The following is a 126,530-nucleotide window of genomic DNA, read 5'->3' as shown; positions in this document are numbered from 1 at the left end:
TCAAAGGCAGCTGTTTGCGCAATTGATTTCTTTAGTGTAAGTTCAAAATTGCTTTTGCTGCAAACAAAATTGCAACATAAGCAGCACATATAATGAACAATCAAACCACAGCATCAATGCACGCGCGCCCATCTTGTCTTGCAAAGACTTCCAGAGGAATCCTCCCTTTCTTCCTTTTCTTCGAGCTACATCAGAAAACGTGCCGTTAACTTTTTCTTCGCTGTGTGTTTCATGCAGCGCGAATAATTCGATGCCATTTCCTTGGTTTGCGGAGAGACAAAATGAAGAAGTAATAAAGATAAAACAAATTGAAAGAAAAAAATAATAATAATCATTTTGGCTATGAACTGTGATTAAAGAGTTAACATTTTGGCACGTCACAATTGAACAGAAGTGCAGTAAACGATCAGGCAAATAGAAGAAGTGAAGAGATAAAAAGTGTATAAGGGTAAGTCGCAGACACTGTTTTGCATTTTTTGCTTGTTCTCGAAGGTAAGAAATCTGTTGGTAAGACTCCAATAACCAGATGGGAGTGCATTAGCATATTAGTTTAATTTGATCAGAACGTCCCAATTTCTCTTTTTTTAATAAGTCAATTGGAACAAACTCAAAATAAGTGGAAATAATGTGTGTTCCAAACCCTCTGGAAAATAAAATACGACTAGAATTAATGACACATAAAATTTGAGCATTTTCATGACTTATTTCCATAACTGCTGAAAATGTGCAACTACGAAGAACAATAAGGTGGTAAGGGTTGATTTAATTGCAGGGAAATCGTAGCGTTTGTTTCACGTTCCAAAACGGGAGTGAAGCTGGAATGAGGATGTAAATTAGTGAAGGCGCAACCTGACCAAGGCCGAGCCGACTTTATCCTGAACGTGTGAGCACGTTGTTGTCCAGGAGCGTTTCTGCAGATGGCAGTAGGAGCTCTTGGACGAGGTGGAAGAGCTCCGTCTTCTCACAGGTTACCTACGACCCCCGACATGGCGACGGTTTGAGCAAACAAAAATGACGTGCAGCTTTAAAGTTGCTTTGCTGTTTTCAAAATAGGACGTTTGTGCAGACTTTTGTTTTACACTCATTTTTTGTTTATTAGTTTAATGTGTTTAACATTTAACACGCGTGTTGTATGTAATCGTCCATCCATCCGCAACACTACATCCACCAGTCATTGGGAAAAAGGGGGAGTATGTCAAAGGACACACAAACACACACATTTGAGTGGCTATCTTTCTGGGGACTTTCCATTGATTTTCATTCATTTCTACAGCCCAAACCTTACCCTTGTCCTAACCCTAATCCTATCCATTACTTACTTATTCTTACTCTTAAATTTTGCTGTTGGTTTATTTATCCAATTGTAACTTTCAATAACTAAGAACAAACATTCAAGAAATAAGAAGTGAACTATTCTGGCTGCCATCCATTTGGGAATTTATGACAGCACATTTTTACATTACAAATAATCTTAGCTTTTCTTTACATAACCTACTATGTAACATCTGCGAAGGTTCACATACCACGCATCCAGGTGTGCATCTCTGCAGGCGGCGACTGTGAGAATCGGTGAGCCGGTTGCTCTGCTTCACATCTCCTGCTGTGTTTCTGTGCTTCCTGCTTCTGCTGTCCTTCACATGCCAGCAGGTGGTCAAAATATGCTTCATTTGTTTCAGTTTTTTTTTTTTTTTTTTTTTCCGACAGGGAATCACCAGCATGAAAAGTCATGGCTCCCTTGTTTTGATACAGTCAACCAGTGCTGCCTCAAATATATGTGTGTGAACTTACAAATCCCCAAGGAATATTTATAGCCCTTGAACTTTTTCATATTTGGCCATGGACCAACTCAAGTTTAAGTTGGTGGGAGCCACACCTGGCTGCAACACCGTTGTACAACTTGAGACCATTTGTATTTTTAAAAATTGTCGTCAGATTAGAATGAGAATGTATGTGAGCATCAAGTTTGAAGTCTTGCCACGAATTCTCAGTTGGATTTAGATCTGTACTTTAACAGGGACATTTTAACACATGGATATTCTTTGAGCTATACCTTTGTTGTAGCTCTGGCTGTGTCAGCATCATTTTAATTCTGCGCATTCAATTTTCTGGCCTTTACAAATAAATGCTTATGTTATGTTTATCAGTTCAAATTAAGTCAATTAAAAAAATACTTTATTTATTCCAAAGTGAAAATTTAATACTGCTGTAACTCATATTATTCAAGTTTCTCCACACTTGAATAATAGAGTTGTGATAGGGACGATGTTGGCAACAGGACCTCCTGCAGCAGTCTGCTTCTTCAGACAGCGGGGTCTGAAGAAGCCTCTGACTGAAGACACTGAATCGGATGCTGAGGGATCTCTGTAATGGTCTTCATGTCATGAAGAATCCTTTCATGCACCGTCATCTGCAGACATTCCAGAGCTTTCCCCAGAACCCGACCTGCCTTCTTCATCCCCTTTATAAAGTCCCGGTTTCTGATTCCGCTGCCTAAACAGGCAGAAGAGATTACGCTCCTCACATCAGACCTCTAGAAGATCTGCAGCATCTTGTTGCAAACCCACAGTGACCTAATATTCGTGGAGAAGAACGGTCAGCTCTGTCCGTTCCTGTAAATGGCTTCACTGTTGGATCTCCAGGTGATGTCTGAGGTATTTACACTGTCACATTACAGATTTGCATATATAGTGTTGGCATCATCAAATGAATGTCTTTCGTAGGAGACATTGACTAGTTTGTCTACTTATGACTTGTAATGCTGTTTCCTGTTAAGGTCTCTGTTATTTTTGTCTGGTTTCTTTTGATTGAAGTTATTCTGACGGATCCTGCGGCGCGGCGGACGGCAGGTGGCCCCATGTGTTTACTTTGGCTCTCAGAGGCACACAGGAGAATGAATGCTCACGGGTTGAAACCCCCTCCAATCGTTTTTTTTGTTGCTAGAATTATGAGGACATAACTGTCCACAATCAAATGCATTTAATGCTATAAGCTGTCTTTACACCGTGCACACACACACACACGCACACACACACGCACACACACACACACACACACACACAACCGACACTGAAAAACTTTGGTTCCCTTCAGCCGTCTTATATCTGCAAGGAAAAAAAAAGTCTTTCTCTTCTGATGTCTTTAAAGCTGCATAGCATAAACAAAGCACTTTGCTCTTCAAAGACAAAGTTTCTCCATTTTGTAATTGATAATCCTATTTTCTCTCTCTCTCTCTCCTTCTCTCTGTCACTATAACAACATGGCTGCATCTGTCCTCAGATGCTCCCCAGTTCTACAATTCACAGAGAACAAGATAGGCTAGTCCATTTTACTGGAGGCCTCTATGACTGACTCCATAATTATTGTGGATAATTATTATGTTTGCAAAAGAACATAATATGCTTTTTTGTTTGTTTTTAGAAATCAATAAGTCATCTTTTTTACACTTCCTTGAAAAACCTCCAGCTGACACAAATTCCAACTTTCAACTCAAACCTGAAATCTCTCCAAACCAACCCGGATATTCATTTTGTGGAGGATTTTTGCTCATCTTTCTTTTTCATTCATCAGAGAGAGAGAGAGAGAGAGAGAGAGAGAGAGAGAGAGAGAGAGAGAGAGAGAGAGAGAGAGAGACACCCGGTGGCCCCCACCAATCCTCCTTCCTTTGCGTTAACTCCTACAAAACGCCTGTCATCCTGACTCACTCATAGACAACCCAGAAGCCACCGCGACGCAGTGGATCAATTTAGCGCAAAAAGCCGTGGCATTTTTCAAATGTAATGGGCTTTGATGTCGACGCTGAGCTGATTACAGAACTCCGCCGAAGCCACCAAAACCCTTTTTTTTTTTTTTATCTGACTGTTTCCTGTGCAGAGGAAGTTTGCAGAATCTCCTTTCTGTTCTGTTCAGTTCATCCCATGGAAATCGTCCATTTTTGTCTTCTCTCAAACTGTGTTTGATTTTACAGCCGCGCATCGGCTCCAGCCCCGTTTCAAAACGTCATCGTGATCACTTTTAGCTTCAACATAGTAGCAACAAAAAAATCTCTGCAGCTCGTAGGTGTTGCTGTCCCTGGACAGCCACACACTGCCCCCTGGTGGAGCGAGCATGTAGTCGTGAGCTGTAGTTTATTTTTGATAAAATTCACCACTCATGATGGATACAGAAACAAATTTAGTGCCATTAAAAGTAATAAACTATTTAATTTATTTTCTTTTATCACCTTCTTTGAGGATTTTGATCATATGTTAATAAAGCAAGAACTCCTTATTTTGTGTTGTCAGAGTATGTCATTGTATTCGACAGACGTTTGTGAAAGCCAAAAGGTATTTCCTGTTGTTTCTGTTTTGCTGCTAAAGGCGTCCCTCAGAGATCAGTTTTGGGGACACTTTAAATTTCTTTGGGATCCTAATCAAGGCATTTTTAAATAGTCGGTGTCAGGATCCCGGCTTAAACTCAGTTTCGAATTGTTCTCCCAAGTTTTTTTGACGCACAATTAACTACCATGCTAAAATATTTTCTAAAGCGAATTACAAGCAAGTTACATTAAGAAGGCGATTCTACTATTTAAAAAAAAAAGAAAAACAAAGAGAACAATACAAGATTTAAGTGGCTGAAGTGAATTCCCTCTGCGGGGTATCTGCTTCTCCACATCGAGAGGAAACAGTTGACGTTTTCTGAAGTTTGCTAATCCTTAAGTAAATGTCAGAAAATGGCAAAAAGAAAAAAAAAATAGTATGTTGCAGTTGATGTAAATCAACAGTATATGGTATCACAGAAATGTTGCACTGGGACTCATCATTAGCACCAGCTGATTCTTAAAAGGCTAAAAGTGTCATCGAGAATACAGTATTTGGATTGGTATTACTAATCCTGACATCTTGCAGTGATGAAATAAAAAAATAAAAATCATCTCAAATTTCTTGATGTAAACATTTTTGAAATATTGATTTTGTTAATGACTGCATTGATATGCATATCATTACTATCATTTTAGGTTATATTAGCAAAATAATTATTTTTCAACTCATAAATTATATTTCCAGAAGGAAAAAAAGTAATGCTACTTTTATGTTTTTCCACAAATCTGTTATTGATGCTTTCAGTGCCCTTCCCTTTGCAAGCTTTGCTGCCTTAACGTGCTGGCTGCGGCCAAGTTCTTATTCAAAAATCATCCATCTGAGTCGTCTGCTACAAAGCAAACATACTAAGCAGTAATCAGAAAGAATTTGCCTTACAGCACTTCAAAAAGTCATCAAAAGGGGGAAAGCTAGGACAACCATTAGCAGAATCACTGCTCTACGCCTGGCAACAATGCAACACTTTCAGGGACGCAGGGGGAAAAAACTGTGCAGTGGAGCACAGACCACTGATCATCAAACCACAGCACTCAGCCTTTCCTGGAGAGATGCAGCTCACATGCCTGCACCCACAATATTAACAGGGGCTTTCCGCGACCTCTTCTTACTCGTGGATCGTCGCCAAGAGCGGCTAACTTCAAATGCTTAGTGTTTTCTTGCGGGGAGACAATGTGGGCCGAGCGCAAATTGTTTTACAGGTGTTTTAGGGCATTCTCTGAAAAATCCAATAACACAGCACCTAAAGTTAATAGACATCTGCAGGGCTGTTGAAGCAGCAGCGAGAGTCTAAAGTGAACCGACGAGTCCTGCACTGCACTCAGCAGGAAAACCTATTAAACCTTCACAAAGAAATTCATTGTAAAGATGACCAAAAAGAAAACGTGGGATGAGAGATGTTTATTGTGAAGTGAATCACACTGTAGTGCAAAAATTGGTTATCTCTATTTGGCTGAGAAAGCTAATATGAGACAGATGGCAGCAACCGAAATAAATTAGCATTCAAACAAGAAAGATATAGCCTGTGTGGGTAATAACCTAAATACGCCATTACACGTGCATCTTAAAAAAATAGAATATCTTTGAAAAGATCACATATTCCAGTAATTTAAGTCAGAAACTAAAAGCCATGAATTACACTCAATAGATTCATTATACAGAATGATACATTTCAAGTATTTATTAATTTTCTTGCTAATGATTATGACAAAGGTACTAAATTCAGTTTCAGAGAAAATTACATGATGCGAGACCAATTGACAAGATTTTTTATAGAGAAATATTGGAATATCACCATGATATGGCCTAGTCAGTCTTGAAGGCTGTTGACACTTAACCAGTAATTAGTCATTATCAGCCTCTATAAAGGGGGTAAGTCACAAAAGATTATTGCTAAAGAAGAGGTTGTTCACAGAGTCCGGTGCCCAAGCATCGCAATGAAAAGTTGAGTGGAAAGAAAAAGTGTGCACAGGTCCACGCTGAGCTCCATGTGAGGTTTTTACAATACGTGTGTATCATCAATTGGAGAACTGAACTGAAGTACTGAAATAAATTATTAATTTGAAGATATTCTAACAAACTAAGATGCACCTGTTTTGCAAAACATCAAATACAAGTGGAAGAGACGCACACAAAAAAGGACTTGTTTATCATTCTGAATATTTGAATTATTTATCCCTTTTTGAATTTGATTAGCATTTATCAGGAAGATTTCCTAACCCAAAGATGAGACAGTTACCCGAGTCGCCACTGGTGGGCTCCATATCCATCAGTTTATCCTCCTGAGGAATATTTCAAGCAAGAAAGTTGCCCCTTTTATAAATACATTACCACACAAGCTTAGCGCCACCTTTCAGTTGAAGAGACTCCCATCAATAAGAAAGGCAGCTGGACTTTGCCGGACTGCTTTAAGTGATATGTCTGCCGTCATTCACTGCTCCACCATGCGAAAAGGCATCTTGACATAAGTCCGTGGCACAATAACAACTTCGTAGCATTCAACACAGAAATTTCTATGGCACGTATATGAAAGTGAAAAAAATACAAAAAAAAAAAAAAAGATAAAACCCAGTTATGCCCGTAGTTGTTAGTAAATTAATTCAACAGCTTTAACATTCCATGGAACGTAGCTCTAGAGTGAACAGAAAATACCAAACAGTTCACCTCTTGAGCATTGTAGACCCACCAAGACGTCATCCAGGTCTCCTGATAACGTAGCACTCAAAGGTACCACAGCTGGTGGTGGATGATGAGCCGCACCAACGCAGAGGTTGGAGCAAAGGGCCAGAGGTCCGTCGCGGGTGTCCCCTCGTCGTTGGGGACGCGGACTAAGCCGGACTTCAACCGGAGAGTTTTATCCAAAATGCATTACCAGTGTCCCTGCGTGAGATGTGTTAACACAGTTTTGTGTGCTATAACAGTTGCTGTTATCAGTGCTGACAACACGGTACGATGACTTAAGAACAAAGAGTGGGGGACAAAAAAAAAAAAAAAAAAAACATATTTACACCTAATATTCACACTAAAAAACACACACACGTTACATTTTTTTTGCCAATCCAATCTACGCGTGAGTAAATAAAAAAGGTTGCCTATGGTAAAATGCTGAGCAGCAGCAGTTTTTGTGAATTAGGAAACAAAATCATCCACCTGCTGTTGCGTAAGCGAATCCGTTTTTATTGCGATATTTTCATGCAAATAGGACTTTTTAAACTCTTTCTTTGTATAAAATTAGCCATGTTCAATGGCTACCAAGGCCAATACATCAGACAAGTATTGCCTGTTTCAAAGGACGATATTGGGTTATCAAAAATGATCATCATGGCCCTAAAAGAAATCCTCTCCACATATGTTCGTGCCAAATATGTTTGTTATCTCCACATGTAGCTAAGTTAATGCAAACAGTCTTCTCCCAACAGGCAACACAGGTTTTTTTTTTTTTATATTCTTTGTTTTTGTGGTGAGGAGAGAGAAAACTCACCCAATGTCCATCTGTAGAACATTTGGAAACATGACCTGATTTAAATTTAAATTCCCCATATATAACAACCTTTAATGACCCGAAAAAAAGTCTTTGGTGAACCCCAAAGTTCTCACTGATACAAAAGCATTTAAAGATCTATTTGCAAAATCAAACAGCGGAGATTCCAAGTCTGCAATGAGTTCTCTAGTCAAATCCTTAGGTTTCTCTCTATGGCCAGATTTGACTTTAAAACCGTCCCCTTGTTTATGTCAATCCCCACCCCCATGGTGAGTTGTGTACTTGTGCGTGAATGCGCTGGTTTCACTTTGCGTGTGCGTATTGTTGAACCCTGGGTAGGCTTGCGTGTGTGCTCTGGGTTCTAGCTCTGAGAAAAATACTCCAGGACGAGGCGGAGGTGTCCCAGGCGGTCCTTGAGAGAGGTCAGTGAGAGGAAGGTGGTTTGATAGGCGGGGTCCAGCTGAAGCACCGACAGGAGCCACCAGCACCAAGCCGGACCGTTGGCTGAGGCCTAAACAAAGATAACAACGTAAAAAAAAAAAAAAGGTGTTTCCAAACATGATGGTTGTGGAATGGAATGAACGCTAGAGATGTTCACAGGTGACCAGAACTGTACAATTTACTCTTAACCAATCTTGACGACATCAAGCTAAGCAAACTTTTTTGTCAAGCTCTTCATTCCTAAATGGTGACACGTCATACTAGCTATTCACGGTAGAAGATATTGTTGAAGTAAAAAAAAAACTCACAGTTGGAAAAGTGTTAATGAAATCAGAAGAAAAGTAAAGATTTTAAGCTACTCAAAAGGAAGCGTTTAATGTTTAAAGTCTTGAGAAACGCTCGAGAAATATTGTATGTAAAAGAATATTTTCCCAAATCTCAAAATGGGTGAAAAAAGTGGATTTTGTTAATCATAAATTTCTGACATGTCATCAATACTTTAAAAGCGATGCATGTTTTTAAATAGTGCATGTGTTTTAGGAACAAATTCACAGTGTCAGAATGGAGGACATTGCTTTTACTGTGGCCTCAATGTCTCATTTTTTTATTTTTTTATTACATATTTAAGGATCAACTGAGCATCCAGAAATAACAATTCAATGCTGTTATGAGTCTACAAATGTTCAGATAAATATTAGACAAATTATTTTTAATTGAAGTTCAGTATTTATTTCCAGTTTTAAGCATGACGTTGAATGAATCTTTGTCAGCCTTGCCATGCACCTTGCGCATTTGCCACAATATTTGCATAACAGTTGCGCACCTATCATCCTCCTCAGGACGTAATCAAAAGTCTATCACTTCTACCTCCTGTATTTTTTAGCTTCATCATCTCCTCGCTTCATGTTTGAGGTATGACGCTGCCGCCGTGAGAAATTTTTAGATTCTAATTCTCAGTGGGGTTTTTTTAATGCCCACCAGAAGCAGGTGAATTGATGTTTTAGAGCTGTGTTATAGAACAAACCTGAATGTCTGCCTCCTTATCTGGCATGCTGCCATGCTGTCTGTTTATGTGCTCGCGGTTGCGGCTGCCCACGCGCTGGTACCAGTCCTGGGCCTGCTGGTACACACTGTCATGAAGATGCTGCAAAAGCTCCAGCTCGCTACCGTCCACCTGACACACACAGAGAACACCAAAGATATTCATCAGGAGCTGAGACAGAGATCCAGTTCTCAGGGTTTGAATTCACTTGTATGTCTGGGAAAACTTGCGAGACCCTGACCTTGACGTCCTCCAGGTACTCGATGTCGGCCGTGTGGTAGCCGTCCCTCTGACCTCTTTTGAGCACTCTGAATCTGCTGCCGCCCACGGTTTCAACGTAAGATCGTCCGTCAGGCAGCCGCTCCATATCGAGGATCTCCAGCATACAGCCGTAGTCGGCGAAACTGAGGAACATGTGCAGCTTTAAAATAAAATACATGTTTCTATCTCATATCGCATATCTAATCTAAGGCTGGATACATAAAAACTAGATTAGATTTCATATTTATTGAAGAAATGTGATTTTTTTTTTTCAACTTACTCAAAATTTAATAGTAAACTGTGATGCAATACATGTAATTTAAGTCCTGTACATTCCAATCTGAATGACTGCTTCTTTCAGTGATTTTCTTGTCTCTCATTGTATTGATGGTGGGGTTTTTTTTATGCATTTTCTCTTCAGATATAATAGCAATCAAGTTTCTTGCTGGAAATTTGATTTTGACGTAATGTAACTAGCCTAGAAAACATTAATTAAAGGAGAAAAATGTGTACCCCAGTTGTAAGGTAACTAGTGTCTCAGTCACTGTTTTCCACTCCTTAAGGATCGGATACGTAAGATCAAGGCTCCACAGAGTAGGACCAACATCCAATCAAAGCAACTTCGTGAACCGCAAACTTATCAAAAAAAAAAAAAAAAAAACTGTAGAGTTGTTGCCCAGTTATAATTTATATTTAACTAGATTCATGGAAAGGTGAGAACAACAAGGAGACTAGTGAAGGTAACCATATTTTAATGTGGCTGAACTATGATGGAGTGTGCTGTGATACCCTTTGCCATGCTCATAGCTGCACATCCCAAACTTCTTGGTGCCGGTCTCCATGCAGCGACGCATCATCAGCCGATAACGGGGCTCAAAGATGTGCAGTGGGCATGGCACTCCAGGGAAGGCCACCATACAGACAAATATGGGGATGTCCTTGGTAAGGCTACAAGAGAGAAAAGTGGGAGGGGAAACTTATTGAAAATTCTCAGTATACGCTCTCTTGAAAGAATAGACCCAATTCCCTAATAAAACGTCAGATTTGACAAATGACAGTCATTTAATTGGACATTTATTCTGTAATATTTGAATGAAAAAGAAAAATTGAAAATGTTGGCAGAAGTAAGCACAATTGTAAGCAAACACTAATACTTTCTTAATCCACTTCGCTCATCTTGAGTTGACAATGCACTCTGTGTCACAAAAGCTATTCTATCAATTTGTGTGGATATCTCATGGCTCCACGTGTTTTCTGTTCTATTTAGTTCTGCACTCTTGCAAAAATGCACTTTCGGTGCATTTTTGGTACTCCTGAGATTGTTGTTTGTGCAACAAGCTAAGTTTGATTGTTTGAATGTCTCTGCAAACTACCGCTTTAGCTAAACGATGTAAACAACTAAAGGTCAAAAAGATGTGGCAGGGAAAGCTGAAAGTTATTTCTGGTAAATCAGATTCAGTAGTCGTAAAGGTTGGCGTGTACATAAGAAGATGCTTCAACAAAGTGCCAATAAGTGGATCTACCAAATGATCACAACTTTGTTCTTTTTTTTTACCTTTTTTTTAATGTAAACATAGATTTGGATATTTTTCAGTTGAATAACAGAATATGTCAAATTAAAAGTGGGAGTGATTTTTATGGCAACAATATATTAAATTAATCAAACAATCTTAGCCAGTTGCCTACTTGGAAAGTTCAGCCATCTCTGCGTCGTGAACCTGTTTCCTCTCAGCCAACTGAGAAGGGAAAAGTTGCTCCATGATATCCTGCAGGAGAGTCGTGGGGTTGTACTTTCGGTTTTTTAAGAACTATGGAAAGAGAAAAAAAAGAGACACAGTTATTGTTGATAAAACTGCAATAAATACCATGAAACTATTACAATTTGCACCACGTTTTGAAGTGAGCAATTACTATTGAATTGAATTACGATGACCTTTTTGGTTCACTTTAATCTTTTTGTGATTTGAAAAATTGTGACTTTATTGCTACATTCACAATGACAAGATGTTACTTTAAAAAAAAAAAAGAAAAGAAAATTTGGGGCTTAGGGTTAGGGTAGCGTGTGGTGACATTCGTCATATTCCCACTAGGTGGCAGCCATGTTGAAATTTATGTAGGTGAGGAAAAACTTGAGCTCTGCATGGCGTTAATCAAAGGTGGACTGAGTTATTTTCCATCTGCTATAAACCAGTAATCTGTAGCATGCAAATGACAAATGTTGAATGAATATTTATGTAAATTCTTCATTTTTCCATCTAAATTGAATATACATATATATATATATATATATATATATTTATATATATATATATAATATATATATATATATATTATATATATATATATATATATATATATATATATATATATATATTTGATCAGAGACAAGATAAAATAAATGCGATATTCAAAAAGTCCTTAGGCTCCACAGCTGAAAGCTAGTCAACATACCCAGGCTGTAAGGTATAGAAATTAACTTTTCAGCTTTTAACACAAAGAACCTGTTTTAAGATTGATAAAAAGAAAATCCCATATAATTAATCAAGGTAACAACCTCTATAAATAGCTGAGCAATAGCTTTGGAAGTTTCATTGTTCACATATTTGAATGTCTTTTATGTCAGAATGTAAAAAAATTCTAGAGCTTGTTAATTATTCGATTAATTGTGGCAAACTATTCCAAGTTTGTGTTCATTTTAAATGACCATCCAAATGATGCTTCATGTGTGACCTTACAGCAGCTATGATCTATTTACAAATTTTATGAAAAATTCCCCCTGGGACGAAATTATTAACACATTTAAAGGTCGGCTTCATGAAAAGACAAATATTTGAAAGGCATCCAAGCAAGAGAGAGTATACATTTTCTGGACTTTACAATTCTTTGGCTTTTCATGTGATCGTATTTTCAAGCGATTGTGTGATTTTTACGAGTAAAGTACAGAGTGAGGCAAAAACCATGAGAAAATCTCATTAAGTACAGATCTTTATGAGGTGCACATACAGGATATAAACACCATTTAGTTGCAGAAAAAAATAAATAAATAAAACATTTTCCGTTCATTGGTTACCTCTTGCAGCGGCTGTTTGCAGAGTGGACACCGTACGTTGTGGTCCAGACTCCTCTCGATGCAGTTTTTGCAGAAAGTGTGACCACAAGGAGTTGTGACAGGCTCAAAAAACAGTCTGCAAATGACAAGAGTGGCAGATACAAGACCTAGTTAAATATCTAGTTAAATACAGCGTAACCTGCTATTAGTAGCAGGTTACGCTACTAATACTATTGCTTTTACATTTGTTTACAGTCTGTGAGGTAGCCAAACATTAACCAGGGAGAAGGAGAGTGAGAATGGAGTCAGCCAGAGGTAAGTCTCCAGAAGAGACAAACTTGGAGGACACTGACCTTATGCAGAGAGGGCACTCAAAGTCAGACACGGTGAGCACAGCCAACGTTTCCTCTCTGTGCGCTTGACTTTCACCTAAGACTGACAGAAAGTTGTAAGAAGTTTATTTAAAGGATAAAAAATTAGTTCCAGTTATTTCAAACCAACACTGATGAGAGGGCAAGTGAAGATCATCATACATCTCTGACTGTGTCAGCTTACCTCTACCTGGGCATTCGTCCTTCCTCGACATCATTTCCTCGTCTTCCTCGGCAGCAGGCAGGAAGGAAACAGCTTGGCAGAGGCTGAGGCAGCACTCCGTACCTGCATCATGCTTCATCTTGGGAGCCAGAAATGACACAGAGTCTCATTAGGCCAGGGTTGGTTTTAACCCTGGCCTAACAAGGCCTAAACAGCTAAACATCGCCTTCACCTTGTGTGCTTCTCTCCTGTCTACGTTTGGGTGCTTGGCTTCTCCTTGTGTCGACCCTTGAGAGCCACTGTGGGTGGTGATGGGGCAGGGATCTGTCAAGAACTCGGAAACCAGCTGCAGAATGCACGGCACCTCCTCCGGCACGGCTATCCCTTCTTCCTGCAGGACCTGTCATTTTGGGTTAAATAGTAAAAACACGGGTGCATTTCTATAGCACTGCAGTAGCTTAGAGATTGCACGTCTTTGGTTCCTTTTGGAACTAAGAACTGTGCAAATGTTGCTGCATGACTCATTTTGCTAGTATCTGTTGAAATGTAACCGAACCTTCTTGATCTGGCTCTTTGCAGGAACAAAGTCAGCTTGGAGTTTTAGGCAATGGTGGAACTGGATCAGGGCTTCTTTCTGCTGACCCATTTCCAGCAGTACATTCCCTTTACGAAAAAAGCCCTGCGCAAACAAAACAGAACAGAACAATTAGCGCAATCAGTTTTCTGGAGGAATCCACTTGATTTGTTATTTTGGGTTTTTTTTGTAAAAATGTCCTTGTATTGGTATGAGTTCAGCTCTCACAGTGCTTACTTTACAGTAAGCATGAGGCAAGTCCCAGTACAGTTGCTATGGTAGAACAGATTGACGTCATATACTGTTATTGTAGAGAAATAAATGTGTCCTCACACAACCATAGCGACCAAGCGCTATAAGAAGTTATTTTTGTTCTAATTATCCACTAGAAAAGCAGGAGGTCGTGGGTTAAAAATCTGAAGTTCCGACAAAGTCAGATTCACTTTAACAAAAAATATAAATTGTAAAAAAAAAAAAAAAAACAACAAAGGTTGAATATCAACATTTTTACGTGTGTTACAATTATTCTCAAGTAAATGCATTCTTTTGTCCCACAATTTAAATGCACTTAAATCAAAGGCTGGACTTTCATGTTACTACAATAAAGTAAGTGTTACTTTAAGCATATTTGTGCATCTTAACCATCTGTTATGTTATAATGGCCTCGATAAATGCACATTATTCAAGTTTATTGTATGATGCTTTTCTTCCTGATCATAAGTCCTGTTTGATCTGCGTTGCCCGACGCTGTCAGTTGACAATGCTGATTTACATGATGTGAAACGTAATGTGGCAGGGAAAGCTGAAACTGTTTGCAGAAGTAAGCGATTCTGCACACCAGCAAAGACTTATTAAGCTAAGTTATGACATAAGTAGCTGTTTGCATAACGCTGAGTGTGACATAACCTTAATAAAGGCAGCACAAAATAATTGAAAAAATGGCTCTCAATGGAATTGCTTAGAGCTCTGGGGTAAAAAGAGAAGAGGGAATGCGCACTTTTCTAGATACCAAATGTTTTGAGTTATTCAGGAAACGCTTTCACTGAATTACTGTGGCAATATTATCAAGGATGGCCAGATACAAGTGAGACAAAATTTCATAGAGGAATCTGTTGTAAGCTGTTTAAACATTAACTATTATGATCAAATTAGAGTTGTTATGCGTTTAGTGTGGAAGTGTGACTTTCTGCTGTGCATGCACATGAGGTTACAAGATTATATTAAAAAGCTGTCAGTGAAATATTTTAATGCAAATACCTTGAGGCTACTAATTGACAGCCGGGGAAATGAACTCAGCGTGACACAACATAGTCAAATATGAGAAGGTTCTTCATACTCTCACTCTGGTTAAGGCACAATAACCAGCTGTTATTTCATTATATAGATGAAACTTGAAAACATCTAATGATAATGTGTGGAGAAAGAGGGCTTATTTCTCACTTCTGTCCAGTTGGGTTGAAGGCAGCAGAGGTAGTCGAGGTCCGTCAGAGCATCGGAGAACTGCAGCAGGCCCAGGTTAGCTTCAGTTCTGAACAACTTCAAACTCTGATTGTCTGGGACTAGGAGTGAGCGGGGAGGAAGCAGACATGCACACAGACATGCATCAGTCTGAACAAGTGGCAACAGATCCTAGCAAAATGAGTCATGCGGCAACATCTGCACAGTTCTTAAATTAGACTGCCAGATGTGACTTGTAAGCAGGTCAATTTAAGCTCTATTAGCAGGAGGGATTTTTTTTAAAGGATTCAATCTGTTATCCAGCTGTGGATTTTCACAGTGATCTATTTTTACTTGAACAAATCTACACTGTCAATAAAAACCTAAGCAGGCAGTGAATTGTGGATTTACACTGAAATATTTCAAACTTTACATGAAGCAGACTAAGAAAAGAAGCTCAGAGCAATCTGAATAACTGGCACATTAGCATATAGCTTCTGAAGCATTGAAGGTGAGAACAACCTTACGACTCCAAAGACACTCCGATGGCACGATAAATTCTGCCATAAATGGCATCATTCTAATTCCCAGTAGTCTAATTTTAGGCTAATTATATTAAACGGTAGTTGGTCCACAGGGGGCACTGTTGGTTATGTCATTCTAAAGCTGCTCTGGATAAATATTCCTAAGATTGATTTATTTTTAATATTTAAGAATGACAATGATGCCCTTTTTGATTTTCTGTTGCTCTTATAATGTTAGTGTTTGCTGAGTAAGAAGACCATTCTGACGTGATATTATATCAGAAGGACCTGAAGTCCTTCTTGCTGACTGAGAATGTGTGAATGTAAATATGAAAGAGTTCGCAGAGCGCCTCGCTATCAGATAATCCAGAGGGGTCATTTGGTGTTGTGGTTTCAACAAAATCTAAGTCATTCTGATGCCTTTTTTTTTTTTTTTTTTGTAGCCGTTACTATTTTTTTCTATACCGGTGTGTTTTAGTTAGTTTAGGTAGAAAAACTTCTGCCATCTGGTGTCGTTAATGGATTATCAGAAGTTTACCTTTGATAGAATTTATTCTGTTGCTTGTACAAAGTTATACTTCTAGACAATCGTACATTAGATTAGCTTCTTCACAAATATTGCACGTTTTGCAAGTTACTGAACAGAATTTTTACTTTTACATAATTTCATTTCTTTCAGGATTCAAAACATTTTGGGTTTTTGCAGCTACCAATTGCAGAATTTGACCAATGAGATGCTTGCTTGATAATTGACAAGTGATTGAAGGGAGAAAATCATTAGCTTGGGATTTACTGTGAATTTAAAATTAAATCTGAATTTAGGTTTGGCTTTTAAAACAATGCAATGCTGTTATTTGTTTGACATGTAAAGATCAATATTTGTTTTAATAAAATGCAGTGTTTTTATTGTCTTTGTTCAATTTCCTATTTAATAAAAACTCGGATTGCCTTGTGTATGAACGGCGCTATAACAATAAATTTGCCTTTTAAACATGGAGAAACATGGAATAGAGTTAGATACCAGGAGAGGAAGAAAACACCAGTAACACATAGAAATTGTAATAAAACATACTGGACCTCAATATTTGAATCACTTTGCCTGAAATAATCACTAGAGCTCATTTCTCTGTAGATGAAATAATAAAATCTGACAATTTCCAATTTCTCTGACAGTCTTCAACAAATATTTCTGACTGTTGCAGCTTATACATTTTTGTTGCAACCATCCAAAATATAAGTAACTCCCTTTGAATGAGGAGTTAAGGTAAAAACATGCACATAAAGAAATAAAAATACAAATGGACGTGTCAGAACGACCTCTGATCCGGAGCCTCGCGTGATCTCTCTAACTGTAGAAACATAATTTTGGGAGGGTAGGTTTTTAAGTTTGTTAAATAATACTTAATAAAGCAGGAAAACAAATTGAAAAACCAACTGACTACTGCATAGTAGCTTTAATAAACATGTTGCACAAATTTATAGAGTGTTATCTGAAACTGTTACACAAGTGCTGTTTATATGGAGCAGAGCGTCACAAACACTGACTCAGTTTCATGGAAATGCCATTGCTTTTAAAAACAAAGAGAGAGAAACAGGTTCAACCATAAGCCTTCAAGGAAGGAAAACGATGCATGAATGTGCAATGTTATGATAGTGGAGCATGTGTGGGAGATGTATTTAATAGGCTTGGCAGGGTCTACATGGCGCCGTGGCAAGCTAATTCACTGTAGCACAAACTACTGCTCTCCAATCCCTGGGATGCCCAACATGAAGAACATTTCTAGGGCAGAAGTTGTCCCTTTCAGATTTCACGTAGACTCATGCACCAAATCAGGTCAACAGCAAAGGATGAGCAAGTGTACGCAGGATGGTGGAGGTTTTAGCAAAAAACACATTCCACATCCTGTAGAAAAATGTCTGCATTTGATGTCTTTTGTTAGTTTTTGCTTTTGATGGAGGAAAATGGGAACCCTATAGAAACAGATATGCCTCCTCAACTTGTGACAAATGTGATTGCAAGTCATCAGCTCTCTTCGCTTCTGACAGCATTTGCACAGCGTGTGTGACTGACGAGCACAGATGGGGAAAATGTTAAATGTGACTGCCGCGTCAACACTTGAGCTAGACTAAAAGTTAGAGACGCTCAGCCTAATTTGATTTAGAGCCCCACTTCCGATTTGTCGGCCCATGAGCGTGTAAAGTAAATAAATAACTACAATTTAAAGCAGCAGAATATATTGGATTAGAACATAGTTGTCAACAGTCTTACGGATTGTGTTTCTCTGCCTGTTTGCTGTCTAAATACTGCAAACGAATGCTTAACATCTATAAAAATAAAACAAAACTGTGCCTGGTTCATGCCTACATAACAACAAACATAATTTTGTATAAGAAGCCAAGCTCTCTTGGGCGCCCTCTGCTGGCTCGGAGTCCACCAGCAATGGCTTGTTTTGTTTATATTTGTGGCCGGCTCATCATGTGGGCTAAAGTCTTTCTCTGTGCCCCACATTCACACTTGACATGCATGTTATGCAGCAGCGATCTATACAAACCGCGCACACCAGTCTTCATGCGTCCCCTTACCTAAGTGCAGCCCCTCATTGGCCATGCGTAAAGCTTCCGTGAACTCGTTCGCTTTGAGCTTCTCCTGGATTTGGCACTTGACTCTCGACTCGTCGGGCCAGCACTTTTCGATGATCCCGATGAGCAGGACGTTGTTCTTGGTGCTCCTCGCCTCCTTTTGTTTGAGCCTCTCTTTGCACAGCGGGCATTTGGAGGGGAGGTAGCCCCCCACGCACCTCCGGCAGAACGTGTGGCCGCACAGCACGGTCACCGGCTCGCACATTGGGAAGAGGCAGTTCGGGCACTCCAGCAGCTCCATGAGTCAAAACTCTGCGTTTCTGGGCGACGCAGCGCGGGAAGAGCTTCGAGCTTTGTCCGTCAAAGCGAACCCAAACCGGGGGGTGGTGGCGGGCGGAGGGGGTCAATATTGCACAGTGCTTTTAAGTAACATGCCGACGACCAGCGAACAGACTGGTCTGTGAGTTCCCCCTCCTCCTCAAGAGCTCACCTTTTAGATTCACTTTTCAAACCAAAGCTGTTCATTGAGATTGTCTTTTCGAACATGTGGCGAGTCTTTGGCTCGGCTCGAGCAGCATCTTCCCCGTCTCGGACAGTTTAAATGGACACCGCAACTCCCAGTGCGACGCGCCGCTCGCCTCGACGCTCCACACTCCGAACAGCACCGGGCCCAGCGGACCGACCAGCCGGGTCAACGAACGCGCACATTTACTGCTCCCGTGCCTTAATTGTGTGTCTCTGTCCGTTTTTAACCTCTGTAGCGACGTATCCAGAGCCACGAAGCTCAGTTACTGTATAACCCCATTACGTTACATAAATAAAAGTCACGTGACGCAGCAGCAGGCTTCACGATTGGACGAGAGCGCCGCTTTCAGCCCTGTTGTGAAACCCAAGGATCCCGTGTTTCATAACGCGTTTTTTTTTGCGACTAAAGTCCTTTTTTTAATTCCTAATTCGAAATACTGTAAACTTCTGCTTTATAGAAGCGCCATGTCGCGTTTAAAGCGATTGTGGAGTGTCGTGATTCAAAACAGGCTCAGGATTGCTACATTAACTTGACATAGTGAAGGGAATCCCAGCAGCAGATAACGACATCCTGCCTAATCATGACATCAACCTACTTGTTTGCTACTTGATTTTCTAAACAGTAGACAGGAGAAAGATCTATGATTAAGCATATCATGTGTATTTTTTTCTATTGCATATTTTAGTCTTCATTCGATGATGAATAAAAATTATAATTTTTTTTTTGCCTTTTAATGTGACTGATATCTGAACTTTGTATCGTTTCACCTGGATCCAGATTTTGTCCCATTTGGATTTTCTTGTAGGAACAACAGGGGTACAAAGTCTCTGCTTTGATAAACCTCAAAATTGTTTGGGTGTCCACCGGTCAGGGTCATTCAAGATTTAAATGTAAAGTCAAAGGCAGATTTCTGACCTCTCTCCCAGATTTATTTTCCCTTCATATTTGCAAAAGAACACCAGAAAAACCTCCTCGGTCACAATGCCACATATTTGCACCATTGCAAAGCTTTGCGTTTTCATTCTCCACAGATTCAGACCCATTATGACTCACCAGGCAGATTCATCCTCTTTGATCTTTCTCCAGTGCTGCCATGTGCGCTGTGCGAAGCGTGCACACAATCTTTCATAACTGAACACATGAAGATAACTTGCCGTCCCTTTTCCATGAAAACAAGCATTTCTCTCAACAGCGGCGGGGTGCAGTAAAAGCCGGGCCAGATAGGCAGCAAGGAAAGCGAGTTGCACGCAGTAGGTGTGCAGGAACTGACCTTATGTTGACTTCACTGAATTACATGACGTGCAAGTCACAGCATCGATGCTGTATCAAAGTATTGTGACAGGAGTGAACAGCATTTGGAGGTTTATTGAGTCTCAAGAAAATAATCCTCGAAACTAAGAACGTTAACTACAGATTCAAATTCTCTAAGTGAACATGATCTTTGCAAATAAAGGATGCAATAAGGATGCAAGAAATATCTCACAGCAGAAGTAAAGATATGATTACAGAGTACAAAAAAAACCAAGAAAACAAACTGTCTATTTTAAGCTATTTCATCGATTATACTACACATGGCGGCGTCCTTGTCCCATGTTTTGTCCCTTTTTAAGCTAGTAGTGTTTTTGTCCAGGACGCCGGCTGCCATGCAGCTGGAACCCGTTTCCTCCACGTCCATTGGTTCGCTTTTCAGCATGGGGGCCTGTCCAGAAGAACAACCAAAACTGGGCCCCGCAGACGAACTCTTAGTCCCGCTACATGTGACATCTGGACCCTCCGACTGGGGCAAGTCGTCAGGTAGGGAGGCGAGGCACCCCTGGATCATTTCCACCACTCTTTCCAAATGTTTCTGGAACCTTTCGGCCGTTTCCAGCCTCTGCCTCTTCTGCACCTCCATCATCACCCTTAGCGTCTCCCTGGCTTGGTGGGGCCGGTACTCGTTAATCAGGTGGTGCATATGGACAAACAGAAGCTTTATGTCTTCCAGCTTCTCCTCCCGCTTTAGGCTGCCCGGGCTTTTTATGAGGATGTCCAGCAAGTCCAGGAAGTTCACAAGAATGGACATGTTCAGTTTCTTGAGCTCCCGCTTGTGATCAAACTGCATAGGGTGAAGCCTCTCGATGCCCTGGCTCTCCAGGGGACGGATGATGAGGTCGTCGCACTGGAACTGGTTGCCAAACATCATATAATGGTCTCTGATGGGTGGCGGTGGCTTGGGGGCCAGGCCTTTGCGGATGTTTTCATCTGTGTACTCTTTGATGTACTGCGTCGGCGGCGGAGGCAGGGCGCTGACCTGTTGCGGCTCACCCATGATGTCAACCTGAACAACAAAACCACAAAGATGTTGTCTTGTGTCAATTCGAAAGGCTCACTTCAGACATTCCTTCAATTTTGTGTGAGCAGCTTCACTTTAAAGTATCAATGGTTATTTTTGTCCATTGGCCCCCATTTAACATGGATGCGTTTAAAATGCTTTTCTAATACATATCGTTAAATTAATCCGCAAAGAAAGCGGTTACTGCAACAAATTCACAAGCTGTTCTGTTACTAACATGAATGTTTGTTACAAAGAACATGACGTTTATTGCATTTTCCTTTGGGTTTATGTAACAGATATAAAGTTTCACAAAATAATAAAGTTGAGCTAAAGCAATACAGAGTCTTCTACCCACACACACACACACACACACACACACATCTATGTATACATATGAACGAAAGAATCCAAACTTCTTACACCAGGTACCATGTTGTTGTTTTTTCCCCCTTTTTACCTGCTCAACCATTAATTAAACATTTAACATTTTAATATTTTTTAAATCTAGTTTTAACAGTTTTTCCTTTGAGTTCTCATAAAACACAAACATAATATTTACACAAAATTAGAGCATATATAGGAGGTATATTTTTATTAATAGTTTGCACATCCGTTTTTTTTTCGCTACTCAATGGATAGTAGCAGTTTTTCAAGTGGCTGTTAAAAAAATGTTATAAACGGATATTGTGGTTGCAAAACATGAACCATTCTAATTTTCCACATCTCTGATTTTCTAAAAAAGATGCAAAATACAAGTACAGCAGCAGTCTCACACTAACTCATCCTTATTGGCAAGTAAGAAAAGCTTTCTAGTTTAGCGGTGCAGTTATAGCTTTTCACATAGTACATAATAGTACAGTGTACAAAATATCAAATTACTTGCATTACCCGTCGGCGGTTTAACATTAGAATTACAGACAACTGCCGTATCTTCGATAACTGAAGCAAGCCACACGATCTACACATTTTAATAAGCGTCTACCAAGCCATACTGTTATTGATACAAAAAAACTTAGTTGTAGAATATCATTGCGACTTCTCCAAGAGGACGCTAACATTAGACGCTAAACCTTTTGACTGAAACCCATCAAACGGTACAGTCACAACTAGCTTCGGCTAAATAGCTATATCCTTTAAATACAAATAAAGCGAACTACTTCCAAAGGTAAGTAAAAATATGTTTCTACGCACCTTACGAGCGACTCCTCAGTAGTGTGAGAGGTGAATAGAGATTTTAAACGACCTAAAATATCTTTCGATCATTAGCCCCGAGCTAGCTAGGCTGCCTAGCTTCTAGCAGAGCACAACGGCCGTTTCGATTCACACCCTATTGGCTGAACTGAGCTCGTGACAGTTTCCAGAGCGCGGATTGGACAGTGGCTGAAGGAAGGGAGAAATGAACGTTGGTTTGGAGAAGCATTGATGGTTTGTGAATCAGAATGCCATTACTGCAGTGCTATCTGTGTTTTGTCATCTATTGACGAGACTAATTTGACTTTTAAATAAAGTTATGAGGAAACCTCCTTTCTAGGAAGAATAAAAAGTACTGAGAAATGTATTTTTAGACCATGATTAGGAATAATAATAATAATAATAATAATAAACAACTCACACATAGCTGTATTATTTGAGTATACATTTCATTACAGTCTCTTTTCTTAATTAATTAAAAAATACAATGTATGATATTTACCTTACAACCTCCTTTCTTGCTCACATAACACAAACATCAATTTTGTGTTTTATATAAGTTCCTTAATAGTGTGTTTCTCACTCAAGAGAATTAATGTCAATATTGTTTCTCTTTAGCCAGTGCAACAACACCAGCCACAGTGGTACCCTTGCAAAAAGTGTAAAAAGTAATCTCAGTTATGTCCAGAGGCATAATTTAAGACTAAAGAGCAAAGAAATGTATATCTGTGTTTTTTTTTTCTGAATAAAAGAGAGTTTAAAAATAAGAAGATGAATGTTCACTTCATCCTCTTAAGGATTTCAAAGTGAGGGTTCAGACACCCAACCCTCTTCTATTCTCTGAAACATATTCAGAATGCAGCTTATTGTAACTATCAGTCTCTCATTTTATTCTGAGAAAGGTTTGTCTCATTCATCACTGTTTGACATGCTGCAGTAAAGCGTCCCCAAACCATGACACGTCCACCTCCATGCTTCACAGTCAGCATAAGATAGCTTTCCTGGAATGCTGCATTAAGTTCATACCAAGCACACTATGTCCAATTTTTTCGAACAAACTTGTATCATACAAGATGCATCTTTTTTTTTTTTTTTTGAAAGCACTCATGGGCCACAAAAATTCTTAGCATTGTCTTAAAATCAAAATCATTTTAGTGTCCAATTTACTTTACTTTTATATTCTCTACAACAAACTAAGAATGCCATAAAGTGATAAAATAAAGGTGTCTAATAGTTTATTTAGGAAATTAAGCTGTAAACCAAAACATTCAAAACATAAAAGTTTTGTACATTTGAGTTACTTAAAGAAAAAACATAATTTCTCAGATTTTGGCGGTGTCGGTTATTTTGAATAGTGCTTTAGACATTTTGTCAGTCTGTGCTTAGCAACAAGAATGCAACATGAATGACTCTTATTTCTAAAACGCTTGCAGTGTAACACTGTCCCAATGATGTGATGTGCCTCCTTTTTCCTATTTTGCAGAAAGTGTTATTGATTCATTTACTTTTTTTGTTCGTTTTAAAATAATTTATTTCGAAATATTTTTGCTGAAACTGATATTAAAATATATCCATGTCCAATTGTTATAACTTTTACACCCTGACAAGCACGGACACAAACACACACACATAGTTGTGCAACATGTAATTTACACAGACAAACTTTTCTGCTCTGCTTAAGAAATATTACCATCAACATGCTTGTGTTTTTGGTGGTAAATATTTCCTAAATACATTCAAAGAGTTACTTTTCAGTTTAGCATTTCAGAAAATATTTCCTTTCAACACATGTAAGTAAAAGTGCATGTGCATGCGTGTTGTGTGTCATTTTGTACAATCTATTTGTTGCCGCAAGGATGTGGTTGACTGTGAGCTGCAGCTTCATGCCGGAAGCTCCACGCATCTAGAAAGTTATCATCCACAACCTTTTTTTTTTTTCCTGTCGCTGCGAGGCACACTGAAACTCGAACCCATGACAAAACCATCCAGTGTTGCACTCTTGGTTCTTCAAAGCCATCAAAATGTTCCCCAGGGTGATTTTGAAGGGAACTATGATTAAAAAATCTCAACAAAAGAAAAGGACGTCACCAAGTAACTACAAAGAGAGGTTCTTTGTGTTAGATACTCAAGACCTGAAGTATTCTGAACGTCGTCCCGGGGTAAGTCCTCATTTCACTTCATTTTCAAATTGACATCAAGGGGGGCTTGGCGTGGAAATGTGGTATTTTGAACGCCCGTGGCGATTTCAATGGCTTGCACCAGACGATGTTTGCCACACGTAACGTGAAAAGCAATGTCCTTTCAGAAAAAACCCATGCTGAAAGGTTGCATCGAACTGTCCAGGATTAAGTGTGTGGAGATCGTGTTGAGCGACGTCCCTATCCCATGCAACTACAAGTACCCCTTTCAGGTAAACGCAGTAATTTCACGCAAAATGTGCTACACTGCAAAAATATACACTGCGTTTATCATATGAAAAAGTAAAAAAAAAAAAAAAAAAAAAAAAACACCCTGATGTCTTTGCAGGTTTTTCATGACAATTATTACCTCTACATATTTGCGCCAGACAACGACTGCCGTCAGCGATGGGTCCGAGCTCTTAAAGAGGGTAATTTATTTCTTCACTGACAAACAGTCACAAACTGGAATGGTACAAATTCATTCAAACTTGGTATTTGACAGCTGCTTGCAATGGGTTTTGTTTTTTCCTACTTGACACAGAGACGAAGCACAACAGCTTGGTTCCAAAGTTCCACCCAAACTTCTGGATGGAAGGAAAATGGAGGTGCTGCCAACAAAATGAGAAACTGGCGTCAGGCTGTCAGCTCTACGACCCTGAGGGTTACGGTTCGTTTTCGTTTCTTTTTCGCCTCCTTGTTAAATGCCCGTTTTTCGCTACATAACTGTTTTAAACACAAACACACAAACAGATAATAAATAATAAGCTTCAGAAAAAAAACTGTAATTTTCTGTGAGCGTTTGAACGTGTGATTAAATGCAGTGGCTTGAACTTTTCTCTACATTTTGTCCCATTACAACAACAAATCTCAACGTAGAAGATTTGGCTGTGCGTGAAACCTATCTGAAGATCAAAAAACCTAGTAATCGATGATGCAAAGAGCTTCTGACATTCTGTCGACAGGACATTTAGGGCTACAATGTATGTAGCCTTTATAGAAAAGAGGAAAGTAGAAAGTCGCTGTTGAAAAAAGGCCATGGGAAGTCACGTTTGCAGTTTGCTTCAGGTCATATAGGTGAATCAGCAAAACATTTGCTGATTCACAGATTAGAAATACTATTTTTGGTGGAAATGCACAATGCATGTCGGAAAACCTAAGCTGGTCCGCAATGTCTGATTATGCCCCGTCTTAGACATTATCCATAATTGTGAAGATAAATATCTTTAATTGGTGATCTTACATTACTTGTAATGTAAGTCCAAATAACACAAAGAAGCAAAATAAAGGGAAGACATGAAAGGAAAGATGGAAATGAATGAAAAGTAGGACACAAGGATAGATAGAAGAAAGGATTTTTTCTGACACAATTCTGGAGCAGCAAGGCATCAATTGTGGAAGTCGGGCATCCTCTTTAGTGTGACAGGTGGATAAATCAAGCCCGATTTTATTTTTATTTTGGGAGATCAGCGATCAGCCAAGAATTATATGTGAAACAGATCCGTTTAAATCTGCCACTGTCCCCGTTTGCTCTGACGGGACAGAAGGCATCTCACCAGGTCACATCTGCATGTACGTGATTATCAATAATCACCGAAGCGCTGCCAACTTATCAACATATTTTTTCAATACTGAATCAAACATTCTGATCAGGTACTTAACTTAGTAGTTAAGTAGGCATTTTACCAGATGCTTTATACTCTTACTTGGAGTAATTTCTCAAATCACTTCTTTTAACCTTTAGTTGAATAATATATGTCGAACTAGTGTTACTCTTACTGAAGTACATTTCTTGGATACTCTACCCATTTTGGCACTAAAACATAACAATAGAGCTACCAAGCACAGCAGAAGAGCAGCTGTGGGAGCCTGAATGCAGCGTCGACACACTAGGGTTTAGAAATTGGTCTGTGAGCTTTAAAATTTTTTTTAAAAGAATTTGTTATCTGCCACTTTGTGTTCCTTTGTAATAAAAACAGGAAATTAAAATTTGTGATTAAAATGTGACAAATGAAAAAAATAAAACACTCCATTAATTTTAACTTTTTTACTTACATATTGCCTTTCCAGAAAGTCCTGTTTTGAATTTTCAGCTAATGAAAGATGTCTTGTGTCCCCACAGCTTCTAAAAAGCCTCTTCCTCAGCTGCCGGATCCAGAGGTATCACTCTATAAAACTTACCTGTGCTCTGAATATTGTCAAAAAGGGTGTCAAGAGTCAAAAAAAAAAAAAAAAGTGCAGAACTTGTTGAGGTTTGTTTTTCTGTTAACTCTAGTTTATCAGTTCACATCAGTTGTTTGTAAACCAGCCATTTTCACGTCTCATCTAATCAATGATAGGAGGGCACGCTCTGCAATGCCTTGTTAGTTATCTTTTATTGCTCGCATTATGTGATTGCTAGGCTTTTTCCAGTATGTACAGAGCTAAAGTTCACCTCAGCAGTAGCGTATCAGCAACTTAAAAAAGCCTGTCACTTCGAACTGTTTGATAAATTCCCACTCATTTTACCAGGATTTTCTTTTTATTCGAAGGCATCGTGCTGATGCTTAGCTCGTCTTGTCTTGGGCAGATGGGGCTGAATGATTCAGGAGATCGGATGGTCATCGCTCTGCAAGACTACGCACCGCAGAGAGACGATGATTTGCCTCTTCAGAAAGACCAGGAGTATCGGCTGATCAATAGCTCCCACTCAAACTGGTGGACTGTGCAGGATGACAGGGGGTAGGGCTTAATCATGAGGCCACAGCTGTCTCGTGCGTGTGTTTGTTCTTTAAACTCAATTTTCGTGTACTTCATCTGCTGCTTCTTGTTTCCTTGACCCCTGAAACAGAAACGTGGGGTTTGTGCCCAGCACGTTCGTGGCCGAGAAAAACGGCAAGAACTTTGAGCGATTTGAGTGAGTTTACTTTTCCTCTCTCTCTGCCCACTTCGGCCCCGAAATATGTCTGTGTAAGTCCTCGTTTGCTCTTTTGATAACAAGTTTGGGTCATATTATCCTGTCCTTTTCTGCAGATGGTACAATAAACACATCAGCAGATGGGAGGCAGAGGAATTGCTGTTAAAAGAGGTGAAAAGTTGACATATGTGACTTCAGAAAAAAAGTCACACATTTTCTAAATAATGCCTAGTTTTGATAAGCAGCATGTTTATCATCCCCCACCCCAAACCAGGCAGGTTTGGGGTGGGGGATGCACTTTTGTTGTGACTGTGCCACCTACAGCGATTTTGCTTTTGCAAAATTAACGCAGCTGCAAACTGACAGTCTGACATGACAGTGGGACATGAAAAAATTCTCACAACCACAGTGTTTCCTCCAATGTTGAATTTCCTGCCGCCGATTGCTTTGCTGTGCTCTGCAAGTGGAAGGGGGGAACAAAACAAAACAAAACTGTCCATCGCCATCTTCAACATCTGCTTCTAAAAGAACTGGAAGTGTCATCCGAGCAGGGGACAGAATTTAAAAAGCTCGATTTGGACCGTTTTGGGTTGGGTATGGTGTGAACTTTCACGTGATTTTAATTATTTGTGCTCAGGGAAAAGAAGGTGCGTTCATGGTGCGTGACTCGAGACAGATGGGGGTCTACACGGTGTCAGTTTTCACAAAAGCTCCTGGGTAAGTCAACTTTCTTGTTATTATTTATAATTTACTGTAATTTCCAAAAATACGATTTGTTCATTGAAATGCTTTAAAATATATTTGCCTCCTTAGTTGTCAGTCTTGCCTTTTTTTGGTCTTTCTCAAATGTTTCAGATCATTAAACATTGTTTTGCTGTTGTTGAGATTGCATCTCAGATAGATGTAAGTCCAGACTTTGATTAGGCCAGTCTAAAACCTTCCCATTTTTAAATCCAGTCAGAGGTGGACTTGCCACTCGACTGTTGGTGGAGCATTGTAATTTAGGATGTTCCAGTGTTGAGATCAGGAAACCAATTAAATCATAACTTAAGCACTACTTAAATTGTCACTATGATAATAAGATGTATTTGATGATCTAAAACATTGTAAGTGTGGCAAAAAAAACAACAATAATGCAAGAAATTTGTGAAGGGTCAAATACTTTTTTATGGCGCTATACAAAAAGCATGGTGGTGTTGAAACGTTTGTCATGATTAGGTCTAATGGAGAGAAGAACCCCAGGGTGAAACATTACCAAATAAGACGGACCGACACGGACAAGAAAGCGTTTTACTTGGCAGAGAAGTACCTGTTCAGCACCATTCCTGAGCTGATCAATTACCACCAACACAATGCTGCTGGTAAGCGTCTGCTCTGATATTCGTTGCTGACATGCAAGGAGGAATTTGTCATTACATAAGTGAGCGGGGCGACAATTTATGACTCACGTAAAATGTATGTGCTTCTCAAAATTGTTGTTGCGTATCTCTGACGGGTGCAAATCGTTTCCCTGGCAGGGCTGATAACGAGACTGAGACACGCCGTCTGTAAAGGAGAGCGCAGCTCACAGGAAACTGCTGGCCTCTTAACAGGTTGGATGATGTAGAGTTGTATAAACTTAAGCCGAACTCAGTGACCGTCCTTTACTGCCAAAAAGCGTGGATTTTGCTGACCTCTTGTGGTCTATTCAAAGGATGGCATGCCAACAGTTGATCTGTGCTTGGGCTTTGCTAGATTTGCAGTCATGCTGGAGCAAAGTAGTCTTTCATGTTCTCTACCAGCTTTTATTTGTCTGCTCTTTCCTATTCTTTCAGTCTGACAAAATGAAAGTTAAAACTTTTTTTATTATTACTTTTGTAAAATTATGTTGCCACTTAATTAGACAGCTGGATAACTCATGACTTTTCTTTTTTTTTTTTGTGAACGGGCTTCATAATGTCTCACCTATATAAACTATGCATAGTTTATTATTATTTTGAAGTCTTGCTTTTTTTGCAAGACTTCAAAGTGGGCTTTTACACATAAAGACAAACTCAGACGAAAACACAATCTGTCCAGCCGTGGTTTAAGAGTAGATGCAACTTGCTCTTGAAAAATTCTCGTGGCAAAAGCTCTCTTCTTGTGACATGTTCCACAAATGTGTTTTAGAATAGGTGTACTTAATACACTGCCAAATTCTGCAGTGGATGCAGATTTCTCAGCAGTTCTTTGCTTGAGGTCTTGTGATGTGTAAAATGTAGTAGCCAGAATATGTTCTTGTTCTTGGCACCTGAAATGAAGAAATACATTTCTAGGGCCTTTGTAATTTCTGCCCTTGTAAAGGACACTAAGTCCGATGTATTTCCCCTGTTTCACTTGATAAGATTAGAAGAAATAACAAAAACAAAAAAAAGAAACATTGACCTTCAATCATTTATCAAGATCACAATGTGAAAGAAAAGCCTGACAACCTGGCAGAAAAGCGGGAAAAAAAAAGCTTAAATTTAATTGTCGTCTAATGACCAGAAACAAGATTTTTGTAAACCTACATGGAGTTATGCATTACAAACGTGAACAGCATCATTAGCGCAGTTCTTCATCCCTTGTTTGGTGATCTCAACAGATCAATGGGAGATAGACCCGGAGGAGCTGAACCTGGGCCAGGAGATCGGCAGTGGCCAGTTTGGACTGGTGTTGGAGGGGAAATGGAAGGACAAGAAGGTGGCGGTGAAGATGGTCAGAGAAGACTGCATGACTGACGAGGACTTTAAGGATGAGGCAAAGGTTATGATGTAAGTGTGACCTATGCTTGACTTGGGTGTGCCATAAAAGCAGTCATCTGACCTGCGTGTTTGGGTGTGCTTCAACAGGAGGCTGTCTCACTGTAAGCTCGTGCAGCTGTACGGCGTGTGCACCCAATGCTCCCCCATGTGTCTGGTGTTCGAATACATGGAGAGTGGCTGTTTGTCAGCTTACTTGCGGGAGAAGAAAGGCCGTTTATCTCAGGATCTGATGCTGGGAATGTGCCTGGATGTCAGCGAGGGGATGGCTTACCTGGAGAGCTCCAACTTCATCCACAGAGATCTGGTACACCAAAGAAAAAATTGAGTTTTCTGGCTCTTCCTTTAGTGTCCCATTAACGTTTCAAGAATTTCTTATGTCTTTGCTTCTACAGGCTGCAAGGAACTGTCTTGTCACGAAAAACAATGAGGTGAAAGTGTCTGATTTTGGCATGACCAGGTAGGCTGCCATCATAGTTGCTAAAACTCCTTTGCTGTATCATTGTACAGAGTGTATAATGCTGTCTTTTTTTTTCCCTCTTCAAAGGTTTGTTCTTGATGATCAGTACACAAGCTCCCAAGGCTCCAAGTTCCCTGTCAAGTGGTCAGCACCAGAGGTCATCAAATACTCAAAGTTCAGCAGCAAGTCTGACATCTGGTCATTTGGTGTGTGGTCTATTGCTCAACCTTTCAGTTTGTTTGCTTTTTTTAGGCTGACTATTTTGAAGAGTCAGAACTTCTCTTTGACCATTTTTTGCAGCCTTTAAATCAGTTTTGCAGGTTATTTGGCTGTAGACAAAATTAACATCTTATTTTTACTGGTTGCACATCTTTTACTGGTGTTGAATTCAATATAAAACGAGTTAAATAGGAACACAAGATATGTTTCCTTCGAAGGTCCACAAGAAGAGGTGAGTAAATAAGACAATAGAAAATACAATTATTTCTGAAATACAAATAGTCTGAATATTATTAGCAATGTGACATTTATCCTGCAAAAAAAGAAATCATAGAATCACCTTGGGAACATGAGAGCGTTTTTTTTTTTTTATACCAATTCTATCAACCATTAATCAATTTTAATTTAACTGAAACTCTACTAAAGGAAAACAGATTAATTCAGACTTTCTCCAGGTCTGACCAATTGATGTGGAAAACGTTCTGGTGGTTCGTTTAGTCAAAGCTTGGAATTATTTGTGGTAAACAGTTGTATTCTCTGGCCCTCTAACTTTAAAAAAATGGAAGTTTTTTTATATAAACTGTCATTTTCTAACATGCAAATTACAAAGATGAAAGTTTTGTGCAATGTCGGCAGGTTTTATGCAATCAGTGGTAGAACTGCTAGGACTCTACTTGTCATGCAGACCAACACAACTCTAGATAGGTGGCAAATGTGGGTAACTTTATTTTGTGCTGAATAGATCTCCCGAGAATGATTGGCTTAAAAACCCCAATTGTTTGTAGAGATAATGTTAGACTGCAGTTATAAGATTACAGTATTTTATTACTTGAGGATAGAGTTGCCTTTTTGTTGTTTGAATCAAATTGATTTACAAGTTTTCATGTTAGAAGACAATTTGACCGTGACTGTTAAACTGTTAACAGGCGTACTCATGTGGGAGATTTACAACGAAGGACGTCTTCCCTATGAGAACCGGACTAACTCAGAGGTCGTGGAGTCCCTAAATGCAGGCTTGAGGCTCCTGAAGCCCCGTCTGGCCCCAAACGCGGTCTATTCGCTGATGGAGTGGTGCTGGAAGGAGGTAGGAATGAGACCAGTAAAACAACTGGCCGGATCACACAAACCGTACAAGTTCAGAGCTCACATTGGTAATCGCTTGTGTTTCTCAGAAACCAGAAGATCGTCCGTCCTTCGCTGTCCTCCTGCATGAACTGGCTGCCTTATCTGACCTCTGAACCAAGTGGAGATTTGAGACTATGTTTAAACACATGTATTTTATTTATTTATTTATTTTGTCACGTGTTGTGAAAAGGTTTGTGACGTAAATGTAATTATGAATCAAAAATGTACTTTTGTAGATTTTGCACTTTATTTTCATGTTAACTTAGCAAACCACTCTGAGAAGTCTAATAAAGTTGACCGATAAAGATAAACTTGATATTTACTCTGTGGTTGCTGAACAGGGAGGATTGTTTTTGATAAAACATTTGTGAGTTCACTGCCTAATATTAACTTTGCTTCCATTATTTTGTGGGTAAGTTTTACAAAAGGCACTCGACGGCCAGAAGGAACACAAGATCCTTTCAGAAGCCGCTCCGGGGTCCTCCCAATGGGACACGTCCAGAAATGGACATTTTCTGCCGTCCCGATCAGAAGACTCCATTAAAGGAGCTTCTTTGCGCTATTTCTTCACCACATGACCTTTTTACATCAGTTCTGCATCTGTAACCTCAAAAGGCCAGTTTAATTCTCTATACAGAACAATGACAAGCCTAAATAAACAACAAGAAAAGAGGATATAGATTGCAACTGAATATTCAGTTTCATTCGTCATGTCAGGCAGGAAATTACTCACTTAACCCATTCACCTCTCTGCAGAGTTCGTGGTCAAAGCAGGTTGTGTCCCGTGAATTGCTCACAGCGATAATGTGGCCGTGGCATTCAGCAGAAAATAATAAAAATAAATAAAAAAAACCAAGAGCTCAAAAACTGAAGCAGGAGTGAAAAAAATGAACAGCTGTGGCAGAATGAAAGCAAGTGGCTAAGACTCAAAGGAGCAAAGGTTGGAAACTGAAAACTTGCAAGGAACAAAACACAGGAGTAAGCAAAGAAGCACAAAGGACTTACGTGATATTGCAACACCTTAGAGCCAAAAAAAAAAATCTATCACAGTGTTTCTGTTTACTTCTAACAAAATTTCGGACAACAAAATCAAATAAAAGATATAAGAAATAAAAACAAGTAAAGAAAAAAACAAGATGTACCAGAATCAGTTCAAAGAGGAGTTAAAGTTATTAACTTAGTTATTAAATCATCTGTGCATTACATGTTTCTGCATAAAGAATATGAATGTATATGGATACACAATCACTAAACTGCAGCAATATACATTATAATAATACTATATACATAATTGACATTATAATACATATGTCATTACCTAACAAATGATTGTTATAGAAATGTATATAAAAGCCTAACTATATATATCATGTGTGAGAAAAATGATGTTTGGATGTACAACTCTATCTTAATCCTAATTTCTCTTTGAAAGAGGAGAGGCCTGGTTTGTTTGGGCACATTTGGCGGTTTGCATGTTTATTCTTAGATATTTCTAACTTTCGTAGCCGGCAGAGTTGTCCCCATTTTGATTGCATTTAACAGAAGAGGGTCAGAGATTTGAGGTATCAGTCATAAATAAATGTCGGTCAGATTCTGCTCCAGGTTCTACAGAATGTCGAGTCAGCACAATTCAACACCGTGTTGAGCAGAAATGCATGAACACTAAAGTGTGGACCTTTAGTGTTATATCTACTTCTAAAATGAAGGTAACAACCACAAGCCAAAAACAACCAGAGAACAGTGTGAACCAGGGGGATGGGGGGGGGGGGGAGTTACGTGTCTACGTTTCCTCTTCAACAAAAACGTTCAAATCGGTCAAACTTCACATTTTCCACGCGCTGAAAACAAAATGTTCCCACGAACGGGAGTGAGAACGCTAGAGCAGCGTGTCTGGGGCCCCTCATCATCCATCAGCCCACTGTGACTGTCCCTTTAAGAATATGCACTTGCAGCCATTTTCTGCTCTTTGTGTGGGGTGGATTAGCACTGGGGCTGCTGCTGAGCGAAACTAGAGCATCAATAGGCACAGAAAACGGAGGAGCAGGAGCAGAACCGCGGACCCAGGAATCGTCGGCTCTCCGTCGCGGACACCCGACGCCGGCCGCCTCCCCGCCCGCTCGTCGGCCAGACGGACATGCGATTTTCAGGTACGTGAGAAACGGGGCGACGGATGCAGAGGCAGATGAGCGGGGGGCCGGGGATGCGCGCTGGGTAGTGATGATGGCTGGAGGCTGGAGTGGCTGTTTTTCAACAAGCCCCCCGCCACCACCAACAACAACAGCAGCAGCAGCATCACAGTCCGTGTTTCTTTCTCGCACGGAGGGGAACCGGAGACCGATCCGCGGGCGGACATAGAGGCGCGGATTTTTACGGTTACATGAACGGGATCTCCCCCCTCCCCCATCCATCCTCTCTCTCCGTTAGCCTACATCGGCATCGTAGCTCTCACACGGAGCTGGGTGGGGTGAGGAGAGGGTTCCCGTGCAGCAAGTGCACTCATGAATGATGGAGCAACGAAAAGGCTGCAGGAACAACCCAGACCTCCGCACGTCTCCATCGCGCGTCCTCTTTACTCCCCGTCACCTTTTCACATTCGATGTCATTTCATGAATTATCGTTTCATGAATTATTACACGCAGTTGTCCCTCCGCCCTCCTCCCCCTTCAACCACCAGGCCGTGCAGTGCAGATGCCTTCAGGGCCATCACACCCGGCGGGGAGACGTTTCAGGCCTGCGAGCAGACGAGGTTCACCTGGCCTACTTCCGTTTCACATAAACGCGCACACGAACCGTGAATCTGCCTCTTATGCAAAACCCCTCCGAGCTGCGAGCAAGCAGTGTGTCAAAAGAAAAGGGGCTGCGAGTTACCTCCAGGCTCATTCTGGTGCATGCAGAAATATAGCTGCTTATCTGCAAGAAGGTATTTTTTGAGTTATGTTAGTATTTAAAAAAAATACTAAGAATGTTGCAGACGCTCATGAGCTTTAATTATTGATTCCAGTGGAGGAAATTTAGGCGTCATGGCAACACAAACAGGTCCAATAACAAGGGGAAGTAGTGAAACACAATACTGAGAACAGTGCAATTGACATTGCATGTAAAAATTCCACTGGTGGTAAAATGGCTAGCTGTGGGCAGTGCTACGATATTATTTATCATATTAATAACAGTAAAAAACTCTAGAATAATAGACTGGTCAAGCAACCGATTAGATTGCAACAACTCATTCGGTCCATTTGTACAGATGTGACGGTTTTAACTTTCTGAGGTCCAAACCGAGCACAGGAATGTCAGAGAATGGAGACATATGGGACTTTAAACGTGTGATGATTTTTGACCCGTCACCCTACGATTCTTACAGGCTGTGTAAGAATTTGCCGTTCAAAACATGAACGCGTAGATTCCTCGTTCCTTGTGTCTATGCTGGCGGCATAAAGGATATTTTCTCTGGCATATTTTAGGGGACTTTGCACCATTAAAAATTATTTAAATGTCACAATCTACCAGAGTGCTTATGCTGGTCATATGTTTGCCCTCGAGTCACCTGATCTCCATCCAAATCCATGTATTGAGGCATTAATTATAAAATAAATGTACTTCTGAGTGCTTATGCTATTTTGGCAGCAGCAAGGCTAATTTTTTGTTTTTGATAAAAATCAAAATCAGTGTGACTTCCATAATTTTGTCTTTAGTCTTTTCTAAGACTACCATCACATGATCATATTTCTACTCAAAGTTATCATGCAATACTGATAATAATTAGTATTAGTGATTTTAGGTAAATTGAGAAGCAAAATAGATAAGTGATATGAAAACTATCCAAATAAAAGGGAAGGAGACATGTAGATATATCATTGGTTGTGGTCGTTCCTGTTCCTGTTCCTGCTACCTTTAAATATAGCAAGTGAACAAATTTAAAAACTTCTGCAAAATGACTGTGAGGATCAGATGTTTTAATGTCACCCTGCCAGTTTTACGAAGTGGACCGTCACGGAAGCTAAGCTTATCCCCCGTTACTCAAGTGATGTTCATCGCTCGGTAAATGGCAGATCATTTACCGACTTTGGGGGGGCGCAGCTTGTTTTCCCCATGATAGTGGGGCATTTGAAACACCTGGGGCAGACCAGAGTCCTGTGCCTTCTTCCACCCTGCACACCACTCAGATGTCGATGTGAGATGAGGAATCATCTGCTGCTTTTTCCTAAATACTCACTTCCTTTCAAGACGATAGGATCATGCTCTGTTTGGTGCATGACTGCGTGTATATGCAGAGCTGGCCTTGAGGCGAGCGGGGTATCCCATTTAGGGGAGTGACACTACTGGCACTGACACACTTTTCCCCAGCAAAGCAGATGACTGTCAAATAGTCAACCAGTGGAGTTCCTTTCCCACCCCGACTAGTATTCAGACGCTCTCTTTTTTTGTGTGTGTGTTACTAATTCCTTACACAAAATCTTAATATAACCGTAGTCACAGCATCAGCTTGTCTGTGGGTGAAGAAATGGTTTTACTTTTACACCATTTTAAACATCCATCTAGACGGTGAGATTTCTGGTTAGAAACTCGCTCTTTCCTTCACCCGCTTTAGCTGTTTCTGCGTGATGCAGGCTGAGTTTTGTTCCCCAGAGCCTGTAGGGGAATGAAGGGGCCCTTTTTCTTTTATAGGGACGTACATGCACACTGAGATACACAGACACTAACTATTGAGCACACTCTGGTATTGGGTGGGAAAGTTTATTCAACCAAGCCAGGGTTTAGGCTGTGTCTGTATCCCCAAGCACAGATGGGACTTTGGTATCACTGAGGGTGTTTGTCAGTTGGACAAATAGTGACTGGAGCTAGCTGCGTGAAACATGCTTTACTTTGTGTAATCTGTGGATAGTCAAATATAACTACGTAAAGTCTTAAAAGACACTGACAGTCTCTTTTAGTTTGCGTTAAAGAGGGAGTGTTTTGTGTAAACGACCTTTGTGGACTCTACTTCATGTTGTACTGTTATTGCATCCTCAATAATGCACCTGGAGTGTTGCCTTGATTCTTTCATGCATGTGTGAGAAATCCTTTAATCTCCCGTCGCAACCATTCAGTTGCAAAACGCCTGGGTGGGCCAAGCGCCGCCTTCGAGGACAAAGCTCCTCCTCGGAGCTGCAGTTTTCATGCTACGGAGGGTCCACCTCACAGAACAGCCCTCCCCCGCGACTCCCACACTCGACTCCTACAGACTAACCAACAGCAATTAGCAAACACCCGGTGGAGTTTGCTAATTGTATTGTATGATCAGCTGAGCTCATCATACAAGCTACTTCTTAGTGCAGAGCTGATAAAACAGGCTGTCAAATGTTTTGATACTAAAAGAAGGCGGAGTTTTAAAAAGACAGAGGCCCAATTTCAAGGCATTAAATTACAAAACTAAATGTTTCTTAAGTGACATTTGATAGTTGCGCCATCCTCCCGGATGTCAATTCTTACTCCTACAGTGAGATTAGAGACTACCTTCAAAATGTGGGAGGGCGGAATGGCCTGCCCCCACTCCTGCCCTCAACCCCACTGAGTATTGATTGATTTGGATGTCATCCCACAGCAGTGTGCGACCAAGCTGGTGACCAACAGGAGGAGAAGATCATCCCAAGCTGTTGATGGTCTGTGCAGATCTCCAACAGATCGCCATGGCAATTGTTTGTTAAAGTGATAAACTGTTAATTTGCTCATTCAGACTTTAGTCGTCCGAACCAATAATCTATAGACCAATAGGATCGAGCAGAATAAGCTTGATGCCGATAACTCCAACATCAACTGTGCTCCTTTAAACAGATGAAATTCACACACAGACATTTATTTTTTTTGCGTGTGTCTGATTAAAAAGATAAAACGAAGACATAGAAGTTAGCTTACATCACAATCTACTCACATCCCTATAATGTTGGGCCTAATCTTTATGCAAATGAGCTCATCTGTCCCACTGGTACATGAATGACTCAGTCATCTGGTATTCGGCTCTGAACCACTTGGTTTACTTTGGCGTTTTACCCTTTGTGTTTGTGAGGTTTGACGGTTTGACTTGACAGGAAACTCCACCTACCTCCCATTAGCTTCGCTTGCTGATCATTCATAGATGTGCACATAAGGGCGCGGCCGACCACAACGTGGGTCACAGTGTGATGTAATGTTCTCGGTAAGAAACACATCAAAAGACATTCTTGAATATTTTCCGGGTCTTGTAAAGTTGCTTGTCAGCTGACTTTGAGATATTTTTTTTTCCCTTCCGCTTTTTCTCTCTTTGTGGTTTACCTCTTGACCGTCTGGTTCTCTTTGTGCCGTCCCCAGCCTTGAATATTAAGCTGATTACCAGCACTGTCTGCTCGGTCAGGCAGAAAAAAAACAGTAACGTGATAAATGTGGGATGATTGCCAGACTGATGATTTGTTTTTTTGTTCTACTTGGTTTTGTAGGTGCTAAGATTTAACTATAGCTGTGTGAAGACATGGTTATGTTTCCTTATTTATATAACACGCAATATTTACTTTAGGTAACAGAAACGCAACTTGCTGAGGGTTTCAAAAAAAGAAAGAAAAAAAAAACATTTGTCAGCAGGTCTGAAGAACTTTGTGCGATGGGTGCGTTCAGATGTCATTCGTTGTCACAGCCTTCCTCGCCTCTGTCAGATCATTGATATTTTCAGGTCCTGGGATTTCAAGAAGGACTTTCTTCAAGCACGCAAGCCCAACGGGTAGGCAAAAAAGGAAACGGCGGGGGGCCTCTTCCCCTTTTCTTGCTGCCCCTGCGTGTTTTGTCTGGTGATGCCACAAAGTCAGGGAGGAAGGGCTGCAGGTGCAGGATGAACAGAGAAAGCTGGAGGCCTGCACAGTGCGCGAACGTCTCACGAAAAGGAAATGAAGCCGTCTAGACATGTCAGGAGGAAATCTCGTGTGACTGAGAAGCATCGTCGCTGCATATCTTCAGAGCGGGAATATTGTCCTTTTGATCAGTCAATCAAATGCCTCCAGTCTCGTTTTAAACAGTTTGAACAGCCGATGAGTGATTTGTATGTTTGTAAAGCAATCCTTAGAACTGATATTAACTTGTTTTATATCAGAAGCACTTGGGGTCAGTAGAGATTTTCCTTCTTTTTGTACAATGTACCAGCGAGCACCTCTTATTTGTTTTGCCTATTTTATTTCATGAATAAAATAGGCAACGGTCTCTTGCGCTTGATTTAAATTTTTAATCATTTGCGGTTTTGATAATCTTCCAAATATAACTTACAATTTTCCCCTTCCTTATCAGAAGGGAGACACGCAGGAAGTGAGCTAATCAGTAAACATTATGGCGGATGAGAGACTTTTGACTAATTTTGATATGGATTCTAAACAGAGACAGGCTGATCAGAATGGCCAGTTGTTTCTGATCTGCACTATTTATTAGACCTAACAATTATTTTCGCAATCAACCTATCAGGTTGGATTTTTTGCGTGTGTGCTCCAGTGGCAAAGCAATGACATTTCATTGCCAATTTCACTTGTGTCTTTGTGCAATTACAATAAAAGGAGTCTAAGTTTTAGGATTAATTGATTAATCTGATTTTTTTTTAAAAAGGCACATTCTGCTGATTTTTCATTTAGCCACATAATTTCTCTTTATATATTAGAAAGACATTAAATGATGCAAATAAGCAATTCACTTAACATTCTACTGTCTAACTTACAATAGCTTAGCATTTCTTTAGATTTGTAGCAGTTTCCAGCTAAAAAAGTATTTCTGACACGAGGATGTGAACACCTCAACCCTTTCTGCTTGACTTAACATCAGTGCTGTTTAGATCGTTTAATCTTTTGACAGTTTTTTCCATTAACTAACCAAATTGCAAAAAGTGCTGAATTTGAACTATTTGAAGCTGATTCTTTCACAGCTCTGTGGGCGAATATTTCAAAAATTGATTCAACTTGATTTATTCGATTAGTCAGATTAATCAAAATCTACTTTCCCAGCCTTCTTCCCAAGAGCCATTATTATTATTATTATATATTTTTTTACATTAGGAGCTCACTGCATGTCATGTGTGAGAGAGTGGTTGCTGTTTTACTCGATGCGAAATGGCATGTTAAAATGGCAGGAGAAACGGATTGGTGCAGGTAGCATTAGAAAATCACAACAAAAATGGACAACGAGTAGAAAAACCGACTGCGACACGATGATCGATCTGAAGCTACCTTGACTTTACACACTTGCTTTAAAGTGCATCCGCTTCCCCATCGTCTTTGCAGTCCGCTCATATACCTACTGCAGTGTTTCCCTCTCAGACCTAGGTGTTGTTTGAGTGACACCTTGTTGCCATGACAACCCACGTGACTTTGGAGGACGCTCTGTCCAACGTGGACCTGCTGGAGGAGCTGCCTCTGCCGGACCAGCAGCCATGCATCGAACCGCCCCCCTCCTCCATCATGTACCAGGTACTCCCTCGACTGTTTCTCACCACGATCCTCCTGCTACTTCATACCGTGTCGAGCTCGACTCCGCTGTCTTCTTGTCTGCAGGCTAACTTTGACACCAACTTTGAAGACAGGAATGCCTTTGTGACCGGCATAGCCCGTTACATAGAGCAAGCCACAGTCCACTCCAGCATGGTGAGTTTAAGTGTTCTGCTTCAAAAAAATAATCTAGGGTGTCCCCTCTGCCTTAAAAAGCCTGACATTTGTGTCTCTAATGTTTAGGCCTTAAAACGTCTTAAATTCATTGAGAAAATGCATCTTGGCCTTAAATTTGTTAATCACAGGTCCTAAATTTTGTTGTGGCAGAACTATTTGTTTAATGTAGGATTCTTTTTTTCTTCTTTTTGAGTTGCACGCAACCATCTTTCTGTGACTCGAAGCTATTGAGGCTAACGGCAACCAGCTGCTAATACACCCCAGCTGGATGGCTTTTTTTACTCAATCTTGGGCGCAAAGCAGGGTTCACAGTGTTTGTTATGCATGATTGTAATGCAGCAAGTTCCCCCAACTGTTCCCAAATTGACAGTTTTTTTTCGGGCTTCAATTGAAAGTGGCATTACAAAGTCTTACATTTTATTTGTTGAAACCTGCAGATACCTTATAATAGCAAAAACAGGTGCCTACCTGCTGTCAGCCTTTTTTTTCAAATTTACAAATATTAAAGTAACTGTGCTTCACATTTAATTGTTTCTGTTCCTGTTCATGTGAACGCAAAGCCCTCTGTGGAAAACAGCCTCACACTCGCAAAGGGAGCCTTGTTTTACTTGAACCGATCATCATTTGGCACATTTGTTCTCCTTTGGCTCATCCTGTGGCAGAACACACATGCACAAAATCATTAGTGCAACGGACCGCTAAGGTCCCCACCCCCCAATTGCCGAATGAATGGAGAATGTGATTTGACTAGCAACGAGGAGAGAAGTGGAGCTTTATTTAACTTTACTTACTTGATCAGGAAGTGGAAATGAGGTTGAAGACTGTCAGGATGGGAAAACCCAAGTATTTTTAAGAGAGGAAGCGATCTAACCCTGTTGAAATATTCATTACAAATGGGAACAAGTGACTCAGCTGATGGGTTTGACATAATGCCAAGTTGTTTAGTAGCTTTGTAGACAAATGGTTAAAAGTAGAATCACAAAAATCAACGCATTCAACCGGGATTTTATGTGAATGTGGTTTATAATTGCAAAGCAAATGGAAAAACTTCACATTTCTTTTTAAATAAATAAATGAGAGTATGAATATTTTTTCAAGGCAGTGTGAACAGCTACACAACCGTCACTTATTTAATCAGAAGTGACGTTGCAGTTGCTGTGTATTAAATTAAATTTGCTGTTTTCTTTTTTTTTCCTCTGTTTGTGCAGAATGAGATGCTGGAGGAAGGACATGAATACGCGGTGATGCTTTACACCTGGAGAAGCTGTTCCAGAGCTATTCCCCAGGTAAAAAAAAAAAAGTGGCCTCACTTCACACGATGAACTATCAGAATCACATTTTGTCTGCAAAAAAAAAAAAAACAAAGCACAGCAACATCGTAGCATGGGCATTCACCTTTCACACTTGGTGCCATTTGGTGGCTGAATCAGCAACTTAGTTGCCAGCTATGAGCTCAGGAACATATTTTGGGACAATGTTGAAAACACTTTCCTCATCGCAGTTTACAGATACTTGAAAGACATTATTAAATTTGAACATAATTGTATTTTAATCACAGAAAAAAAACCCATAAATGTTCAAATAATATTTACTAGAGAATAGTTTTGTTATATTTTGTTGATTTAAAGGGAGCTGGTTACCTGTTCTCTGAAGTCAGGCCTGAATAACGGCGCCATCTTGTGTTTGTTAGGTGAAATGCAACGAGCAGCCCAACAGAGTGGAGATCTATGAGAAAACGGTGGAGGTGCTGGAGCCTGAAGTGACCAAGCTCATGAAGTTCATGTACTTCCAGGTGAGTTAGAGGCTCTGGTCTGATGTTCACATGCACCAATAAAGAACAGTGTTGTTGTTAATGATTTAAAGGGAAAGTGTCTCCCAAATGCATCAAAAATAGTAATAAGACAGAGTTCTTTTGAACAGATGTTTTTACAGATTGATCCAGGTCAGGGGTGGCCTCACCTTTTTACAGATTTTCAAAAAAACTGCACAGACGTGTAAACATTTGCCCATCCAAATAGGGTTTTTATCAACTGCTGGTAGCATTAGTCGTTGCCACAGAACAATAAAATGTGGCACACCAGAAATGCAATCTGTTTTAGACAAACAGAGCACACTCATGGAAACTGGATTGCCATTATATTGGATCCCACGCTCTCTGTGACTTTTTAGCCTCATGGGGATCATTGTCTATGTTGAACTGTACTGCAGTTATTAGCATATAAAGTGAGCTTTCATATGAGTTGTCAATAAATGACAGATGTTGCTTTCCACACTGTCCTTGGTAGTATAATTGTTCCACAGACTGATATTTTGATTATGCTGCATTGTGCAGTCCTTATTTAGAGTTCAATATGTTCGTAAAAGTCAATATACTCTCTCAGTGGCTCTTTCTAGCATCAGCCTGCAGTGCCGAACACACAAGGTGCTAATGGAGCTGCCCGAGCTGCTGCTGCTGTTTCAAAATGAAAGCGTTATTTTTGGTTTTGTGTGCAGAATTAAAACCGAATCCACGTTTAAGTTCAAACTCCCCTTCGGGACGCAGGCTGATGTTTTTGTGTTTTCACAGCGGAAAGCCATAGAGCGCTTCTGCAGCGAGGTGAAGCGTCTGTGCCACGCAGAGCGGAGGAAAGACTTCGTGTCAGAGGCCTACCTGCTCACGCTGGGGAAATTTATCAACATGTTTGCGGTGCTGGACGAACTCAAGAACATGAAGTGTAGCGTGAAGAACGACCACTCTGCCTACAAACGGTACCGTCTGACGTATAACTGTCTTTATGTCAGCCGTGTTTTTTTTTTCTAGAGTGGTTTTTCTTTCAGTTTAAAAAAAAATGATGTTGTTCTCTCTTGCTGCGACTTAAGGGCAGCTCAGTTCTTGAGGAAGATGGCCGACCCCCAGTCCATCCAGGAGTCCCAGAATCTCTCCATGTTTTTAGCCAACCACAACAGGATCACTCAGGTTAGTGAGCGGCCTTTATTCATCATCTTCTGGGTGTCGGTTTAAATAATACAACTGTGGTTTTGGTGCAAAATAAATTTTGTTGTTCATTAATACAAGAATATTAAATCTCACCAAGAAGTTTTGGTCTGATTTGTAATAAAAATATAGAACTCCTCTTTAAAAAAAAAAGAAAAAACTTAACTTTAAGACTTTTTTCAACAAAATATTGGAGCTTGTTTTAAGTTAGAATTATTTAGTATCAATAAAAAGTATTAGATCCACTGGCAGATATTTTTCTCTTTTCATAAAATATTTTTGCCATGTCATAAGTGAAATAATCTCTCGGTGGAACTTGTGCTTTTTTTGAAGTCAATATTAAGCAAGTTTTGGTTCCAAATAAGCTGCTGTATCTTGCTGAACATTTGGTTGCAAGTTAATTTTGTCTTATTTTCAGCATGCTAACCTTTTGGACAAAAATACTTTGTAAGATTTTGTGTTTTTGCAGAAACATTTGGCCCAGAGCATACTCCAAAATGGGGAAAAATCTGTCTTTATTTAAATCTGTCATCATAATAAACCATCTCAGCTGCTAAAACTTAAACTTAATAATGTCGAAACCCACTGGCAATAGAAAGCAGATAAGGGAAGACCTCATATTTGTGCTCTGCACTATAACAGGTCTGAAAATTAAACAGCGCTCCGCAAACCAAGTTACCCTCTGCCTAAAACCTAGAAGAAAGCAGAAAAAAGGTCTGGCAAACCTTCAGGTCCTCATTCCTGAAGTTTATTATTTAATTTGAAAAGTTCAGGTCTGAAAAATAAATCTATGTTAAATTAGATTTTACTTTCCCCTCCAACCACTGGAATTAAGTGGAAATAAGTAGTGTTTGTTGAACAATATTTGGGATTTGGAATAATAATATCTTATTTGAACAACCTGAAGCTTCGGATGAATGAATAAAACTTGGAGGCATTTGTAGAAATTTTGGTGAAATGCTGTTGCATAGTAATGACTCTGTCCGGTCATCTTTGAGGTTAATGATCGGATGAACGAGGTTGAATGTAAGTAGCAAAATGGGAGATAATTTATAGTTTGCTGGAAATGCAGATTCAGAAACTTCAAATCATTCGAGAAGCCATGACAAATGGTACACAGGGCCCCCAGGTACCAAGACGTGAACAAACATGGGTCCCTGAAAACATTCAGGGTTTGATAAATGTCAAAACAGCTAAAGAAGGTTTATGGTTTTTTTGCCACTCTGGGAACGGGGAAATCTTTGAAGCGTTGAGGGAAGAATAGATTGATATCTGAAAGTTTAAAAACAACCATGCTCTGTAAGGAAACACAAAATGTATTTTGGATCTCAACTTTACCTAAAACAAGAAATGCTATCATTTGCTAAGAGGTTCATATTTATGAACTGTTTTTTATTACATCCACTGGGGCCATTATGTACATGTCTGACTGTGGATTTACCTCTAAAACAGCAGTACTTGCAAAACGATGCAGTGATGTCACAGAAGTGAGTTTAAAGGTTCCTCGAAATGAGAATCAACTTTTTGTGCATTTATTTCATTTCCCTTTGAGATCAATAAAAAGTCTTCTGCATAAGAAAAATGAAAAACTGTGTTTTTTCTGGTTAGCATCTGAAGCCTTTTCTGCTGTTTTTTTTTCCCACAGTGCCTGCACCAGCAGCTGGAGGTGATTCCAGGTTACGAGGAGCTTCTGGCCGACATCGTCAACATCTGCGTGGACTATTACGAAAACAAAATGTATTTGACGCCCAGTGAGAAACACATGCTGCTAAAGGTACTGCTTCATCTGCTTCCAACCAGGGCTGCAACTTATTACTGCCATTGATTATTCCATCGATTATTCAGTCAATTATTCTTTCTGTAATTCTGATGATTACCTGGATAAAAAGAAAACACATTTTACACATTTTTCAGCTCAGCCCTTTCTGCTTGACTTGACATCAATACAGCGTAGGGCTAATCTGATTATTCTTTGATTATTGTTATTTTTTAATAAAAGGATTGCACAAGACGCTTAATCTGAGATTTTATTTTATTTTTTTACTGGATTTGAATCATTTGAAGCTAAAACTGCCTCATGAGAATTTCTTTTTATTCTATTTTATTTTTATTCTTTTTTTTTTATTTCCAGACAGTCTTTTTTTTAATCATTATTTTATGTGGCTTGTGCAGTTAATTACTCCTCTGAGTGTGTTCTTTCACAAAACTTCTAATTTATCTGTTACTAAATTAGTTGACAATTATTTCAATAATTGATTGATCTAATGAATTATTTCAGCCCTGTTTAAAACCTGTAATAAACACCATCAAACCGCCTAATCTCAAGCCTTCTGAGCTTTTTTTTTTTTTTTTTTTTCTTGCATTTTGAACATGTCTCTTCCTAATGTTTGCCAGGTCATGGGTTTTGGCCTCTACCTGATGGACGGGAATGTCAGTAATATCTACAAACTAGACGCCAAAAAGAGGATCAACCTGAGCAAGATCGACAAGTTCTTCAAAGTAAGAATGTTTGGTGATTTTTTTTTTTTTTCGTTTTTAGCTCGTCTCAGTTGCAGAAACATGTCCAAATGTCTGTGTGGTAGAGGGTAAGATGTTCACTTGATGTGTTTTCTCAGCTTCAAGTCGTGCCTCTATTTGGAGACATGCAGATTGAGTTGTCACGCTACATAGAGACGAGCGCTCACTACGAAGAAAACAAGTCCAGGTAAGACCGTACCGGCAGGGAAACGAGACAAAAGTTTCAGCTTCCCTTTGGCCTCGTTCACAAATCCCACCTGCTCTTGCTTTTCCTTTTCCTCCGTGCCCAGGTGGACGTGCACCCAGAGCAGCATCTCGCCGCAGTACAACCTGTGCGAACAGATGGTGCAGATCAGGGACGACCACATCCGCTTCATTTCGGAGCTGGCGCGCTATAGCAACAGCGAGGTGGTGACGGGCTCGGGCCTGGACAGCCAGAAGTCGGACGAGGAGTACAGGGAGCTGTTTGACCTGGCTCTGAGGGGCCTGCAGCTGCTGTCCAAGTGGAGCACGCACGTCATGGAAGTCGTGAGTGAAGAACCGGAAGAGGGGGGGATCAATGGCATGTTCCACTGCAGGCAGAGAGAATTGCTTTTCTTTTACCTAAATGTCGATTTGTGAGGATTTTGATACGTTAGTTTCGTTTTGGTGGTTGTTTTTTTTTTTACCATTGATCTTTCCAGCTTTTACTGAAACACGGTTTTGTCTCCCGCAGTACTCCTGGAAGCTGGTGCATCCCACTGACAAGTTCTGCAACAAGGACTGTCCTGGCACGGCGGAGGAGTACGAGCGAGCCACGCGCTACAATTACACCAGTGAGGAGAAGTTTGCCCTGGTTGAAGTTATTGCCATGATCAAAGGGCTGCAGGTAAATGTTTGGAAATCATATCTGTAAGCACGCAACTGGCTCTTTAACCTTCTGGAGCTTAGAACTTAAAAACTTTGATTAAAAATGATGAAGAAAAGCTTAAAAAATTAGATCTAATAATAATATCAAATTTTTGCTATTTTTTTCCCATGGAACTATCAACACCAGCCATTTTTCTTTAGATTTATTTTTCTTTTTGCCAGGCTGGAAACCATGCAATTAACAAACCATATAAGAAAATGTAGTCATCTATTTAAGAAAGCTTTATGTTATTCTTTATGAAAATCTAAACTTATGAATAAAATCGTTGCTCTTTAAAGTTTACAGCAGATTTCCTGAAGTAGATATTTATCAAAAACTATAAAATATATTTTTCTAAAAGATTCAGTAATATTAGCAGCTCCAAAATTGTTTTATTTAGCTGGATTGAGGGATTGACTCCTTGCATAGTTAAGGAACCAGATCCCTGCTTTAAAAAGTGCCTTGCAAAACTATTCATTCCCATTGAATGCTTTTACTTTTTGTCAAGTTGCAACCACAAAGCATCCTGGTTTGCTGGGTGCTTTTGTGATGCACTGTCTTTCAAGACTTGCAAATAAAAATATCACGAAATAAACATTTTTTTTTTATTCCCTCTGAGTAGATAATTTGTCAAACCAGCTTTCATATATAAGCTAATTTCACACACAAATAGCCAATATTCTGCATATTCCAGTTTGATTCTTAATAAATTCTTCGCTCAGAACATCCCAGAAAAATACCCCAAAATTTGTCGGCTGTTATGACGACAATGCGAAACACATCAAACAAGCCGAGTTTGGGGTCAAGAGTCTTCAGCAGCGATATGATTCTGTGTCTCGTACTGTGCAGGTTCTGATGGGTCGCATGGAGTCCGTCTTCAATCAGGCCATCAGGAACACAATCTACGCGGCTCTGCAGGACTTCGCTCAGGTTACCCTCAGGGAGCCGCTGCGCCAAGCCGTACGCAAGAAGAAGAATGTTCTCATCAGGTTCAACAAAATCGATACCTCTTCTAATGACGCTGAACAATAATTCAGCAAAGAGACTGTTCTACCTGTACCAATTCCTTTTTTTTCCATAGTGTCCTGCAGGCCATTCGAAAGACTGTCTGTGACTGGGAGGGAGGAAGAGAGCCTCCAAACGACCCCTGCCTGAGGGGAGAGAAAGATCCAAAGGGTGGGTTTGACATCAAGGTGCCTCGTCGAGCAGTGGGACCCTCCAGCACACAGGTGAAGAAGATTCGTCTCGATTATTTTTTGGAACATCTTTATCTGCTGGCTCTACCCTGCGATAAAACAAAGTATTCTCAAAAGATCAGTAGGATGTAGGATGTCACTTGCTAGATTATTCTTGGCCCAATTGGGAAATTCCTCAAAGCTCTAAGAACTGCAGTGCCGTGTGCATGGCAGAAGGCAAGACAAGCTTTGAGGAAAAAAAAACCCATAGTTGGCCAGATTTTTTTTTTAAATGTGTGTTTATTTGTTGTTTTTCTGCAGCTCTACATGGTACGCACTATGCTGGAGTCATTAATAGCTGACAAAAGTGGATCTAAGAAAACTCTTCGCAGCAGCCTTGATGGACCCATAGTGGTGGCCATAGAGGATTTCCACAAGCATTCCTTCTTCTTCACACACCTGCTTAACTTCAGTGGTGAGTTGAAAGCACAGTATGAACTTTAAACAGCCCATTATTTTAGGACCTATATCTTCACTCTTATATTTTTGACAAAATTTCCACCAAAAGTTTTTTTTGGCCAACATTTAGTAACCCCTCTCCGTTCTGTCGTCTTGTCCTTCTGCTGAACAGAGGCCCTGCAGCAGTGCTGTGACCTGTCCCAGCTGTGGTTCAGGGAGTTCTTCCTGGAGCTGACCATGGGGCGCAGAATCCAGTTCCCCATCGAGATGTCCATGCCCTGGATCCTAACCGACCACATCCTGGAGACCAAGGAGCCCTCCATGATGGAGTAAGACGAGTTCACTGTTGCACCCAGCTTCAGCCAGTCCTTTAAAATAAGCCGGTAATAACAACTTCCACCTTTTCATCTTCTAGATACGTTCTATATCCTCTAGACTTGTACAACGACAGTGGCTATTACGCTCTGACCAAGTTCAAGAAGCAGTTCCTGTATGACGAAATCGAAGCTGAGGTAAGGGGCAGCAGCACAAGATCTAAAACCAGACAAGTCGGTAAAGACTCCAAACCTTCATTGACTTTTGCCTCTTCTTAGGTAAACCTCTGCTTTGATCAGTTTGTGTACAAGTTGGCAGACCAGATATTTGCCTACTACAAAGCAATGGCCGGAAGGTATTATCCACATCACTTCCTAAATATCTGACAATCTTTGTAAGCTTCCCCTAAATAAATTTAGGTCTTCTCTACAGTGTCCTCCTAGACAAGCGCTTCAGGGCGGAGTGTAAAAACTACGGCGTCATCATTCCGTACCCGCCGTCGAACCGCTACGAGACGCTGCTCAAGCAGAGACACGTACAGGTACGCAGAAACAGAAGATGTGTTGCTCTGACGTCGGTCGACGGCAATTGTTCATTTTGAGCCTGAAGTACCTGTTTGACTGTGTATCTTTCAGCTTTTGGGCCGATCAATTGATCTGAACCGCCTGATCACCCAGAGGATTTCAGCCGCCATGTACAAGTCGTTAGACCACGCCATCAGCCGCTTTGAAAGTGAGGACCTCACATCCATAGTGGTAAGAACACCGAGAGAAGTTTGCTTGTTGCTCTTCTTGCATCATGCCTTCTCATGCCACTCCCTTAACATCTGGCCAGGAGTTGGAGTGGCTGCTGGAGATCAACAGGCTGACCCACCGGCTGCTGTCCAAGCACATGACCCTGGACAGCTTCGACGCCATGTTCCGCGAGGCCAACCACAACGTTTCGGCCCCCTACGGACGAATCACGCTCCACGTCTTCTGGGAGCTCAATTTTGATTTCCTCCCGAACTACTGCTACAACGGATCTACAAATCGGTCGGTTTACTTGCACTTCTCTTAAGATTACTCATTGGCTTCCACCTCTCTGTGTTTAACATTTTTCCCTCTCTTCTCAGCTTTGTACGTACAGCTATTCCCTTCACCCAGGAGCCTCAAAGAGACAAGCCAGCCAATGTGCAGCCTTATTACCTGTATGGGTCCAAGGTAGGTTGACGTTCTGTTTTGTTTTGGCTGTGTTGAGAAGAAAGCACCTGAGACTTACAATGTCTTTTGTCTCTCTCTCTTTGCCTTTCTTCTCAGCCTCTGAACATTGCCTACTCCCACATATACAGCTCCTACAGAAACTTTGTCGGGCCGCCTCATTTTAAGACCATCTGCCGCCTCCTCGGTTACCAAGGCATCGCTGTAGTGATGGAGGAGCTACTCAAGATTGTCAAAAGCCTGGTATTTTATCTTCTTTTTCGTTTCTCCGCGCTTTCAAACACATCTCTCCACCCTCAATGTTCTGGGTTCTGAAACTTATTACTCTGTCTTCTTTCTGCGCACTCTCTCTATTCTTTTTCCTGCTGTCATCTGTAAATCTCCTCTTGTCACTTTGCAGTTACAGGGCACCATCCTGCAATACGTAAAAACTTTGATAGAAGTCATGCCCAAGATCTGCCGTCTGCCACGCCATGAGTATGGCTCCCCAGGTGAGCTGAATTAGCTGTAGCCAGTGATGAGGTCAATACGGCTCACTGTCCAGGGCGCCACCCCATCAAGGGGAGGCGTGTGTACTTGCGTGTTCAGTCAACAGAAAGTTGGATTCTGTGTTGTCACAAAAACTATGGTCAGACACAACTTCAGTTTTATGAAAACTTTCTGAAACAGACTATCCTCAGAGTTTCCTTCTGCAGCAAAATTAGATCATTTCTTACGCGGCTAAATTTTATATGTAGTTATGTAACAACTACATAAAAAAGCAGTTTGTTGCTACTTTTTTAAAGTGTGCTTTAAACCTGCGAAGTACTTGCAGGCTTACTTTGCAAATCTGCAAGTATTCTTAAGTGTCAAAAGAGGTCAACAAACTTAAAATAAGCAATGAAAACAAAACGTTTTAAAGCTTTATAAGTCGAATGCCTGTTTTTCTTGTGAAACAGTTTCAATTTTCTAAATATATAATAAATCCAGGTGGTTTACTATAGAGAGTTTAATTGTAATATTGTAATATTGTAGTTGTCAAATGTTTATTCCAAAGACACATGCTACTTGAACTTTATAAGGCTGTATTGTTGTCTCACTCCAACTTGTTTGACTGTGAAACGCCACTTCAGCTAACGCTACACATGTAGCAGGTGATAATAGGTAAAATACCCCTGCTGCCGTCTAACTCTCTTGTTCACTCATGTTAAGTCATTGTCTCGGCTACCTACTTTTGCATAACCAACATCCAACATCTACCTTGACGGTTTGACTGCTGACTTCTCGAGAGCTACTGTCCTCCGAGTTCATATTTGTGATACATCATCACTACACATATGGTTGTGCTACTTTTGCAAAGACCCAAGGCTTACCTCTGAAGTTCTTTGCTGTAGACGAGTTCACTTTGAAACCGGCTTTTGCCAACAGAAAAGGTTGATTGTAGTTTAATCTAAATCTTAAGATTTAGACCCAAAGTATAACAGAATTTGCTACTTAGGTGATACTCTTATGAGATTAGGTCCTTACTTTGACAAGACATAATATCCATTGAATTAAAAATAAATTTAGTCTTATTTGTTCAGCACTAAACCATATGCATATGCTTACTCAGAATGTGTTCTGCAACATCTCCTGGTATTACATTTTAGTATTATTCTTGACCTGCTTCCATGTCTTTATCCAGACTTCTAGTGCAGATGTCAGTCGGATGGATTATCCGTGTAAGGATTTAGTGATCTGTAGATTACTGATGTTCCTTACCTTGAGCTCCTGAACTTACCTCACAGCTTATGATGTTATTGCCTTTTGTTAATTATCCTTTTGCCTCTGATGCTCTCTCTAAATGTGGGTCAGAACAGCCATACGAACCGGTTGACATCACCCCGATTTAACCTGGAAATACCTGATTAACAGGTGGCTCGTGAGTTTACCTTAGACACATCATGATTAGAAATGCCTTATAGTGTTGAGTAATATACGGTGCTGCAAAAAAAACAAACAGATTTGCCCCCTTAGATATTTCTTCTTTTTTTCTCTTTTAGTCCCACTTTAATATTTCAGATGAACAAAAAAAATGGAGACAGAGAAAAATGGACCGAATATTTCAGTGGTTATTTCAGTTAAGAGAAAAAAAGTTTTTAAACAAAACCTGAAATTATCTTTAATTAGTCATACTTTCTGATTCGGTTTCACTAATTATTACCAAACCTACTGAATCAGTACATCTGTAGAGCCATCCTACAACATGAAGTAGGCTAAAAGACTTAGAAAGAAAACCAATTTGCTATCAACTGTTTGCTAAAACTATCAACGTGAAGCAATTTTGAAGACTCTGTGCAGCCCTGAAGTTTTATTTTTGATATTTTATTCATGAAATGTATTTTTTATTGACACTTAAGGAAAATTTATACCAGTTAACCTAAATACTGGCGTGACAGTAAGGCAAGAACAAACAAAAAAATAACATGTAAAGAGGGAAATGCTTCTGTTAATGCAGATTTCCTAAAGGTTTTGTGAATTTATTTTGTCTGTCCTGCCATTTCAGGCATCCTGGAGTTCTTCCACCACCAGCTCAAGGACATTATTGAATACGCCGAGCTGAAGACGGATGTCTTCCAGAGCTTAAGGGAGGTCGGAAACGCCATCCTCTTCTGCCTGCTCATCGAGCAAGCTCTGGTAAGGCATCTCCGTCACCTGCCTCCACCTCCCTCTCGCTAATCTGCTGTAATGACTTCCTTGTGTGCTCTCCCCAACTCCTCTTGTGATTACCTGTGCCGAGTGCCTGGAGGTTTCTGCTCGGTTTATAACGTCGGCTGTCTCCTTGTAAATCAAATGATACGATTGAAAACTGTCAGGCTTGTGGGTGTGTTTTGCTGTTTGATCTTTGATGGAGGTTTTTGTCTGAAACACAACTCTATTTTTCATTACACGCTGGCAACTACCACAGGTGGTAAGGATTTAGATTTTGTTGATATTAAAATAACACAGAGACCATTTCTATTCAATTTTTTAATCACTTATTATTTTTTTAACATATTAATTAATTTGATTCATTTTATTGCACATATACCTTCATCTCCAATCAGCCATGGAAAAAAAAGGACTGAGATTTTCATAATCTACAACGAAGTGAAAACATTTAGGGCATTCATCATGACCTTGTTTGTCCTTGTAAACGGGCTTCTAATCACAAAGCTTAAAATCTCAATGTCTTTGTCTTCCATGGAGGAGGTGACTCCATTCTTCTGGTTGGTTGTTGACTCCGTCTTGTGTTTTAATTCTTTGGTTTTATTTCCGAATTCCCCGAAGTTTGAGTCTTTTCATGTCTTGTTACTCATGTTTTTCTCAGTATGATTTCACCATTTCTGTGTGACTGCACTGACTCGGCGTGTGTGTGTGTGTGTTGCATTGGATGGGATCCGAGTGAGTTGGTTTGTTTGCGTGGGTGTCTGATTTTCATTGTAGCATGACTCTCTTCTCATCCACAAGATGTCCCTTTGTCGCATTTAGTTTAACTGCTGTCACTAACAATCACCTTCACTTTAGTGTTATCTTACACATTATCGTTACCTAACATTGACTAATATGATAAACCATTGTATATTCATTCAGTGGTTAAAAATTACAGCTTTTTAGGGTGCTTTGCTGCTGAAGAACAAAATTGCAACAGATTTTTACATTTTCAGCTGGTGCGGTTCGGTTTCACACCAAAATCAGTTGAACTAATTGAAATAACTGTTCACCATCTCGTCTGTGTTGGCGCTAACCCCAAGAACCACTGGAAGAAAACAACAACATAAAAACCTCTGAGCAACACAGTGAGCATACCAAAAATAATTTTTTTTACAAAATGACTTGTGTCACAAATCATAAATATTGGCATCCCTGCTATCGAATGTGTACGAATCTACTTTTGCAGCACTTAGGATTGAATCAAACTCCAGTTTGTTTGCCTGAAAAGCCCAACCCGTTTGGGGAGGTGTGATTGAGTAATCGAACTCTGATGCAAACCAAAAAAGCAAACTCTGATTCGCCTACAAGGCTTGGTCTCGGCTTGGTTGAAGTAGCCTCTGGAACTGGAAACAAACATTAGCAGAAAGTGGACAATAGCACAGGGCATTATGGGAAAATATAACCAAAATAAACCCAAGAGCCTAGCGCTTGCAGAAATCATAGGTTGTGGTCTTTTGCTAAAGACTATAAAGAAATCCTATAAACTCTAAAATATGACACCACTACATTTTTGTTTCCATCTTGTGAAGAAGGAAGTTGCGCTCATGTCTTCTTTAGAGGTTTTCGTGTCGTTCTTTTCAGCAGTTCTTGGAGCGCTACCACAGGCGAGGTGGAGAAGAGGTTGAAAGCGAATTGCACCAGTATAATAAATGTTTCAATGTTGGTCCCCAATTAAAGTGAGTCTGCCCAATTACCGGGTATGAAGACACCCTTACTCTCTAATGGCCTTTCCCAAGGAGAAAAGTAGAGAAGAGCAATTTGGACTTGCAATATGTCTGCATGCTTCCAATAAGTGACAATAAAAAGTATTTTAAGAAAATAATCAGTCATTTTGGTATTACATCTGTCACTACATAGAGATACAAAAACCTCATAATTCTCTAAAAAGAAAGCATACACATTATCAAATAACCTGACTGCAGCTGTACATGAGTTATTGGGGAAAAACAGTCTACATGTAGTATACGTTAATATTTTAGTTAAACTAAAATACAATTTAAAAAGTTGGCAGTCTGGATGCAGGGCAAGGCTGTCAGTGAAGCAAAGTGAGTTTAATTTGTGGCTTAAAATTTCCTATTACATTTTGCTTGACTCTTAGTCCCAGGAGGAAGTGTGTGACCTGCTACATGCTGCCCCCTTCCAGAACATTCTTCCTAGAGTCTACATCAAAGGTAGACTGAAATTTCAGATGACTCACAATTTCCAAATTTTGGGAGATTACTCCTGCAGCGTGTGGATGCCCACTTGCAGAAAAAGTTCTTCTGTAAGTTTCGGTGCTCTGTGACACGCAGAGGGAGAGCGACTGGAGGTGAGGATGAAGAGGCTGGAAGCGAAGTACGCCCCTCTCCACCTTGTGCCTCTCATTGAGAGGCTGGGAACTCCTCAGGTCAGTGTAATCCCTTTTTGAATGGGCTGAAACTAAATAAGTTTTTTTTTTCTACAAATGTGTGTATTTCCATCCATTTTTGAAGAAAAAAAACCTAAACGTGTTCTTTTTCTTCTATTTAAACTCTAGCAAATAGCCATCGCGAGGGAGGGGGACCTGCTGACCAAAGAGCGCCTCTGCTGCGGCCTCTCCATGTTCGAGGTCATCCTGACGCGCATTCGCAGCTTCCTGCAGGACGCCGTGTGGCGCGGACCCCCGCCCACCAACGGCGTGATGCACGTGGACGAGTGCATGGAGTTCCATCGCCTGTGGAGCGCCATGCAGTTTGTCTACTGCATCCCCGTCGGCACACACGAGTTCACAGCGGAGTGAGTAGCATCTGGCCGACATCTGCGCAGCACTTTGACGAGTTTTGCTTCCAGGTGGAAGCTGTCAGGAACATAAGCTGCTAATTGCAATAATGTAAAGGAACTTTTAAGGGTAGAAGTTGTTGCATAAAGATCAAGGGCACGGTTTTTCACGCTGACATAGCAGTCGGTCTGCTGTTCATACACAAAGTAGGAGCAGAGGTCCAGACAACTGGAAGATTCAGTCAAAAGTGACAGATCGTTGTTAGATTGTATTAGGGAGATAATCTAAGGTAACGTTTATTCTGAGCCATCAATCATCTGCATTAACAGCAATGAATTAGGTTTAGATGAAAGATGAAAGGTGGCTGTAATGGTGGCTTCCAGCGTGAACGCTGCAATAAACATGTTGCTAGTCCCCAAGAAAAGCTCAATAATACCTTCTGTTTGGAAGAAAATGATCTTCTTCCATCACTTCCTATTAGTGTAAAAAAATTTTAAAATCTATATAATTTTTTTTTAAGTTACAATGTCCATGTAAACATTTGGGGGGTTTTTTCCCCATGATATGTCTTTGTATAATTGTTCAGAGTTAGATTTAGCTGGATAACTTTATTGCTCCAGAAGTGGGATTTCTTTTAACAAGCTGTCTTCTTGCTCTGCCAAATCCTGTGACAGTTACAAGAACATCTTCTCTCTGAAGAAAGCACACTTGTAGCTGTAGCTTCTTTAAAGATGTAAAAAAATGTTAATTGATAAGTCAACCTGGAACTTTTAAACCCAACTATATTAGCTGAGAAGCAGTGTGTTGCAGTATGTTCACATGTCTCTGCTGTATGACTAAGAATGTAACAGGTTTTGCTTAGCTTTATAAAATTGAGATAGTCCGAAGAAGCTTTTTTCTGGCACTGGTTAACTCAGAGGACTTGCCTAATAGTCTAAGCACTGGTCTGTTGCCCTGTAATCTAAATTATACCAGACATCCTTAACTACTGCGTTTAAAATGTCTGTCCTTGTACAAAGAGCTCTAACTCCCCAGATGGTGAACTCTAACAAACCATCTGGTGTGCCAGGTTAGGAAGACGGGTGTCAACCTGTGCTGAGAATGAGTGTTTTCAGAGCCACTTTTGTTGTTGATGCATTTTCCCTGCTTCCTTCCTTCCTTCCTTCGGTTATGTGCTTTCTTTGGTCTATTTCATCAGATAGAGACGGTAAAGTACTGATTGATGTGCATCAGAGAGCGGATCAGCCCGAGGGGAGCAGATGTGTTCAAAGAGCCTTCAAAAATCCGTTCAAACCGGTCAATGCAGAAATGCTGGCGAAATATTTTTATTGACAGGCAACTGTCAGGCTCAGAGGCGAGATATTGTTAACTAAGTTTGTACGCACTTGGGGTCGCGTTAGTTTGCAGAAACTCATCTTGTGTTTTGTGTGCGCCTTTCCTTCCAGGCAGTGCTTCGGGGATGGGCTGAACTGGGCGGGCTGCGCCATCATCGTGCTGCTCGGACAGCAGCGCCGCTTCGACCTCTTCGACTTTTGCTACCACCTGCTCAAAGTCCAAAGGCAGGACGGCAAAGACGAGATCATCAAGAATGTGGTGAGTGCACCCCATCCACTCTGTTAGAGGGGACATGTAAATGCACACAGTATTTTTCATATTTTATTTATTAAAATATTTTTTAAATCATGTACTCTTTACCATCCTCTTCACTATTATTCTCCACATAGTTGTGATGTATCACGTAAAGTTGCAAACATAAAATAAAGTTGCCCGCCTTGTAACTATCTCCAGGGTTTGCAAATCATTAAACTACCAAACAGTGATTTTAGCTGCCTGGAATTCCTACTTAATAACTGCATTATGTATTATGCTGTATTATAAAAGAAAAACAGTGAGAACATGTTTTTCATGTTTTTAAACATATAGTTTATGTTTAAAAAACTTATTTCATCTCTGTCTTTCCTCTGACTTAATTTTCAAACAGCTTGCTAATTCTCAAGAACATTTAACTTTGAGACTTCTTGGATTGTAAAAAAAAAGAAATTTAGTTTTTAAAAATCCTCCAATTTTCTCCCATGGTTAGTGACAAAAAGCAAAAAAAAAAGTTCCAAGGGATTTAAATGCTTTATTATTATTCAAGACCACCACTTGTGCTTTATTGTTTTCCTCTGCAGCCACTGAAGAAGATGGCAGACCGCATCAGAAAGTACCAGATCCTCAACAATGAGATTTTCGCCATCCTCAATAAGTACATGAAGGCGGTGGAGACAGACAGTTCCACTGTGGAGCACGTTCGCTGTTTCCAGCCCCCTATACACCAATCCCTCGCTACCACCTGTTGAAAAGGAAGAGCCTTGAAAAGATAGTGCACACACAGACATGCTCTGAAAACATAGTCTCTCACATACGCACATACATACATGCATACATTCCCTCCTTCAGCTGTGATGCTAATCTCTGCCTCACCACAGCAGCTTTACAAATCTGCTGACAAATTAACTTAAAATGTGATTGTCTTTACATGCTGAGGTGAAGTGGACCAGAGCAGAGGTTGAATTGTACATTCACATCTTTTTTTTTTTAATTATTATTTAATTAGATTATTTTTTGTGTGGCTCTCACTCTCAAATTCATGCATGCCTTCTATTAATTATTTCAGCTGCTGAGTTTTGCATTGGACCACCGACATATTGGATGGATTAAAGTAAAATAAAAACAAAAAAACAACGTAAATCTGAAACAAAAAGGTTTGCGATGAAATTTAAACACAGTACTTATTAAAACTAGATTGCCAAGCTGAACCGGTCTGAATCCATTCGCTCATCCGTCTGCGTCCATCTCACGGTGTCTACCGGGATTCTTCCGATCGACCCAATCATTACTCCTTTCACACTTTGCCTGCCTTCTTTGATTTGCAGTATTCACCTTTGCCTCCTAACAATCCAGCTTTGTTTGCTGCAAGTTCCACTGTAAAATTTCACTGTTTGGAGAAGAAAAAAAAGAGAAATAAAAGTGAAGTGTTGAGTGTTGTAATAGTCCTTGTTTTAAACTGTTATTAATATTTTTAGTTGACTCATTCTTGGTATAATACTTGCCTATCTGCTATTGACTGGAAACCTCAATTGTTATTTTAACCCCTTCCTTTGTTAGTTGGAAATATTTTTTATATTCTGTAAATGAACTTGGTGATATTATTTACAATTTTGAAAAGAGATATTCATCTGAAAAAAAAAGGTTTGCGTTTTTTTAATGAAAAAATACTGAAGAAACAAGACCAGACAAATACCTCTAGGCTGTATGAAGATCAACCTGTTTTAAGTGTGAGTGGATAAGCAGACGCGTTAAATACACTGTAACAATGAAGGAAAGAAAAAATCTTAACTAAAACTGAATTAAAGGGCAGTCTTCTAGATAGAGTCAGTATTTACTATTGTTGAACTTTTGGTTCACCTTAGCAGTGTTATTAAAATATGCAAATTCCCACTTTTGTTTCATGTAAAGGAAAAAGACAAATGATTTAGAATGACCACTTCTCAAACAGCCATGTGATCTGTTTCTGCTCCGTTTTGACAGAAGAAAGTTTCTTTTGTAAAACCCAGTGTCTTTTTATTCTATTTATTCAACTTATTGTTCATTTAAAGGTTAATCTAGTTAAAAAAAAAAATTAAGGTACCAATGTATCATGTCTAAACTTCAGCATGGCAGATGTAATTTATTGTCATCGGTGGCTCCATTTGTGACATGAGGCTTTGTTTATGATATGGTTGTACAAGTGAAAATGTTTTGAAGTAAAACAACAACAACAAAAATGGAAAAAAGGAATATAAAATGTACAACAATGGTCCTGCAAAGGATTTGAACTTATGTTGTATTTCCATGAAATAAAAATGTTTAACTTAGAAAAATCTTTCAGTGTGCTTTATTGTTCTGTACATATCGGAAAATACGACACTGACATTTTTGTCTTTGTGTTGGAAACATGTTCAGACAAATTTAATTTGTGTTTTTTTTAAAGGGACATAAATCAACTATTTTATTCAACAGCTGAACATTCTGGATTTTTAACACTTTAGATAAAGTGAAAAGGAACACATTAGAACCGGTTAAATTGTTCAAGTCTCCACTATTAGAAATGTGCTCCACTATTAGAAAGTGGAGCAAATTTCTGCTCCATTTTCTAATAGGAAAATCAATAAATAAAAACATAGTCAACTGCTGTGTTAGAATATTGCATTTTGACATATTTATTTGTTACAATGACATATTTTATGTCACAGAGAAGTTGATTTCAAAAGTTCTGAATAGACAGAGATACTAAAATCTCGGTGAATATATAACGTTTTTCTGCTTTATTTAATTTATTAAAGATGTGTACAATGCCACTTTGTTTTGTTTTGAGTTATATATTCTGTTCATTGAGCCAGTTTTTTTTTCTTCCGAGGATTTGAGACCGATTGGCTGTTGACGAACGGTGCGTCATCCAGTAGTTTAATTTCTATTGGTCGCGCAGGCGGAGGCTTACGTCCGACGTCGGTTTGAAAATTCAGCGGCGGAGCTGTAGCGTCTGTTTATTTTGTCGACGTCGGAGCTGCTCTGCGCTGTTTTTCGAGAGCTGTTTGAATTTTCTAAGCATCGACACAAAGTGGAATATAAAAAAAAAGAAAAGATGTCATTTTCAAGAGCTCCTTTGAAGAGATTCAACGACCACATAGGTAAGTGACGGTTAAAAAGAGCCTCAAAGTGCTAGCGGCGGCTAGTGGGGGAATCATCCACTTGGGTTGTGTAATGCTAAGTAGCTAACGGTTAATCAAACATTGAAATGCTCCGGGTATGCGCGCGCTGTCTTGTTAATTGTTGTATTAAAACGAAACACCAGTTTAGTCCCACAGCAGCTAACTAATGTTGTTTGAAGGGTGCGCCCCTCCACCGGGGTCCTATGACATCAAGTCGGAGGAAGTAAAAGGAGCTGCTTCATTTAACAAATCTGACAGATTCAGAGTTACCAAGGCTGGTATGATGAGCTCCTGCACACACTGAGACCACAGATGGTGTATCAAAATAACCCTAAGTGTTATTTGGTGACACTTATTTTCTTCATTTGTGTCCAGCTGCTGGGACTGATCAACTGGCACCATCGCCTTCCAGAAGCATCTTCATCTCTCCTGTCCGCAGAACTTTGTCAGCCGACGGACTTGTAAGTTTAGTTACTTGAACTTTTCCTGAAACTGAGAGAGATTTTCACTGTCTTTAGGATGCAACTTCATGCTCTTTTCTAATTTGTTCCACAGACTACAGGATCAAGTGGCAAGAGAGAAGAGAATGGCATGACATTTGAGAAGAAGCAGCTGAAACTGTTGGAGAAAGAGGTACACTTTACAAACTAAGCATTTCTAAATTATATTTTTTTGGGCCTCTCGCAAACCATCAGTACTGTCCAAATCATAACTTTAGACAAATCCGTTTGCAGATCCGCTCCCTGGTTCAGCAGCGAGGAGAGCAGGACCGTTGTTTGCTGGCCCTGGAAGATGACCTGAAGAAATCTGAGGCCAAGCTGCTTGCTGCGGTTAGAGAGAGGACGGGGCTCTCTGCCAGCGTCATCACGCTGGAAAGGCAACGAGCCGAGCTCAAGAAAGTCAACGAGTTCCTGAAAAACAAGGTGTGGTTTTTGCCTCGGCACTTGTAACTCCTGAAGTTGTGAGAAATTTTTAAACGCTGCTACATGAACAATGTCATCTCATCTTTATTTAGGTTTCCGCTGATACTACAAAAAAGAGAATAAACTCCCTCACAATGGAGCTGATGGAAGCTAGGAACAACCTGGATGTTAAAAATCAAGTATTGCCATGTTCTATACTGGTTTTAATGACAGTGAAAGTTGCTGAATGTTTTTCTTATGACTCCATGTAGGTGCACTGATACATTTTTCTATTTTGGATTCATCCAGGAGTTAAGTGTTCTACAAGTAAACACCGAAGGCCAGCTGAAGGCGTTGGAAACTGACCTCCAAACTGCTAGGGCTACAGTCTCTACTCTCCGGGACAGGAATAAAGATTTGGGTAAGATCTATTACCATGGAGACAGATGCATCAATCAGAAGCCACTTTCTAATATCTGGATTTTGAAAAGCTTTGACCTGTTGATGAACATTTTTATCTCTTTCATTTTCCTTTGAAGTACAATACTATGAGAATGTATAAAAATGCATTACTTTTTTTCCCCCTAGTCTTCCTGCTATTAATTATTCATATTAATCCAGGAATCACACCATATGTCTGAGAGACATGATGTGAACAATATGATTGTGGAGTTGACATCTGTTTGGTTAGCAAGGCTAACATTCAGGTTCTTTCTACATCCCTAACCGTTGTTGGAATTTCCAAAATTTTTCGGTTAAACTTTTCTTTTTTTAAATAGAGGATCTGCATGAAGTGACAAAAAACCGGAATGTGGAGCTTGAGAATGAAAATGAGAGGTTAAAAGGTAAGCCCTCCTCCATCTGTAAAAACAATAACAATTTTGTCAACAATGCAAGGCGGTTTAAGATGCATGTTAACACTTTAGTTGCCAAGATAACATTTTGTTCAGTTTTCTGTGCAAACTCTGTAACGTTAACTTTGATTTTTAGGTGTGATACAGGAGCTGAGAGAGGAGGTGAGAGTACTCCAGGAGTATTTGGATGCAGCTAATGACCAGATTCAGGTTTGATCTATAGCTACAAGAGGAAGTCTGACTTCATCACATCTGTGTTGTAAATGGCATAAAGACAACGATCATGTGTTTGCAGGACCTCCGTTTGCAGATACAAGAGAAGACACAAGAAGATGAGGTCATTGGTTCCAAAGGAGAGAAACTTAAGTAATTAAAAATTCCTTTTTTTTTTTTTTTAATCTATATTGTAAAATATCTACAGCACATTCATTACTAGGCCTGTCTGTCACAATAAATAATTTCCATTTGGACAATTGTTGTTAAAGAGATGCTCCCCTTTAATGTAATTGAAAAGCCAGCTTTTTGAGAAACACTGCAAATATTTTACACCCAATACAAAGTCGTTAACTTCCACTGCCTGTCAATTTTGCTTGTTTTTGCAAAGAGGAATGGTTATTGTCTGAAATGTCATTTAGGTCAAGAACACTTCATAATCCATGTCAAATCTTGTTGTTTTATTTCTGTTTGTTATGTAAAATGGTTTACAGTTCCAGTGTTAAATTGTCTTAATAGTTCCTCGGTCAATTTATTGTCCAGCAAAATTGCTCTTCGCAAGCCTCCTCATTGCACTTGCCCCCCCGCAGGCATGTAGAGATGGAACTGGAGCAGAGAACGGGAGCGCTTCAAACCACGCAAGATTTGCTGAAGCAAAAGGAGGAAGAGGCTAACAAATTCCAGCAGGAGCTGCAGACGTCCAAGGATGCTTTGTGGGATGTGGAAAAGATGTTGGAGTACCAAAATCTGGAACTCCAAACTGCACAAAAGTCAGTCATTGACATGGAGAAGCAAATGAAGTTAGCCCGCCAAGAAGTTGAGGACTCTCAGACGACCGTCCGTCAGCAAGAGGCTGAGCTTACCCGGCTGAGGGAGGTGCTCAGGAGGACAGAGAAGGAACTTGATGAAAGGGTAGCGCATCTTGAACAGAAGTGTCTGCTCTCTGATGAAGAGAGAAGTACGTTCATCTCCTCCTAATGTCCAATGTCTCGTAGGGTTATGTAAAGATTTGTAGTTTGTGTGAGAGGAATATCTTATTTGATTTCAGGTAAGGCTCAGGAGGAAGGGTTCAGGAAAGTAGAGCAACTGAAGAACGAGCTGATCGTCTTACAGCAAGCTAAAAGAGATGAAAGGAAGAGACAGATCCAGCTTGAGGAAGAACACACAGCACTCACAGAAGAGCTGGCCAAAGAAAAGGTTATATAAACATTAACCTCTTATATAGATCATACACTGAATGAGTGCCAGCTCCGTAGTAAATGTCTGTCCTGTTGACATCTGCAGGCTCTGGTGGACTCTCTGACTGTGCTTGTGGAGATGGAAAGGGAAGAGAATGAAGAGCAAATGAGACAGCTAAAAGAGGAAATGGAGGAGGTTCTGGGGGAGCTGGCTGTGATGGAGGAGCAGGAGCAGAAACGGCTGGAGGTGGCCCAGAAGAGTCAGGAGGCCCTTCAGAGCCTGCAGCTGGACAAAGAGGAGCTGGCGAATCAGCTGAGAGAGGCAGAAGCCCTTCTGGAAGGGTGGGTGAACAGCCAGAGACGACGAGACGATGCTTTGATATAAGCCAAAAATCTGTAGCACAGGATAGACATAAAAAGCTTGAAAATCAAAAGTAGGGGTGAGCAAAGGGTGCCTGAGGCTGTTTCCACTAACTGCAGCATTTCTTAAGCTGGTCATTTTTATATTTTCCAGTCCCATGAAGAGAAAAAAGTCGGCAGATCAAACAAATTATACAAAAAAGTGCAACTTATTATTCAGAAAATATGGTAACTTCCCTTTTCTGTTTTGCCAATAATCGTCCATATATCCATTCAATGTGTCCTCTTTAAAAGGCCATTTTGTGTTTTGTGCCAAGAAATCAATCTGTTTCGCGGTTCAGCACAGCATGTCGTCCATATAAGGCCGTTCATTTCTGTTTTAGAATGACGAGGCTTAAAAAGTCTTATCATAAAAGTGTGTTTTTTATCTGCTTTGCTGCTTTGAAACAGTTGGAAATCTTTATTGTGATTTAGTTTCATGCTTTCTTGGGCTTTTCCTGTACTCTGCCTTGATTAAGATTTACTCTTCAACAATCTATTCCCCTCTGCCTTTGCCAGGAGCAGTGATGTGGCAGCGATGAAAGCGATGCATCTTGCAGCAGTGAGTGAACTCCAAGAGGCATATAACAACTCACAGAGAAAGATTGAGGATTTTGTCACAGAGCTGGAAAGGTGAGCTCCTCCTGAGTGTCGGCATTTCCCGGTGTTCCTTTGCTTTAAAGTCACTTTGATTTATGTTGCCTTTAAACTTTTAAGTTCTGTTGGCATCCCGGCTTCACAGAATGCTTGTCTTCCTTTTCAGCACCAGAGAGGCTCTAAAGGAAGCGAAAGGAAGACAGAGAGAACTGGAAGCGGAGGTGGGGAGAGTGACCTGCCAGCTAAAGGAGGCGATGGACAAAATGGTTGAACAGAAAGAGGACGAGATCAATAGAGAGAGGGGGTGGACGGACGAGCAACAGGAGAGACTGCAGGCTGAAGCAAAATCAAAGGAAGAGAGTTTAAGGTATACTCAAAACTACGGCTTGGCAACATCGCGTAAAAATAAAAGCTCATATTGTTTTTCATTGTAGATATATAGTTTTTTGCTTTCCTTTCTAAGAGCTTGAGAAGACAAATACTTTCAAAAAGTAGCTTTTATTTCAATCATTCCTTCTATGAGTTGTACGACTCAGTCTCAGGGCCAGACTACAAGAATTTGTAATTGCGGAAATATATATTAACAGAATAAAGACACAGTTTTGCCTGAAGAATGTCTGAAAATTGCAAGAAAAATCTTGTTTTGATTACGGGGGGAAAAAAGCTTCTGGAATTATTGAAGGTGAAGTAAACAGCTCAGTTCATGTGAGTCTTTCTTCAAAATAGACTCAGTCGTTTGCACAATCATTTCAACATACCGTACTAAAACTGATAGTAAGTTGACATATTTACTTGTCTGTAAACCATTACCAAAGTATGACTTCATTTTGATTTCTTTATGTTGGAGTTCTCCTAAAATTACTACTTCATCCTCCTGATATTACAACTATTCTTCTAACTTCAAAAAAGAAAAATGGAAGCTGTCAAACAAGATGGCGGCTGACGTCACTCTGAACTATGGAAACCGAAGGAGTGCATTGGGAGAAAAAAAATTGTCTTCAAAAATTTGATTAACAAAATTGATTTATCGCCCAGCCCTACTTACACATTGCTATGGTTCTGCTAGTCCCAACTTCTTCTTTATTTTAACTTGATTTGTTCATCTTTTAGGGTGTTGCATGAGGTTCAAACTCTCCTTGCTCAAAAAGAAGAGGAGGTGAAGGCCACGCAGGCAAGCCACGCAGCTCAACTTGACCTGCTTCAGAAAGAGCTGCAGGCGCAGATGAGCGCAAAGGAAGACGCGCTGAGACTTTTAGAGGAGCAGAGACTGCGTTTTTCTGAGAGGGAGAACTCTGAGAAACTGCTGGAAGACCTTAGTTGGCAAAAAGAAGAAATATCTCAGCAACTCCAAGAGGAACGAGAAGAGAAATTAAAAATGCACGTGGCCCTTCAGGAGGAAAAACTAGCGTTTGAGGTTGAGCGGAACAACCACGAGCAGGTCAGGTCAGAGGTGCTTAAACTACAAGCTGACCTGGAGATGCTCGACCAGGAAAGGAGGAGTCTGCTGTCGGAAGTGGAACTCGGAAAGGACTTTAGCAAAGCGCTCGAGAGTCGGCTGAGCGCCGCTGAGCGGGACAGAGATCAGTTTCAGTCTCGCCTGGACGACGTCGAACGAGAAAACGCCGGCCTGCGGGCCCAATTAGGCCGCTCGCGGGAGAAAGCGGCGGCTCTGGAGCACGAGTTGGACAAGCAGCAGCAGGATGGCGGCGCTCTGAGGGAGCACCTTGAGGCACTGACGCAGGAGAAGGTCACTCTGCAGTGGGAAATTGAGGAGCAGCGACAGGAACTCAAAAGACAATTAGCCGAAGCGCAGGAGAAGAGGTGAGCGGTAATGAATATTTCTCTCTGATGTGGAGCTTTTTCTTTTCTTTTAAATCTGCAGTTTTGTAGCTAATCACGCCTATCTTTGAAGCTCCCCACGCTGCGAGATGGAGCGCTGGAGGAAACAATACGAGGAACTGTTCGTCAAAGTCAAGCCCTTTCAGGTCAGCTGATTGTTTTTATATTCATATATATTAGACTTTAGACTCCTTTATTGTCCATTAAGCTTATATAAATATATATATGTATATATATTTCATTTAGCAAATGAACCGTTCCGGACGAATGTCCCCCATGCCACAGAACTTGCCGTTTTGTGTCATGGGCGTTACTCTTCGTCAGTTTTTGTATCTGCAGATGTTAATTTGTCAAACTAAATAATACTTGTGTTGGTGCGTTCCCACAGGAGCAGCTTAACGCATTTGCAGCGGAGCGAGATGCGCTGCTTAATGAGAACGGAGCGAATCAGGAAGAATTAAACAAATTAGCCGACGCTTACGCTCGCCTCCTGGGGCACCAGAACCAGAAGCAGAAGATCAAACATGTGATGAAGCTCAAAGATGAAAATATCTCTCTGAAACAGGTAAAACGGTAGAGCAGCGCTGCCTCTCCTAGAAAGGGCATTTTTTATTCCCTTTGGTCTGTTTTTGAGCATGATGGTGCATTTAAAAATTCAGAATATTGCTGAAAAGCTTATCGTTCAACTTAAGAGCTTAAACTCTTGTTACATTTATCCTTTCCATAAAGCTATATCTGGGGGTAAGTGTTTATTTCTTCTGATTTATAAATTTGTTTCATAGAGGATATTTTGTATATATATGTTATCTGCAATATACTGAAGTTTTGGTTTGGATGGCATCACTAATTTTTAGTCGGGAATGGTTAATTCGGTGAATTCACCAGCTGTGAACCATTCAATTAATGCATCTGTCTCTGCAGATACACTGGTGTATCAGATTTTTCTTCCACTCAACTTTCCATTAATATTCTTGGATACAGCACTTTGTAATCTTGCCATGTCACTGACATAAATTTCTGAGAAACCATGTTTATTAGCTAGAATCCATAAGTCATAAAAATCAAAAGTAATGTATATTTAAAATGCATAACTATTTAATTAGCTTTAAAAGGGTTCTATTTTGATTTGAAGTGATTGGAATCAACTTTTCAATGGTATTTTGACACTGGCATCTAAATGCTTTTTCTGTTTTGTAGGAAGTTTCTAAACTTCGTTCCCAGGTGAGCCGCCAGAAGAGTGATTTGGAGCAGCTGAGAGCAAAGCTGCCCGGCGCTCCTCGTCGCAGGTTTGATCCCAGCAAGGCCTTCCAGAACAACAAGGAAAACATTCAGACTGAAGCAAATGATTCTCTTGAAGAAGGTGAGCTCCAAGCTTTTTCTCTACTCTCTTGGTTTTTGTTTGCTGTGGCTGCTGGTTTCTGATCCTAATTTTGTGTTTCGTCTCAGGAAACCACAACGAATAGTGGAGTTGAAGAATGGAAAGCGAAAAGGAAAGACTAGTTACTAGTTGTCTTTTCTTTCTCTGCAGTGTTCTTAAAATTTTACCATAGTTTCATCAGGTTTTTTGTTCAAAACATAAATGAAATGTGCATAAAGCGTATCTTTAAAATACGTAGTTTTTGTTGTAGCAGGGTCTTCTTTAAATATGGTGGCTGTAAATTTTCACTTTGTAAATAAAGTTTTTTATATATATATATTTTTTTTGTAAATCCTTCACACCAATCTATTTGTGATTCACTTCAGGCTTTTTGTGCGCTCCATCTTTGCCATGTCGCTTCTCAGCCAGCAGAGGGCACTCCAGGACCGCAGCCGCCGGCTGCAGCCCACTTTTTGCCTTTTTTTTTTTCTTTACCCACACCAGCTGACAAAAAACACAAACTCCATCATTGCAGAGAGGAGCCTCGGGTTATGGGTCATGAAGCTTTATTTCCCTCACTTGATAAGACATAGCCAGCGAGCGTCGGGGACAGAAATTGACTTCCGGACCTTCTTTACAAGCTACGAGTGGCGCCGGTCGCGGAGTGGTCAGTTGCAGTAGTCCTCCAGGTGGTGGATGCTGCACGGCTTGTGGCAGCATCGCTCCACAATGCCTCTCTTCACCTTGGGCTCGTCACGGGCAGACTGGGCCCTCCACCGCCGCTCCTCCATTCCGGCCCTTTTCGCCAGGAGCCCTTTAGAAGCAGAAAAAGTTCCCATAACGCCGCATTAAAACCCTGCTGCGCTCGAGCCAAAAGAGCTGAAAACACCATTACTGCTAAGACTCTCGCGGAAAGTCGACACGTAGCAAAACTATTGATTGCAGCGATCCATTTAGCCTTGTTAGTTTCTGCCTCAACAGTGAGGGGAAAGGGGGGGGCAGGGGGATGAGAATAAACGATGACGCACCAGCAGAAGCATAGCATAACCGATGCACCCTGATGTTTGCTTCAAAGCATCAGCAGAACGTTTGAGGTGGAAGATCTAAATAATGTGTTTAGGGAATAGCTTAATGAGGAATGTTGGGATTTCACAGGATTTGTGATGAATGGATTTGTCACATAACACAAGTTTAAAGCGATCCTAAACCAATTGCATGTCTTTATAAAAAGAAGCTGCAGAATGACTTAATGATGCCCTGGACCAATGGTGACGTTCAGTTCAGTGAAGTTTTCTGCATGTTGTTGCTTTCAAAAAAAAAAAGAAACATCTTTCCTCCAGCCATCAAATGTGGCCCTTTCTTGCTATTAAGCTTGAACTTTTCAATGCAGTGTGCAAACAGTGTGGGTGAACAAAGCTAGATTGGGGGGGGGGGTCGTCAGGCAAAGTAATGCTGTTAATTTCCCAACTCCTGCCACAAAAGGAAGCAGACAAACTTACCTTCTGCAAATCAGAAGTAATACTTTACAAAAGAAAAAAAAAACTTCCCAGAGTCAAGGGGTAGTTTTCAAGTGAGATTCTGTGAACAGGTAAGTTCCCTCACCTGTAGTAGAAAGATGTCACATCATAAGATTGCATAAGATAAGTTTCTTGTCATATTCTCAGCCAAACAATTAAGGTGTTGATCAGCGAAAGAGTGGCAAACAAGATGGGAGACCATCATTTTATGTTACTCTGCCTTATCAGATGATTCAGCAGATTGCAATTGGCGGCTAGGAATCACTTCCAAATTCATGCAAGGTCTGTAAAAGCACCACCTCCTGCTGTATGTATGTTCCAAAACTGGAGGCTGGTTAGAATCGATGAAAACGTGAATTGAGTCAAACACTGAACAGTCTTGAGCAAAACCCCGATAGAGGCAGAACACTGAGTCAGAAATTGTTCTTCCAAAAGAACTGCGACCCCCGACAAGGCAGAGCTACAGTGGATGGTATAGATCAAAGCATCTTGACTTTGGAATGGTCTAGTTAAAGTCCAGACCTAAGTCGTATTTACTTTCTGCAGCAATACCTATGAACCAACGCTCACAGTTGCTGTCCATTAAATCAGACATCAGCTGTTTTGCAAACACAACTGGTTAATTGCAGTCTCCATCTGTGCAAATATGCTGAAGGTATTGACCTTACATGCCACACCTTTCAGATTTATACTTCTATGGCATCTTAAAGATGGCATCCTTTTAAAATGCTGATCTTTGTTTACAGTTTAATTTGTATTTTCTCAAAATACGTTTATGGTGAAGTTACATACAAAAGCTGCTCTTGGAGTAAAAAATGAGCATTTAAATGATTAAATGAAGTGCTCTCCAGAACCTTACAGCAACATGACATCTTTCTGCTAGTTGGTACTATTACATAACCGAACCTCACGACAACCAATCCACCTCTTAGATGCATTCGTACCAAGCAGAGTGTCCTGGTCCCGCTTGTGGACTCGGTTCGCGCTGTAGTAAAATCCTCGCTCCCCACAAATGAGGTAGAGGGTGTCGACCAGGTGAGAGCCACACAGGTGCTGGTTTGGGGCCAGCGAGGCCCCTGGAGAGTGGAGCACAAGCAGAAACAGCATGGAGAATGTCCATGGTACCCTGGCCATATAGGAGGGGGGACCACCTGGACAGAGAACATACAGGAAATAATTCATATAAAACAGCAGAAGTTAGATTTCAACAATGCAATAGGGAATCCACATGAAATTCAAGGACTGAAGAGAAAATAAAGTGTTAATTAAACCTAATTAGATTTTTTTTTTCCGCTCACTTTATTCCTGGTGAAACTGAAAAATATTTTGCCAGGAGTCCGTGACATTGTTGCAGGCTAAGCAGGCTTCTAGCAGAGCATAATATCACACAAAAAACAGAATGGCAGCCAATGCAAACGCCACACTTCAAAGCGTGCAGGCAACAATGTAAGCATAGTTCTCTTTTTAATCTGACATCAAAGGAATGTTTTAATGAGATCTTAGAGAACAGTTATCGCATCAAATTAGTCAAACATCTTATTGTGCATGCTAATGGAAGATCTTCAAAAGTTCAGACGAGAGCAGCGTTTGAGGCACACCTGCTTTTTATGAGTATTGTCATAAATGGAAACATTACTAAATATAAATCATCTGGGGGAAAAAAAATAGAATATTTGCTTTTCTTATATGAAAAAGGAGAAAATATGGTAGGGTAAAAGGTTTTCTGACATCCTGCAAAGAAACTCAAGCTGAAACTTTCCACAAACTCACAAGTTCAATGGATGCAAGAATTGTGCAGGTGATACTGAAGAAGGTCCTATGTTAACATGTAACGCAGTCTGTTAAGATGTTTTTGATTGAAATAACTTTTGATTGTAGTACATTACGCTGTAGTACTTGATTGTAGTACTTAACGCTGCACAAAGAATGACTGTTTGCAATTCTTTATAATCCATAAAATGTGTAGAAAATCTGCTGTGCATAATAATTTGGAAGAGTGGAAGATTCTGAAACTGTACAAAAAAGAAATCTCAATTTTGTGAATGTCCATAACCCGTCGTATTGACAGTGTAGATTTTTGATAATTTTGAAGTCAAATGACCAAAAAATGTGTTGAGATGTCATATTAATAAAAAAAAATAAAAATGAAATGAAAAAAGATCAAGAAATTTGAGTCTTGAAACATATAAGAGCCATGTAATGTCTTTGAATCTGGAACGTTTTGCATCAAGAAAAAAATTTATTAATTTGCCAAAAAAGACAGGTTAATACATTATCCTTTTTCTACCTTTCTTTCTTTTGCTTTCTTGTCTTTTCTTTCTTCTTCTTGTCCCTTAGATCACTTTTATTAACTTCTAATAAAAAATAAATAAAATAAAAAAATCTTAAAACATAACATCACCAATTGTGGAAATTCTCCATGTCTCATTTATTTCTCAAGGATGGTACCCTCAGTGCTGTCAGGCTGTTTTAGTGGTCATTAGTTGAAATGGTTTGTCAAAAAAACCCACAGAAATGCAATTGAAGTTCTCAGTTAAATGTCATGTGTGATTGATTTTTCTCACAGGTTTAAAGTTCGGCTCCTTTTTCAAGGTGAAAACCGTATCCAGCAGTCATTTAGAAACTATATAGACCTTTTGTGGACATCTTGTAGTGTGCTGCAGATTATTGGATGTAAAATGAATCAATTTTAGTGTCTTTAACAACATACTTGTGCCAGGCATTAGAAAATTGGCGGAGCACTCTATCAGGTCCGCCACTCCTCTATTCCTTTTGGCTGCGCGCCATTCTCCTTGGCACAGCAGATTGGTTGAATTATAGATCCCGTGCGTACTCCGCTTTTATGTTCATCCTGGTTATTATAAGTGTAAATCTTGACAGCTAAAATCTGGAGGGAACAGAGGGAAAGCTCTCTTACCTGTGTTGCAGGAAGCGGTAGAGCAGCTGGTGGTCACGGATGAAAAGGGCCTGGATTGCAAGGTGCAGAGAACATCTCTACTTGGCCACCTTCCCCTTTTTAACGCTCCACCTCCGCCTGGCCTTTGCTAACCACAGCAAAAAGTCAAAGGTCGTCTCATTAACACCTTGAACTGTAAGCACTCTTGATCTGCTTGCTCTGCTCTGCTCTGGCGCCACGTCATTTAATTGACTTGCGGACCAACTGCGCCGGGGATCAACTCGAGAACCCAGCCACCCAGAATGATACCCATCTCACATCCCCTGCTGTGTAGTGGCCTCACTGGCACTGTTCAAAAGCTCACAAACACCATATGTCACACTGTGATCACACAGAGTAGATTAGAAGACTTTGAAGCTTATCATTGATCAGCGGCGCTGTGTTTAATCAGTCGATTTATTTTGCTTTCCTTATGTTTCGTGGGGGCAATCAAGCTGTGGTGAACAATTTCAACATTGTTAACTGAACGGAGTTATAATCTGTCAAAATCAGTCACAGTGATTTTTTTTTTGGATCAAATATTGATTTTTTTATTTATTTTTTTTGTCATTATGATTAACATTTTATAATGACCACTGCTGAAATGACTATAGTTTAGTTACTTGAATATAGAAAAACACTTTTGGAATAAAGCAAGATAAAAACGGAGATGGCGATGCCACCTAAAACCATAACCACAGGCTAAAAGGAGAAAATTAACGACTAGTGAATTGAATACTAACTAAAAATCAAACATTTATTAAAAGTAATCCATCCAGTTCTTCCCACGTGTCAAGTATAAACTTTGAGACTACAAGACTTGCATCGGGACACCATTCCAGCGCAAGTCTTGTTGGTTTATCACTTTGGAATAAGAACGTGGTTGAATGTAATCAAAGAAAGTTACAAAGTGACGCACACAAGTCACAAAGGACATTTTTATGGATGGAGCGCACAATGCGAGGAGTCATGACAAGTGGCTGGTGAAACAAAACTAAGGTGGACTTGACAGATATGTCAAATTAGGGACATTAATAATGTTACACTATTACGGTAGCCAGTGTGCTATCTCATCAAGTTTTAAACATGTAACCATTCTGTTGAATAAAAAAAACAAAAACAAAAAACAAGCTTGTAATAGTATTTTTTAATTCTTTTTAATTCATATTTAAAATTTTGATTAATTGCCAGTTATTTTCAATACTTTCATCAATACTTTCAAGATTTCTACATTACCAGCATACGACCATTCATGTAATCAATTTAGGGCGTTAAGAAAATAAACTTTAATTTTAGCACAATACTTCCCCTCATAAAAAAAAGAAGAAAGAAAAAAAAAACGCTATAGAAATTCCAGGGTGGCACATTATTATTATTATTTTTTTTTAAGCCAGAACGCGACAACATTTTCAAGTGACCCCAGGGATTGAATGGTTTCTTTAACGCAACAGGCTGCTTTGAGGAAGGCATTACATAATTGTCAGTGTGGGCTATAATGATGTGCTATATGATAATCAGCTATTTTCCTTTCAGATGATGCTTGATGCATCCCTCAGCGCTGCGAGCACTGACCACAGAGAGCCTCGATTTAACATGCGACAGGAACACTACAGAAGACAAAAATGGCGTTCTTAATTGCATATCTTTTTAACTCAGCTTCCAGGCAGCAGCTGCTCTTGATAATTTCAGCGCATCTCCTGGTGGGTGAGCCAGATTTAGATGAAAGTTGGCATACTGTATAATTTCTTGCAAATGATGAGTCAATCCCTGAGGTAAGGTGCTGTGGCACTGCATTGTACCAATATTTCTTTGCCTTTGACTTCTGGTGGAACTTTTTTGGGAGCAGAACCTAGAGGGCACTCCAGAAACGGAAGTGCGTTTATATGTGTAATTAAAAATTATGTTTAGAAGTTTGTGTGTTTTATTTTTAAACCACAAGTCGGCAGGAAACTACTTTCTCAATCAATGAGACAAATGGACAAGTTGTCTCAGGGATGCACTTTATGGCCTTAGGCAATGAGAATCCCTCCGACACAACTAAATCTGTAACATCGCAAAATAAATGTTTATTTGCACTTAGTGTTTTTTTTTAAATTGTTCTTAGCTTTATTTTATGTATGCCCATTAGTTTAGCCATGCTGTCTTTTATTACTCATTTTCTTTTTATATTACGCCAAAGAATAATTGATTAAATAAAGATTCTTAATCTTTATCTAGACAATGTTCTTAAAAATATGTAATCAGTCTGCAATATTCCAGGCCAGGTTTGACAAATCTACATATTTTAGGTTTTATGCTCATCTAATTCTAAGTTGGTTGTAATGAAAAAACAAACAATAAAGCATAAAACAAAGACACAAAGGAGCCATCTCATTTTATGATTTCATAAACAGAGCAATAAATACATCTCAAAAAGCATTTTAAAGGCATTCCAGATCTGGAACTCCAGGTGAATAAAGACAATCCAGGTACATTAAAAACCTGCGAAACAACATCATCGATTTTTGTCCGTCGCTAACTTTAGCTCATTAGCAGCTAATGTGTAGTACAGAAAAAGTAAGAGTGGGAGAGACTTCGTCAAACCTTTAAAAATTAAATGTTGACCCGACTGCCAAACTGGAAGTCATTATTGGTCTTTATTGCAGCAATAAAGACTTTCCCACTTAAAAACTACTGAAAAATATGAGTATAGAAGACAAATATAGGACCTTCAAACATTTTTATGTCAGGAAATTATGATAGCTCAAACTCCATCAGATAAAATGAAAGGCTGGCAGTAACTAGATATGGTGTTTTATGAGACAGACTGTACTTTTCCAAGGCAATTTGTGCTTAATATTGCAAAATCTTGAGCCACGAGATCTTGTTACACTCCTTCTGTTGTTGTGCAGACTGGCGGGGAGTGGTGAACTGCAGCTAAAAATGATACACCTCCTTTTATATCCTTTAACTTTTTCAAGCAGTCCAATAGGGTATGCTAAAGGCCGAGTTGATTTGCCTTCATAGAAAATTCTGCTTAGCTTGCTAACCGTGACCCTGTAGTCTCTCCTGGACCATCTGGTGGATTAAACAATGACGGTGGCTGGAGTGAGTGACAACAATTCCCTTCAGTCCACACAAATGTTGTGAGACTTGATAGGAAAATTGTGTCAGGCCCCGTCTTGTATTCTCGGTATTTAAATCTAACTGCTCCCATCTGCCTTTTTTTGTCTTTTCATGAATAATGTGACTTGCATGATTTTCTTGAATTTGCTTGTGCTATTATTCAGCTGACTATGTATGCTCCAAGCAAATTTTCCCCTGTTGAGACATTTGAAACTCATTTGCTCTCGACAAAATAGTCTCTCCCATATTTTTTTGGTCTTATTTTTTCCCATTGAATATCGAGGGAGCTCGCTCTTTCCCCTGACACTTCCACGCCAGCTGTTCTCAGGGTCATTTTACAAGGAAAAAAAAATCCAGGTCTACACAGGGGGCATCCTCAGGGCTTGGCATTCAGGTTGCCTGGAAGGCTTCCTACGCAAACGCCCGAAGTACCTCAGCCGACTCCCAGAGCTACGGCCGCTATGGTCTTCAAGTGCTTTTGGCTAACTAAATTGTATTTTCGTAAGGGTTAGACCAAACATCCATTGCAGAAAATCCCTATTAAACACTATAGCTCCAATTACCACAAAGAAACTAGCAAGAAACCATAGTTAGCTGTCCATACTTTGCAACTGACTCAATCCTAAATCCTCAGTCCAAAGTGGGCGTTGAAAACTGAAGAATGAATGTTCTGGAAGCAACAGAGAATTACATTACAATCACCAGTTCACCACAGGACAACAGGGAGACACATGGCAGCTGTTCATGCATGACTTAATGATTAGGTTTTGTACTGTGAGAGGAGGCTGGAGTACCTGAAGAAACCTCAGCATGCATCAAGACAAAATGTAAAAGGCCCAAGCCAGTATTTGAGCAGGACCTACTTGCTGTTACGCTATAATGGTGTTATCTGGTGTTGTTTGGATAAAGAATAAATGTGGCTAAAATAGAGTTTCCTCTATAGGGTGGACTTACAATTAGGGTGAAAAAGTCATTTTGAGCATTTACTTTGTAGCATTCCTTAAGCCATACTCTTTAAAACCTTTTATATTGGCCACTGCTGTCCTGAAGGTACAGCTCGATTAGGGAGTGTGATTGGTCAGCAAGAATTGCTCAAGTTCTCGTGGCAAAGTGAAACATCAATCTGAAAGAGGGAATGCGGGTTCGCAAAGCAGAACGTTGAAGTTTGGACTCCATAAAGAAGCTTTACCTCACTGCAGAAGGCAAATGAAATGGTTTCTCTATCCTGCAGAAAAACGACAGCGGGGGGCAGGGAGGTCTTTCAGAACCAGCTAATGACATAGCATCCTTTGAGGAAAAAATAAAAGAAGTAGGCGGGAAACAGGAGGCTAACCACCAGCAGCACCATTTTGACATTCTGATTTCAGGTGTTAAATGTAGAACCAGGGGGGGGGAGAGAAAAAGCCCAACTTTGCTGTGCTTTTAAACACATTTCTTGGGGAGTTTGGGGCAAAGCGGCGAGAGATGCGAACAACAGGCACATCCTTTCAGGCTGGGTCACGTGGCTGCTTCAAACGTGCACATCAAATAGCACAGAACACGCAGCCACCCTCGTCATGCCGAGAAAGACATGAGATGGGTGGAAAGTCGGATGGGTCCCTAAGGTGAGAGTTACGTAACTCCTCTTCCAACTGCAGTCGAGGAGATAAAAGAAAGTGCGGAGTTCGGTCTGCAGAGGTGGTGCTAATCTGCACTGATAGAGGGCCTTTTTACCCTTGTAATTATCCAAGACTTTCCGAGGCTAGAAACTGAAGAGACTTAGAACATCAAAAAAGAAAAAAAAAGGAATCATTGACTGACAGTGCATGCAACAGAAACAGCCCGGGTCATTATGTTTTCATGTGAGAGTTTGAACTGTAGGAAGGCAGAAGTAATGAGACTGATTTCCATAAGCCAACTCCGAGAAGCAGATGCTGATACAAAGACTCAGAGAGGATTCATCTGTTCCTTAGACTGGGAAAATCTATGCATGCGGAATGATGGCTGGCCTAAAAGAAGAAGAGAAATCATCATAAAAAAGTATCAAAAAAAAAAAAAAGAAAAAAGAAAACCAAGTTGGAGATTTATTTCTTTATGCTAATCTTTGGCAAGGGCAAACAATATGCAATCTGGCAGGTCAAACGCCCCTGTCATATATAAACACTATGCCATGCATCTGTGCGCGTAAGCACAAAAGACAGACTGGACGTGTCCTCCTGTTCCAGACGCTGCCCTCCATGTGTGTCACGGCCTGCTGGCTCACATCCGTGACAGAACGCCTTGGACCTTCAGAATTTGTTGGTCTGCGTGCGTGAGAGAGTGTGTGTGTGTGTGTGCGAGTGTGTGACTGTGAGTGAGGAGGAGTGGACGGCCCTGTTGTCTGCTGTCCTCTGTCCCCACAGTGACAGTCGCTAATGCAGTACTAACCTCTGTCACGACCTACTTTGCTATGCTACCTCAATCCCGACCCTTATGAAGCGCACATACTTATTAATAATAAATAAAATGAAACGAATCTCTTTAGAATCCCAGACACGTCTTTTTTTCCTTTCTTTCTCTTTTTTTTTTTGAAACTGTACACACAGGGCCATCTTAGCAGATTGGGATTTGAAGCTGACTGCATGGGTACGGGGACAGAGCCTGGTGAGAGCATTATTTGACAGCTGAGAAAATGACTGAGTGTTATATATCTGACACGTTCCCAAGAGAGAGGTGAGGAAGGACAGAATGATAGCCAGTTTGATTTTCAGCCCAGAAAATAGATTTCCATTTAAACCCTCATGCGACCAGCCTTTTCAAGCTGAGCTCTGGCCAAGACAAGAGAATTTCATTTAAAAGTGCCATTTCTCTAGTTTTTAGCGTGATTGATTGATCTAAGAGCATCTTGCTTTCTCTCTAAAGGGATTTGTTTTTTTTCTCCCTCACCCCTCCAATCTGAAGAGACAGAAAAAAAAGGGAAACTAAATTCAATTGTTAACCTTGAACGCACCAATAAGACGTAGTGTGAGCCTAAAATGCGGTTGAGCTCTCCTATTCCTCACCAAAACAGGGCGTTCACCCCCAGCGTTGGGACTGATGCGATGAAATCTTTATCTTGTTGACGCCGACAGTGTTTAAAATCTGTTGAGTTTTTTTTCGTTGTTTGTTTTTTATAAGCTATATCGGTCCTAAGACAAAGTGTCTGGATCTGTGTGAAGCTGGATGAACAGAAACAGGGGAGATCTGAAATAAGAGTACATCGATACAAAACATCACGCGGCGCAGGCTCAGCTCTGCTAAATTCACCCCCACTCAGTGGTCACACATCAAGTTTTTTCTGTTATTATTAAGTGTTTTTGAAGAACGGGGAGAGATACATACTCAAATAAAGATAATCAGAGTTTAATTTATTGATTTTTGTTTGTTTGAGTGCAATTCAGTTTTACACCTTATTTCTGAAACACCAAGACAAGACATGAATTAAAATGTAAATGTGCAAATTATGTCACTGTATTAAAACAACAGAATTTTACTATCATTATTATTATTATTATTATTATTACAACTATAATGCTGTTTTAATTCATTGTAGTATTTCATTAAAATATAAGCATCGGTGCCCCACTTTCAGGTTTGCCAAACCGAACGGAGGTGAATTAATGACAAAGATGAGATTCAAGTAAATGAAAAGGAGTTTATTTTACAAAAAAAAAAAAAGAACAAAATATTAACTTTGATGCCGCATGCCCAGTCCAGAGTCTGTTCCCCCGTCTTTTTGGCTACCACACTTCAGAGCAACTTTCTTCCCTCAGGCGGCGGGAATGACACCATCTTCCACCCTTTTCCTTGACAACATATCTATTTTTCACACTTGTTCTTTTACTAATTCATGCATAACTTCCATCTGACGAGAACAAAGGAACCACATCAATAATTAGTGGCTGAATCTCGGGCTGCATATTGATAATTAAATTGATTCCTGAAACTTGGATGCTCCCCACTTCGTTCCTACTTATTTTACGTCACGACTCCATGTACGGGTTTGGCAACTGAGGAAACCATTTGCTGCAGTTTGGAAAGCGAAATCTGTTTCACGCCAAGCGACTGTTTGCAGGTCAGTTTAGCTCCTAAATCATTTCACTGAGGAGCTCTGTAGTTTGGATTTCTCATGTTGAAATACTGGAGTCATTTAGTGTTGTTGCACAATTGATATATTTGATTTGCAACTACTGACTAGTCAGCAGATGTTTGCTTCATCGGACTGTTTGTGTTTCACAAAAATAACAAAATCTTTATTCCTTAATTTCCTTATCGTCATAATAAAGTCAAAAGTGCACAAGTGACAGCTTTTCTTTGTCATACAGTTGACAACGCCGGCAGCAGCATTTCAATAAAAAAAGATTTAAAGTAATTAATGATGCCAGTTAATGCCAGTCTGTTAAGGATTGTAATGTTTAGTTTTTCCTGTTGGAATAATCCATCTCCATACTGCTGGCTGCTTCTCCAATAAAATCCTCCTTACCTACCCTGTCAGCCTAAGTGGACAACCATGTCTCAGAGGGCTTTCTATTTTAAATTATTTCCATTTCTGGATGATGGATCAAACAGAGCTCTCTAGGATTGGATATTATTTTATAACACAGTCTTGCTTTTCAATGTTTTCCCAACTTTCTCGCTGAACTCTTCAATGTGTTCCTTGGTTTTCATCATTCTGTTTGTTCATTAATTTCCTCTAACAAATGTCTGAGGTTTTCTGAATTTTACATCCAAAAATTTGGAGAACATCTTCTCCCTTTCCCTCCACTACAATATTTCACCTTCCTTTGAGTTGGTTTAGCTCATAAAAAGCACAATAAGACTTCTTGTTACAAAGTCAAACATATAGAAAAGCACAAATGGTCCCTTTGTTAAGTCATCTACAGCTCATGTGGCTGCTCTTCTATAACTGTATGACCTTGTAAATGTTGCTTTCGAAAGTTTTCTTGTGTTTTTCTTGAACAAAACGATGTGAGGCGGTCACCATGTGTCATACACATCAGACTCTCTCATGATCATCGTTACATTATGTAACTACATTATGTAACTAAGTTACATAATGTAGTTTGAAGTCTTATGAAACTCATGCATTAATGAAATGCATTTAGTGCTAAAGCTGCAGGTTTGTCTAGCCTTTATGCGGAGCTGTTGTGCACTGGAAGATTTACTATTCTCCACCTGAGGATAATTAGCTGCTTTGAACTGACAGAGTTCTGCCACTTTGTTTTCCTTTTGTGTTTTTGTTGGAGCTTAACAATAGAAACCGTTTCATAATTATTTTTCTTTTCTGTCCTCAATATTTCTTTGAATGCCTCTATTTAAATTTATTTTTTTGTAAAATTGCTTCTCTTTTTCTTTTAAGTTCCTTCGTTGTGGCTTTTGCGTAACGTAACTGTAAATTGCCTAAGCAGCAACCTGAAAGTTGACCTCCTAAATCCAGCCACCAAAACTGAAAAGGCTGCAGGAAAGCATCAATCAGAAAAACAACAACAACAACAACAAAACATCTATGTATTTCTAACAAACCTCATTTACAACAAATCAACAAGTAGCTTTGGTGAGGGATGACTGGGCTTCAGACTTGAGGGCTGCAGCTCAGTCGGTCCGCCGCAGCTGAATATGTTGTGTGAGTGTGTTTGCACAAATCGATATGACCGGCATCACCTCGCTGAGTCTGCCTCCCCCTGCTCGGGGAGATAAAGCACAGGGAGCAGAGCTACAGCCAGACGTATGAGTGGGATTAACAACCAACACTTATTTGGGAGAAGAAAAGAGGCAGAAGCTAACGATATAAGGATCCCAACACTTTTCATTATTTTGTGGAGTAGGTGTACAGCAGATACTGTCGAGGAAAAGGTCAAAATCAATCAATCCGGTGCTATCTATCTGCCTTCCTCAAATTGCATATTGACTCCATGTAACAGTCTCCGAACTGGTGGATTAGATGCATGTTGACAAGGGTCTAAGGCTGGAGAGGAGCTATTTTGCTAGAGTATCTGTATGCTTTCAGAGAGCTCTGAGTTGATGTTACTGAGCCAGAGTTGTTCATTTCTCTCCTCTCTGCTCTGTTTCTTCCTCCATAGTGTGGGTGTTTATGTGAGGTGAGACAGAGAGAGAGAGAGAGAGACAGAGAGAGAGAGAGAGAGAGAGAGAGAGAGAGAGAGAGAGGTGCTTGTGCTCATGGAGCAGAATGCCAAATATGCTCTGGTTTGTATGTGTGTGTGTGTGTGTGTGTGTGTGTGTGTGTGTGTGTGTGTGTGTGTGGGTGTGTGTGTGGGGGTGTGTGTGTGTGTGCTTGTATATCTGACACCTGAAACTTATCTTGATTGTTAAATGTCCACTTTCTGCGGGCGCTGTCAGAGTGCCAGTGTGTTTCTTCAGTGCGTGGCTGCAGAGACGGGCTGCATGTCGCCCAAACCGGAAGCCGCCCGGTTCACGTAAAGCATGCTGAACAGGACGTATAGTTGAGTTGATGAGAACCTTCCTGGTGTTCTCCATGTGCTGCGCAAAAATACGTGCCTTTTCCTCAAGAGCAGCATTGCAAAGTTTTGAAGTTTACGTCAGTTCTATTCAGATTTGTTGAATTTTGTCACATCACAACAGCCACAACTTTTATTAGCATTTTAGATTAACATAAAGTAGTACATCATTGAATGAGCATCATACTTCAGGTCAACTTTTGTGGAACCACCAAAAGATGGTATGTAACCGTCTTTACACACCCTGACCAATTTCCTACTGTTCATTACAAAAGAGCTAAATCTTCGTAACTGACTGGTTTGAGAGTAAATGTCACAGTTTTCTAATTTGATTTAAACAAGCGCTTCACGACAGGTGGGTCAGAACCCAAAATTGGGTCCCAGAGCCATTTTCAGTGGGTTTACGGTCTTTTTCTTGGGCAAAACAATAAAAAAAGGAAAGTAAAAACGACCAGAAGGTTGTCTTTTCACATTCCTGTGAAATAATGCCCTCCAAAGCAATATGGCTCCCAGGGTCTCACACCAAACAATCAAACTTTCTTTACTTCTTTTCAAACCGCTTGTAAGTAATTGAACAGTCTTGATTTAACGTGTGACATGGAAGCTAATTGTAGAGCATAATATTGAGATTAGGGATTGTTGTTTTGGTTTGTTATTAATGGTTAATTGTCAGATTTACAGTGATGCAGTTTGACTTTTCATTCAATAAACTGGAATGTGGAAATTTGTCTAAATTTGAGCCACTTTTTCAGATTTTTTTATTTGTTTTTTATTTTTAACCGTTTAGTTTCTCCTTCCACTTCTGAATACTGCACTACTTTATGATAGTGTCATCAATCACAATAAAATGCAATAAAATGAGTGGCAGCATTGTGATACAAAGTAAAAAAAAGTTGACGGGTTATGACTGTTTGCGCAATAGTCTCTGTAATTGCTGAGAGAAATGAATTCCTTTCCTGCTGATATTCAAAATCAGTGGTGTATTTTGTAGTTGGGACTTCATTGAAAGGCTTTTGCAGTGGAGCTGCTTAATACTGTTCTTGTTGTGCAAAACTCCAAATTTTATTGCTTTGTTCTCTGACAAACCGGTTTGCCTTCCGCTCACAACAAATCGTACGTGATGCTCGATCAGACGCGTTACTGATTCATGAACGTCAGAGTGTTACCGGGTGTTGGAGGAAACTCAGAGAGACGCGTTTCTTTGAAGAGATTTCCTTCTGAGTAGCCACAAAGACGAAATTTGAGGAACAGAAGTTCGGGATAAAAGATAAAGGTGAAAACAGAAAGACTCAGAGGTTTTTTGTCGAAGCAGTGCTGGAATACTTAATTTTTCTTTCCCGGCAAGGGTTGCTCCATAATTCAGCAGTATCTGGACCCGAGCGTCTCTTCCGCACGACTTCTCTACTATACACACAAGCGCACATGCTCAATCACCTTGGATGCTGTGTTCTTGGCCTTTGCCCCTGCTTGGAAGATAGCTGCCTTGAGATGTGAAGCGTCTTGAATGCCGATTGTACATCTTGATCTTTATTTAACATGAAAACGTAACAGAGTGTGGAGACGGCTAATACAGTTTGGCACTTGCGCCTCTAGATGAGGTTAAAAGGGCTTCCTTTACTCCTTTACTTCGCAGTTGATGGGTCTCTGGGTAACAAGGCAACAGTTCATGGTTTTGTAGAGATAAAACTGTTCAGCCTGACTTTCAAAGAAAAAGATTGTCATGTCATTTACTTTCCCTTTCAGCAAACAATAACCAAACCTTGCTCCTATGTAAACAGAGGCATGTGCTTCTGGAGTAAGTTCATGTTTAATTTGTCTCACACACGCATACAGGATATTATTACCTCACATATGGGTGGAGTGATAAAGACACGCTCAGTGGTTTCGCACTGTGACAGAAAAACTCAGGCAAAGACTAGCCTGTTTTCTTGCCCAAACAAAAACACTGAAGCAAGGAATGGTGATGAAATCATTCAACAAAAGTATTTTTTGATTTAAATTCATGTCGGTTGTTATTGCATCGGTGCATGATGGTAGGTTCGGTGTTTCACATGCAAAGGAAAAAACAAAATAATGCTCAGAGGTTATCCTGTGACTGAACTTACCGAACCCGATCACCTGGTTCTGGATCAGGCGAACATCAGGTTTTGGGTTTAGTACATGTTAAGACTAAAGCAGAACAAGAACCTAAGTTTTTTTTCTTGTTGTTTTTAGCAGCTTTTAACATTTCTTTTTCTACTATTTTTCTGATTTCAGGTCATTTTATCTTAACTCTTATCAGCTTCCCTGTTTCTGCTGAAGAAAATTCCCATGAATAATACCAATGACATCATGTTTCATGATTTCCACATTTATATTTGCATGATATAGTTTTGAAAAATCATTATTCTTTTTCTTATAGGAAAGTAGAGATGTAATGCTTTTGAAATGCTTTTGTAGATCAAACTAGATCAGGTTGATTCCTTTCGTAGTTGTTCAGGATTTTCATCCCCTTGCTACATGTGACTCTACATATCTTTGCTTTTGTGAGCATTCTTCGGCAAAGCGAGCACCAAGAAAGTTAATTTTCATGAACACCGGAAAAATCCTTCTGCTGTTGAAGTGCTTCATTTAAAAAGATCCTCTGAATAAATCAGGTAAAACCTGAAGACCAGGTTGTCTATTAGTTAGATGTCTGCACACAAACACTGAAATGACCAAACTCCAGTGACTCACAGCATGTGGAAAGTGAAATTTTCCCAATATCTCACAGCAAACATAAAAAAGGAGCTTTTATGTAGCAAGTAGCACTGATGATTTACCATGGCTTACCTGATTTGCGACAGAGGCAATTCTTCTAAGAGAGCCACTCTAATTTATCACCGAGACTCTCTACAATAGTGATTTTAATGGGCTTTATTCATATTTTTATTTTATGAAACATGATGAAAGGGGTCATGGTGGCCATTAAGTGGATTAATGGTACATGTTGGTTAAAGAAGATGCTGTAAAGGCTTAAAAGTTAATGCTGTCATCTGCAGACTGCTGTCCTGATGGAGGAGGAGGGGCCAACCTGAAGCTAATAGACATAACTCAGCCAGGTAGCATCGAATCCCCTGGGGGACAAGATGGATATCTCTTGGCAGCGTTACGGGATGTGTTGTGGTGTGCCGTCACATTTACACGGGTTATTTATGCCACTTAATGAAGGCCATGATGAAAATCGGACACAACGATAAATATGGGCTGGAAAAGCGTAACGTGGAGGAATAATCATTGGCGCGATTAAGATGTCGAACACACGCAGTGTGAGCCCTGACCTTTTTTTCTCTCTTTTTGCAGCAAAGTTGTAACTTACCTTAATAGGTCACATTTAATCAGCTAGAAGTTATTTCCACAAATCCCTCCCCAAACCCCTAATCCCGAGACTGGCGTGTTACATATGTTAGTGGCAAAAGCAATGAAGTCTTTGGTTGATCCATTGTTGAGGTTATTGATGGCTGTCTGACCATTGGGGCATTTCTGCGTCTTAATCGGTGACTAGCTGTGTCCTCGACGGCACTGCGAGGGCTGTGAGTGAAGCCCAGGCCAAGCTGGCTACATATTACATGGGGGGACGGAGGGGAGTTAAATATATAATGGATCCTACATTAAAGTGCCAAATTAAGTAGGCTCCCATCAATATTGCAAGCACTGTGTGACACACCCAGTGTCCAAATGGCAGAGGTTCTGCAGTAACTGTACCAGTGTCAGTTTCTGCACAAAAGAGCTCACTCAGCACAGCGTTGCATAAGAGTGGCTGGTACGGGCGACGCTCGTCAGGCAGGCCGTGATAAGAGAAGAGTTAAAAACTATGCTAACAAATTATGGCTGTCGTTATGCCTACGACGACTGAAGCTCTCCTACCATGTGTGAACCTGGCTGCAGGATCAGAAGGTGCAGCAGCAGAAACTCTGAAACATCTAAAGTTTGATAGAGGACACAGTTGAAATACCCAAATATTCCCTTAAAAACAATTTTAGTAGTTCACAGTTAGAAATGAATATACATTAAGGTGCAAATGTAGTTTCTTAAACTGATTAGAAACATATTTAAGAATCAGCAATCTTAACAAAAGGTAAGGTAAAGTCATTCTATCCATACAGCACATTTTCAGCAACAAGGCGATTCAAAGTGCTTTTCATGAATTAGGAGGAAATACAAACAACACACCAAAGGAAAGAGCAATGGAAGAAAAAAAAAAACACAAAAGAAAACCCTGTGTTTAAGAACAAGCAGTCTGTGATTTCTAAACTAGTAGGTTTTTCCCTTGATTCCTGTTCTGATAATGTTGCTCTGAGGTAATGAGTAGTTTCTCTAGATAAACTAATACATTCCAAGTTTGATCCAATTCCTTCTCTGGATTGAATGAAACCCTCTGGATCTTAAAGATGAGTAACTACATAAAGCATGAACTAATGCTATATGAACGACTATATGGACAATGTGGAATTTTATAAAGTGTTTATAATAGAGCATATGAGTGCACAAGTGTAACATTCCCCCATTTGTATTTATCTAACAGCTATTAGGCCAGAAGAGTAACAGTATTTATCTTGTCACTATGGCTCACTGAACTGCAGTGAGCCAGAGTGACCCCCAAAGAAACATCTTTGGGGGTCACTAAGTTTGCAAAAACAACTATTATATGCTATCATGTCGGGAAAGAGCATTTTCTGTCCCTTCATAATTTACACATGTGGAGTTTGCTAACTACTTTGACTTTAACCTGAGCCAGGTGCTTTGGTCCAACAGATGGAAGACGTCAGATGGGTTTGGCACAAGACAAAAAGGACAAATATTTGAATGTTTTTGAAAAGCATGGCATCACAACTTCTTTAAAACATCAGGACATAAACAGTTGTTGCTTAGTCTTTTGGCAGGATACTGAGCGAAAGCATTTTGCCAAGTTAACATGTAATTTGTTGACCAGGAAAGAACATCAACCTTCTTCTTCGGTCGTTACAGTTCTCAGATCCGAGTCCTGAGGAAAACGTGTGGACTGAGCTAAAGAGAAAGGAGCACAAGAGGAGTCTCAAGACTCGGGAGACCCTTGAGAAATTCCTGTCTCAGATATCTGGAATTGGGATTTAGCTTGTGTCCGACTTTAGATCAAGGTCGCTGCAAAGAAACACTTGGACTTAAAACGTACGCCGAAGGTCTGTGACCAGGTTCATATTTGTCCAGAGATTGAATAGTTGTGAAAGACTAATTCAGCAGACATCTTGAAAAGGGAAAAATCCCCTCCCAAAAGCACAGGGTAAGGACCAAGTAGGTCCAATTGTGGAAAAAATCATCAAAGGAGATATAAAATAAATTTTTGCATCAAAAATAAACTTTTGAATGACAGCATAGGCTACCAGAACGAAGGATGTTGAGTAAAAACTACAATATAATTACTGCGCTTGACTTCATGTGGTTGCGTCAGACTTGAACCCCTTTTCTGATGACATCTTCAAAGTTTTTGATGCTGATGTCACTCAAAGAAGAAAAACTTTCCGTTGTTTTGAACTCCAATTCAAACTACGGGTCGCAATGTGGATTTGTCAAAACAAATGCTATGTGTGGGAGAACGAAAAGAAAGAGAGCGGGAAGGGCATTTTCAGCACATTCTGGTTCTCTGTCAGAGCTGTCACTTTCTGACAGTGGGAGGAATAGAGAGGAAGTGGGGTCAGGAGATATGGGAGGCAGTAAGATGGAGACAGTTAAAGAAAAGGAAGCCAGAAGCTGAAGCGACCCTGCAGACCAGATGCTTAGAAAGCACCATCACTGAGCGCTCTGTCAGCTCTGGCTCTCATCTGTCACTGTCATCCCGGTGAATTTCGCTCCTCTCCTCGTCTTTCCATTTCTTCTGACCCACATGCTGAAGAGTTCACACCGTTTTTTTCTTTTTCTCTCTTTTTTCTTATAACACTCACTCTCACGCTATATGCCGTCTTTTCTGCCTCCCAACATCTTTCGGCACAGCTTTGTGGCCGCTAATGACATGTTTATGTAACAGATGAATATACATTAGGTTTTTATGACCAACATACCAAGAGGAGCGAGCGTGAGTTCAGGAAAGCGAAGCAACAAGAGACAGAAACGGATGATTGCGGTTGAAATTTTTCAAAATTTCCCACGGTGCTCAAGGTCGAAAACTTTTGCTTCTTGCCAGGAAGAAGCTGATCTAACTTCCTCGGAAGGTTGCAAAAAGGATCTTACAATCAAAAGTTGATAAAAAAAAAAAAAAAAAAAAAAAACTTCACATGCAAAACACAATGTGTGGCAGAAAACTGGTTTCAGCAAACTACCTTGAAATCTAGTTTATTTAATTTATTTGACAGGAAGCATGTGCAGAAGTATTCATCAAGAAAATACAAAAAAAGAAACACCTTTCACCAGACTTTAGCTTTTGAAGCAATTTTCCCCTCTACATGATGATCTCCGATGATCATTCCACATTTAAATATGGCGGTGGCAGCATCCGACTGTGGATATGCTTTTCTTCAGCAGGAATGAGGAAGCTTGTCAGTTGACGGGAGGACAAATGGAGCCGACTGCAGATTAAACGCAACAAGAACACCTATTGTATTAACTGTGACATCCACATCATAAACGTAAGGCGAATGGTTTTTGTGCAAGAACATTGTCTTCTTCATCAACGCAGCGATCTGACAAACATAGCATGAAGCAGATGTTTCAGGACATTTTGTCAGCGTGAGCGTCTCACAGTGGGTGGCGCGGCATGTGGGCGTAGAACAGTTTGAGCATGACGTATGAAAAGCAATTAAAAGGATGACTGACAGTTTTGACAAAAACATATATACTTAATGAAGAGCCTCTCCCTCTGAATTTACCACAAAGTAAAATATTCACAGACAAGAGCGTTGAAATATTTATCTTGATTAAAGAAGCGTGCCAGCAAAGAGACTGCGAGAGCGTTGACCTTGCTCGGCGGGGGGGCGGAAACCCTGGGAGTTTATCCGTCTAAAAGCAATGATTCAATGAAGAGGCACTTGCTGTTTCAGGTGACATTGTTTTTGCCCCCGCCTGAGTGAGAACCAATTTGAGTTATAGACCTCGAGAATGTGTCGAAGGGTTAAAGAGACACGCCAAGAGCCGGCTAAGGTTGCGTCAAGCTGAGGATCAGGGTCTTGCATTTATATATCATCATGCAGAGACGGTTAAGGGGGTGCAAAAGGTGTAAAATCTGATTGTCTCCTTGCGTTTGTAAAGCAAAGGTGCGTGTCAACAATAAATCAGAGGGGGACTTGATCTCTGTTTGCTGTTTTTGGCTTTTCGCATCCAGCAGGCATGATTTCTAAAAGAAAAATACCTGGTTGGAATTTTAAGCGCGTCAGCCGGGAAAAGAAAAGAAGAAGAAAAAAAGAATCACAAGAAAATCACCAAAAGCAGATGCAAATGAGGAAAAGTATGACAACATTTACTGACATTTTCTTTGTCATAGAAAGAATCACATTCTGAACACTTTCACAAGATTTGAAGAAATCTAAAAGGGACTAAAATTTTATGTTATTCAAGCCAACTTTTCTTTTTGAGGTTTGTTTAGATTAGTGCGTTTTTTTCTGTAACACTTTGTTTGATGGGGTGAGCATAAGACTGACGTAATACCATCATAAACATGACATAACACCACTTATAAACATGAAGGAGTCTTTGTGAAGACAGTTGTCATGAACTGTGATTCAGCAAATAACGCTATTAAAGCAAAGTTGTACTAAAACTTCCACTAAAAGTTTACTATAAGTGTCAGTACTTCCGCTGGTGAGATCGCTCAGTTAAGATTCAGAACTGAATTGAATCTATGGCAAAGCTCTTTGTTCAGTCTAAGCTAAAGCTTCACTGTGCAAACGAACGAAAGAAAAAAAAAAGTCTCAGATTGTGTTATAAACTTATATAGACGTGCCCCCAGCTAACTGCAATTGCAGTGAAATGAACAATTTATGTAAATACACAGAAAAGACATTTTAAGATTTTGAATGTTTGTAAAAATGTAAACAAATTCAAAAGCCGTGCAGAATTTCCCGTCACTTAAAGCACAAAATGCCACAGTGAGCGCATTGGTTGAGGGGATTGTTTCTTTCAGTACTTTTCCTCAATATATGGCATATTTAGGCTTCCTGACACAAAACACTAATGTTTGTACCTAGTACAAGATATAAAAATGTTGAATGTGTGCAAATACAAACAGTATATGAAGAGGACACCGTAAGTGATTCTAAATAAAGAAAACTAACATACAGAGTTATTTCCTAGTGCTTAGAGAGCCAATGAATTCAGATGTGAGTTTGTTTTACCTTCAACATCACATCCCAGTTTTTGGCCTCCATCTTGTCATTTGTTATTTATATTATATCACCCCATTTCTAAAGAAACCCCTTTTCTCTAACAGTGTCCAATTTACTGTGCTGCAGTACAGAACCAATAATCTATTCTTAAAACTATAAACATTGAAATTGAAACAGAAAATACTTAATCAAATTTAGGGCAAAGCTAGTTATGCATAGAGCAAATAAAGCAAATGTGCCTGTAAATATTGAATGACTTTTCACAGAAAGGAAGAGGGATAATGTGGAGATGTGAAGGAGAGAGGAGATAAAACTGAAACATCATCATGCTTGAACCAAACGTACAATCAATGCATGGAACAAAACAAAAGGAATGAAGCAAAATGATATAAAAAAATAGCATGAATAAAATTGTGCAGGTGCTCTTCCTGTCCTCTGATGTTATTACAATTATTGCGCTGTAAGACTTTAATCACTTAATGAAGGGTAAGAAAAAAGAAAAATAAATCATCCTGGTCTGTTTTGAGTAGATCCTGCTCGCCGTGATTTACTTTTTGACGCTTTCTGCATTATCATTTTAATTTCATCATGTTTTTTTTTTTTGTACGGCCATAGTCCTTTTGTGTTATTTAATAATGTTTGAACCAAACAGACTTTAAATAAATAAATAAGTTCCCACATTTCCCCAGTGTCAACCCAGAAACTCATAAACAGACTGTCTCAAAACAGAATCCAATTCATTACACCTCAGTGCACAAGAGGAAAACAGAGAAGCACATACGCATTTTTCTATAACGGTAACACAAGCACAGGAGGTCCTCAAAAGTTAGTTTCCTGTCAGCTTGCAGTCCTGATAATAACATATAAACAAACTCATACAAAACTAAGACGCACAACAACAGTAGGTTGTGATAACTGGGCAAATCCTGTGCTTAATTTATGACTCAACTCACTCAGTTTGTAGTTAACAGGCTTGTGACATGCAACAAGAAATAAGCAAACTCAGACTACATTGAATGTTCATGGTTTGCGTGGGTGTTGGCGGGGAGAGTTAATGATAAAACAAAACATACACTGTAGGCGTGGATATATCTTAGACACCCATCCATCTGTCCGTCTGTTCACCCGTCTGCCGTTGTACTTCATGTCCTTTCTGCTGATCGGGGATGTCTGAGGTCCTTCAAACTCGAGACGACAGAAGGTCAACAGTCTATCGACCCAAATCATAATGGACCTTTCGATCTCTGCAACACAGAGAAGACCTTCTTCTCTGAGTCCCGCACCATTCTTTGAAATGAGCCACAATGAAAACAAAGTCCAGAACACTTTCAGGCCTTGGTCACAGAAAAAAAGCCAATCAGTTTGAATTTAGGACGGCTGAATATTTTCAAAGCCTGAACTGAACACCTGCCACACCATTTTACAGATGCTTCAACATAAATAATGCTGGATTCACCCTTTGTTGCCGCTTGCCATCTTTTTACGTCTTGTACATTTTAAAGGGGCCGGTATTTGAACATTGCGTCATCAAAAACGTACCTGAAGGTTACGTTTTTGATTCTTTCATGCATGTTTGAGAAATCGTTTAATCTCCCATGGCATCCATTCGAGGGTGCCTAAATGTTTGCAGTCTTATTCACAACCCGTCAAATAAAGTGTTACCCAAAGGTACATTTTCTTTAAGTAATCTTTGAGATATGCAGCATTTTTATAAAAACTTAAGGTAACATGACTAACTTGACTGCGCTATAAAATGACACTATATGACTAGAAAATGCAAAATACTCCCTATTTAATAAATACAACACTAACATACAAGTAGAGTCTGGTGCTATTTCTAAATTTAGGTTCACTCCCAACAAATGATAGTTTGTGAATGAAAACATGACAAAAAAAATAAATGAATAAATAAAAAATTCACTCATCGCTTTTGTGCAGAGTTGAATAGGATGCTATTTCATCAATTAACCCCTTGTTGAAACACAATGGTGCACTAACACTGAGAACTGATGGTGTGCTCCCTTGCTAAGTACTGTGCAACAGTATGCATGATTTGCAAAGCTCCTTTTTGTGCATGCTGTTCAGCTGCTGGTGGAGGAGAAGACGGGGAGCATCAGCAGCACTCTTGAGTGTTCTGTTCCGAGGAGCTTCAGCTCACTGTCGGACAAAGTTATCAGATAGGACACAGTTACAGTACACATTGCCGCCTGGAGTCAGAGGAAATGAAGGGGGTGGACGGGCCGCTGGAGATCTGTCTGGGGTCGGTCTTGGGGGTTTCTGTCTCACCCACAGGGAAGAGGGACAGATATTACTTTTATAACGGAGCCGTCACTGCGCTGCGAGAGAAATCTTCCAGGAAAAGTTCTGACGTCGCTGTCAGAGCAAAGAGGACAAGTAGCTGCTGCACTCCAGCTTGTAACTTCTAGCTGGTTTAAAACAAGTGACTCGCTTGTTTTTTTTTTTTTTATCCCACTATGAGAATCAAAAACAGTTAGTTGCTAAGCAAAAAAGGTAAAAAAAAAAAAAGGTTTTTAGCATTAGTTTTGGCACGTTTTTGTTCAATGAAAATTTGTGAAGATGTGAAGATACTCCACTGCTGTTAATGCCTCTGCAAAGCTTTATACCAATATAGTGAAAACTGGAGTTTAAACGGCACAAGGGGAAAATAAAATTTCTTTGATTAATATGGTGACTTTCTGTTTGTCATTGCCGGGTGCTGTAGGACACAAACTCCTTCCAGCTGCCTCTGTTCTGTGACACTGATGCATGAATTCATGCCAGGACTCAGGATAAACAAAACATACATACATACATATATATATATATATATATATATATATATATATATATATATATATATATATATATATATATATATATATAATATATATATATATATATATATTATATATATATATATATATATATATATATATATATATATATATATATATATTTACATATATTTATATAGACATATGTACATTTTGTGGCTTGCTGGTTTTATGGTGACACTTGGCTGTAAACACCAACAAACGCTTTGAGGATTTGAAAGCAATCACATCATCATTGTTGATAAAAGTGTGTGACATACGCTGAAGTTCCTTTCCCCTCCAGCTTGATGAGGCACACGGGGTGTGCACAAAGTTCCCACTGATCTTTAATCAATTTATCGTGCAATGAGCTGCAGACGTAGGTGGAGGCTGGTGCCGCATTAATATTCAGTTTCATTTCACTTCAAAAGGCCTTTTTAATGTCTGACATATTTACCTTTGAAAGTGGAAGTCTTTGAATGATTCCTTCATTGGGATTTCCAGCTGTATAGCCTCCTCGATTATGCCGAGGAATACTGAGTAGGTGCCCTGAAGTTAAAAGCGAGCCTTTGTTTGATTACTCTTGAATCAGTTTTAATTTGATATTTAACGGGGAAGATTAATAAGAACCCAAGTAGAACATACACTTTAGCATTTCATCGGAACAATTTTTTTTTTTCCTACCCTTCCCAATCTTTTATGTTTGGTGCGCAGTGGTGGTGGCTGAAAAAAGAAAAAAAAAAAAGAAAGAAAGAAAAAAGAAAATATGAACACTCAATGCTGCAAAGATCTGTGGCTTCAAATAATGTTTCAAAACTTACAAAGGGATGGAACATCACAAGCAAGAAGCTTTTTGGCTCTCTAATGTTCATTGTGAATTAAAAACTAATTTGGTTTGTGCTGAACCATTTGCATATTGCTTTTTGAGACTGCCTTTTTATGTAATTCCTGTTTTAAAAAAGAAAACACCACAAAAAACAACAACAAAAAAAACACCCTTCCTTGTGTTTACTTTAATTACACTAACAGATTGCTGCAACGATGACTGGCAAATGATTGCTGAACTACATGCAGCGTTTAATCCATGTATCCTGCATAAATCACACACTAACCTTGAAGACTGCCTGAGCCAGACATTTTATCTCCATTAAATCTGCAAATTATAATTAACATCCTCGGCGAGTCCTGTTTCAGCCGCTGTGGCCATATGCTCATCTCTCTCAGTTGAATCGGTAGTGGTTGCCTATTTTGACCGGAAAACGCAAAACGACAGTGTCTGCCGTCTTCTCTTAACGCCACCTTGGGTGCCAAAGCTTTCCCTCATGAGCCGGATGGGAGGCACAGTAGGTGGCAGTGTTGCACTTCTGCAGTTTTCCTGCAGGCTTTCTTGGCCTTTGCCCAGGTCCAGCATTGATTAATTATCTTAAAAAAAAAAAAAAATGCCGTGCAGTCTTTGGTGCATTGCCTCTTGTCCGTTTTTGCTCTCCAACTCTGGCTGCAGACTGATTAACAGATAACTGGATCACCATGTAGGACTCCAACGGTGCAGCTGGAATCAATATCTGTTGTCCGGTAGTGGACAACAGATATTGAGAGACAAGAATCTCTCGTTCTCCTCATGTTCAAACACGAGAATATGATGTATTGTCTTGTTGTGAGCTGAAGCACGCCACAAGCACACCCAAAAACAATGCATGATTCATAGTGAATAAGTATTTAATAATTCATACATCAAGTGATAGAAGAAGGGAGAAAAAATAAAAACTTTCAAGCTCTTTCAAATTGCCAGTAGTTGCTAAGCACACTGTTAATTTCAATGAAAATTAATTTCCTTTCATTTTAATTTTGTAAGGTCAGCTAACTCTGAATAGCTAAAGTGAGAGTCCACCATTATCATTAAATGTGTCTTGATTGGGATTGGCCTCGAATGAGCAGTTTGTGTGCTCGAAATAGAACAGGAAATTGTGGGTGCAAGCCTCCTGGGAAAATGATAAGGAGAATCCTCTCTCTTTTTTTTTTAATGAATCAATTGTGTTTCCAGCAAAAGAAATTAATTACATACCTAAATATCGCCTATTGAAACAGACAAAGAAGCTAAACACTTGGCAATCAGCTGAGACAGAAAGACGCTTCATTTGTCATATAAATGAAATGGCGAATGAAACATCATTAATTAGGGAGAACAATAAGAGTGGTTGTTTGAAGGATGCAGTGAAGGGTGAAGGCACAAGCTAGTGATCAAAAGCTCGAGAGCGGAGGAAAACTTCGGTCTTTGACATCAGATGAAAACATTCAAATGAGCACAGCGCACGACAACGGACATAAACTATAGAACCTCTTCATGTGGTTGTTTGGAAGACAATTAAGCAGTTAGTTATAGTCCCTTGCAGAACTATTCCTACCGCTTCAGCTTTTTCACATTGATTTTCAAGCTACAACCACCGATTTCAATGTGATTCTTTGTGACTGATGAAGAGGATTGGAAATTTTATATCTCACCAGTTGTCATTTATGCCCAGTTATCCTTGTAGAATCCTGGGGAGATGGTGTCTGTCTCCAGTGGTCATTAGGTAAAGGGCTGCCTGCTCCATACAGAGGCAAACAGAGCAAACACCATAAGAAAGGCAACCACTTCACCGGACATTTGGGTTTTTGGACAATGGGAGGAAGATGGAGTACCCAGGGAGAACCCATGCCTGCAGGGGGAGAGCGTGCAATCTCCAAGCAGATCTCAGCCTGGGAATCAAACCCAGGACCTCCTTGTTGCAAGACAATGGGGCTGCTAATTGTACCACACCACAACCTAGAAAGTGATAGTTTAAAATATGAAACTACCACATATTGCCACCCTCATCCTGATAACCCCAAAACAACAAACCTTCAGAAATGACCTAATTTGTACATTAAATGTTTGTTCGAGAACGTCAGTGAACAAACAGTCCCACGAAAACCAAGGATCAGGACACATTAGGAAAACAAATTGGGAAGAAGAGTTGGGTTAAACCATATACTGAGCCCTCATCACAGGACATGCTGATTGAACCGTCATCTGAAAACAGAGTATTGTACAAGTCCCAATCCACCAAGACATGGCTGTTCACCAAAACTGAGAAGCACGAACTATGATGGTTCTACCCAGAGCACAGATCCACAGCCCGAGACCACAGGATCTGTTTGCCTGGACAACAAACACAACTTTTGTATGGAAGTGTGAAGAATAAACTGATGCTACAAGAAACTTATGAACATTTGCTTTTGCCTCAAGTAATGTATGGGGTACTGGGATAATGTGGAAAAAGGTCCTCTTGTCAGACTGGATAAAAATAAAAAATAAAAAAAACTTTTTGGCCCAGAAGCATAATACTATGTTTTATTAAAACCTGATGTGGAAAACAAACTGATAATGCGGATCACCCTTAACACGCCGCCTCCATGTTGATGTGGCACTGGCAGAATCATGCCTCGAACTGGAAAGGAGAAAACTAGTCAAAGAAAGAGATGAAACATGGATGGGGTTGAGAACAGGATAATCCCAGAAGAAAACCAGCAAAAGAACTGAGATTGGGTGGAGATTCGCAACCGCAGACACAGACCAAAGCGACAATACAATTGTTTCAAGATACAAGTTAAATTTATTTGTGAGAGTATCCCAAAGTCCAGACCGAAGTCCATTTGAGAGCTAAACTTAGTGTTCACTGAAGCTTGAGCTATTGTGCAAAGATAAATGGGCAAAAATGTTGTTCAACAAAAGTATTAACTTAGGTAGACTTAACACAGTCTTTCCCTATTTGTATTTATAAAAATCTTGCATAATCTTCCTCCCATGTTATAACTATGCCCTTTTTTTGTGATGGTCTACAACATAAAAGCCTCAGATATGCCAAAAATATATATTATTCTACTTTATATCTGTAGTGGGATTAAAGGTGAAAAAGTTTGAGTGGTATGAATACTTTTTAAGACACTGTAAGCTACTTTCATGTGGTTCTATTAAAATAACAATATCTGGTGTTTTTCCAGTTTCATATCATGTCAGAAACTTCAAGTGTCTCTGGTTGTATACATTTGTTCCTTTCCCTCCTTGTCAGGGTGTTATGATATAAAGATGTCAAGATTCGGCAAGTATCATGGACCGCTGAGTTTATCCCTCCTATTCCACAAAGAAAAAAAATATATTATGACAGACACTGAGACTGTGTTTTTGTTGCTGACAACACGCTGTGCATTCTTATGTATAAACCCCTCGTCAAGTGGAACAGCAACACTTGCCTTGCCTACAAATCTCTTAAGAACCCAGTCCTTGAGTTTGATTGCTGAATAATTGTCGAAGCGCATTTTGCAATTGCAGCACAGAGTGCCCTCCTAACCCAACACTCTGACTTTTAGACAGTCTCTTTTAGAGAGGCGCATTTACGAAAGGCCATCACTAATTCAACACCCGGTGCTCTGACCGGGCAACAAAAAAAAAAACCGTCAAAATGTTCCCAAGTCCGAAAAGAAAGCCGCCGTTTAACATATCTAATGCCAGCCATGGACGAATACAATCATAACCATTCTCTTTGAAACCCTTAAAAATGGTAATTAAATTTTCATGGTGTGATTTAGAATCCTAATTTGGAAACGTAGGATCAAAAGAAACTATTTCAATAGCTGGCGAGTAGAAATAATCCTCCGTGGCCAAGGACAAGAGGCTGCAGTGGTCAGGATATTCCCGGTGGTAACTACACAGCAGACAGCAAATAACCGACTGTTTCTTCTTTCTTTGAGTCCCATTAATAAACCATGTACCAATTAAATCATAGCAATAGTCACATTTGAAATGAATCGTGCTCCTTTTTCAATTACGCCCTGCACCTCTAAACAGCAGTAATTCTGTGCCCTCTGTGATTGGTTCATGGGTGCTGCAACCCATATGTTGTGCAATGCATGTTTGACAAGCGGCTTAATGATCTTCACGCGCACATTCGACGCACAGATAAATAAATAAGGAGCAATTGCGTCGGTTTTGGATCAGTGCTGAGAGCTGGATGATAAAACGTCCGGGTTGCCGAATCACAGAAAAATCCCGATCTTGGTCTTGTCGCAGTTTTAATTAATTAGAGCCCGGAGGGTAAAAGATCATAGAGGGACCCACAGCAGAGTGCACTTGCAAACACTGACATGAGAAGGAAAATTATATTCTCGGATTTGTGCGCACCTATCAGTCAGCTTGCTTGCGAGTACTTAATTTAGCATATACTTCACTGCCACTTTCCTTCAGCTCGTCGCCTCAGGTAGACTCAAAGAGTCACAGTTCTCATTTTACAGAAATCAATTCAGACACTGTTGTCAGTTTCTCTCACTGTGATTTTCTCGAGGTAAAATAGAGACTCACGAAGTAATCTGCTGATACATTTTGAGGAACAGAAGTGAAAACTTGTTTCACAATGCAGAAATCTTATAGGGATAATGTAAACGCTCCAGGGCAAAACAGACCCCCCCCCACCCCCCCGAAAAAAAACCCACTTGGATTTGAGACTATGCTTGATCGACGCATACTTTACAATAACTTGGCTCTGTGAATTTTAAGTATATATGCATGTTTTTCACTGTTTTTATATGTGCACAATGAAATGAAGTTTAGATAGAACTATTTATGCTGATGACGTCTTCCTTTCATTTCCTCTCTTCTCTTGTTCTTTCAGTCTTTCTTTCTTGAAATCACAGATAATTTCAATGCTTCCCAGTAAACACTTCAGCAACCTGCACAAAAGCGTGCCTTATCAGCCTACACACAGACTTACTTTTGCGGGGTAATGGTGGAGCAAGTCATTGGGCCTCCTGCTGGGATCAGAGCTGAAAAGCTTTTTTTTTTTTCCCTCACTTGTTTTTACCTTGGAAGCTTTTTTGTTCTAACTTTGATTAACTTTAGGAATTATAAAGGCTCAGTTGGAGTGGGTGAAGAAAAGATAAACGCAGCTTTTCATAACCCAGTATGTATGATGAATCGATGGTGTGTGTTATGCCAAACTCTTTCTGCTGGAAAGCATAAATATTTAAATCAGTCAGTCAAAACATTTTAAGATCAGCATTGACCCCAGAGAGTCCAACTAGAGGAAAAAAAAAAATCTCATTGGATGCTGTGGGCACCAAATAAGTTCCTGTCGAAAATGTGTGATTAGAATAACGTTTTGTTTCATGTCATCCTCGGCCTAAATTATAACAATTTCATTAATCTAAGAGATGTTTATTTTTAGAATAGCAACCCCTGTTTCTTAAAGATGACTTAAATATAATTTATGAAATAATGAGTGGAATGATTGCTGTGAGTTTGTAGTTTATCCAGTAAGTTTTTGTTGCAATGATATATTTCATGTCTATGTAAAGAAACGAAAAAAAAAAAACATAGCAGAATGGCTAAATATACCCTTTTGTACCCAAGTCTGAAGCATGTCAGCTTACATATTTTTTTGTTTTAAAAATTAAAGATGTCCTAAAGGCATGCAATAAAATTTGTTTTAATACGTTTGAACCAGTTGGTATGAATGTCTTACCAGATGTGACTCCTTTTTCTCCTTTGTATTAAAAAAGTCGAGTACGAAACGACCAAAAGTCCAGAAGCAATGAAAGTACAAAATGGCCAGCAACTAAAAAAAACCCCAGCAGGAGTAAAACCTCAATTTTTATAACAAAATGTGCTAAATAATTGCCAACTGCATTTTGATAATGTTGTTAAATTGATCCCAAACCAATTAAAAGCTAATTTATGGTGACCACGGAAGATCTCAAGGTGTAGTGATTAAAGAAAAAAACAAGTGCCTGGGCTGAGAACGTCATGGGATCCTCTTTGCTCTTTGAGGGCTGTATGTTGTATTCTAAATCCTAAAGCCATCCTTTTCAGTATGACTTGGATCAGTTCCCAGCTGAGTGTCAAATGGCCTAAATGAGAGTGAACTCCTCCAGGTCGAAGGCCACGGATCTCTTTTGATGAAAGTAGCACTACTCTCTCCAGATCGGGAGTCAGTCCTCAAGTGGAATAATTCAAACATATTGATGTCTTGTTCACAACTCCACCGAACTGAAGAAATGGCTGAGTCAAAAATCTTCATGATTTGCTGTGCTATACGCTCCAAGACTCAGCAATGCTCTTAAAATATGACTACATACATTTTGTTAGGGGTCTCTTGCGGTGTTTGGGGTATCTGACTGGGATGCTTCATGAGCGCATCCCTTTTCAAAGTTTTTCTTTGAAGATATCTGAACTCACAGGAGGATTTGCTTATGACTTCTTTTTTCGTCAACGACATGTTTGAGATCCGACAATTGGCTGAAAAGCGCTGCGGTGAGACGTCCAGGTTTCCTGTCACTCTCTGACCTGATGTTCGGATAACTGGAAGACAACGGACCAAATGTTGGGTTGTGATTCAAAGGTCGCGTTGGACAAACTGATCTTCTGCGAAAACTTACATTAGTTATTACTTTATCCAACTGTTAAACTGTGAAAACCTTGGATCTCTTTGAGATGTAATGAAATAAACCTGAACAAATGTCTGCCTTTGTGACAAGCTGCAACTAACAAAGCTTATGAATACAACTTGAATCAATTTTTTTTTTTTTTTTTGCTACCTTGCCAACTACGTACAGAAACAACAATGAACCATCCTTTCTATGCCTGAATGAGTCATAGGTCAATGCTGAGTGGCTCAATAAATAATGTTATTCTTCAGAAAAGGTAAAATAAACTAAAAGTGAGAGCGAACGTAGCCAGTGTTCCTGAGTAAAAGTCTTTCACAGAATCTTTTGAGACATTTCTTAAAAATTCACAAAACATGAAACATTTTTTATTGTGCCACTATTGATATGCTATTACATTTTTCACAAAACAGTATGGTATGCCTTTATTAGGTGTACCTTTATAGTTCAGGGTTTGTTAAATGCACATTCATGAAGTTTATATCTCTATCTCCAATGCAGCACCGTCCTAGAAGAACACTGAGGGATGTGAAAATACAAATTAATCAAATTTAAGCCAGCTGATAATTTAATTAAATCTCATAAGCAAAACATATCAGGCTGTAATTTCTGACATTGAGACAGTAGGTCACAGGAATAAGCTAAAAATTAAAGTGAAGCAGGTGACATCAGAACAACTGAGGTCTGCCTTTTACATAACATTTTACATGTTATATTTCCAAACAGTGGCCCGTACTTTGAGAAATTCTGTCCCACACAACTACACCAATGACTGCGTTTGATCTGTCGATTAAACACAGGATTCCGTCTTTTACTTTGTTCTGACCTTAATGTTCGAATCTTGCAACTATAACACGGAGTCATCATACCAAGTATTTCCAATCGGTTATTGTCCAATTTTGCTGTTATAGCCCATCTTCTTCAAGGTTAGACATGTTACAAGTTCAGACATGGTATCCTGCACACCCGGCTTGTAACGTACGTGCAGGATACACCCGTCAACAAGAACTTTTCCCCACACCCCAATGAAGGAGGACATTGAGTTGCTGACTAATCTAAGCAGGACGACTTGATGGGCCAATCGACCAGCGGCATTTTCAAATTTATTTTGAAGAACTTGTTGACTGTTTTAATGTTGCCCTTGTGTTTGTGGCAGCAGCAGCATTAGTGTGTGGGAGCCCCTGATTAGCAGTGAAGAGGCGAGCCAGAGGCTTCCAGCGCAGCTATGTTTGCAAACACTGAAAGAGGCAAGGGCAATCCATCGCAGGGAATCACAGGGTTGTGTATCTCTGAACCAGTACGTGCGCATGCATAATGGAACACCTCTAAATTAAACAATGATAAGTAGAGCTTTGCTGACTCAAACTTTGCACATTATTTCCAGATTATCATTTGCTGTAAAACATTGAGATCTGTGGGAAAGCCGAGATTAAAGGAGACTGATCAGATGAAGAAAACTGAAGATGAACTGAAAGGGGGAGACATTTTAAGTAACCTATACCCAGAGTTTAGCATTTTTCTTAATGCGCTGAGTAGTGGGGGGAGCAAGAAAAAAGCTTGGACTATGGTAATGCCGATTTCTCATACTGATGGAGAGTACATATTTTTATAATCGATTTGGGGTGCAAATCCTCCGATAAAGGCAAACAGGGCTTTAGTATTCATGGGGGCATCTGAGCCTCCCTTTGTGTTAATAATGGTGTCCTCAGATGGAGTCAAGTTATAATGAGGACTTGCAAATTCAAATCACAGTCTGCTACATATGTCAATGCCGTCAATATATCCGAACTCAGGCTCGGCAGCAACCTTTCCATTACTTTAAAAAGGGTTAACTCATTGATCTCAATAGCGGGAATCTTATCGGTTCTTGCATCAGACAATGTGAAGATAATGACTGGCCTCTGGCCTAAGCCTAAAACGCACAGGAGAAGCGATTTGGAAGCAAGAGATACGAAAGTTACAGAAAAGCTTTCTAAGAACTCCTCGTATTTACTACTCCTCGGTACAACACAGCGTTTCAGCAAGAAGCGATAGCTAACGTCGAGCCATTTTAATCTGGTTTATTAAACTGTCGTTTGACCTTTTATGCCTATTTTGTTTTTTCTTCAGGAAAAGTTTACCCCATCTATGTTTTGCACCTGCACCTCATGCAGTTCATAGATTTATCTTCATAGCTGTAGGAAGAACTGGATTCAGATTTTTTTTTTTTACAATATCACAACATAGCACATTATTTCCAGACTACTCCTCTCTTTGTTACGTTAACTTTCCTAATAGTTTCTTTGAGGAACTTCAGGTCATCAAAGCCAAAGTAGTTGATTAATTAAGCAGCTGAAAGTGAAATCACAAAGCAGTGGTTTGCTGCCTTTTGGTCAACACTCGTCTGCTGCTGTTTATTAAACAGAGTCCTTTGGGTGAATGGACCTCCTTAAATGGGGTTATGGCTTGTTGAAAGCAGCGTTTGGTGGTGAATAATTGGATTACAGCCTTGAGCATGAGTTTAAATGCTGAAGTTGAATGGTGTCTGGAGTCACCATTCAACTTCAAGCACTTTCTCTCATGTCTTTTTTTTTATTCCCATCCTTTTCTCTGTCTCTTTTATTGGGTACTGGTAAGGACACCCAATGCCCCATCCTCCAACGGACAGCCTCAATGTATGTACACACATTATCTTTGTGCCACCAGGTGGACTGGAGAAGCCATGTTGAGAGGCAGGTGGGAATGCATTGAGTTAGCGAGTGTGGCCATATTTTGAGGACACTTGGCTCAGCCCTGGAAGAGACTGACAGGGACAATTATTAGGAATGCAGAATATGTCGGTATCAACAGCAGAATTGGCTGGTTGTGGTTGTTTTTTAACTTCATAAAGAGAACTGCAGCTGATATTACATTTATCTTCGCCATTGCGTCCAAACCAATCACCAGTCATTTGCTCCGGGAGGACGTCAATTTAAGCGTACCTCTTGGTTCCCTGAGAATCAATGGAAACCCGGACACTTTCCCCGTTCTCTAATATCCACCTGGAGAACGGAGCATCAATAATACATTCAGGTTTGTGTCCAGATTTGGGGAATGCACTGGTGCTAAAGTTAAACTCGCTATCAGGCTGAGCTTCTTAACCCTGAGGCAGTCGTTACCAGTGATCGACATCTTTTAGCTGCAGGTTGTGAGAGCAGTTTATATGCCGCCTTGTTGGGATATATTTGTTTAATTAGGACTACTTCAATTACACATTAGGATCAAGTCTGAAAGCAGTTCAAGCAAAAACTGGATGATTAAGTAAAAGAATAAAAACATAAAGATGGCTATTAGTCACTCATTATGCACACTAATGAGTGAAGTTATTAAACTCTTCCTATTAATCAGGTGTATCCTAGTTTGCAGGTTTATATGTGATTTTTTTTTAGAGAAAGAACTGAAAGGTATCACTATTTTGTTATTTATGAAGCCAGATTGTGAGCCAGGTCCTCCTTTGCTCAGACATGGTCAGTTTTATCTCTATGAACACTCTTGGCGTTCATAGAGATCGTGCCATTTTATTTTTAACCCAGCAATAAAAAGGATGAGTGATGTCACAATGCTGTAGTGTAAATTACACTGCATGCGTCTCTGCTGCGCCGGTGGATTGCATGTGTTCCTGAATGGCCTGATTTACGTGCTTTGCATCTCCACATTGCCATGGAATGGGCTCCGCCAATGACCAATTATAGGCAGTGAGATTATTTACAAAGTGATCACAGCTCAGCTACGTCTCCACAGCACCTCCATGGTCAAAATTAGAACTGGTCATATATTTGCCAAACGCCAGAGCAAGAGCGAGGTCATTCTTCTCAAATCAAACCTTTCAGACAGAAAACTGCACATGGCAACATTAGGGCTTTCAAAACAATTCACCAAGACCGACTACAGTTTCTCAAAGTGCTAGTTAAATTTACGAATATATGAATGTGTTTATATGTATATGCAGTCAAAATGTACCATTTGTGGCAATGCATACGTGTGAAAACTGTTTAAATCAAGTTCAGGTGGGAGTAGGAGCATCGGTCAAGGCAAACTTATTGAGAGAGCAATGGAGGGGAAAAGATACATTTTGAAAATTGAGAACCGCAGTATTTTATATGACGGCACTTCTTATTTTTTTTAAATCACTGGCTTTATGGCGCAGTCTCTCATTTCCCACTCATGAGCACCTCATATGCTGCTAAAAACAAACAAAAACTTAATTTTTTAATTTATTTTTTATTTATTTATTTGATCTAGTTCTTCACCATGTGACCTATTTGTTTCACATTTAATTGTTTCTCTACAAAATGTTTAACCTCTTGCAATAATGTTATTCCAAACCCCTCACAATTTCAATTAAGTAGGGCTCTACTGACTGGATATGTTTTCCCCGACATTGAAAAAGTACTATTTGAAGTGGTTCCTTGAGTTTCGGATTCTTGAAACAGCTGTGTCTCATAGGTACAAACAGATTAGCTCTTCCCTTTTGCTTTGCTGCACTTTCAATAATTTCAATTATTATGAAACAATTTTGAAAAAAACGATTGTAAAAAAAAAAAAAAAAAAAAAAAAAGCAAAACTTGGATCTTCAACCTTCTCAGCAGATGAGAACAAGAACAGGGAAAACATGAAATGCAGATCAGATTTCCAGGATCTCTTCTTTATCATGCAGGATAGTATAGCGTTTTCACCAACTATTTTTTTTAAATTCACGACACAAAAAAAGTAAAAAAAACCCAAAACTTTTAAATTGTAGGGACCTTATGAAGCAAATGTATAGAATCAGTTAACATAGCAAGTCAACAAAGGAAAATGATGATACTTGTTAGTCACATTAAGTTGTCTTCATGCAGGTTAATCAAGATAATTGTACAAACATGATTACACGTTTAATCCATTAAAACGAAATACACAATTAATTTTGAACTGTGACAAGTCTTGCGAGAAGAGATCTTTTAATTACCATTAGGGGAGGAACCACAGCAGCCTTCCCTATGCGGCACCATTTTCTTTCATGTTCAGCGGTTTCCCTCTTTGCTTTGACAGAATGTCAAACTCCTCTCCTGCAGGTATCTGTAGTGCCTGTTTGACGTTTTAGAAAAACGACTTCAAGGCCAAGCGCTTTCAAGACAACCACTTCATTTAGTGAATCTGGAATGAATCTGGTTGGAGTTTGTATGGAGCCTAAAACCTTTTTTCTTTGTGATGTGTTGTCCAGGGCTGGACAGCAGGATCAAAGTATTGTGGTAATATATCTGTGTGTGACTCAACTGTGTCAAGCCTTTCATAAAGATCTCTTAATGCCTTTGCCTCAGGAGAAATGCAGCTTTGATGACATTTCAGTTCATTTATAGTGTCAAATATGGGTTATATGCCACAAGTGCTCTCACAATAAAATTCCTCCTTTTTCAAGCTCATTGTCTGATTTTTGCTTCTATTAATTTCGTCTCGGTAATGACTGAATTTGCTTACTGAGACATTTGGGAGTATTCTTTTCTTTTCTCTTTTTCTTTTTTATAGTTTTGTTAGCCTTGTCAGAAAATTCTGCCCTAGTTTGATAAGCTTCCTACTTGCAGAAATGGTCTTGAATATTGTTGAGTGTTCTGCAGCTTTTGTTGATATAGGGGCAAACAACCCAATGTTCTATGGTCTGATTTAAGGATCATAAAGTATGTTTTTTTTTTCTGGCAATGATGCAGTGGTTGTGGGAGTAGTGGTCTGACACAGGCTATGAATTTTAGCTAGAGCCTTCATCTGGCAGGAACCAGTTTGCGACCATAAATGGGGCAGGAAGTGAAAGTTTCAAGTTGGAAAAATTCCAAATGGTGATGAAGTTATGTTTGTGAAGAACACCCTAGACATGCCAAACAAATGTTAGTTTGTTTGGCCTGTTTGATGCCAAACAAACTTTGATTTTGTGCATCAATGTTCTTCACTTAAGAACCGTTCGTATCACTATGAATTGTACGGTTTTGTAACCTCTTCTTGGCTGTCAAATGTGTAAAAAAAAAAGTCCTGTTTGACCAACTGAGAGTTGCTGGGTCTTTCTATGAAAAGATGCTGAAAAAATGACCGCACAACCTTGAAGGTTTATGAGACTAAACCAGATTATCATCTGGTCATCTAAATTCCTTGTCCTGCTTCAAAATGTTATTCTGCCCCCGACGCCTCGAAAGCCCAAAGTTCCTTTGTGAACTTGCTAGTAAATCATTATGACCTCATTTAGGCGCCCTAATGCCGTGCAGCAGCTGTTACGAGCAAGGAGTCTTCGCGACCTTGATTGTTGTGACACTCGGCTTAAATCATGTATTTTTATTATCTCGTTTCCCCCCCCAACAGATGAGACCAAAGAAAGATGGCAGGCTCAGTAACTGAAAAAGAGTCACCCGTAGCACTGTGCTTGGTTTTAGATTTACTGTTGTTAGACTTGTTAAAGGGCAAGACCGCGGTGCCTTTTATGTAAGTTCCCGTTTTTGTTTTGAGGGGGCCCCTATTACAACATGACAGAGGGGATTAAACACTGCTTCACTGTAAAGGTCACTGATCAATGATCTTTGCTTTGCAATTTATGAAAGCAATAAATAAGTGCTACGCCTTATTGAAAGTAGTTTATTGCTTTATTCAAAAGTTATCTTGAAACAAAAAGGCGGGTTATTAAATTTTCCGAAAGTTTGCAAAGGGGTATTGTTGGTGTTGTCCGTCCACACTTGCAAAATTTAATATAATTGCTGGATCAGGCAGGGAAATTGTGTTTAATAAGGTCCTGAACTTCATCAAGACACACAGTGTGGTGCCATTATCTTCACCCAGAGAGCCATGCCAGGCTCCGGTGGCTGATGGGATTAGGGAACAAAGAGAATCACGGGATTAGTTGTTTGCGGTAGTGGTCCCGGAGTCTGGAAAACAAGCATTTTGTTTACTTTTGTTTCCATCCATTTATTCCATTTTCTCTGCAAACTTCCTGACAGGAGGGAGGGAGCGGTGGCTCAGAGTGATATCTTGTTTGGCTCCTGACAGCATCACTCGGAGAGGAAAATGAAAAGAGTTGGTGATAACGCAGTAACTGGTGCATTCACACACATCTCCTGCTGGCCCCGTCCAACCCCACGCTGCTCATAGGGGCAATCCAGGCCCCAGCAATTTAGGACCACGTGAAAGTGGAAGGTAAAGCTTAAAATAGTGATGCAGGACCAAAAAGAGAGAGAAAGAGAGAGGGGTAGGGCTAAGAGCAAGGAAATAAAGGAGACCCATGGAGTGATTGGTGCAACAGTGGGGGACAGATGTAATTTTCAGACAACGGCGGGGAAGTGATGTAATTTTCTGAATGCAATTTGCGTGCGCGAGTGTTTGTACACATGCATATGTCTGCATGCTGCGTATTGTCAGACAATGCAGATGGCAGCTCTTGGATGGAGGGCTCATCAGCCGAGGGAAACAAAACATGTCATTTTGGCACTTAGATGTTTTTTTTTTTGAGAGAGAGAGAGTCAAATTGCTATAAGTTTTTACAGTATAATGGGAATTTTTGAAATCAAAAGGAAGTTCTTATTCTCTGAATGGAAAGGTGTCAAACCCATTTGTCTTCAGACTGCATTAAATGTTATTAAGCTCAATAACTGTTGCTCTCAAGCAGCAACAATTTCCCCGCTTTTTGAGCTCAAAAGTAAAAAAAAAAAAACAGACAAAAAAAGCAGCAATAAAAACGAAAGCACATAAAACACTACTTTGCAAAGAAGCTTTAAGATTTTGACAGCGATGATAGGGCAAACTGCTACTTGTAGTTTACAACCTGCTCAACTAATGCTGCACCAGGACACAAATCTTTAATCCACTACAAGTTTGGCTGTCTTGTTGGACAATTAGCCTGACAAATGAATGAAAGAGTATAAGGCAATTTTCTGCAGGAGATTTATCCCCCCCTGTGTAAGCAAATTTTGATTCACAGGCAGGCAGGGTGTCACTTTTGTGTCAAAATAAAGAGAAACAAAACATGACGGTTGCATATCTCAAAGTAGGGATGCGGATATTTTTAAAGTCTCTGCTAGGTGTGGGGAATGCATCCTCAAAACTATAATTTGGGAAGGGGTTCGGGGTCAGAAGCTGGGGCAAAGTATCCTGTTGGGTTAAGAGAGAAGGTTAAAGCTCCAAGACAGCCCTCAACTGGTCAAGTCATTATGATCCAACATCCAGGGAGGGATTGCTTTCACCTCTAATTAATTACAGCCTCTAAACCTCATTCTGTGAGATAAAGTCCTGTTATCCTTTGGATAACAGGACTTTATCATGCCATGCACGGTTCATGCATGGCATCGGAAGGCTGCGGCATTTGTACATGCACAGTTTTTGACATTTCAAAATAATAATGAATTTGTGGCAGTATGGTTTACCTGGTGATCAACTTGTGTGCCACAGTTTTTACAAAGACAAAATGGAGTCATAGTTGGTCATATTTTATTTGTTGTAGCTCAATGCGTCTCAAACGTCTTTAAGCCAAAACCACTGTGCTGTTCCAGATGTGGGTAGTAATTAGTTAACATTTACTGAGTAAGGTTTACTTCAGCAACTTTAAATAAATAAATAGATAAATACAGCGACTGCTTCCAGACCTTCACTTTAAGCAACTTTGACAGATAATTGTGATAAAGCTAATGATGTAATTTAATCACTGAAGACATGACTGAGCCGGTTCCTGCTTGTTAAATTGTTATTCCTCCCTCCCCAATATTTCCAATGTATTGTTGACAGACAGAATACTTAAGTGATTTTAAAACGGTGAGAATTTGCAATTGAAACCCATTGATGTTGCACGCATTAAACGCGCCTGATCAACTTTATTAGGCTGTGTCATCATGTGACTAAGTAGTTGATTCAGTAAATCTTGCAGCCGGAGGTCACAGAAAGGCATGTGCATTAACAAATCGTTTCATAATCTGCCCACATAATTGGGTGGCATTAAAGACATAAACACACAGGTCACGACCTCATGAAATCACAAAATCTTTGCGGCCGAGCAGATTTTATTTGCGCATTCACCTGAGAAAAGAATGGGAAAAGAAATGAAGAAGAAGAAGAAGACGATGTTTATTGGCTCAACGTGCGACCTCCTTGTCCTTGCAGTGCCTCAGTAGGGCTGTTAGCATCTTGATGGAGGGTTACCAACTAATATAAAACACTCAGCCTTTGCAACAACAACTTTATGGAACACCTGTGGGAGCTGGCTTTTTACGAGCTCATTGGCTGCATGATTTTACATTTTCCGGCTGACAAGGTGACATATGCTGCCGGATACAAACACACCGTCCTGAAAAACCTTCCGGCAAACTTGACGAACAGCACAGTTTGCATCGGAACCCTGGCTGTTCCCTGGAAAAACCCCCAAAACAAACAGAAAACAAAAACCTGATTAGTCGGCATTAATGGCAGTCGTGTCTCCGTTTAAGTATGATCAAAGTCAAAACAACGAGTCAGCAGCAGTTTGATGCTCATTTAGCGCTCCCTCTTTTAAAGGGCCTCCTGTAACTATTTCCCATTTGCATTTCATTTGCATAACCAAGCTGGCAGAGGCAGACGTAGGGAAGCTCTTGCTATATATCTCCTTGCAGACGAGTGCTTCGATTCTTCTGGGGGCAGTTGAAATTCTGCAGGAGCCCACATTTCTCTCTTCACGGTTACATTTACATGCTCTCATCCAGCCTGGTCCTCTTGAGTTATATCGGGGCGGGGCTTTATCACCTGAAATAAGCAGAGATGAATGTTGCGGAGAAAACACACAACCCGTACGCCCCCCTTTACTCCAGTGTGTGGGTGTGTGTGTGTGTGTCTCATGAGTCTGTGTGGAGGCAGACTTGTTTGCGCTCGCGTGTATGCGTGTGTGTGTGCAGTAATGTGTAATTTTATGCTCTAAATCTTGAGCCAGAGCCGTGTGTGGAAGCCATGAGCTTTCTGCAGACTCGGCTTCTCGTGGCATTCTAGGGGTTCTGCTGAAGGGGCACTTTCAGCTCAGGGATGCAGGAGGTCACTGTCTTACAAAGCACACCCGCTCTTGGCGCGTGTGCACAGGCACGGCTGTATGTTTCTTGACATTTAACCCCAATATGGATCTGGCTGCCACTAAAAGACAGCCATTCTGTGGTGACATTTACGTGGGGTTACCAGAAATGATTAGTTGAGGCCGCTTTCATAATTCCTAAATGGGAGCGAGGACTTTATCCGTGGTAGTCCACTGAGCAGCGTAGCTCATGGTGCAGCCATGAGGATGCTGAGTAAAATGAGAAATAAACATGTTTTTTTCTTTTCTTTTTTCCCCAGCACAAATGATGAATTACTAACTAATTACTTACCATAATTGTTAAGCAGAAGGAAAATTACTCATTGTTTTTCACAGTGTGACCTGCATCTGCATTAACTGCCCCTTATTACAGCATCCAGGAGAAACGAGTGCAACTATTACCATTAGAGCTCACCTAATTAGTAAATATAGAGCAGCTGATTTGATTTCAATCTTTGAATAAACACAGCTCAGCTCTCAAGGCCTTTATTAGTGAGCAGCAGCGAACAATCAGTGTGCAGCACCCAAACCGCGCCGTCCTCAGGGTGAAGTTACAGGTATTTTAGTCATCAATGTCAAATTTTATGCAAATGCTCATTTTCATCGTAGGTATCGTAAAACGCTGCTCTCTTTTTCTTCTTCTTCTTTTTTTTCAAACAGTAACAATAAGTACTGAGGCATTTGGGAAAATATTGTTTTCATTTGTGAGTCACACTCACTTGAACTCCAGTCAAGAACTTAATAGATTTGTTTTTATTTTCCTTAAGCTTTTTAAAGCCTTTAAATAAGAGTGGCTTCCCGTACAATGGAATAAATGTCCAAAGAGAAAAAAACCATATATATATATATATATATATATATATATATATATATATATATATATATATATATATATATATATATATATATATATATATATATACACACAAACAATTTTATTAATCCTAATACATTTTCTTTCTAATTCTTACTCAGACTTTTGATTTCAGCAAAACGTGGTTTGACTCAGAGGTTCTGCATGCAAATCCATGAAACTCTTTTGTGACGTTCATTTGTTAAAAAAAAAGGCAAATCTTTGCCCCGTTCCCAAGTCATGAATAACATTGCATTGTTTTGACAAATAGACGTATAAGTAGGTTTGTCGTTGCTATAACGTGACGTTCAGAGTGCGTCAATACTTTTTTTTTCCAGGCGCTGAAACTACTGATAAGCAGAGTGGAAAATCCTTAAGACCATGCTTATCAACGCCTGCCTTCATTTTGTTTTTCCTGGATTTTTTTATTTTTTATTTTTGCACCACATAATCAAATTTTTACAGTTTTCCAAGTCATGTGCTGTTTTATTATGGGTTGTTATAGACGTCTCCTGAGATTATTTTTTCTATGAAAACACAGCTCAAGAGAATACCACCCGAAAATAAAAGTTGAATGTCAAAGAAAAAAAAAAAAGAGTAAAATTACAAGAAAAAAGAAAACTGTAGCATAAACACAAGCAGAGGTTTGCTGCTGGTAGCTAACCTGAGCCAGCTGGGAATTTAAAAACAGATAGATGTGCTGAAAGCTCGCTTCGATGATTGCTTTTCTCACTAATTTGTTCCTCGCAAAATCACCTAATGCCCCCCGCATTCGATACACAAACTTGATCCACCTCAATACATATATCTACTCAGAGCATTGATTGACTTGGGATTCGGTGAAGGCTGGTGCAGCACTGCGAGAGGAAAGTCCCCGGACGAAACGAGAACCTTTACGTCTCACAAATGCAAATAGATCCACGAGAAACCAATCTCACAGACGCAGCGAGAAACTGTGAAGGACAGAAATATTCCGATCATGTAGCTCTGGCGTAAAGTTGTTTCTGTTCTTCTCCCATTTATGTTTTTTTCCACTGATCCTCCACCACTCCCCCACCTCCTTCACCCACCCCACCCCGCCAGTCTCAGCTGGACCGGCAGTGGTGGGTCTGCATGCACTCATAAGTGGTTAACCGAGGACTGCGGCGGATCACCAATCATTTAATGACACGACATGAAACAATACTCGGACGTAATGTAATATCACAGTGCAATCCAATTTCATTATTCCTAGGGGGTAATTGATGGAGTGGGCAGAGGGGGCAGTGACACAGCTAAAACCCAATAAAGGAAGCAGAAGTAACAAATTCTGCAGGTGCAGTGATATAAGATGAAGCACCAGCACTTTAAATCATCTCGCCGTGTCAAAAAGTTTCATCTGCAGAAGTGTTTGCAGGTGAAAAAAGGATGAGGGCTCCTCTCAGGAACAGAAATTTCTGCTCATGTGGTAAACTCTTCTCCACTCTCTACAAACGCAGACCCCCCCTCCCAACCCTCACCAAGCTGTGCAGAGTACGGCCCCCTTACCAAGCCATGCAAGACAAAAACAGGACCAGACTGGACTGGATTCCCCTGGAGGGTGCAGCAGCGATTCTAAGAACATTGTTTGGAAAAACAAGAAATAGATGCAGACAGGTACAGTAAGATGCTGGCGATGCACGGATTCGGCAGAGAGGCATCTTTCTTTCTTTTTCTTTTTTTTTTCTCCCTCCCCCACAAACTCAGCAATTCCCATTGCGATGTGGAAACAAACTTTGTGCCAGTCCGACACAAAAGAGATTTTCTTTCTGTCAGCATAATTTTCTTTGTTGGATCTGAAGTAGCCCTACAACGGATACGCGCACAGAGTGGAATTCTATTATCTCCCCTGCCTCCCAGAGCACATCGCCGCCAGTGTTATTGTTAGTGTATACACGGTGCGAGGTGGAGACATGTTACAGAAAATGAAACTACATTTTCAATTGAGAATCAACACACGACAGCAGTCTGAGGAGCCCACCCTTTGGACACAGAAGAAACGGCGAAGGCTCAGGGAGGATGATTGAGGATTTTAGGGGGCTTTCTAAATGTGTGCTCGCCTGCAGTCTCCCAGCACTGAGAGGAATGAAAACTAGTCTTAAATAGATTTATAATTATTGGCTTAGACCCATATTTGAGATGAGGAATCTTGATTATTATTATTTTTTTCACTTTTAGAAGGAATTTTTTTTAACATATCAAAACGAAGAGCGCTGGGCATGTTTTTGACAACAAGTTCGTGTTGTTCAACTCGAGAGGCAGAACTGTCCATAACGACTAAATAGATAATAATCCAATTGCTTCTGCTGCAATGTGAAATGGACAAATTAGATTTCTTTTGGATGGAGTTGCTGTTAAAAGTCTATAAATGTTTCATATCTTAACTACAGTAGATAACTCTCCTGGTGTGTATAAAAATCCAGATCCGTTTGTCCTTGAGGCCGGCCCTGTTGGCTTTTCCAAGAGCGGCCGAGACCAAAGTGGGATTCTGCTTTCACATCTCCAATCTCAAAAACATCACAGAAGTTTGAGGAGATGTAGAAAGCTAAATTATTATTGCATTTGGGGCAAATGATTTTTACATGGCCTCAACCTTGCACTGCGATGCTCGACACGGTTCTTTCTCAGTACATAACTTGTTACTGGCGATGCACCACCCCCAATCTTCATCCTTGGCCTCTTAGCAAATAATTGCCATCCGAACTCATGATGGAAGTTTAACGAGGTCGGGAAGACACTTAAACTCCTTCAGGGTCCAGAAACAACTCAGCTGAATTAGTAGTAAATGAAAGTACTATCGCTAGTAAGTATCTATCTATCTATCTATCTATCTATCTATCTATCTATCTATCTATCTATCTATCTATCTATCTATCTATCTATCTATCTATCTATCTATCTATCTATCTATCTATCTATCTATCTATCTATCTATCTATCTATCTATCTATCTATTATCTATCTATCTATCTATCTATCTATCTATCTATCTATCTATCTATCTATCTATCTATCTATCTATCTATCTATCTATCTATCTATCTATCTATCTATCTATCTATCTATCTATCTATCTATCTATCTATCTATCTATCTATCTATCTATCTATCTATCTATCTATCTATCTATCTATCTATCTATCTATCTATCTATCTATGGTGGGCCATAAGTTTCCATAAATAGGAGAATGTAAAATGTGTATTTCTTTCATATTTCAGACACCCAAGAAGATGTGTTTGACAAAAGGGCAAAGAATTGAAATTATTCTGATGGCTGGATCGCGAAGCAGTCGCATGGTTGCACAAAACTTTAACAGAGAACATGGAACGAGCACCACATGAGACCCTGGTAAAACTTATTTGCAAGTTTTAGGAAACTGGAAATGTTGCAGATCAATGATGAAGTGGTCCAAAACGTGCACAGAGTCCCACAAAAATACAAACGGTTGTCCAATATAACCATGAGATCCAGCACCAGATCGCAAATATCCAAATACAAATAAATTGCAACTTGATCAGCGATGTTAGCTATGAGCATTTAAGCAATTGTGAAAAATCTGGAAAAATAAATAAGGGATGTGAATCATTTCTTGTAGCAGTATAATTTTAGATCAGATGTCTTAAGTGGTGAACAATAAGCCAGAATAGATTAAGTTTGAATCAGTGTGAACATAATTTAGATGGAGTCATTGTGAAGGATGGCAGCACACACCCAGTTGTTGCCATATGTTTTCAATTCTCCATCTAAAATAAGACAATATCAGCTTGTTATTTTTGTTTAATTCTGTTTGTTTTAAATGGAGGCAATTAGCAAAGGACATGTTGTAAACGACGTGTCAAGATAGTCGAAGGACTGAAGATTGTATGCGTCTCTCTTAAGTTTGTCATTGTACATATTGCCCGTCCTTGGAGTTTTCGCAGAGCTACCAATGTCACCCTGATAAATTAATTGTCTAATTTCTTATGCAGAGGTGCAGGAAAATACAGAAGTGGAGGAATTCAGTGAACAGTGGGGGACAGTAATTGAATCTCTGAGTTATTGATTCAGCCAAAGTATCACCATGGGAAACCTACGGCCAAGACAAGTTAAGACTCTGATTAGCATTTACTGTAATGCTAGAGCTCCTGTAATTATGTTTGGGTATTCTTACTTCATATCTGTCATTTTTTGCCTGCCCCTGCAGGTTTTCTTTCACAGCTCTGAAATGTATCGTGTAATCACAATTATACTCCATTTCACCCCCCTGCCACATTTGCTTTCTGTTATTTTCTCAACTTTAAATAAAAGGGATCTTCAGGAGGCTTTTAAATATTTTCTGCAAAATTAAGTGCGAGTAAACATCTTGAGATTTTACTGAGAGGCATCACCTTTGAAAATGTTTGCAGTTATTGCAAAATATTAGGTTTATTTTCTCCTAAGGAAATTGTTTGGTTCTCCCCTTTCAGTGTTGCGCAATCAAATGCATATGATGTTTTTAAAAATCTGAACAAAAGTGCAGAGTTTTAATGTTTGCAACTTTAAAAAGCAGCGCAACAACAAAATAGTGTCAAGCTGATTTAGTCAATACTGTTGTGAAGAAAAATCTGCTAAGGTGCAAATCCAGCTACATGTAGTTTTCAACATGCCTCAAATGCCAAGACAGATATTTGCAATAGCTAACATGCTGTCCATTGGCTGGGCAGAAGAAGCATTGAAATGCAACTTGCATGCTAATATATATGCTCATTTTCAAATGACTTTATTGTTGTAAATGATCCTACTAATTGATCAAATTAACAATACAGTCTATTCTTTAAAGTGCAAAAAAATAAAAATAAAATTTGTTTTTAGAAAAATATTTTTTGTTCACTGTTTTATTAAAATGTTTTGCAAATGTGCATTGAAGACTGTCATTCTTGCGTTATGGAACATGTCACCTCCAAACAACTCGTGTTACTCTCAGTCCATGAGAACCCCTTAGGATGGATAACAAAATGACTTTAAGAAACAAGAAAAAAAAAACAATTGCAGACAAAAAACAAAATTTCTGTTTTTAGCTTCATCCATTTGATTTTCATTTCCTTTACGTTCTTGCGCAACCTTACCATGGTGAGCCTCAATTAGAACGTCACTCTAACTTTACAAAATGTGGCAAAGGCAATTCACGTTTGCAAGGCAATGTACATAAGAATCAGTTTTTCCTCTTAATCCCTCCTGTTTGGATCATAAAATTAGAATGTCTGCACTCAAAGACTGAGTTTACGTGAGCGAAAATATTAGATCTGATAAAATTACAAAACTTTACATATATATTTGTGTGTGTGTGTGTGTGTGTGTGTGTGTGTGTGTGTGTGTGTGTGTGTGTGTGTGAGACCTAAATTTGCACACACACAAAGCTTGCTCATTTATTTCCCATAGCAGTAAAAGTATGCATCTGCTCCCGGGCCCTGAGCCAAGGGCCGGCACTGGTGTTTTACAACGGGTGGAACTGCAGCGATGGCACTTCCTCGGTTCTCTGCTTCCTCACCACTCTCCCTCCGCCGCCGCCCCTCAACCCCCCTGGGGATCCATGAAGATAAGGACTGAATATCTCCAGATTCCACTTTGCATATATGTTTAATAGCAGCGAAAACATTAGCATCAGTAATTAAAGCAGTAATTTAACGCCATCAACAGGCAAGCTACTTGCACGCTGGAATAACACCACTGAAACACAGTAATTAGCTTTGCTTTGATTGGATGTGAGACCAAGTTCAGGGGATGTGTGTGTGCGCCCGCGTGCACCTTCGCGCATCTAAATGCTCATTACAAAGGCAGACATGCTTTTTAATGTTCGTCGAGGGTCGGTGTGGGAGAATTTCACAAATGGCTCATGCTTTCACGAGAGTCAGGATTGATTCGCTGCAGCCCACATGTTTATAATCAACATCGATTGCATATGAGGTTGTGTACATAGACTTTGTGCACGTGTGTTGAATGGGATTTGACACCAGTGTGGACAGTGTCAAACATTGGCCAGAGGAGGTCAAATATTGTCAAAGACTTCCCCGAGGAAACTAATATTGTCCTGTGTTATCATCCGTACGCTGTAAGCCTTTCTTTCCCTCTAATTCTCCCTAAACTCCAGACTGTAACCTTTCTATCTGTCTGGGACCTCTGGGACAGTAGCCCGCATTCTTTTTCATTAAAGTGCTATGATAGCAATATGGCTGTGAGGAGGTATGATATGTTTTGCTTTTTTCCACTGGCATCAAAAATCGTTAGGAGTGCAAGCAGGTCACTCCGGCTTGTATTTGGCTTTTAATGGCTCCTTAAAGCGAGGCCCCGGGGATGGAGGCGCGTGCACGTGCACACGCGCGCGCTCACACTCACACACGCGTACACATGCACGCCCACACGTATGAACAGAGAAACTGTAGGATGTCTGAAACCAAGCCAAGACCTTGTTTTTGTCTCTCTTTATTTTACTTTTTTTTTTTTTTGCCCAATCATTCTCCTACCTTCTCTGGCCAAATAGCTGCAGCCTTTGATGTATTGCTGAGCACTTTTGCTGGAGCATCAGCGTTATTCTATGATTCTAACTCATTCTGCTTTTACGGTCATCTCTTTCAGCACTCGGTTCAGGCTTTTTATTGACATTTCAAGGCACGCGCACCCACCCCACCCACCCCACGCACCCACATTTCTCAAGCTTTGTCTCTATAAAACAGCTATAAGAAGTTTTAATCCCCGTTGCGTCAGTGCTCAAACTCCACCTCTGACCTCTTTCCAAAGAGCGCTTGGCTCATGTGGCACCCTGCTGGTTCTTCTTGGTATGCTGATAGAGTCTCTGTGCAGAATAATTAAGCATATTGAGTTTGCATCAGCAGTGGGTTGTTATATAGCCAGCTGGGCGCACGCACGCCCTGCATAAACACTCGCGCACAAAGTCACAAGGCACACTTTCTCGTGCTACCATATGTACTTCTATCCATCCCAACTGACAGCTTGGTAATTGCCCAAGGGTTAACTGGAAGTGGTGGTGTAATTGCATCAGAGTTTTAATTCACCCTGGCCTTCTTATTTATTTACCAAGCCATAGATTTTAAAACGGCATTAATCGTCTCTGTGCATTGGGAAAAAGTGGGCATTGACTTGTTGGGTTTTAGTCTATATTTAGTCCAGATAACCTGCAGATAGTTCAGTCAGGTGATACAGGAAGATCTGCGCTTTGATTACATCCGACTGCGGAGTGAAAAAAGGAGAAAAAAAATACATTTGAAGTGTCTTGTTAAAACATTTATACTGATTTTCTCACATTTTGCATCTTTACCAAGTACAAAATAAAACACAACCTATTAAAAATAGGTTGTGAGTAAAAATCGTAAGGCTTTAACTAGATAATTACATGGACTGTGTAAAAAGTCGCATCACCAGTTTTCATACTGACACTAAAAATAGATAAAAAATATTCTGGTTCTCAATCAGTTGGACTGATCATCACCTCCAGCGCGCAGTTTGAACTTCCTCACCTCTTTCCACTGTGATTGTGGCTCGCTGTGGGCGTCTTCCATACAAATTGATCCAAATATTTGAATCTACTGATTTGATTGCCTGGTGAGTTTGTCATCTGACAGCAGTATTGCTTTTCGGTCTGAAACTTCTGCTCGATTGCTCATTGGAGCGTTGTTTTTTGCCAGAATGGTTGGTACTGTTAGCCTGGAGCGTCACCGGGATTCTGTGACAGCTGATTGTGGCTAAGTGCGCCCCACTCTCTTTGAAAAGGTAACTTGTTTGGTGCATCAATGATTTTTTACGTGTTCTAGCACTTTTGTATTGATGCAGAGGCAGTGAAGTTTAAAATGACGGTGAAATCGGTGAGAAGAAAATGCAGCTATATTTTAAGTTTGATTTTGCGCAATATATTTCTTTGTGCATTTATTTTTTCTATCTCTCTAACTCTGCTTGAGTATTTGAGAATGAATACATTTTATTTTTCTTGATTGGTATTTTGAAAGAGCACTCTACATTGCTAACTTTAAATTGATTGGCTTGAAATATGACTGATACTGTTTTTGCTTTACTTTATTTAAATTATGGTTAATTTAACCTGATTATTGAAATGTTTGCTTTTGTCAAAATGATTAGAAATGTAATGATTGCATTTGCATTTGCATTTAATATGCATAAACCACTTGCCTAAATTTAATATTTATTCCCTTTGTATGTTTGTACATAATTGTTTACTTAGTGTTTTTTTTTTTTACTTTTCTTTTTTTCCTGTTGGACCAGATACTCGCCTGGATCTGAAGATGGCGAGCTAGAAAAAGGAAAATGGACTTTATGATTTAGGAATGAATTTATTCTGAGTCAATTATTCTGTCTCTCACCGTGCTGCTCCGATTGTCTGTTTTTATCCAAATCACTGAATATAAATACACACCAAAACTAAAAGCACTGCGTCCTGGTTTCATTCACAACTTGGGCTCTTTAAAAGAGCAATCTGCTGATGCTGCTTTTGTAGCCGCAGTTAGCTGCCTCGCCCATAAATGTTACATTCGCAGGGTGAAGCCTGATGGTGGCAGCATCATAATGAGCAGAGGTTTCAAAAACCCAAAACCGAGACCCCAAACTACAATTTGTGTGTTAGAATGGCCCAATTAAAGTCAAAACCTAAGTATCAAAACAACTTCAAATGATGTCTACAGCTATCTTGAGTTATATTTTGGGAAGGAAAATGATCACAAGGCAACCCAAAAAGACAAAAGGTGGTTCAACAAAGAACGACTCAGGGAAACATATTTCCTCCCATTTCACAAATATAGGTCAGTTTGACAAAATACAACAAAATCATGTATGCAGTTGTGAATATACAAAGGTTTAAAAAAAAAGTTTTAAGGGGTAAAGACACTTGTGCTAGGCACACTCTTTGATAAGAAAAGAGCTGTGCAGCCACACAGTTATAAGAATTAATGGTCTTTCCTTATTTGACTGGGTACCATTATATACAGTTACTTGCAGTTATTAGTTGTATAAACTATGTCAAGGAAAATGATTATTGTCTATGTAACTGTCCTATAGTAAAAACAGATTGTCTCACATTTTTCAAAACACTGAAAATTACAGCCTGTGAGACCTTGATGCTTGAATGCATTGCATTTTATGACTTCATTTTGTTTATCTTGTTGGAACTTTTTCTTTTCTATCTTCTTTCTTTCTTCTTTTTTTTTAACTCGCGACCTCGAGGAAGCAGCAAAGCAAGAAGGCCTTGGTAATCAAATTTATTTGACAGAAAGGCAACTTAAAAGCTCAGCTGCAGACTAGCCTTTATAGTTCAAGGCTTTGGAGAGAAAATGGACCAGACACCAAAATACCTGTATGAGCCATCCTTTTTCTTTCTTTTTTTTTTTGTAAATGTAATTTTCTTCATCTATCTTACAAAGATGGCATTGAGAAACATCTTGATTAATTGGAAAAGGGTGAAATCTGTTTAAGAATGACTTGTCTTTTGTGTGGGCGTGTGTGTGTATAGATGGGGAGGTTTGCTCACACTCTGCACCAGAATGACACAGGGTGAAGAGGGCTGGGAATTGGGATAAATTCCCAGAAGCAATAGACATCTATGGCTTGAAGCTTCTTGTATTTTATCTATCCAACTGTCTACCAGCCCATCTACCGACACTGAGATGCACGCGCGCGCACACACACACAAGTGTGTGTGCGCTCACTCCTTCACTCACTCCTGAGTCCATCCATCCATCTCTTTGACATGATTGTTCCTCTCTTGTTACTTTATGTTCTAATTCATCAGCTCTGAGTAAAAACGGCAATTACACCAAGCCACTGATGCAGCTAACAGACAGAGTCAGAATTACGGCAGGGCGCATTACGGCAAATTGCTATTAAAGTTCCTCTTTTTTTTACTAAACCAAGCAGAGCAAGTGGAGAGTAATGGACACTCAGTATAAGGAACATCATTAGAAAAGATCTAGTCATCTGAGCTTTTTAATTGCAGATGGCAAATTACCAGACGCTCAGCAGTGTCAGAATCCCAGTTCGGATTTTCACTTTGTTCTGTACGGCCCGTACTGTTGAGATGTGGTTTCACATTTCTACACAATTGTTACCACAGACCTTCAGCCAGTAACCTATAAACTGACAGAGATCAGCACTGGTTATCTACTGGTTTCACATGAACACATGTGAGACTCTGAGACTTTCTGCATATGACAGACTGATACATGAAACCCTACAATAACAGACCCAAACTGGATTACTAAGTGCTTAACTGAATAACCTACAAGCACCATTCATAAAAGGGGTAGGGGGGAGAAGACAGAGTACCAGACCCACAAAAAGCGTGTTGGAGGAAAGATGAGGGGAAAGGTAAGGTGATGAGTGGTGTCCTATATGCCGATGCTCAAGGAGATAGATTGTTCGCGTGGGTGGAGTTGTCCTTGGTGTGGTACTGATTGTGTATGAGGTTGGTGCTCAGCAGGACAGATGGTGCTAGTGGGCAGATGAGTGAATAATGATGTCTCACCACAGTGCAGTAATTACCTGCTTCTAGGCCTACTCTGCAATCCTCACAGGCTGCACACACGTGCTCCTGTAGACGGCTTTGCACACAAATTCATCCACACCTTCACGAATCTTCAAATGCAAATGGACACATAAAGCGCACATGAACAAACAAACAACAACAAAAAAAGGCTCAAAACATTGCTCTTCCGCTTTTTTGACCTTCACTTCTTGGAGATGCAACAGGATCTGATGTAACCATTCATGATGTGGATTGATCAAAGTACAAACTGAGTCCCAAATGGTTAATTAAAACAATTGTCCAAAGTTTGATTCCAGACTTTGACTCCTATGCTGCATGTCATCCCCACTTGCTTTCTCACAACTTCATGTTAAAGCTGCAATATATCATTTTTCTAAGATATAATTTCTTTACATATCTTTTAAAACTTTCACTGTGCAGCAATAGTATAATACGAGACTGACAAACTGTGAAGAGATTGATCTCCTCCACCTCCTCTCCAGAATACTATTGCAGTCTGGAGAAATGGACCAAGTGGAAGGTTTTAGGGCTGTCAATCACCTTGTGTATTACATGTGCTAATGGCGGAGAAAAAAAAAACTTACCAATCCTGGAAAACCATTTATCTGCCATAATTGGTGGCTATGCTAACTTGCCTGAGCATTCATGGTAATGTCTGTTGAGGTGAATCAGCTGCAGGACAGCAGAGAGCAAGGGGGAAGTCGTGCGCTGTCACATACGCATGAGTGATTGACGGCACTAAACCCCTCCTTCTGGCTCTGATTGGTTGTTACTGACGCAGCAGTGTAACCGTCTCATGTTAGGTTATTACGACATAGTAACTCTCAACAAATTTAAAAATTGTAGTTTAAATATGTTAACATTCTGCAGCTTTAAGGGAGAGAATTTGGTGCAATGTTGGTTTTCTACAACTCAGAACTTTGTGTTGTTGTGCATGAAAACTTTTGCATAACACAGTTTGTTTGGTTGATTGATTGATTGATTGATTGATTGATTGATTGATCATACCCTAAAATCTTCAACTGTCAAGCACAATGAAATGCAACCTGAAACATCTTTTCATGTGCCTGCTTTTGTAAAAACTGGAAGGTTTTAACAAAAACATTTTGCATGTGGTTGACAATAGCTACTGAAGCAGAAAGTGTTTTCTAGTAAGTTTCTGTGGTGCTGTGTCCATTTAAGGTTTGCTGGTTGGAAAACAGAAAAAGATCTGGATCCTAAAGTCACATTCAGTGCACATGGAGCTGATATTTCACTGAAAATGTTGGAATTTAATCGTGAAGCCCACCGTCGCGCTTGCTTTTCAAATATTGTTTTGGTAAGAAGGCCAATGGCTGCTGGCGGCTCTCAGTCCCTCTGACAGCGTGGCAGCCATGTGAGGTGAAGGTGACAGAGATTAACTGATAAAATTCAGGTAATGAAATTGTACCTGAATGGAGAAAATGTGCAGCAAAAATAGTAAATGAAATGAAAAATGAAGCGATTAATTATCACGGGATTTGACTGATATAAAGCCAATTTCATTAAAATAGTCATGATACGATGAAAACAGAGCCATGTTTCATTTTTCCTGCCTCGCAATTTCCATTTCTCATCCACTGCAAAGTTCCCATTCATCATTTCAGGACAGAGGCCTAAAGGAGAACAGCAAAAGAAGAAGTGATAAAAAAGTGAATTTAAGTGAAATATACAAGAAAAAAATATTTTAGTTTTCCCCACATTAAGTCTATTTATCACTGGTTTGTCTTAGTGAAATGCCACTTTAATATTCCATCTATTTTCTTCTGCGCTGAAATACAATAACAATTAAAACCAAATATAAACAGAAGAAAAAAGCCCTCTGTATGCATACAGGTCAGATGCTTCATTCATCGAACCGTTCAGTGAACATCTTGTACCTGGTAATGAATTTATCTTCAAATAAAAAAAATTAAATACTGAATGATTGCTTACAGCAAACTTTACAAACTGCTCCCAGATCTCGTCACTTCATTCTCTTGTCATTTAACAACCTCCGTAATCGAAGGTTGGTTTAATATCTGTTCAACGTTTTAAAGTCTGTAAAGTCTGGGTGTTCACATTGACATAGGCAGACATGCCTTTACAAGATGATCAGCCAGCTATTTCGCGGTGCTGGTTCAAAAGTTTACATTTTGGCATGTTGTATTCTGTGGTGGCAGCTCCCCTTAATCAAAGATATCTGATGCAAAGTCTCACAAATTGCACACAAGATCTTACTTCGGAGCTTGTAATAGCAATCGAATTGCGAAGTGAAAGGTGCAAATGAAAATTTCCCTTTGAACATAATTTTATGCTTCATATATTTGACTATAACTATCATTATCCCTTAACGATGTTTGAATAAAGCATCCAACAGTACGATCCCTTCTCACTTATTGCTATCTTTGCTGAAGATACATCAGGTGCTTTTGTTTTCAAAAGAAATGGTTGTTATGGAGTCTTGGTGATGCTAAGATGCCACTCTTTTCTAACGGAAAGCCTCAGTAGATTTTTGCCTTATTTATAACTTCTTCATGGTAAAGATGAACCGGGGAAGTAGTTTAGGTGAGCAGCTATTTTCTTAGTCATTTCTTGACTGTAGAGCAAAGGCAGAAAGCGTTGATGTTTAGAAGCATGTTATCAGTTTACATGGTTCACAGAGTGAGTAATGCTATTTTCAAACACCACATATAACTAATAAGATTAATTTAGGACAAGAAACAACCCCTCTTTTCTCTATATTGGATTTTCTATGACTATCCAAATAGCAAACTGTGCACTGCAATTTTGGTTTTCAAGTGGAAAATGAGATATTGTGGTTTGGAAATCAATTTTTGGCCAAATGTTTAGCATTTTTCACAAATCTTGTTAGAAATTCTTCATAAAAAACTGTTACGGCCTTCCAAAAAGCATAAATAGGTGCAGATGTGTGTAGATTTGTAGGTTCTCTTTGGCAAGGTCAGCTTTATTGGGGACCATCTACAAAAATCATGCAAATAAATGAATAACCCTTGTTGTTTTAGTTGCAGAGACACGGTGGCTAACGCTGTTGTCTCGGAATATGAATGGCCTGAATTGGACTCCTGGTCTGAAGCCTTTCTGAATAAAGTTTGCATATGATTGCATAATATCTACAACAAGGGTCTGCCAAAAGTCACACTTTACTAATTGAAAAGCCCTAAACATTTTGATATAAAAATGTGGGGTTATGGAAAATTTGACACACACACAAAAAAAAAAGATTTAGAAATTGATGCTTTAAAAAAACTGTACCTCTGCTCAATAAATGTACTCCAATCCAAGTGTGTATCTATGTTATTCAGTCTGAAGACAATGAAAGAATGTTGCATTAACATTAGGCTTTTTAAACATCTTTACCAGGGCTGCTAATCATTCATCAGAGTGCTGTGCAAGATCACTTTCCCAATTAACCAGCTCTGTTTTTTTTTCTTCTAGTTTTAATTGCCATTGTGGTCGATGAGAATCTGAATGAAACAAAATATCTCTCATCATTATGATTGTTATATTAAACGATTGCGCAATCAACCATTAATTAGTATTTGACAAGTTTGTTTGCTATGGAAACTTTAATAGGATCTTTCGTGAAAACGAGCTTTAGATAAAGCACTGAGGGAGATAAGATGGGCATTGTTTCTTTTTGGAAGTGAGAAAATGCAATCATCCAGCAGCATCTTTGTGATTAGGCCTAACTATGGATGAAACAATGTGCGGTTCTGAGCCTGCCAAGGCGCCGGCCTGTCAACAAGCTGGGCTCAAGGTGGAAATCTGCACCCTCCTCTGATCCCCCTCTCCCTCTCTGGGGGGGAGTTATCCACATCTCAAAGGCCACTGAGTCACTCACTCAAACCCCACTACTTTCAGATGGAAGCCGAGTTGCAAACTTCTCCGTCCTTTTGATTTCCACCTCTTTTCATCTCGACTCCCTCATCCCCCTCCCAAAGGGGATGGGATGTTGGAAGACTTGTTGTAGATATACTGTAGGCTCTCATCAACACAACAGAGCTAAGTCATATCTGTTAGGAGCATCACAGAAAGCTCCCCAAAGCAGGGTGCTACTGTTGCTGCAGATCTGTCTGAGCAAACTGCTGCACTGGTTTGAAAGTAAGTGGACCACCTGTGTTAAAAGCAAACGCTGCAGCAGTTGAAAGTAGATTCACTTTCAGCCGTGTCCGACCGCAAGTCCTTGAATCCATATTTTACGATCAGTGAGACCAAGACTCGTAGCAGATGTGAATTTCAGTTTCTGATTTTCTTTAGGGCTAAGTGATTGAAAATCCAACAGCACGATGCAGAAGTTCAGACTCACCTGTTCAATGTAAATGAATGAATGAATGAATGAATGAGGGGACTCATTCATTTCTGTTTTGTCAGTTTCAGTCCTTCCTATTGAGAGTCTGGTAAAGGAGTTCATTAAATGAGAGCTTTTCAGGTTCCTTATACATTTTTAAACTGTGTCCCACTTGATACCTATAGAAATTTCCTATCTCAGAGATTTGACCATTATTTAAGATCATGAAAATATGTAGACTGAGCCCAAAAATATCAGTAAAAGCCTGATGCCAAGAGGACTATGTGGAGCCTTCTAGGACAATTAGAAATAGAGAAAACAAAACAAAAGAACTCCATGCTTACCACGTAAAATGTTTCTAACCATTGTTAATTGGCACTGAACATTTCATTTAATATGTTTCTTAAATGTAATCAACACATTTGAAAAAATACATTTATTGTTTTGGTCTTGACTGTACTCATTCATAAAGCCGTTTTGACTCAAACTTTATTACTTTACCCATGGAAGCAGCAACTGTATGAAAAATAAAGAATGATGCT

The 126,530-nt window shown here is 39.8% G+C and overlaps 6 protein-coding genes across 9 annotated transcripts; 3 read left to right on the top strand and 3 right to left on the bottom strand.

Annotated features, from left to right (window-relative positions):
* Window positions 1-5,738: 5,738 nt before the first annotated feature.
* lonrf1 (LON peptidase N-terminal domain and ring finger 1) lies at window positions 5,739-19,162 on the bottom strand. The gene is made up of 12 exons (XM_055034356.1): window positions 18,279-19,162; window positions 15,175-15,293; window positions 13,717-13,839; window positions 13,393-13,560; window positions 13,182-13,299; window positions 12,980-13,061; window positions 12,648-12,762; window positions 11,264-11,385; window positions 10,367-10,525; window positions 9,558-9,720; window positions 9,299-9,448; window positions 5,739-8,344 (listed from the first exon to the last, which is right to left on the bottom strand). Exons 1-12 carry the CDS (start codon window positions 18,574-18,576, stop codon window positions 8,195-8,197), a joined length of 1,767 nt encoding a protein of 588 aa, XP_054890331.1. The 5' UTR covers window positions 18,577-19,162; the 3' UTR covers window positions 5,739-8,194.
* Window positions 19,163-20,146: 984 nt separating this feature from the next.
* med7 (mediator complex subunit 7) lies at window positions 20,147-22,489 on the bottom strand. Its single transcript, XM_055034355.1, has 2 exons — window positions 22,307-22,489; window positions 20,147-21,118 (listed from the first exon to the last, which is right to left on the bottom strand). Exon 2 carries the CDS (start codon window positions 21,107-21,109, stop codon window positions 20,345-20,347), a length of 765 nt encoding a protein of 254 aa, XP_054890330.1. The 5' UTR covers window positions 21,110-21,118; window positions 22,307-22,489; the 3' UTR covers window positions 20,147-20,344.
* A 1,756-nt stretch (window positions 22,490-24,245) lies between these two features.
* itk (IL2 inducible T cell kinase) lies at window positions 24,246-32,239 on the top strand. The gene is made up of 17 exons (XM_055034753.1): window positions 24,246-24,465; window positions 24,612-24,716; window positions 24,833-24,914; window positions 25,028-25,153; window positions 26,606-26,643; window positions 27,053-27,204; window positions 27,314-27,379; window positions 27,496-27,550; window positions 28,017-28,096; window positions 28,598-28,740; window positions 28,897-28,971; window positions 29,982-30,150; window positions 30,229-30,445; window positions 30,534-30,598; window positions 30,686-30,804; window positions 31,744-31,901; window positions 31,990-32,239. The coding sequence occupies exons 1-17, from the start codon at window positions 24,328-24,330 to the stop codon at window positions 32,053-32,055; spliced, it is 1,854 nt and encodes a 617-aa protein (XP_054890728.1). The 5' UTR covers window positions 24,246-24,327; the 3' UTR covers window positions 32,056-32,239.
* Window positions 32,240-33,785: 1,546 nt separating this feature from the next.
* cyfip2 (cytoplasmic FMR1 interacting protein 2) lies at window positions 33,786-59,250 on the top strand. Of its 2 annotated transcripts, XM_055034343.1 has the most exons (30): window positions 33,788-34,089; window positions 40,240-40,389; window positions 40,474-40,563; window positions 41,793-41,870; window positions 42,275-42,376; window positions 43,151-43,332; window positions 43,444-43,540; window positions 45,204-45,332; window positions 45,953-46,057; window positions 46,174-46,262; window positions 46,366-46,603; window positions 46,791-46,943; window positions 47,814-47,953; window positions 48,046-48,193; window positions 48,461-48,614; window positions 48,771-48,927; window positions 49,014-49,110; window positions 49,192-49,268; window positions 49,346-49,454; window positions 49,549-49,668; window positions 49,748-49,947; window positions 50,028-50,115; window positions 50,212-50,355; window positions 50,513-50,603; window positions 52,637-52,767; window positions 54,923-54,995; window positions 55,116-55,210; window positions 55,340-55,578; window positions 57,007-57,154; window positions 57,733-59,250. In XM_055034343.1, exons 2-30 carry the CDS (start codon window positions 40,273-40,275, stop codon window positions 57,898-57,900), a joined length of 3,759 nt encoding a protein of 1,252 aa, XP_054890318.1. In that variant the 5' UTR covers window positions 33,788-34,089; window positions 40,240-40,272; the 3' UTR covers window positions 57,901-59,250. The 2 variants fall into 2 exon arrangements, with proteins under 2 accessions (XP_054890319.1, XP_054890318.1); XM_055034344.1 differs by lacking the exons at window positions 55,116-55,210; window positions 55,340-55,578; window positions 57,007-57,154; window positions 57,733-59,250 and having other exon boundaries at window positions 33,786-34,089; window positions 53,039-54,989.
* An 838-nt stretch (window positions 59,251-60,088) lies between these two features.
* Window positions 60,089-67,965, top strand: hmmr (hyaluronan-mediated motility receptor (RHAMM)). 3 transcript variants are annotated; one of them, XM_055034724.1, is made up of 20 exons: window positions 60,089-60,270; window positions 60,471-60,569; window positions 60,667-60,752; window positions 60,847-60,924; window positions 61,026-61,214; window positions 61,307-61,393; window positions 61,503-61,614; window positions 61,973-62,038; window positions 62,184-62,257; window positions 62,343-62,413; window positions 62,851-63,218; window positions 63,309-63,457; window positions 63,545-63,780; window positions 64,363-64,470; window positions 64,601-64,801; window positions 65,545-66,255; window positions 66,347-66,419; window positions 66,662-66,838; window positions 67,471-67,633; window positions 67,720-67,965. In XM_055034724.1, exons 1-20 carry the CDS (start codon window positions 60,225-60,227, stop codon window positions 67,734-67,736), a joined length of 3,111 nt encoding a protein of 1,036 aa, XP_054890699.1. In that variant the 5' UTR covers window positions 60,089-60,224; the 3' UTR covers window positions 67,737-67,965. The 3 variants fall into 3 exon arrangements, with proteins under 3 accessions (XP_054890699.1, XP_054890698.1, XP_054890700.1); XM_055034723.1 differs by having other exon boundaries at window positions 64,357-64,470; XM_055034725.1 differs by lacking the exon at window positions 60,471-60,569 and having other exon boundaries at window positions 64,357-64,470.
* A 224-nt stretch (window positions 67,966-68,189) lies between these two features.
* insb (preproinsulin b) lies at window positions 68,190-72,144 on the bottom strand. Its single transcript, XM_055034512.1, has 3 exons — window positions 72,065-72,144; window positions 70,092-70,298; window positions 68,190-68,444 (listed from the first exon to the last, which is right to left on the bottom strand). Exons 2-3 carry the CDS (start codon window positions 70,279-70,281, stop codon window positions 68,299-68,301), a joined length of 336 nt encoding a protein of 111 aa, XP_054890487.1. The 5' UTR covers window positions 70,282-70,298; window positions 72,065-72,144; the 3' UTR covers window positions 68,190-68,298.
* Window positions 72,145-126,530: the final 54,386 nt, after the last annotated feature.

The sequence above is a fragment of the Poeciliopsis prolifica genome, unplaced genomic scaffold, assembly GCF_027474105.1.
Source record: "Poeciliopsis prolifica strain line A6 unplaced genomic scaffold, Auburn_PproV2 SCAFFOLD009, whole genome shotgun sequence".
In the NCBI taxonomy this organism is placed as follows: Eukaryota; Metazoa; Chordata; class Actinopteri; order Cyprinodontiformes; family Poeciliidae; genus Poeciliopsis; species Poeciliopsis prolifica.
This window is presented reverse-complemented; position numbering and strand designations above follow the sequence as displayed.

Bases quoted from the DNA above. Each gene is read 5' to 3' on its own strand.
- lonrf1 (XM_055034356.1), bottom strand. From the start codon at position 18,576: ATGGAGCTGCTGGAGTGCCCGAACTGCCTCTTCCCAATGTGCGAGCCG. The intron at 13,561-13,716 runs GTTCGGTTACAT...CCAAAATGACAG, and splicing joins CAAAGAGCCAGATCAAGAAG to GTCCTGCAGGAAGAAGGGAT. The intron at 9,721-10,366 runs GTATCACAGCAC...CATGTTCCTCAG, and splicing joins AGCTATGAGCATGGCAAAGG to TTTCGCCGACTACGGCTGTA.
- med7 (XM_055034355.1), bottom strand. From the start codon at position 21,109: ATGGGTGAGCCGCAACAGGTCAGCGCCCTGCCTCCGCCGCCGACGCAG.
- itk (XM_055034753.1), top strand. From the start codon at position 24,328: ATGTTCCCCAGGGTGATTTTGAAGGGAACTATGATTAAAAAATCTCAA. The intron at 28,972-29,981 runs GTTGGATGATGT...TGATCTCAACAG, and splicing joins AACTGCTGGCCTCTTAACAG to ATCAATGGGAGATAGACCCG. The intron at 30,446-30,533 runs GTACACCAAAGA...TTGCTTCTACAG, and splicing joins ACTTCATCCACAGAGATCTG to GCTGCAAGGAACTGTCTTGT.
- cyfip2 (XM_055034343.1), top strand. From the start codon at position 40,273: ATGACAACCCACGTGACTTTGGAGGACGCTCTGTCCAACGTGGACCTG. The intron at 46,944-47,813 runs GTAAATGTTTGG...CGTACTGTGCAG, and splicing joins CCATGATCAAAGGGCTGCAG to GTTCTGATGGGTCGCATGGA. The intron at 55,579-57,006 runs GTGAGTAGCATC...CTTTCCTTCCAG, and splicing joins ACACACGAGTTCACAGCGGA to GCAGTGCTTCGGGGATGGGC.
- hmmr (XM_055034723.1), top strand. From the start codon at position 60,225: ATGTCATTTTCAAGAGCTCCTTTGAAGAGATTCAACGACCACATAG. The intron at 62,414-62,850 runs GTAATTAAAAAT...GCCCCCCCGCAG, and splicing joins TCCAAAGGAGAGAAACTTAA to GCATGTAGAGATGGAACTGG. The intron at 63,219-63,308 runs GTACGTTCATCT...ATTTGATTTCAG, and splicing joins GCTCTCTGATGAAGAGAGAA to GTAAGGCTCAGGAGGAAGGG.
- insb (XM_055034512.1), bottom strand. From the start codon at position 70,281: ATGGCCAGGGTACCATGGACATTCTCCATGCTGTTTCTGCTTGTGCTC. The intron at 68,445-70,091 runs GTACGAATGCAT...CTGCTTCTAAAG, and splicing joins GGACCAGGACACTCTGCTTG to GGCTCCTGGCGAAAAGGGCC.